At 45.0% G+C, this 144179-nt stretch overlaps 1 protein-coding gene across 4 annotated transcripts; it reads right to left on the bottom strand.

Moving 5' to 3' along the window:
- Nucleotides 1-64692: 64692 nt before the first annotated feature.
- Nucleotides 64693-136354, bottom strand: C8H10orf143 (chromosome 8 C10orf143 homolog). Of its 4 annotated transcripts, none has more exons than XM_036737223.1 (4): nt 136246-136354; nt 120500-120664; nt 120330-120392; nt 64693-64898 (listed from the first exon to the last, which is right to left on the bottom strand). In XM_036737223.1, exons 1-4 carry the CDS (start codon nt 136315-136317, stop codon nt 64875-64877), a joined length of 324 nt encoding a protein of 107 aa, XP_036593118.1. In that variant the 5' UTR covers nt 136318-136354; the 3' UTR covers nt 64693-64874. The 4 variants fall into 4 exon arrangements, with proteins under 4 accessions (XP_036593118.1, XP_036593119.1, XP_036593117.1 ...); XM_036737224.1 differs by lacking the exon at nt 64693-64898 and adding an exon at nt 103319-103371; XM_036737222.1 differs by lacking the exon at nt 64693-64898 and adding an exon at nt 111980-112560.
- Nucleotides 136355-144179: the final 7825 nt, after the last annotated feature.

The following is a 144179-nucleotide window of genomic DNA, read 5'->3' as shown; positions in this document are numbered from 1 at the left end:
TAATGCTTAAAAGTCCTCTAGTTCATTGACTATCCATTTCCCCTTGAAGGATTATATTCAGTTTTCAGGGTAGGTGATTCTTGGTTGTGATCCTAGCTCCACTGCCCTCCCAAAATATCATATTCCAAGCCTTTGATCCTTTAATGTAGAAGCTGCTAAATCTTGTGTTATTTTAACTATGGCTCCATGATATTTGAATTGTTTCTTTCTGACTGCTTGCAATATTTTCTCTTTGACCTGGGAGCTCTGGAATTTGGCTATAATATTCATGGGAGTTTTCATTTTGGGATCTTTCTGAAGGTGTTAGGTAGATTCTTTCAATTTCTATTTTACCTTCTGGTTTTAGAATATTAAGGAAATTTTTCATGATAAACTCCTGAATTATGATGTCGAAGTTCTCTCTCTCTCTCTTTTTTAGCATGGCTTTCTGGTAGTCCACTAATTCTTAAATTGTCTTTCCTTGATTTATTTTTTTCAGGTCTGTTGTTTTTCCAATGAGATATTTTACATTTACTTCTATTTTTCATTCTTTTGATTTTGTTTGATTGTTTCCTGATGTCTCATGAGTTATTAGCTTCCACTGGCCCAATTTTAATTATCAAGGAATTATTTTCTTTTTAAAATTTATTTTTTATTTTTAGTTTATGACACTCAGTTCCACAAGTTTTTGAGTTCCAAATTTTCTCCTCCTCCCCCTTTCCCCCCAAGATGGCATGTAATCTGATATAGGTTCTACATATACTATCGCATTAAACTTGTTTACACAATAGTCAAGTTGTAAAGAATTACAGCCAATAGAATGAATCACGAGAAAGAAAAAACAAAACCAAAAAAGAAGGTAAAAAAGAAGATAGCAAATACTTTGCCTGAATCTACATTCAGACTCCACAGTTCTTTCTCTGGGTATGCATAGCTTTTTACATCATGAGACATTTGGAGCTGTCTTTGAACCCTGTATTGCTGAGAAGAGCCAAGTCTATCAGGTAGCCATCACAGATACCACGTGTCTGTGATCATGTATAATGTTCTCCTGGTTCTGCTGCCCTCAGCATCAGATCATGTAAGTCTTTCTAGGTTATTATGAAGCTCATCTGCTCCTTATTTCTTATAGCACAATAATATTCCATTATATTCATATACTACAACTTGTTTAGCCATTACCCAGTTGATGGGCATCCTCTTGATTTTCAATTCTTTTCCACCACAAAAAGAACTCCTATAAATATTTTTGTACATACAAGCCCCATTCCCACTTGTGTGGTCTCTTTGGGATACAGCCTTAGAGGTGGTATTAAAGGGTATGCACTTTTTTTAAAAAAAAAAATCATTATTTATTTAATATTTTTAGTTTTCAGCATTAATTTTCACAAGAGTTTGAATTACAAATTTTCTCCCCATTTCTACCCTCCCCCACTCCAAGATGACAAATATTCAGATTGCCCCATTCCCCAATCAACCCTCCCTTCTGTCACCCCACTCACCCCATGCCCTTTTCCCTTACTTTCTTGTAGGGCAAGATAGATTTTTATGCCCCATTGCTTGTATATCTTACTTCTTAGTTGCATGCAAAAACTTCTTTTTGAACATCTGCTTTGAAAACTTTGAGTTCCAAATTCTCTCCCCTCTTCCCTCCCTACCCACCCTCCCTAAGAAGGCAAACAATTCAACATAGGCCACACATGTATCATTATGCAAAACCCTTCCACAATACTCATGTTGTGGAAGACTAACTATATTTTGCTCCTTCCTATCCTATCCCCCTTTATCCAATTTTCTCCCTTGACCCTGTCCCTTTTCAAAAGTGTTTGCATTTGATTACCTCCTCCCCCTATCTGCCTTCCCTTCTATCTTCCCCCTTTTTTATCTCCTTCCTCTTTCTTTCCTGTGGGGTAAGATACCCAATTGAGTGTGTATGTTATTCCCTCCTCAGTTCAAATCTGATGAGAGCAAGATTCACTCATTCCCCCTCACCTGCCCCCTCTTCCCTCCCAACAGAACTGCTTTTTCTTGCCACTTTTATGTGAGATAATTTTCCCCATTCTATCTCTCCCTTTCTCCCTCTCTCAATATATTCCTATCTCATCCCTTAATTTGAATTTTTTAGATATCATCCCTTCATATTCAACTCACCCTGAGCCCTTTGTCTATACATATATGTGTGTGTGTGTGTGTGTGTGTGTGTATGCATGTATGTATATATTCCCTTCAGCTACCCTAATACTGAGGTCTCATGAATCATACACATCATCTTTCCATGTAGGAATGTAAATAAAACAGTTCAACTTTAGTAAGTCCCTTGTGATTTCTCCTTCTTGTTTACCTCTTCATGCTTCTCTTGATTCTTGTGTTTGAAAGTCAAAATTTTCTATTCAGCTCTGGTGTTTTCACTAAGAAGGCTTGTAAGTCCTCTATTTTATTGAAAATCCATATTTTCCCTTGGAGCATGATACTCAGTTTTGCTGGGTAGGTGATTCTTGGTTTTAATCCTAGCTCAATTGACCTCCAGAATACTGTATTCCAAGCCCTTTGATCCCTTAATATAGAAGCTGCTAGATCTTGTGTTATCCTGATCGTGTTTCCACAATATTCAAATTGTTTCTTTCTGGCCGGTTACAGTATTTTCTCCTTGATCTGGGAGCTCTGGAATTTGGCAACAATATTCCTAGGAGTTTTCTGTTTGGGATCTTTTTCAGGAGGTGATCGTTGGATTTTTTCAATTTCTATTTTACCTTCTGGCTCTAGTGCATCAGGGCAGTTCTCCTTGATAATTTCTTGAAAGATGATATCTAGGCTCTTTTTTTGATCATGACTTTCAGGTAGTCCAATAATTTTTAAATTATTTCTCCTGGATCTATTTTCCAGGTCAGTGGGTTTTCCAATGAGATATTTCACATTGTCTTCCACTTTTTCATTCCTTTGGTTCTGTTTTATAATATCTTGATTTCGGAAGGACAGGGGGCCGAGCCAAGATGGCGGCTGGTAATCAGGGACTAGCATGAGCTCTGTACCGAGTCCCTCCAAAAACCTATAAAAAATGGCTCTGAACCAATTCTAGAATTGCAGAACCCACAAAACATCAGAGGGAAGCAGGGCTCCAGCTCAGGACAGCCTGGATGGGCTCTGGGTGAGGTCTATCCCACACGGAGCTGGGAGCTGGGAGCTGGGAGCTGGGAACAGAGTGGAGCAGAGCCCAGCCTGAGCGGCGGACCAACAAGACCAGCAACTGGGCAGAGCATGCCCTAGCGCCCTGAATCAGTGAGCTGCAGCAGTTACCAGACTTCTCAACCCACAAACACCAAAGATTGCTGAGAAGGTTAGTGGGAAAAGCTGCGGGAGGGGAAGGAGTTCGCGGTTCGGCTTCCAGCCCCGGGGGCAGCGGAGGTGGGGCAGCTATGGCTGTTGTTGCTTCTGGCTCCAGGCCCACCTGGTGGGAGGAATTAAGTGGCGGATCAGAGCAGGAGTGCACAGCCTGCTGAAGATCTAGTCTGAGTTGGGGGTTCTTGGGGAAGGAGCAGTGCTGGTGTGGCAGAGCTGGCACCTCCCCCCCAAACGTGGAACATAGAACTCCTTAGTCTACAAGCAGTCATACCCCACTGAAAAACTCAAAGGTCAAGTCAGTTGGCTGGGAATATGGCCAGGCAGCGAAAACGCACCGAGATTCAGTCTCAGACTTTGCATTCTTTCTTTGCCAACAAAGAAGACCAAAACATACAGCCTAAAGAAGTCAATAAAGTGCAAGAGCCTACACCAAAAGACTCCAAGAAAAACATGAACTGGTCCCAGGCCATGGAAGAACTCAAAAAGGATTTGGAAAAGCAAGTTAGAGAAGTAGAGGAAAAATTGGGAAGAGAAATGAGAAGGATAAGAGAAAACCATGAAAAACAAGTCAATGACTTGCTAAAGGAGACCCAAAAAATACTGAAAAATACACTGAAGAAAACAACACCTTAAAAAATAGACTAACGCAAATGGCAAAAGAGCTCCAAAAAGCCAACGAAGAGAAGAATGCCTTGAAAGGCAGAATTAGCCAAATGGAAAAGGAGGTCCAAAAGACCACTGAAGAAAATACTATGTTAAAAATTAGATTGGAGCAAGTGGAAGTAGTGACTTTATGAGAAATCAAGATATTATAAAACAGAACCAAAGGAATGAAAAAATGGAAGACAATGTGAAATATCTCATTGGAAAAACCACTGAGCTGGAAAATAGATCCAGGAGAGATAATTTTAAAATTATTGGACTACCTGAAAGCCATGATCAAAAAAAGAGCCTAGATATCATCTTTCAAGAAATTATCAAGGAGAACTGCCCTGATATTCTAGAGCCACAGGGCAAAATAGAAATTGAAAGAATCCATCGATCGCCTCTTCAAATAGATGCCAAAAAGAAATCTCCCAGGAATATTGTCGCCAAATTCCAGAGCTCCCAGATCAAGGAGAAAATACTGCAAGCAGCCAGACAGAAACAATTTGAGTACTGTGGAAACCCAATCAGAATAACCTAAGATCTGGCAGCCTCTACATTAAGAGATCGAAGGGCTTGGAATACGATATTCCAGAGGTCAATGGAACTAGGATTAAAACCTAGAATCACCTACCCAGCAAAACTGAGTATCATGCTCCAAGGCAAAATATGGATTTTCAATAAAATAGAGGACTTCCAAGCTTTCTCAGTGAAAAGACCAGAACTGAATAGAAAATTTGACTTTCAAACACAAGAATCAAGAGAAGCATGAAAAGGTAATCAAGAAAAAGAACAAGAAAAAGAAATTGCAAGGGACTTACTAAAGGTGAACTGTTTTGTTGACATTCCTACATGGAAAGATGACAAGTATGATTCATGAGACCTTAGTATGATGGTAGCTGAAGGGAATATGCATACATATATGTTTATGTATATATATGGGTGAATGTGTATGTATATATCTATGTGTGTGTGTGTGTCTCTGTATATATATACAGAGAGAGAGAGAGAAAGAGAGAGCGGACACAGGGTCAGTTGAAGATGAAGGGAAGATATCTTAAAAAAAATAAAATCAAATTAAGGGATGAGAGAGAAATATATTGAGTGAGGGAGATAAGGAGAGATAGAATGGAGTGGATTATCTCGCATAAAGGTGGCAAGAGGAAGCAGTTCTGTGGGAGGAGGGGAGAGGGCGGATGAGGGGGGAATGAGTGAACATGGCTCTCATCAGATTTGGCCTAAGGAGGGAATACCATACATACCCAATTGGGAATCTTACCCCACAGGAAAGAAGAGGGAAGAAGATAAAAAAAAATGGGGGGGATGATGGAGGGGAGGGCTGATGGAGGTGGAAGTAGTCAAAAACAAACACTTTCGAAAGGGGACAGGGTCAAGGGAGAAAATTCAATCATGGGGGATGGGATGGGAAGAAGCAAAATATAGTTAGTCTTTCACAACATGAGTATTGTGGAAGGGTTATACATAATGATACACATGTGGCCTATGTTGAATTGCTTGACTTCTTAGGGAGGGTGGGTGGGAAGGGAAGAGGGGAGAGAATTTGGAACTCAAAGTTTTAAAAACAGATATTCAAAAACAAACAAAAATGTTTTTGCATGCAACTAGAAAATACGATACACAGACAATGGGGAGTAGAAATTTATCTTGCCCTACAAGAAAGGAAGGGAAAAGGGGATGGGAGGGGAGTGGGGTGACAGAGGGGAGCCCTGACTGGGGAACAGGGCAACCAGAATATACACCATCTTGGAGTGGGGGGGAGGATAGAAATGGGAAGAAAATTTGTAATTCAAACTCTTGTGAAAATCAATGCTGAAAACTAAATATGTTAAATAAATAAATAAATTTAAAAAATAATATCTTGATTTCTCATAAAGTCAGTAGCTTCCACTTGCTCCAATCCAATTTTTAAGGTAGTATTTTCTTCAGTGGTCTTTTGGAACTCCTTTTCTATTTGGTTAATTCTGCTTTTCAAAGCATTCTTCTCCTCATTGGCTTTTTGGAGCTCTTTTGACATTTGAGTTAGTCTATTTTTAAGGTGTCATTTTCTTCAGTATTTTTTCAGTCTCCTTTAGCAAATCATTGACTTGTTTTTCATGGTCTTCTCACATCATTCTCATTTCTCTTCCCAATTTTTCCTCTACTTCTCTAACTTGTTTTTCCAAATCCTTTTTGAGCTCTTCCATGGCCTGAGACCAGCTCATGTTTTTCTTGGAGACTTTTGATGTAGGCTCTTTGACTTTGTTGACTTCTTCTTGCTGTATGTTTTGGTCTTCTTTGTCACCAAAGAAAGATTCCAAAGTCTGAGTCTGAATCTGAGTCCATTTTCGCTGCCTGGCCATATTCCCAACCAACTGCTTGACCCTTGAGTTTTTTGTGGGGGTATGACTGCTTGTAGAGTAGAGAGTACTTTGTCCCAAGTTTGAGGGGCTGCGCTGTTGTTTTCATAGCTATTTCTACACAGCAAGCTCTGCCACACCAGTGCTCCTCCTCCCCCAAGAACCACCAATCTGGACTGCAGCTCAGATCTGAGCAGGCTCTGCACTCCCGCTGGGATCTGCCACTTAATTCCTCCCACCAGGTGGGCCTGGGGCCTGAAGCAACTGCAGTTGTAGTTCTGTAGCTGCACCTCCCCAGCTGCCCCCCAGGGAGGTGGCCAAACCACACACTCCTTTCACTCTGTCCCTGCAGCTTTTCCCACTAACCTTCTCTATTGTCTTTGGTGTTTGTGGTTTGAGAAGTCTGGTAACTGCCACAGCTCACTGATTCAGGGCACTATGGCCTTTTCTGCCCAGCTCCTGGTCTGGTTGGTCCAGGCGCAGCCCATGCTGGGCTCTGCTCTACTCCACTCCCAGCTCCGTGGGATAGACCTTACCCAGAGACCATCCAGGCTGTCCCGGGCTGAAGCCCTGCTTCCCTCTGCTATTCCGTGGGTTCTGCAGCTCTAGAATTTGTTCTGAGCCATTTCATAGGTTTTTGGAGGGACTGGGGGAAGGAGCTCAAGCAAGTCCCTGCTTTCCAGCCGCCATCTTGGCTCTGACCCCCGGTATGCACTTTTTAAATAGCCCTTTAGGCATATTTCCAAATTGCTCTACATTATGGCTGGATCAGTTCACAACTCCACCAACAATGTAACAGTGTTCCAATTTTCCCACATCTTCTCCAACATTTATTATTTTCCTGCTTTGTCATGTTGGCCAATCTGACAGGAGAGATGTGGTACCTAAGAGTTATTTTGATTTGCATTTCTCTAAGCAACAGTGATTTAGAGCATCTTTTCATATGACTATAGATATCTTTAATTTATTCTTCTGAGAACTGCCTGTTCGTATCCTTTGACCATTTATCAATTGGGGAATGACCTGTATTCCTATAAATTTTATTCAGTTCCCTGTATATCTTAGAGATGAGGCCTTTATCAGAGACACTGGTTGTAAAAATTCTTTCCCAATTTTCTTTTTCCCTCCTAATGTTTGTTGCATTGGCTTTACACAAAAACTTTTCAATTTAACATAATCAAAATTATCTATTCTGCATTTTGTAACACTACTTCTTGTTTAGTAATAAATTCTTCCCTTCTACATAAATCTGACAGGTAACCTATTCCTTGCTCTCCCAAATTGCTTATGGTATCAACCTTTATATCTAAATTGGGAACCCATTTTGACTTTATTTTGGTATACAGTGTAAGATATTGGTCTATGCCAAGTTTCTGCTGTATTATTTTCCAGTTTTCCCAGGAGTTTTTGTGAAATACTAAATTCTTAACCCAGAATCTGGATTCTTTAGGTTTATCAAAGGGTACATTTCTATAGTCATTGACTACTGCGTCTTGTGTACCTAACCTATTCCACTGATCCACCACTTTATTTCTTAGCCAGTTTTGGTGACTGTTGCTTTATAATATCATTTAATATATGGGTATGACTAAAGGAATTATTTTCTTCAGTGAGCTTTTGTACCTCCTTTTCCATTTGGCCAATTCTACTTTTTAAAGTTTTCTTCTCTTCATTGGATTTTTGTTCCTCTTTTACCATTTGGCCTATTCTGTTTTTAAGGTGTTATTTACTTCTGTAATTTTTGTGCCTCCATTACCAAATTTTTAACTGTTTTTCCATGATGTTATTGAATCACTCTTATTTCTTTTCCCAATTTTTCCTCTACCTCTCTTATTTGATTTTTAAAATCCTTTTTAAGTTCTTGCATGGCCTGGGACAAATGCACATTTTTCTTTGAACTTTGAATGTAGCAGTTTTTTTAATTTTTCTCATCTTCTTCTGAGTTTGCATTATATGAGCTCTCCTGTCACCATAGTAACTTTCTATAATCAAGATCTTTTTTTGTTATTGTTGTTTGTGTATTTTCCCAGCTTATTTTTTTAACGTCTTGCTTTATGTTAAAGTTAGGCTCTGCACATGGTGTGGAGAGGACACAGGTTTTTTTGTGTGGCTGTTGTCAGAGCTAGTTCTGTGGGTTGTAAGTTTTTATTCTTCTAAGGTGTTATGATCTAAGGAGGGGTGTGTTTACTACTCTCCTGGCTTGTGCTCTGGTCTGAGAATGACCACAAGCATTCTTTCTTGCCCTGGAACTGTAACAAAAGTCTCTGCTCCCCTGTGGCTGCAAACTCTGATGTGCTAGTGCTCTTTATTGCCCTGGGACTGCAGCCTGGGACTGGGAACTGAATCTGCATATGGTAATGCATCAGAGTCCTGCCCCTGGCAAAAGAACCCCTGTAATCTTCCAACCAGTTGTCTCACCCCCTTACTTTCTGTGGGCTGAAAGCTCCAGAGCCCCTGCTTCCACCTTTGATTCAGTCACCCCCAAGGCCTGCGGTTAGTTTTCTGGGGTGCAGCCTGAGCTGGTGTAGCCTTCGCTGGACTGCACTCTACTCTCACTGTGGTGCGACAGACTTTTCCTGCTGATCTAAGTCATCTTGGACTGGAAAATCATTTCACCCCATCTTTTTGTGTGTTCTGCCACTCCAGAATTTGTTTTGAGGCATTATTTAAAGTTGTTGGAAGGGAATTTGGGAGAGCTCAGGCAAGTTTCTGCATTTTCCCCGCCATCTTGGCTCTGCCGTCCCTTAGTGATCTCTTCAGTTACATTGTTGCAATCACTGTGAATGTTGTTCTCTCAGTTCACTATTTCATTTTGCATAATTTAATAGAAACCTCTTGTTTCTCTGAATCCTTCACATTTGCTATTTCTTTCCCTCCTCTCCTCCTGTAATCATGTTCATTGGCCCTTCTCCTCTGATCTTAAAGTTTGACATGCCTTTTGTGCTTTGGTACAAATGCAGAGATTTACTTCAAAGCCAGCCTGGTCCTTGGGAGCTGCAGAGATACAGTGAGAAGAGAAGTTGCTGTCCAATATTTAGGAATCAGAGAATTGCTTCTGAGCCAAGCTGCCTTCAAGCTCTGCTCCTCTTCCACTTCTCCCCATGCAGTCTGAGAAGGCAGTGAGCAAAAAGGCTGTGTCAGCCTTCTCAGCTGCTGAAGGTTCAATATTTTAGTGTGAAGTGCCAGGGACGTGAGAGACCATTGACTGGAGCATGGGCTTTGTGTGGGCAACTCAAATGCCCCAGATTCAAGACCTTTTGGGAATGAGGTTCCTGGGTGAGAGAGCATGCAGAGGTGACTGGGGGTCCAAGCGGAAATGTGGCAGCAGCCCTCACCAGGGATTCAGCCAAGCCCTTCCTAGCAGGTGCACAGCCCCACCAGGTGGGCAGAAGTGCAGTGAGCAGCCTTTGTGGGTCTGAGATGAAAACCAGGGCAGAAACAGCCTGGATCTAGCACTGGACCCAAAGCTGGTTAGCTGTGGGTGAAGTCTTTTCCCCTCTGAAGAAAACTGCACACCCATGAGATGTGAGGGGAGAGTGAAATTCACATGTCGCTGTTTCAGAGCAGTAGCAAAGAGGATGTGTGGGGATCCTGGGGGCTTCTTTGAGAAAATTGTACACCAAAAGGCCCATTATGGTGCCCTATGCCTACATCAGGGCACATGGTCAAGAGTGGGAAGGGACAGAGGGGAGCTGCATATTGTGCAAGACCAAGGATTTGAACCTTGGTCCTGATCCCTGCAAAGGAGGCCTATTTATGACTCCAACAAAGGATTCTCCTTTATTTGAAAATATCTCATCTATGATATGCATTATATAAGAAATTCTAAGGAGAAAAACCCTTGCAGCACTCTAAATGATTTAGTGTTTATGGGATTGTATTGTGGCATTTGTCATGAGTAGAGCCTGGATTGGAATCCAGGATTCCATTTACTTCATGGAGTGTCTCTTAATCACTTACTGTGGGCCAGGTACCAGGGACCCCTATTCCCAAAGACTTTATAGGCTATTGGGGGAAACAATACACATTCCACTATCTGGAGAGAATGAGAGTTACAACAGGAGGATAGAGTAGTGGGAGAATCAGGACAGGCTTCCTCTAGGAGGCAACACTGGGGTGAGTGGGGAAGGGAATGGTGGCTTCCTAAGAGGGGGAGGTGAAAGCTGTGGGTGCTACTCTGAGAACTACTGCAGAGGACCTTCAAGACCCCACCCCAGACCCAGCTCTGCATTTCTGACTCATGCCCTGGGCTACTGATGGGATCTCCAAATTGGATGTACTATGTCACCTGCCAGATGAAGCTCCTGGGTGACCTGCCCAAGGTCCTATGTGACCCAGGCAGGGTCCTGACTCTTTTATCTCTGATTCTACTGCTCTATGACTGTGGTCTTCAAATTTTTCTCAAATTTTCTCAAATTTACTCTTAAAAATCATTGAGAATTCTCCCCCAAAGAGCTTTGATTTTTTAGGGGGGCAGGCAGGGCAACTGGGGTTAAGTGACTTGCCCAAGGTCACACAGCTAATAAGTGTGTCAAGGTCTGAGGCCAGATTTGAATTCAAGTCCTTCTGACTCCAGGGCCAGTGCTCTACTCACTGCGCCACCTAGCTGCCCCAAGAGCTTTGATTTCTAAGGGTTGCATCTATCTATAGTTACCATATTAGAAATTAAACCATTTTAGTGTCATTACAAAAAGTCATTTTGATCTCATGAGCTCCCTGCAGAGTTCTCAGGGAGCCTCAGCAGCTCTGGAGCACACTTTGAAAATGGCTAGTCTAGGACATGATCCATGTAAAGGTCATTCTACTGGTCAGCCCTCATTAGGACACGAGTCTCGAGGTGGTGCTTTTTTTTTCCGAGAGTGGTGAACGACTCCCACTCTCTCATTTAGCATTCCAGGTATAGAGGCCAAACTAGGTGATGTCAGGAGGACAGAAGCTGGAATGTAATGCTCAGGGACCAGTGAGAGTCCCAGTTTGAGTGGACCATGAAACCCATGCAGCTGCCTGATAAGATAAGCTGGGGCTAGATCATGAATGGCTTTTAATGAGCAACCAAGAAGTCTGCATTTTTATTCTAGAGGTGACAGGGAGCCTCTGAAGAGTCTGGAGAGGAAGAGTGCCTTGGTTAAACCTGCAATGGAGGAATATCAGTTTAGCAGCTGTGACACCGCTGCATGACCCTGAGCAGGTTACCGTCCCTCTATGAGCTTTGATTTTCTTATCTGTAGAATAGGGTAATAGGACAAGTATTACTTAGCTGATGTTGTTGTGATGAAACTCCAAGGGATTATAGGAAGTGCTTCTCAGATGTTAAGGCACTTTAGGAATGGCAGTTATTGTTAATCTAATCCTTAGATGATCAGAAACAAAAAAGTATTTTCCAGCATGAGAACTGATGGGAAGATTTCAAAAGATAATGGATGGAATGCAGCCCCCTATTAAACCAGAAGCCAGGAATGAAAAGGAAGCTCTGTTCTGTTCAGGCTGGTGGCTATTGACAGGTCCTGGCACTTCTGGGTGCTCTGGAGATGCCATCAGGTTGGCACAGTGGTCAGGCTGCCCACCTAGAATGTTTCCCTTTCCTAACAGCAGAGGCTAGAGGATCCATGTTGATGTTTCAGCCTTGTTTGCTCATCTCCCCTCTGTTAAAAAGGCTGGTGCCCAGCCCACCAGACCACAGCAAGAATGGCAGTTCCCTGGGGCAAGAAGACCCTCAGACCTGTTTTGTGTGAGTGCAAGATTCCATCGCTTATCATTGTAGTAAGTGTATGCAACCCTTGGCCTGGGGAGGTGCCAGAAGGTGGGGATAGGGGTGGTTGGGCAAGGAGTCAGAAGCCAAGTCAATCTCAGGAATAGCTGAAGAGATTGGGGAAGGGGCAGACCTAGGTTCTGGCAATTCAGAAAGGAAAAACAGACAGAGGAAGTGATGGAAGAAGGCCATAGGTGGGAGGATTTTCATTCCTCTACCTGGCTTCCCTTGAGCCCAGAGGTCTTCCTAGAAGTAATGATTAAGCAACCAGCCTTAGTTGGGTCCCACACAGCCCAGTCTATGGGAAAGCAGCCCTGTAAAGCAAATGGAGGAAGGAGGGAGGGAATAAGCAGTATCAACACTTCTTGTGTGCCAGGCTCCATGCTAAGTACTTTACAAATATTATGTCATTTGGTCCTCACAACAACCCAGGGAAGCAGTTGCTGTTATTATCCCTGTTTTACATATGAGGAAATATAGGCTGATAGAAGTTAAGTGACTTACCCAGGGTCAGACAGCCAGTAAGTGTCTGAGTACAGATTGAACTCAGGTCATCCTGACTCCAGGCCCAATATACTGTCCATTGTGTGACCATCTGCCCACTGAGGATAGGATCAGAGGTCCCTGGAGGCAATAGAGAAGGAGGAAAAGGATTAGGAATATGCCCCTGGTCCTGATTCCTTCAACAGATTGGACATTGACCCTCTGAGAGGTTTGGCTGTGAGAGGAGCAGTCTGGAGATGCCTATTCAGCCCTTTCAGCACACTTGAGGGGATGTCTGAATCTAAGCACAAGAACTGCATTCCTAGATCTCTTTGGTTTGGGGCGTTGTGTGGATTGGTTGGCATATCCATCCCATGCAGTGGTTGTTATAATATATTGGATTAGTCCTTAAGCTTTTGGGGTTAGGAGGAAAGCAATGCATAGCAGCAAAGAAGGAAGAATCTCCCTGTGGGTTGGGTACTCAAACCACAGGAGTCTGATTGAATAAATGCATGTACACCAGGCTTCTCAACCAAGACATAGTGTTGTCATCAAAGAGAGCTTGCCCTTTGACAGAGAGAGTCAGCTTCCTGAGAGACAGTGAAAGCTTAGAAAGAGCATCCTCTGAGTCAGGGAAACTGTATAGACACTGCAGTGAACGTGAGACCCTCAGTCTTTGGTTCTCCTCATGAAACTGGGTCAGAATTCAGCCAGCAGCACCCCTTATCACTAAGTGTTGGGAGGGCAGGGTTCTTCCAATATAATTAAGTGTGAGTTTTAAGGTTTGCTTGAGAAGCATAAAGAGCTTCCGGAAATTTTATGAATTTCCCTAGAATTTTGATTTCTGAAAACATTTTTGCAAATTTTTGAGAAAAAAACTGGGAAGTTCCTTCTAAACAGAACTTTTGCCTTTCATTGTATACTTAATTTATTCAAATGATCTAACTTTATATTAAAGCTGAAGAGTTTGCTTATTAATTTCAATGCCTTGGGTTTAGCACTGAGACTTTTTGCATTTCTCTGTATGCCATGAGTCTGCATTCGGGTGTATGTTAAATTTTTACTTTAGGTGAGAACCACTTGAGTAGAATCCTCACAAAGCATGTTTGCAGTAGAAGTGCCCAATAACTCTGGGGAGGGATTTCTTGAGGATGACTCATTGGAGCTGTGAATGGTGAGGGGGTCCCAGGGGGAGTGACTTTTTAGACATTTCAGAGAGGGTAACAGAGCTTAGACGGTTCCAATATCAGCGACAAATTTCTGTATCCTTAGAGACATGAGTGAGAGAAAACACTTGGATACTCATCATCCACAGTGCTCCCCCCAGTGGCTAAAGAGCCATAAATCCCAATGTATAAATGGGAGTTAGGATTCTTGTTGTTGGAAATCTGTATGTATCAATATGGTGTAGTCACTGAACTGTCATGTGGGTGGAGAATGGCCAGCCCTGGCCAGTGCAGCTCATCTTCTCCACCCCTCCCTCCACCCTCCCTTTTACTTCCCTTTTAGTGACCCAGTGGTGTCCTCCCAGAGAATGGCACTGACCTGTGGGAGCAGAAACACCCAGCAGAGCACAAAGGGGCCACTCCCTCACATCGTCTTCTTGAGAGGGTCCAAAGGAAAGTCCCTCCACATCAGTGCTGACAGCAGGGGCATGCTGGAACTCCTGCCTCTGTCTCTAACCCAGAGCTGGTTGGGACATTCGCCAGCTCCCCAGAGTGTGGTCATTCACACTACAGCCCTGCTAATAATAAACATGCAGAAATCCTCCTTACTCCAGTGTGGGTGCTCATGGGAGCCCCCTCCCAGTTCATGGGATCACAGAATATTAGGCCAAGAGAAGGGAAAGGATGTGTAGTCACAGAATGACAGGATCAGAAGAGTCACTTAGTGGAACCTCTTTATTGGCCCAGGGAGGCCAGGTGACCCATTGGCCCTATAATGCTCTGCCTCCCACACTTGAAACCTCTCAGAGATGCCCTCTCATTTAAAGAGTGTTTGTGCTGCCTTTGCTTGGGAGCTGCCTCCTTGTCCTGTCCTCCTCCTCATTAGCCCTTCCAACATCAGAGCCCAGAGAGGCTGTGGTGAGACCTTCGGTTGGCTTGTTCACTCTTGCTGGCAGTAAGTAGCAGTGAGAGGGAAGATTCCACTGAGTCCAGCTGAGTGGGCTCTGGCTAGAGCAGGTGACCATTTCTTGTATTGCCTGGGCAGACCCAGTGGGACAGGCTGGACAGTCCTACAGAAGAGCAGTGGTGCAGGGGCAGGAGAAGCACTTCCTCACAATCCAATCCCATTTAATCCAGCTGATATCTCTTAAGAACCCACTTTGGGTAAGGCTTGGGCCAGACACTGAGGCTACCTTACAGGGTTTCCTAGCCAAAGGCACAGGATATGAGGGAAGGACTTTCTAAATCTTTGAGGGGAAAAGGAAGGTCATTGGAAAGGCAAGGGGAGGGGGACCTAATCTTTGGGGGCTCTGTTGTGAGTCTTGTGCATCTTTTTTATTGGTTACACTCATATGCGTCTTTGCAGTACTTTTTCGACCATGCCAAGACTTTTCACCCTGAAAGTTCACTCTACACCTGACCTCACCTTGAAAGTACCCTTCACCCCTGCAGCTTCTCTCTCAGATTGGTCAGTCCTTCCCAGAACCTGCATTTAAGGAGCAGGTCTGGCCAGTCATGTCTTCATTGCTCTTCAAGATGTACTCCTGACTCATTCCCACAGACTTCCTCTCTCCTGCTGGGCACATTCATGCTCTGCCCTGATCACCCCCAGCCTTTCCCCTCCTTTGTATGTGTTACCTTTCCCATTAGAGAATAAGATTCTTGGGGCCAAGGACTGGTTTTGTTCTGCTTGTATTTCTATTCCTGGTGTTAACACAGTGCATGTCACATAGTAAATGCTTCATAAATGCTTGTGGTCTGACTAAATGATGAACCGTCATCCTACGTGCTTGCTGGGAAATTGAAGGCTCTTTCCCTTTTGGTTGTAGAGTCTTAAACATGAGTCAAATTCTGATATTCCCTGAGAACTCTTTGGGTGGGGCATAAACCCAACAGTGAAACTCCTAAGAGGCCCGAGGTTGAATTTTGCCTCTGGGCTATTCCTTGCATAGCGAGTCTACTGAGGACCAACCTTATCTCCACAGTCATTCACAATCTTCGTGAGTGACGTTAAATAAACAATGAAGAGAAACCTTGGAAGAGGCCCTGAAAAAGAAAGGACAGAAAGCTCAGCCTTCAAGAAGTAAGATTTCTCTTTTTTCTTCTTTGTTGGTTTTGTTTCTTTTTTCTCATGATTCATTCCATGGGTTATAATTCTTCTTTACAACTTGAACATTGTATAAATAAGTTTAATGCCAAGGCATATGTAGAACCTATATCAGATTACACACCATCTTGGGGGGAGGGGGAGGAGAGGGAGAAGGAGAAAATTTGGAACTCAAAAACTTGCGGAACTGAGTGTTGTAAACTAAAAATAAAAAATAAATTTTAGAAAAAGAAAAAAAGATTTCACTTGGGAATCACCATGAACATATCAATAAAACTTAGAGGACCAAGCATCCCCTCTGGTACATTCTCCAGTTCCAGCCCCAAGGTGGGGAGAGTCCAAAGACCATGGGGATGGCAGTGCCCTTGAACTCACTGGGTCCCATCCCACCATCTGATCCCCAAGGGGGAACAGGAAGGGCTCTTGTTGATTTGTAGCATTTAGCCAATTCAACAAGTATTTATTAATCACCTACTGTGTGCCAACCCCTGTACTGAGTGCTGGTGCTAAGCAAAGGACTTTAGTATTACAAGGTCATGCTCTAACCTAGCCCTTCTACAGGGTCATGGCCCTGTAGGGGTGGAGGACGGAGGAAACCTCTCTAGCCCTGGATAAAAGTGATGGCAAATTCAGCCCAAGGGAGCACAAGGCACGAAAGGGATATTCCAAACAACTTTGTCATGACAAGAAATAATCCAACCGGAGTCATTTGAAGGGGAGGGAGAAGTATGTAACAAAGAGACATTAGGAGTCATGAGGGGCCATAGGGGTCATAAAGCCCAAGCAATGGTATTTCTGCTCCACAAGACAGGCTTTGGTGGAGCCGCTCCCGCACTAGGAATGGAGGAAAGCTGACATCAGAATTACTAGTGCTTGCTGAGGGGAGGGCAGGAAATGGGCCCTGGGCCGCTACCCCTCCAGCCAATCAGAACTCAAATATCCTCTTCCTTACTCCACGGCCAGTAGAAATCTTGAGCCCCTGCCCCTTTCACCACCTTCTGCTCTGCTAAGAATGCAAGTATTAACTGTCCCGCCTCTAAATTCACTGTCCCTGCCCTCTAAATTCCTCCTACTTGGCCTGGACTCCACTCCCCTCACTCAATTATGGCTTGGTTTGGAAGTGTTTTGCAGGCTTTTTCTACCCGGTGACATGAAAACTGTTGGTTTATTTGACTCAGTCAATCAATTAAATGGAAAAAAACACATCAAGTTGGTCATCTGTTTGCTTCAAGGGCTTTGGTGACAATTTCAGGATAATCTTATGTCTTTTAAAACTCAGATTTCTCTAAGCCTTGAAGATGTAGAAGCTGTCTTCTTTATTGGATGTCACTTGGCAGGGAAGTTGTTCGAGGTCATTCCTTATCACATAGAGGAGACTCAACCAGAAGTGACTATCCTACACCCACATGAATGGAACGTTCTGGCCCAGACTCACACTGGGGTCTAGGCTTATTTTTGCAGATCTACAATCGTAGCACTTAAAGACAGAGGAGACGACTGACACCCAGAAAGATGATGGACCTTGGCCAAGTAAAGTGAGTAGTGGAGCTAGGATTCAAACACAGACCTGCTCATTGTTCTTCCTTGATCACTGATGACACAAATAATTTTCCATGAAAATTTTAAGTATATTTTATTTCTTTTGTTTTTGCATCACTATAATTTCTGGACAATTTTCCCTCTGCCTGGAATTGAACCCTCTTTTATAACAAAGAAAAATTGTTAAGCAAAAACACCCAGTATAGTTACTGCCTCTTATCATTGTGCTATGGTGCCCCCCACCACCACCACACACACACCCTGTGGAGTGGAGGTAGATGGCTTCACAATTTGTGCTTTATGACTGTGACTGGGCTGGTTTTCCCTTGCTTGGAGCTGGGTCTCCCATAAGTGGCCTTCACTCACCATTGCGGTCACTGGGTGAATTGTCCTTCTGGTGGTTCTCGGTTCACTTTCCATCAGTTCATGGACATCTTTCCATGTTGCTCTGAGGTCCTCGTCATCCCAAGGAATCACTTTCTACAAGGTGATGATGGTGTCCTAGAATAAGAATCTTGCCGGTGGGACTCTATATTCACTGAGAGAGAGTTATCCTGTTGGGTGGCTGGAAGCATTGAACACCTTATACCTGAGAACAACTTCACTGGCCCAAGTCCATCTAGAGCAAGCTATGTGAGTTGGAAATGTTGGAGGTGGTAGAAGAATCAGGGTTCCCAGTAGACCCTCTCCCCTGGAGGAGGAAGATCTGAGATTGATCAGAAGAGAGAGCAGTTCAGACCAGTCTGGGGACCTGGGGAGGAGGGTGGCCAGGCAGAAGCCTCCCGTGGCTCCCCACTGCCAGGGTCGGGCCCTTGTGGCTTCTCTCCTCTTGGTGCTCCATTCCCATTGATGGGCACTCAATCTGTACAGGTAGTGGTGCCTCATCAGCCTTCCCCACCACCCCACTTTGAATCAGGGTGAATGGCCTTCTTTCTTTTTTAATCGGGTTCACATCTTCTTCCTGAGGAGTGATTGGGAAGTGCTGACATTATCCCGTTTATGGACGATCTTCTCCTTAGCACAATGCCCTATGGTACAATTTGTTTCTAGCTCTAAACTCAGAAAAAGAGGAAATTGATGAGCAGCTGTTTTCCTCAGCCATTCGAATATAAACATAAACCTGCCAGGATTACAACTCTCAGTCATCAGCTGTAATTAAAAATATCCTTGAGGGATGAGGCCCAGGCCCTCCTTTTCCTGGCTTCTTCCCAGCCTGCGGCCCCTTCCTCTCCTGGTGCGGCTCACTCAAATTCCTTTCACTGGACCACCAATGGCCCCATGCTCACTTCTTGGGCCCCTTCCACCTCTGTTCCATTCTGTATTCTACACTGCCACTAATGTTATCCAAACAGTTTTGCCCTGGCAGGATCCAGGGGATGGAAAGTCTCCTTGCCGTTCTGAGACGCCCTCAGCCCCATGCAGTAGAAGAGGAGAGTTGTTACCCGTTTCCCTAGCGATCTTCTAACTGACTTTTATTGGCATCCACTTTCCTATAATTAAATCACAGCAGGCAAACAGGGAACCGATGGGTGCAGGTTGGAAGATGCTTGATGCAGGAGCTCCTCTGGAGGGTTGGCACCACCTTCCTCTGTACCACAAAGAAAGAGGGTTGACAAGAGAGACATTACAATTTATTATGATGGAAAATATACCTCTCCAAGGAATGATTAGTGGACTTTCAAGAACGATACCAGTACACATACGCTTTACAAAAGGAGACCTGTGCTGTTTGCGCGTGTGTATGTGTGTGCGTGTGTGTGTGCGTGTGTGTGTGTGTGTGTGTGTGTGTGTGTGTGTGTGTGTGTGTGTGTGTGTGTGTTGGCCAGTTTAATTCTGATTGAGTCAATTAGAGAACCAAAGAGATTAGGGAGAGTCAGTGCCATCTGTGGTCCACCCTCTGCTTCCGAGGGACCAAGGCCTCAGGATGCTGTGGCTGAAGATAAAGCTTGTCAGTAATAAGGGTTTGCTGATTCAATGGCTGGCAAGACGGGCCTTTGGGAAGCCTCCACCCATACGTTCTTGCTCTTTGTGAGGGCGCTGGACTAGGGAACAGGGCACCAGGGTTCAAATGCTTGTTCTGACACTTACTGTCTATGTCACCTTTGATGAATTGATTGACCTCCGGGGTCCTTAGAGGCTTCCTCAGCAAAATGAAGGGACTGGGCTAGGATCATAGGGTTTAGAGCTAGCAGGATACTAAGAGGTTATCGACTCTGACCTCTGCGTTTGGAGGAAATGGAAGTAGTAAGTCCATGATTGACCCAAGGGCCCCTGGCACCAGAGTCAGCTCTTTTCCTAGAGTGCTACAGAACCTCTTTCTGGCTCTAAATCTCATAGGATTTACAATCTGTGACAGTCTGTGTCCAGAGACTTGGTCAGCCATGCCATTTTCCTGCTCGAGAAGTTTCAAAGGCTCTCCCTTCTGTCTCAAAGATAAAATATGAATTCCTCCCTTTGTCAATGAAACACCATCTGGCCAGACGTTTCCCAGTCCTGCCCAGCAGCCAAACTGTCCATCTTGCCTTTCCCTATGCATGACCCTCCATCTTTGCCTCCATGCCTTCCCCCATTCCAGGAATGTCCTCTCCCTTCATTTCTGCCTCATCAAGCTCGTTCCAGGCTCAGCTCAAGAACCGCTTTCCCCAGGAAGCCTTTCACCATCCCTCCCATTGCTAGTGTTTCCCCCACCTTTATCTTGGTTTGATGTCTTTTCTGTATTTACCGCACAAGCTCCTAAGGTAGTGAGAACAGGTGAACCCAGTGGTACATAAAGAATGCTGCGTACAAGACTCAATGTTGTTGTTTGGGTGTGTCATGGAACTTGCAATGCCCATATGTGAAATAGAAAGATCCAAGGAAACCCTGAGTATACTTTTTGTTGGGTGAACACACTCTCAGTCGGCTTCCTATTCATCTCTCGGTCCTTGTCACACTTCTGAACTTTGGAGATATAAATTTTTATTTTGGTAAAGTAAGTTAATGTGAGAAATACAATTTGAGTTACTTTCAACATTTTAGTAACTTTGAAATTTTTGATTTTGATTAACTTTGATTCATTATGGAGTCAACAATGTTGTGTATTATGCAGTTAGCAAGTAGTTTATTTTTGAGTTAGTATGTTATTTCCCATCACCTCCCTCACCCACCATAGAAGGTAAACCCTTTGAGGGAAGGACTCGAACCCTAACCTCAGTGACTAGCACAGAGATGGTACATGGGAGGAACTTTCCCAATGCTGGTTGAACTGCATTAAATTGGATGGACCTGAATTGCACATGGGTGGAATCTACGCCCTGGGTTTCATTATTCCTGTGCTGAGAAGCTGCATCCTTCCCCCTTGTACTCACTGCTCCTGGGACATGCTCATGTGAGCCAGACAAAGCTCCCCACCATCTTCCTGTGGAGATTATTCTTGAATGGAAAAGATTATTCAGCAGGAATCCCTGTCTTATCCTGCTCCTGACTAATGAACATCTCTAGCTTCCCCCTTCAGTTTCGCCATCAGTGACAGAAGATGCAGGTCTCCTTGACCTTCCCAACCCCCACCCCTATTTCAGAGGCTGGAAGGAAGAAAGGATCCTCCAGTCTGGGGCCAATTGCCAGACACCCCCTGCTACCTCCACCTCTGCCACTATTTCAATTGTGCAAAAAGTATATGCTTAAGCCAGAGGCTGGTAAGGCTACCATGTTGGGAAGAAAGGCTTGAACATTTGACCAAGTGTCAGTGTAAATATAATTTCATCAGTCTTGCTGACATCTTTCCTTCATGCATTTAAAATCATTTTCTTGCCTTGAGTAATCTCCTGTGCACCTGGACAAGGAGACAAAATAAAGGTTGATCCCACAGCCTAAATAAGGACTGTGTGTAGAGATGGATTGGTTTTGTCCAAAGTGTGAAAGAATTCCTATTGGCCGTCTGGTTGTGCCAATTACAAGGAAATACTGATGGAGCCCTTACCATGCCCAGCCTGAGACCTTCTGTGCCCTGGCATCCAAAAGAGTCTGGGATCTAATTTTAGCTCTTGTTGAGATGCTCATAGGATTTCAAGTTGGGAAGACAGACTTGCGGACACCCATGGAGCAAAGGAGAGAGCAGTGGAATCACAGACTCCAGTATTGTGGGCTTCAGCCTCTGTGCAGAGAAGGGGGGCTCTCCAGGACCCTGGTTCATCCACCAGTCACCATAAGGGCATCTAAGCTTGTTTCTCTGCATGGATTGTTCCCCAAAGAAGAAAAACAGTCCAGAAGAGTCACCCCAAAAAGGATTTCAGGATCCCAAGAGTCAGAGCTTGAGGGAACCTCTGAGATCAGAGGGGAAGGGACCGGCTCAAGGTCATACCACCAGTCTGTTTGGGTGACAAGGCTGGACCAGCATCAGGCACAGTGCCTGGCATATAGTAAGTATGAAATAAATGCATGTCGCCTACTTGATTGGTCTGTAAAGGAGCAAGAATAGAATTACACTCTGCCTGCCTAATCCATTTACACTGACTTGTTCACATTTGCTCAACAAATTTTAACTGATCATTTAGAATATGCTAGATATCACGGGCAGACACCAAGAAAGATGAGGTTCCTGCCTAGCAGGAAGGTTATAGTTGAAGAATTAAAATATGGAAGCACAGAGCAAAGGGAGGGAGAAAGAGAGGCTGAGAGAAAGAGAATTCAAAGTTTGAGAGCCTCGGTCCCAAACAACTCACTGAAATGAGCCAGGGTTAGGATGCAGGCTTACAGAGAGAAAGCCCTACCAGGCCAACATCCTGATTCATGATATAAATGACTGAAGCTATAACGGTGTCCAGTGTGGAAGGTGCTTTAAAATGATACGGGCCTTCATCTGCAACATTCTCACCCAGAGACAAAGGATGATCCCGTTTAGGGAACAAGAAAGGACAGAAATCCAAATGACACCCCAACCCTCAAAAAAAATTCTTTTTTCCCCTAATTACATATAAAAACAATTTTTAACATTCATCTGTTCTAAAGTTGTGAGTTCCAAATTCTCTCCCTCCTTCCCTCCCTCCCTTGTCTCCTCCCTGAGACAGTAAGCAGTCTGGTATAGGTTATACATGCAAACTCATGTAAAACATAATGGCCTTCGTTTAGAAAGGCCAAGGTCATCCGCTGCATCCGGGGCCATCACCAGTCATCTTGACTTTTGTCCTGTTACTGGACTTTGATGACTCTGGAGAAGAGAGTGCGGCTGACAACTCTGTGTAACTCTGCCTCATTTAAATCCCATTCATGACCAGTCAAGATATCACCTTTGTGATGCCATTGGTCCTCTTCGAAAATGAAGGTGAACAACAAAATATCAGTCATTTTGTGGAAGAAAACTCAAATCAAAACAAGACAAAATAAAAAAAGAAAGAAAACAAAAGATAATCTGCTCCAGTCTGCATTCAGACTCCATCAGTCCTACCTCTGGAGGCAGATAGTACTATTGGTCATGAGCTCTTCAGCGTTGTCTTGGATCATTGTATTGCTGAGAATGGCTAAGGCATTCACAATTGTTCATTGTACAATATTGCTGTTACTGCGTACAACGTTCTCCTGGTTCTGCTCGCTTCACTCTGCATCAGTATGTGAAAGTCTTTCTAGGTTTTTCTGAGAGCATCCTGCTTATCATTCTTTATGGCACAATCATATACCACAACTTGTGCAGCCATTCCCCAGTTGATGGACATCCCCTCTATTTCCAATTTTTTGCTACCACAAAAAGAGCTGCTATAAATATTTTTTTTTACAAATACCTCCTCTTCCTTTGTATTTGATCTCTTTGGGATACAGGGTGCCTTCTCCCATCATCCTGACCTATATCTTGCCACTGGACCCAGACGGCTGTGGAGCAGAAAGCCCTCCCTCACTTAAATTCAATTCATGTACAAGTCATGGCATCACCTTCCTGATGTCATGGTCCTCTTTGAGAACAAAGGACAAACAACTTCTGGATACAGACCCAGCAGTGGTATTACTGGGTCCAAAGGTATACATAGTTTTATAGCCCTTTGGGCAGAGTTCTCAATTGCTTTCTAGAATCTGGATTTTATCTTAAAGGATGACTTCATTTAAAATGAACAGAACTGATGTGAGTGAGTGACGGTGTCTCCAGTGAAAGCCACAGCCTCCGGTGCCTGGAATAAGCCTTGTCCCTTACTGCCTGTTAGCCTCTTCCTCAGGATAGGCCTGCCCAGGATCGACATTATCTGCATGGACAGAAGGGGCATTATCTGAGTAGCACTGACGTTACCCAGAAAACACTGACGTTGCTCAGAAATTAGTGATGTTTTTGGAAGTCACATATGGAGGGGGAACAGAAGGAACCTCCCAACCAGCTGGGGAAAGAATTGTAAAAGTAATTTTTTTGGTCAAAAATTGCACAAGCTATTTAAACAAAAGTGAAGAGGCAATCCAGCAAGTAATAGAGTGAAGAAAACCACAAACTCCAGAAAAGCTGAAATACGTCCAGCATCATCATGACAAGTCGTTTGTTCTCTGCATACCTGAGCTCCTTCCTCTCCCTCTAGGAATGACCCCTGCCCTTTTGTCCCAATCCAGCGTGGATCCCCTAGTGCCAGACCCCAGACTACAGGGGTAAAGCAAGGCCTTCATAGAGTCACTTTTCCCAGACCTGGATTTAGGCCTGGAAGAGACTTTGGAGGTGCTCTTGTCCACTTGCCTCATCCACCCGCCTCATTTTACTCATATGAACCAGACTTGCCCAAGGTCACAGGCATAGTAAGGGGCAGAGCCAGGATTCAAACCCAGGTCTCCAGACTCCAACTGCTGCCCTCTGTCCCTCACAGGGCGACTATCATCCAATAAGCCACTGGCAGCCTTTCAGTGATCTTGTCTGTAATTTAAGAGGCGATGCGGGAGAGTGGGCTGAGCCTCGGCTTTATTAGGAGGACCTGGCTTCTGGTCACACCGTTGACCTTCCCTGGCCATGTAAGTCTTTGAGTCTATCTGAGCTCTGGTTCCTCATCTGTGAACTGCGAGTTAGAAGAACGCTCCTCAAACACTCGTTATTCAGTCACCATCAGTTGTGCCTGACTCTTCGTGATGCCATGTGGGGTTTTCTTAGCAGAGATACTGGCGCAGCTTGCCATTTCCTTCTCCAGCTCATTTTGCAGATGAGGAAACTGAGGCAAACAGGTGAAGTGACTTGTCCAGGGTCACATGGCCCTTACGTGTCCGAGGCTGGACTTGAACTCAGGAAGATGAGTCTTCCTGTCTCCAGGCTCAGCACTCTGGCTACTCTATTTCCCTAAGGAAATAACTACATGGTGGTTAGTGTTGTTATGTTTACCTTGTTCTCTTGTTTGATAGGAGTCAGATGGGAACCATCTGTGGCTGGGTAACCGCTCCTACTCTTGTGTGTGCGATGCTTTGGGGCTTATAATACGGAGGATATGTATAATTTAATATCATATTGCTTGCCTTCTCAAGGGGTGGGGGAGGGGTGGGAAGGAAAGAGAATTCAGAGCTCAAATTTCTTTTAAAAATGAATGCTTAAAATTTTAAAGAAGTAATTGGGAAACATTTAACAAAATAAACAAAAATACATTTAAAAAATTCTTTGCTGCCCGTTGGGCAGATGGAAAACACGGCTTCTTGTCATTGAATCAAAGCATCGGGACATTCAGGTCCTCTTTTGCAGGCTTCCTGGGAGCATCTCTGGGATGGCTCCAGGAGCGACCAGGATAGCAGGGATGATGGGAAGCATATCCTGTTTCCATGTGGTTTTAATTTCTTCTCCTAAGTCTCTCTATTTTGAAATCTTACCATCTTCATCATCATCACCTTCCTTCTCCTCATTGCCATCCCCACCGTGACATAAAGCTTTCACAAATGCCCAAGAGGATGGTGCTCCCACACCAATCCAGTCCACACTTATTAACCCCCCAGAACTCGTGAGGCATTGTAACTGAGCCCCGTTTCTTTGTTCAGGTGGCTGTCTCAGGCAGACCCTGTGCCGCAGATCAGAGCTTTGCTTGACTTGGCCACTCTTTTCACAAAATAAAAAGAGCCCTGGCTGCTCTAAGCCTGGCATTTTCAGCCAAGTATTAGGACTTGGGGGGAATAGTTTGATTAGAGATGGAGGGATAGATTGATAGATGGCTAAAGTGAGATGGGACCTAAGAAGTCATTGAGTCCAATTTCCTCATGAGGAAACTGAGGCCCCGATTGGCATGTGCTTGTGGGCCTATACATTTTTCAGGTATTGTCTCTGAGGACCCTTCCAGCTCAGATTCCATGGCCAACTCCACGGCATGGGGAGGCATCACAGCAGGACAGACATGGCATCCTCAGTACATGCATAGGATGGGGAAGAGAAAGGAACCTGATGGAAAGAAGCAGATATTCAGGGTGGAGGTAGAAATGAAAGGACAGGAGGCAGGGACAGTTGAGCAGCCTAACCCTAGGCCCCATGGAGAGGGAAAGGGGGAGGCATGACCTCTGGGAGAGAGGCACAGCCACCACAGGTCCCAGTGGAAGATGGGAAATACCATGATAATGGTCCTTCCTAGGGAAGAAGGCTTGTCTCCGCCTTGTCAGTACCTTGGGCCAAAACGCCTCAAGCCCAGGCTAATTATATTCTGGGGAGAAGCCAATGAGTAAAAGCATCTTTAGACCAAAATGTATATATTTTCTAAATTAAATGAAATTGGAGTGGCACTGGCCAGTGAGGATTCAGTTCTTAGAGCAGGCCCAATAGGCCTTACCTGATGCCAGCCCATGTGGAAGTTTCCAGAAATGTGTGGCAGAGACTTTTCACTCTCGATTCCTGAGCAGCTTCAAGTATCCTCTGACTGTTTCCTGTTGGTGGACTCTGTGATGACTCCCCCCCCGAAAAAAAAAGCCATTCAATTGGGTGCTGAGCTGGAAATAGCTCCAACACAAGGTTTGGGTTCGAGCAAACAATCTCTTGCTTTCTTCCCTGGGGGCAAGCAAGGCAGGATCCACTATGGGCATAAGCATTGGGGAAGACCTCGGGCCACCCAACTGCTGGTGGCCTTGGACATCTACTGCCCTCTTAGTTTTGCTCTTTCCGGATGGTGAGTAACCCAGTATTTGGAATTGGAATTGAGCAAATGAGCTCCTAAAGGTTGGAAGGGCCACCAGAGGTCGGGTAAGTAGAGGTGGTGACGATCTCTGGTGGCCCCAGAAGCTGAGGCTGGTGAGGAGACTGCAAGGCAGCCGGCGAGGAGTCAGCCCAACTGAACAAGGTAGACCTCATCCCCCGAGGATGCCACACCCTAAAGCAAGCTTAAAGTGGACTCCTCAAATAGAGAGGTCACGAAGCAATCCCCGGGTCAGGGTTGGTGAGGAAGGGTAAGGTTCTGTGCCAGCTGCTTTACGCTGGAGCCCACTCTCCCCAGGGAGAAACAGAGAGGGGAGAGTGAGGCACCTAGCTCAGGGCTTTAGCCCTCAGGCCATCTCAGGAAGAACCCCTTTGTAAAAAGAAATTGATGTTAACTTATATTTGAGGGAACCAGCTGGCTGAGGGCTCATGAGGGATAGCATCGGAACTCCCAATACCTCAGGATTACAGGAGGCCCCGATTAAGAATTAGTAGCCATGCCCTTGAGGCCCGGCCCAAGCCCCACAGCCTGGACTAGATGACTCAAACCAATCCATGCTAAAATGGAATCCAGGTGTCTCCTTTATTAGCGGTGAATGATGAAAAATACTCGTTCGAGTCTGTACCAAACTGCAGAGAGTGAGGGCTCCTCCTTGCCCTGCTGCTTGTCACCCATGAGCCTCAAATGGTCCCTAAGGTCTTGTCCAGCTCCAAGCCTATGAGCCAGTGGTCCCCGAGCTCATCAGCCTGCAGCCAGGACTCCCCATGGGGTGGGATTCTCGACCAGGACCTTCCATAACCCCAATAGAGCGTAAGCACCTTGAGGACAGGGCATGCTTTGGTTTTTGCCTTTTGATCTCCAGCGTCCTGCACACTACCTGACATTCAGTGAAATGCTGGTCGGTTGTATGGAGGATCTGCCTGATAGCAAATAGCAGCTTCCACTTGTGTTTGCCAAGCTATATACATATACATGTCACCCAACACTCGGTGAAATGACTGTCGGTAGTATGCCCTGGCAGGTGGGCACCACCATTATCCTCATTTTCTAGATGAAGGAACTGAGGGTCTAACCATACCCACCTCGCAGAGGTTAAGTGACTCATGCAGGATGACACACCTAGTAAAAGTCTGAAGCTGAATTTGAACTCAGATCTTTCAGACTCCAAACCCAGTGTACCATCAAGCCACAAGGCATTACCTCCCTAGATTTGTGGGAATTCTTTGTACCCTCCATGCCCCTTTCAGCCACTCCTCACACACTCCCCTGAGAAGCAGGAGACTGCACAGGACCAAGGGCCATTTCATCATGAATTGTAAGAGTCTAGATTCACCGAGTCCATCCCACCCATTTTCAAATGTGGAAATTGAGGCTTTGATTGAAGTGGCCTGCCCAAGGCCATCCAGATCATGAATGGCTGAGTTGGGTCCTCTCAGGCCAAATCCAACAAACCCAGTGGTTTCTCCCACGGCACTTTGAAAGAAGTCACACCTGGGAGCTGGTCCACCAGTAATGAGCCTCTTTCTTTAGCAAATCTCACCCTTGCACTGTGGATCCAGGCTGTTACTTGGAACCTTTTTAGTCTGGCCCAAGCTGCCAGGGCTTTTGATCCCCCAGCAGAGCCCTTGGGGTCCCAGGATCACTGCCAAGACTCAGGGAGGCCTCCAAAGGCAGTCCTGTGAGGGGCAACCAAACTAAGCTACACTGTCAGATCTGGGCAATTTCCTAAATGACCTACCGAAGACTCCAGGCCCTATGAAGGCTGATCTGAGGAGAAATTAGAAAGAAGAGTCTGTAGAAGAGGAGCCAGAACTCACAGCCATTTGGGCCCCTGGAGCCAATCACTCTTTAGCAATAATAATGACTTATGTGTCTTGGCTAATGTCTCAGGCAAGATGGATCTTGTCGGAGCGGAAATTAACAGCCCTTTCCCATCTATCTTGCTTTGGTCACTTTGGGCCAATGGATGCTGATGACTCGAAAGGCAGTTAGTGGTCTGAACCCAGAGTCTGGGGCTGGCTATTGGGAAAGAGAACAGCACTTTGGTGGGCAGTGCGGAGGGCATGGAGAGTCACTAAGTGAGAGGTTAAAATACATTTTAAATGACTCTTAGGCTCCTCCACCAAGACAGGCTTTGGAATGGAGCATCATCCTCTGTTTTCATTTCTCTAATTAGACCAGACCATCCTCGGCTATTCTCCGACTTCACAGGCCTGCCACCTACTGGCTACATGTCCTCAGTCTTGCAGAGGAAGGCTCCATACCACATCCAGAACATTTCTGCATTATCGTTTTAACCATCATTTAAAGCACACGCAGAACTAAAGAGCCCTGCAAAGACAGAGATGACTAGAACCAATCTTGAGTGGTCTCAAGAGATTGGTGACGAACCGGGGCCATTTTTTGTTCTAACATTTGGTCCTGTATGGGAACCCAGCTGTCCTGGGAAGACTTGTCGAGGACATCTCTGAATGAGATACATGCATGGCAAGCATTCTGGGAATGGTGTGGTGCAGGGGAAGGAGCCCAGGTCTTGGAGCCAGAAGAGATCAGGGTTCAAATCGTCCTTCCTATTGCACTACCTTGGGACCATGGACAAATCACCTGGCCACTCCCAGACTCATTTTGGAGGAGAGAGGCTGCTGGGCTTCAGAGTTGAGCTTGAGTCCTGGCTCTACCACTCACTATCTATGTTGCTTTAGATAAGCCCCTCTGCCCCCCAATTTCTGCCTCAGTTTCCTCATCTGTAAGATGAGGGGATTGTACTCAATGATCCATAAAGCTCTGAATCTAGGATTCATCCCCCTCATTTGGACCATAAGGATACGAATGCTTGTCCTCACAGGAGTTGCTGTGAGGATCTGAAGGAATCATGGTTAAAAAGCAGTTTGTGATGCCGTGGAGAGGGCAGTGGGCTTTAGTATAAACCTTGTGGATGGCTCCAGACCAGGAGACAATACAGAGACTGATCACTGAGCTGCAAGTGGGCGTGAGGGAAGGGTCCTTCTCTTCCTGGGATAAAGTATGTCGCCATCATCATCGTCATTTTACCATATTGTGAATTTACCCTCTCTCTTAAAACATTATTATTTGGCAATAGTCTAACACTGAGGAGCTGTTTCTGGGCCCACAGAGGCTGGGATACTGTGTCCACTCCCTTCTCCACTAAGAGGGACCCTCTGCTCTGCGCCCGGGCGCCGGATCTGCACAGGCCTCAGTCTGGGAGGGGCCTAGCCTCTAAGAAACAAAGTCTAGGATCCCTTTTCTAAAACTCTTTGGCTCCTTAAACTCCTACTCCAGTGAGAAGCTTAGGCTCATGTCTAGGGTTTCCGGAGAAGGGGGACTAGAGAGCAGATTTTATGTACAATGTAAATCAGGCGTGGGACGGGTATTTATTTCCTTCACAGAAAAGAAATGCTGAAAAACTAAAGACTCAGCAGACAGCATTTACAGAATGACTTACAAAAGGATTCAGTCGTTGAACTCATAATTAATGTTGCAATCTTCCAGGAGGTCGGTTCGTAAGCCTCATTAGAACATAAAGCTGTTTATAGGATTGCTGATAGGACGTTGTGTATCTGGCCTCAGCTCTGCACTCTCTAAACAACTTCCGCTGCATATCTGTAAATAGAACCAGGCTCAGGCCCATCTTCTAGTTGCCTTCTCTCAGAGTGCTAGAGCAGTTGCTGGGGCCTTCTTTGGGGTCACCAGTCAGCTCCTATAAAGAGGATCCAGGACTCTTACAACTCACAAGGTCATCTCCAAGCCTGTAGACATCCCTCTTGGGATACTCATTCACCTCAGATTAAGAAAGGAAGAAGGAAAGCAGAAGGGGGAGTGAGGAACAAGGCTGTGCCATAGGTACAAATTCATCTTGATACACGTGTACATTATTCTTATAAATCCTTTAGTATTTTATATTTATTTTTATTTTCATTTTTATTGATATTTTCCGTTTTTATAAAATTTTCATTTTGGAATATATCTTTCCGCTCTCCTCAGTTGAGACATCTCTTGTAACAAAGATTAAAAAGAAAATACCAAGAAAAAGACATCTCATATTTAAAAAAAAAAATTAAAAGAATGAAAATGAAAACAGTTTTTCAGAGCCAACTAACACATCAACGGTGTCTGATAGGATATGCAGTGTTTTATACCCTTAGTCCCCTACCACTAGAAGTACTTTCCTCCCCTTTCTTTGGGTCAGGCTAGGTCATTGCTGTTACAAAGTGTTCACTTGTCTTTTTTGATGCTTTCTCTTCCCGTTGCTGTGGCCATTGTACACATTGTATTCTTGCTTCTACTTTACTTTGCATCAGTTTTCATGACTTCTTATGCTTCTCTGAATTCTTCAGATTCATGATTTCTTGCAGTATAGTAAAATTCCTTTCCATTCATGTAGAAGGATAAGGGTTGATTGAGTCATTCATACAAACCCCCTCTACCTAAAGGAACTGATAAATGCTATGCCCCACCACTTTGACCAGGTAAGATCGTATCTCAGTTGTTCGTTGGTGTGAACAACACCCAGACACTTCTATTCCACACATTTTTAGGCTTTTGTTGTCATTTGTAGGCTTTGGACTATGTACATAAAGTCTTTGATCAATCTAGAGGTCTTTGATGGATGGAGTGATGTTACACAATTGAATTGGTTGAGGATCTTGATCATGCCATATAGGTCTGACGTAAAATCAGGGAACTAATGGGAATCATGCATTCAGGTGCCTGGCAATAGAGAGGACAAAATATTCCAACTAAAACCCTGAGAAGGAATTAATTTGGGGGTTAGGAGACGGGAGGAGCAGAGCCCAGTCTTGACCTAAATCATTGTCTCCTCCCCCTCTTCTTACCTGGAAGAGAAATGTCAGATGATGGGGACTTTTTCTCTTTGTCCCAGGAATGTCCCACAGACAGCAGCAGCAGCAGCTTGGATCTGTGTCTACGTCAGGAGATGAGGGCCAATGAGAACGGAGGAGGAAAGGCAAATCCAAGGCTCTACAAAGGACCCAGCAGAAAAACTAGGCTATCACAGCTGTTAGTTAATCCTTTTCTTCATGTGCTTTCTAAGCTTCAGACCATTTTCCCCCAGACTCTGGATGTACTGTTGGTAGAGTGTATCTCAGACTTTGGTGGGGGATGTATTATGCCAACAAGGGGCAATCAGGTGGCGCAGTGGGTGGAGTGCTGGGACTGGAGTCAGGAAGACTCATCTTTCCCAATTCACATGTGACCTCAGACATTTACTAACTGTGTGACCCTGGACAAGTCACTTAACTTTATTTCCCTCAGTTTCCTCATCGATAAAATGAGCTGAAGAGGGAAATGACAAACCAACCCAGCATCTTTGCCAAGAAAACCCCAGATGGACTCACAAAGAGTCAGATCAGATGGCAAATATAACTGAACAAATCATACCATCTATGCCACTACAATAAACACCCCTTTGAAGCGAATGACTAATTGATGTAAACTGACAATCATGGCAGAAAGCACACCAGTGTGGCCTTGTGGAGGATTGTGAGGAGACGAGGAGCAGCTGAGCTCTGAGGAGCCAGCCTGCCGCCATGAGTGCGAGCTGGGAGACTGGATCCAGAGCCTTTGTTATATATGCACCACAGTTTGTTTGAGCATTCCTCAGTTGGTGGGTATCTATTTTGTCTTCAGGTCTTTGCTACTAAAGCAAAAAAAAGGTGCTACTATGAATATTTTGCTGCATCTGATTCCTGTATTTATGGCAAGTCATTTTTGGTTTCAGCCTATATCTTTCACCATCTAGAATATCATATTCCAGGCTGTCCAATTCTTTATAGTAGTGGTGGCTGAGTCACATGTGATCCTAACTGTGACTCCTTGGTACATGAACTCTTTCTTTCTCACTGTTTGGGGTACTTTTTGACTCAGATGCTCTGGATTTTGGCTATAATGTTCTTGGGAGTTTTTATTTGGGAATTTCAGGAGGTGACTGATGGATTCTTCCCATTTTCACTTTGTCCTCTGGTATTAGGAGATCCGGGAAGTTTTTTCTCATGATTTTTTGAAATATGATATCTAGATTCTTTTTTTGGTCATGGTTTTTAAGTAGTCCAGTGATTCTTAAATTATTTCTCCCCAATCAGTCTTTCAGGTTGGTTGTTTTTGTTATAAAACACCTTATATGTTCTTTTATTTTTTTCAGTCTTTTAACTTTGTTTTAATATTTCTTGTTGTCTCATAGAGTTATTTTCTATTTGGTCCATTCTAATTTTTAGGAAATTTGTTGGTTAGGTAATATTTTGTACCTTTTGTACCAAGCTATTTAATTCTGTTTCCAATTCTTTCTTTAATAGCTCTCATTCATTTTTTTCTTTCTTCCTCTAGTTGCTTCATTTAATTTATAAAAATATTTTTCATATCTTCTGGGATTTCTAATTGAACTTGTTCCCAAGCTGTATTTTTCTTGGAGGCTTTCCTTGTAGATATTTGGAGCCACTTTCTTCTGGCTTTATGTCTTAAGGAATCCTGTCATTATAATTGCTTTTTATGGTGGGATTCTTGTTGGTTTGCTTATTCTCCCAGCCTACTTCCTGATTCCTGACTTGATGTTAAGATAGGTTTTGTGTACTTCTGGAGGGAATGTCTATGAAGACCTTGTGTCCCCTAGGGTCTTGTTCTTGCTTTCTTGGGTTACTGAGTGTTGTGTTATTCTAGGGTCACAGGGACAGCTCAGGGCAGGGACCTGTAAGCTTTCAAGGTTCCCAAAGTCATCTGATTGAAGAAAAAGTTTGATTACCGTCCTTCTTATCTGGGCCCTGTAAGTTCCTGACCTGGCTTTGGGTCCGAGCAGCACATCTCTGGATTTGTCCTATTTGTAGTTCCAGGAGACTACCACTAGACTTAGATGCTATCAACTAGCTGGGAGGCTCTGCTGGTGCCACAGTGTAAAACCTCAGGCTTCCCTTTGGTCTGAGATTCCTATCCTGGTTATTCCCCTGCAGGCTTCTGGCTGGACTGGAGACTGGAGCTGAGACCCTGCTCCACCTCTGGGGCCCAAGCCGCACAGCTGCTGCTCACTTCTCAACTTGTGCCTTGCTCAGTGTGCTGCTTAAGATCATTCCTTACTCTGGAATGCCACTCCGAGGTGCAGGTCTTCTCCTTAGTACACTCTGGATTTGTGACCCAGAGCTGGGCAATGAGTGAGTAATGGAGATACCAGTTGGTACCTACTCCTGAACACTGCACCAGGTGAGTTCTTCTTGCACCCCCCAAAGCTGGATCTGGACTCTCTTCTTACTCTGGGGCACTTCATTCCCCTCCATACAGGGAATGCTCCATAAAGCATTGCTGGAGAGCCCCTCCTCGCAGCGTTTACAGACCCCCTGTGCTGACCTGGGCTGGAAAAATGACTTAGTGAGTTTTTTTTGGATTTCCTGTTAACAAATGGTGCATTTTCTAGATCCTTGTGAAGGAGTTTTGTGTCTGGAGGGGTCAGAGAAGCAAGAAAGGGGAGCTCAGCTATTTCTCTTCTTACTAATCTACTGTCTCAGCTACACCTCCAAAACCTCACGCTTCTTACTTTTTTGATGACACTACTCATAATTTTTCTACCACCTTCCTCCTTAATATTTTGTAAATGGTCTTATATTTTAAACCCGTGGTGCTGAGAAGGGCAGGTATTTGCTGGATAAGTCAGTTTCAGGCCTCTTTATTGTGGTAATTGCTTTGTCTCCATTAAACTATGGCAGGAAATGATAAAAGTCTAAGTGGGCATTTTTCATGTAAATGTTTCCCATTTGCAACGACAATTGTGCCAACGGGTCATGTTGAGGGGGTTACAATCACCCAGATCTTTGTCTTTTCTTCTCCTTTGGTATCAGTTATTGGACAAGTGAGCTGCAGTGGACAGAGGTCCAGTCTTGAAGTCAGGAAGAGCTGAATTCAAGTTCTACTTCTGACACATACACATACTGGCTGTTTGCCTCTGGGAGGGTAACTTAACACCTCAGGGCACCCAGGTAACTTCTACAGGACCTCAAACAGGAACTTCAGCAGCCATCAGCTGAGTGGTGACATGGGCCTAGAAGAAAGTAAATGCCCTGAGGTTCTACAATTGGGTTAAAGAGCATCATTATCACATTCTGTGTCTGAGGAGGCAGGGGTGGGGCAAAGCAGGGCAGCGCCACCTCTGGCCCAGGCCTTGGGCCTCCACAGAGAATTCTACCTCTCCCTGGAGCCCACCTTTCACCAGCAAGATCCATCCATCTTCCACTCATGTCTTCACCCCTCCCAGGTCCTTCATCTCCAGCCTCCCTGTTCCCACTGCCTCCTCCAAGGCAGATTTCCTTGACTGAGGCAAACTTTGCCTCCTGAGGATTGCCCACTGAGACTCCACGACCAGAAAGGACTTTCTTCTGCCTCCTTCCTTCCCTCTTCACTCCCCACATTTGCCTCAAGCATCAGGAATCTTTGTTAGAGCTTTGTATGGAGGCTGGGAAAGACAAACCAACCAACCAACCCAAACTGCTACTGCTACTGGCAATGTCGGGCTGCACTGAATCAGGGTTCAGGACTAATGAGATGATTGTGCCCCGTTCCCTGGCCTCCTCAGACCACAACATGTTCAGCCCTAGGTACATGTTGTAGGAATGGACTTGGGTAGGGGATTCAGAGGAAGCAATAGGGGACATGACAGGCCTCAAACTCAGTCCACACAAGCCATGGCATCACTGAATTTGAGAGTTGGAAGGGCTTTGGGTGGCCCATCCTATTCAGATAATACATAGGAGGAATCCCTGCTCAAAGAGAACCCACAGGTCACCTCTAGAGAGGGAGAAGCCACCATGTGGGAGGCAGCCTCTTCTCCTGTCACGTAGATGACATCAAGCCTAGACTGGCCTTTTGGCAACTCCCACCCACTGCTTCTGGTGTGGCTCACTCAAGCAACACTCATTCTGCCTTCTGATTGGCTGATTCTGATTCCCAGGCTATTGAAGCCTCTCCTGGACAATAAGGGAGCTCAAGCAAATCAAGGTGATTAGTGAACTCATCATTCATTCCATTTCTACAGTACCCGCACATAAAACTTTACATTGATCCCTAGCGAATCTCATCTTATAAGATTCAGCTTAATCCTCTGAGAGCCCATCAAGAGCCTTTTGGATCCTATCTCTGTCAATGTGTTAGCTTCCTCTCTCAGCTTGGTGTCATCTGCAAATCTAATGAGCAGATCATTGATGCTGTTACCCAAGTCAGCAATAAAAATGTTAAACACCTGAGACCAATCTGAGATCCCTGGTGTCCTCCACTGGAGACCTCAAGCCAGGTTAACAATGAACCATTAACTGCTGAGTTCATGAGTCTGGCCATTCACCCATTTTGGAATGTGTCCCATCATTTCATCTTCTAATCTATATCTCTTCATCTTCTCCACCAGAACAGTCTGAGAAACTGGACCAAAAAGCCTGCTAAAAGCTGAGTAAGCTGTATCTATCTCCTAGCTTAGTTATCCTCTCAAAAAATGGAAATCAGGTCAGTCTGACATGAACTATTCTTTATGAAACCACAATGATTCTTCACAATCACTGCATCCTTCACTACTTATCTTCCAGCCATCTCCTTAATGATAGGCTGTAGGATTTCTGAAGCCTCCACGTCAAGCTCAGTGGCTTAGAAGGTGCAGATCTCTTCCTCCCCCATCCCCAGATGGTGCCTTTGCCCTTCTCCAATCTTGGACTCCTCCTCCTTTCTTCTATGAGTTTTCAAATATTACTGCCAGTGGCTCAGCAATAACATCTGCCAGCTCTTTAAGGAAGAGAGGACATAGCTCAACCAACCCAGAGGAATGGAATTCATCAAGGGCCCTTAGGTGCTCCTACCACCTTCTCATCCTGGGTATCAGCTCCCTGTTAGACATTTTCATTCCCACTATCTCAAGTGGAAATATCATTCTCCATCTTTCCTCTGAATCCTTTGAAATATGATTCCTTCACATCTGGGGTGCATCTCAAATGATGCCCAGACTTCTTATTCTCCATCACAAATTACAGGATAGAGTGGTCACTTCTCCCATTGTGTTCCCATCATTTCCACCCCAGCAAACATTTCCTCTCTGTTAGTGAAAATCAGATCCAGAATAAAATTTCCCTTGTTGGTTGCTCCATCTTTTGAAGGACAATGTTATTACCATTATGGAAAGTTAAGAAGTAACTCATTCTAGTAGCTATCTGGCCAACTAAAGTGGCCATCACTACAGTATCAACCCTCTGTTCCGGGTTTGCAATCTGTTCCCAAATTCTCCATTTAATTCCTTTTCTGTCCACATGGTTTCTAGCAGAACATCAATACCAAAATCACAATCACTTCTCTTTCTCTTTTCTTGGACTTTCATCCCAATACATCATGCTTCCCCCTCTGGTTCCTGGGTTTCTTTGCATGTGCATGCATTCTAAATATGCAGTGTTACCCCAGCCCTTTCTGCCCACTCCATTTCTTTTGACTAGAGTATACTTTCCAGGCCTCTGGTCCAGTCATGGTTGTATCCCATCAGGATTCAAGGAAACCAGTGCTGGCCAATTTGTTGCCTTGTGTTAGGATCCCCAGTTCCTCATGTTTGTTGTCTACACTTGGACATCTGTGTCTAGACTCTTGAGGTCATGGTTTTACTAGTGTCTCCTTTCTTGGATTTTGTCTCCAATGAATCTCTGGATGTCTTGAATATTATGCTTTTTGTGGCTACTCTTTCTAGTAGCTATATAGGAGGTTATATTTAAAAGACATATTCAGTCTTCTAAAGCCTTTTTGTAAGATGCAGAAGACACTCGGCATTCTTACAAATCCTTCTGAGTTGTACTCCATCTCTGGTCGGGATTCTGTCAATCTCATATTGTAAACAATGATCTGATGATACAAACCTCATTCCCAGGGATCACCTTCCTATTTAATTGTTACCTTCTGCATTCCTTGCCTTCAGTGAGTAAAAGTGAGAAAATTGTGACCTATGTCCCTATGGTTTTCAGTCTTTTACCCACCCCTTCATAATTATTGGTAATATTTTGGTTATAAAGTCAGGATTGGTTAAAGAAACTGAAGATGTTTAGTCTGGAAAAAAGATGTTTTCTTTGGGGCTTGGGGCAAGGGACAGAGCAAAGAAGGTGGCTGGAAAGCAGGGACTCCCCTAAAGCTCTCCCTCAGGACCCTCCAAACACCTATAAAATGGCTCTGAACAAATTCTAGAACTTCAGAACCCACGAAATGGCAGAGGGAAGCAGGGCTCCAGCCCAGGACAGCCTGGGTGGTCACTAGGTAAGGTCTATCCCACGCAGCTGGGAGCAGAGTGCAGAAGAGCCCAGCATGGGCTGCACCTGGACCAACCAGACTGGGAGCCAGGCAGAACAGCCCATAGCACCCTGAATCAGTGAGCTGTGGCAGTTACCAGACTTCTCAAACCACAAGCACCAAAGACAACAGAGAAGGTTAGTGGGAAAAGCTGCAGGGACAGAGTGAAAGGAGTTTCTGGTTTGGCCACCACTCCAGGGGCAGCGGAGGTGGTGCACCTCTGAGGACAGAACTACAGCTGCATTTGCTTCCGGCCCCAGGCCCACCTGGTGGGAGGAATTAAGTGGCAGATCCCAGAGGGAATGCAGAGCCTGCTTACATCTGAGTTGCAGTCCAGGTTGGTGGTTCTTGGGGGAGGAGGAGCACTGGTGTGGCAGAGCTTGCTGTGTAGAAATAGCTATGAAAACAACAGCACAGCCCCTCAAGCTTGGGACAAAGTACTCTATACTCTACAAGCAGTCAAACCCCCACGAAAAACTCAAGGGTCAAGTAGTTGGCTGGGAACATGGCCAGGCAGCAAAAATGGACTCAGATACAGACTCAGACTTTGAAATCTTTCTTTGGTGACAAAGAAGACCAAAACATACAGCAAGAAGAAGTCAACAAAGTCAAAGAGCCTACATCAAAAGTCTCCAAGAAAAACATGAACTGGTCTCAGGCAATGGAAGAGCTCAAAAAGGATTTGGAAAAGCAAGTTAGAGAAGTAGAGGAAAACCTGGGAAGAGAAATGAGAGTGATGTGAGAAAACCATGAAAAACAAGTCAAGGACTGGCTAAAGTAGACCCAAAAAATACTGAAGAAAATAACACCTTAAAAATAGACTAACTCAAATGTCAAAAGAGCTCCAAAAAGCCAATGAGGAAAAGAATGCCTTGAAAGGCAGAATTAGCCAAATGGAAAAGGAGGTCCAAAAGACCACTGAAGAAAATATTGCCTTAAAAATTAGATTGCAGCAAGTGGAAGCTAGTGACTTTATGAGAAATCAAATATTATAAAACAGAACCAAAGGAATGAAAAAATGGAAGACAATGTGAAATATCTCATTGGAAAAACCACTGACCTGGAAAATAGATCCAGGAGAGATGATTTAAAAATTATTGGAATACCTGAAAATCATGATCAAAAAAGAGCCTAGAAATCATCTTTCAAGTAATTATCAAGGAGAACTGCTGTGATATTCTAGAGCCAGAGGGTAAAATAGAAATTGAAAGTATCCACTGATCAACTCCTGAAAAAGATCCTCTAAAGAAAACTAGGAATATTGTTGCCAAATTCTAGAGCTCCCAGATCAAGGAGAAAATACTGCAAGTAGCCAGAAAGAAACAATTTGAGTATTGTGGAAACACAATCAGGATAATACAAGATCTAGCAGCTTCTACATTAATGGATTGAAGGGCTTGGAATACAATATTCCAGAGGTCAATGGAGCTAGGATTAAAACCCAAAATCACCTACCCAGTAAAACTGAGTATCATGTTCCAAGGCAAAATATGGATTTTCAATAAAATAGAGGACTTTCAAGCTTTCTCAGTGAAAAGACCAGAGCTGAATAGAAAATTTGACTTTCAAAGACAAGAATCAAGAGAAGCATGAAAACGTAATCAAGAAAGAGAAATCATAAGTGACTTACTAAAGTTGAACTGTTTTGTTTATATTCCTACATGGAAAGATGATGTGTTGTAAGCAGAATGGCCTTTGTTTTCTTTGAGTGGCTCGGTTTATCTCATTGAGCCTTGCTGGGTGCTTGGTGGGGTAGGGCTAACTCCAGGGAGGGCCTATGTTGGATTAAAGTAAGCTTGTCAACCCCTTCACCTTGCTTCCCTTGGTTAAGCAGATCGAAAGAACCTGTGCTTCCCCGGCATGCTGGCAGAAGCTGTGGGTGGGTCTTACACCCCCACAGAAGCTGCTAGCCAGACTGTTAAAAACAGCTTCCATTGGAGCCAAAGACAGCTACAGCCGAAGCTGAAGCAGGAGCTGCCAGTAGCAGAGCTGACCTACGTGTGGATTGAGGAGTGCTGAGCGAGGACTTGAGGCCAGTGGGTAATCTTTTTACCATAGAGGGGAAGCATGTATATGATTTTGCTTTATACCATCATGCTTCTCTGTGGCCTCCTGGTTACTCTTGTGAGGTGGACTTATTGGGCCTGGAGGCTTTTGATCCAAATATCAAAATGGGGATGCTGGTTTGTGGGTCTATTACTCTGGAGCTTAAATACATGCTTTAATTCTTCTGCATCCTACCTTGAGAATTCCTTATATCCTGCAGTTCCGAACCTTTCAGACATACATATGATTCTCTTTGAAATTATAAATTCTGCCTTCATAATACATGTATATAATTCATGAGACCTCAGTATTAGGGTAGCTGAAAGGAATATATATATATATATATATATATATATATATATATATATATATATATATATATATAGAGAGAGAGAGAGAGAGAGAGAGAGAGAGAGAGAGAGAGAAGGCACAGAGTGAGTTGTATATGAAGGGATGATATCTAAAAAAAAAAATTAAATTAAGGGATGAGAGAGGAATGTCTTGAGAGAGGGAGAAAGGGAGAGATAGAATGGGGTAAATTATCTCCCATAAAAGTGGCAAGAAAAAGTAGTTCTGTAGGAAGGGAAGAAGGGAAAGGTGAGGGGGAATGAGTGAATCTTGCTCTCATCAGATTTGACATGAGGAGGGAATAACATACACACTCAATTGGGTATCTTTTCATGCAACTAGGAAATAAGATATACAGGCAATGGTACATAGAAATCTATCTTGCCTTATAAGAAAGTAAGGGAAAAGGGGATGGGGGGGAGTGGGGTGACAGAAGGGAGGACTGACTGCAGAACAGGGCAATCAGAATATGCCATCTTGGAGTGGCATATATAAATGGGGAGAAAATTTGTGATTTAAACTCTTGTGAAAATCAATGCTGAAAACTAAAAATATTAAATAAATAAACAACAGAAAAAAAGAAAAAAAAAGAAAGATTGTTATGTGAAAGACAAACTACCAGAACTCTCCTTGGCCTCAGAGGAAAGAATCAAGACTAATGGGTGAAAATCATGCAGAGGCAAGTGTAGGTTTGATGTGGAAAAAGCTCCCTAACTTTTAGAGCCAGGCTGTGGTGGCAGATGAGAGTAACTCACATTTACATAGAGTTTTAAGGTTAAGAATGCACTTAGTGGGAAGACAGGTAGGAGAAATGCTGTTATATCCATTTTACTGATGAAGAAACTGATTTTGAGAGCAGTTCCTTGGCTTTTTCAGTATCTCCTGCTAAGAATTATCAGAGTCAGGACGCAAACATGAAGCTTCTTACACCAGATCTTGAGTTCATGCAATCATACCACCAATAATGAATGCCACCAGTGATGGTGTGGTGGGCTCCCCCTTCTGGAGATCTTCAGGCCAGGGCTGGGGGACCACTTGCTGAGAATGCTGTCAAAAGTATTCTTGGTCAATAGCATGGTGGACTGCCACTGACGTACCTTCCAGCTCAAGCTGTCTCTTGTGTTTCAGGCTCAGCACATTCTTCCAACTTGACCCCATGCCTGAAAACAATGTCAGTGATCCCACACATTCCTGACTTGAATAAAGCTCCTCCAATTTAAAATCTCTTTCTGTAGAAGCCTTTCTGGATTGGGGACACGTGATGCAGAACAGACTTTGCTTCAGGGAAACTCAACAAGCCAGGCAGAAGTGGGTCAGGGCTGGATAGAATTCTGTGAGATTGACTTTTAGCCTGCAGATAGCAGGTGCGTGGGGAAGGGCAAGACGTCCTGAAAAGGGGGCCATGTATGCCACTGCCATTCACAGTTGCATGCTGCGTGACCACAGATGAATCACTTCCTCCCCTCTCTGAGCCTTACTTTTCTCATCTGTAAAATGGGGGTAATAACATAATATCCTGGTGTACATCAGCCCCCATGATATGCTCTATAAACCTTCCAGAACTATAAAAAATGTCATTGAAATGGCAGCATATTTGTGCCAGAAAGGCTCTCTGTGGGCTCTAGCACAACTGATAGGCCCCATCCACGCAGCTTCTAAATCAAGCCATATTTCAACCTAGTGCAGGAATCTAGTTGGTCCTACAGTCAGAAGGGAAGCTTGCTTTCCATGCTAGCTGGGTGATGTATTGGTTGTATGACTCTGGGTAAGTCATCGTACCCGAACGATGACCCTTATTGTGCCCATTTCACAGGGTTGTTGTGTGAATCCATTAAGGAACTATTCCAGATAGAATGCAACCTCCTTGAGGAAAAAAATGTTTTGGGGTTTGTTTGTTTTGGTATCCTTAGCAGCACAGTGCCTGGCTTAATGAATGCTTTCGATTGAGTGGAGCCTCAGCAATTATGCCTGTCTATAATGTGAATAATGCCCTTTGCTGGGTCTGCTTCAGCTCCACCCAACTTTATGCAAATCAAGCCCAGGTTCCAAACATAGAAAGTAAAGGGCTGAAAATGTGGCCACACACCATGGCAGTCCCTTTGTGAAACACAGACAAGATCCTTGGGTTAATTAGACAGGGAAGGTAACACTACAAGGGAAAAATTATTGGCCACAGCCCTGGACCGGTTCAAGAGGCCATTGGTTTGAGTGGACATAGGCTGGAGCCAGAAGAGGCACAGAGTTGGGAAGGCTGTAAGAGTCTGTGTGGAACTAGGAGGGTTAGAGCTAGGATGGAGGCGAATACCACAAGGAGCGGAGCACCAAGACACCAGGAGTACGACCTTGTGGAGTGTTGGGATACGTGCTGTATCACTGAAATTCCTGCCAAGTCTATGGACCCCAATGTGATAACTCTCTTTCTTTTCTCCCCTCGGACTCCTTCGTGGATGCCTGAAGACTCTTCTGTCTTAGCGTGGGGTGTGGAGAGGTTGGGGGGAGCACTTTTTTGTTTTAAAAGTTTACTGCTGACATTCTATCCCATGAATATATGAGGGAGCTTGTCCTATTACAGCCCCCCTCACCCTCCAACATTTGTCATTTTCCTTCCTCCTCCCATCTTTGCCAATCTGATGAGTATGAAGTGTAACCTCAAGTTGTTTTAATTTCATTTCTCTTTTTATTAGGGATTTAGAGGGGTTTCCATATTAACCCCTGCCTTTTACAGAGAAAGAGGAAGGAATTTACCTATGGTCCCAAAGCAAATAAGTAATAGAAATTGAATCCAGGCCCTCTGACTAAAAATCCAGGGATCATCCAGTGTGAATGCTTTGCTATTTTCATAATGAATTAGTCATTTAGGAGGTTAAACCTGCTTGTGATTTGTTAACAGAATTATCCAGATTTCTTTTCACAATTGACTAAAGGCAAGCGTCCATCTATTTCAGTAAGAGAAGTTTTCATGAAACCAGAAAATCAACCCCAACCAGTGTGCAGTTGATGGACCTCCCTGCCCGCCAAAAGGTATCATCTTAACCCTTTATGAAGACCATACTTGACGCTGGGAAATCTTCCAAAGGATATGCCAGTTTTAACTGATTTTCTTCCTTTTCAGTCTAAATCCTCCCTTTATATTGTACCATATGGCTGTCATGTGAGCTGATTAAATGAAAAATGGGGTTAGGAGGCCCATTTCCACATTCCAAGTGATGCTTTTAGCCACATCTGCACCTGGCGTCTCTTTGGGCACCTGGGTCTTCCAATGTAGTGAGGTGGGTGTGGCATGGTGGGCCTAAGAAAAGATATTTGTGGGAAGAGCAGTCCCTCATTTTAACATGTGCATCCAGCTGCTGCCTTCCACCTGGGGCCAGCTCGTGTCACTTTTCAATGGAATGGCTAAGAGTACCAGGTTGCCACTGCAGGCAATGAAACGTGTGAGTTGACAGATGTGTGGATTATCTAACTGTCCCTTGGACAATGGGCTCTTCCTGAAGGGCTTTGCAGACAAGATGCTAGAACCTTTGCTTCCCAGGCCCCCTTTGAAAAACACCTTCAATAAACAGAAGAAAACATGTATTATTTGTGGTAGTTTGGCTTTGCTGAATTCTATGTTTTTCCTTTCATGAGTATCCTCATAAATGTGTTATTAGCTTAACAGTAATGTCAACAAATAAAAAAGTAAGAAGTAAAATCTTCCATAGACCTTGAAAACTGCACTACTTACATTTTGTTAAAAGAAATGAAATCAGCTTTAACAAAATAATCAGAACTTAGCTCCGGCTTCTGTTTCTGTTCTTTTCCATTCGTGAATTTATAAAGCCTTGATTTGAGCTGGGTTTTTTGGGTTTTTTTGCTTTTTTAATCTAGATTAGGTAAATCATCCTTGGTTTTCCTGGTTTTGCTTTCTTCGCTTTGCACAACTTTTGGCTAAGATTCTTGCCTCATTTATAACCTTAATATTCGTTGTTTCCCTAATGTAATGATATCCATGACATCAATGCCTTTGGATTTCTTCAGTTACCGCAAAATGGTGGCACACAGAATTTCTAAGGTTCTGCTTTTACAAATAAACCACACGTAAGTGCTTCAATGGATGTATTCCTTGTACACACTGCACCTGAAACCTGTCTCAGTTCTATCTGTGAGAGAAAATGCCATTTGGCACAACAGAGAGCCGGGCTCCAAGTCAGCATGAGCCGAGCTCAAGTCTTGCCTTGGCTTAAATCCAGGCTGCACGACCCTGGACAAGTGGCTTGCCCTCTCCCTGCTCCCAGGCCACTCTCCAAAACTCAAGTTACAGAGGTGTTGATCTGCACTGGAAGACGTCATTTCCTCACCTGAGAGTTCCCTGTCCTAGCAAAATCGCAAGTCCACTTTCTGACCCTATCCCTATATTTACCAGAAATAGTTTTACCCACTCAGTTTATTTTGATTTTATTTTGAACACATTTTCTGTGGTGTAGTTTGTTTTTAAATTTTACTTCATCAAGGCCTTCAGTTCTGTAGCTGAAATTTTTTTCCACCCAATGCACTGATATCATTCCATTCTCATCTGGTTGTCCAATGCTTATGCTTCTTGTGCTGATCCATTGGAAACGGATGGTAGTGTGAGTGGTTGCCTTTTTATCTCCATGTTGCCATCCAATATTCCCAACGGTTTTTCTTGAATCAATGATCCCTTTCTCTCTCTAGTGTTGTGCAGTCTGTGCTTTATCACACACTTACCTTTTCTACACTTAGTTTCTATTTCTAGAGTCTCTGTTATTTTGTGCTATTGGTCTACCTGTCCATTTTGATCCCCTACCAGATGGTCTGTATGCCTTCAACTATGTGTCATAACTGGAGGACCCAGCCCTGGGAGAGGGGTGGTGTCATAGTTCCCTGATGTATCCATGTCCATTTGTTAATGTATAGACATTTTGTAACCATTTTACTTTAGTCCCTGAAATCTCCCCATGCTCTCTTCTCTACTGCTGCCTTAAGTGACACATTAACTTGGGAGGAAACAATATTTGTACTATATTAGCTCCACTTAACCATGTGCAAGCACCATTATTCCAGCTGTTCAAGGCTTTTGTTATTTCTTCCAAGATCATCTTAAAGTTGTCACAATAGCCATGTTGTGTGAGTCTGGAAGCCCAAAGAGTTAGTGCATTTGCTCATTATTTTAAATATTGTTTTTCTTTGCATCAGTCAATAGTCACTAAGTGTCTAAACGTTCCAGGTACTTTGTCAGGGAATACAAAAGCAAAAAGCAAAGACTTCAATGAGATTAAATTCTATCTATGGACACAACCTACATGGCAGGCAGAATAGTCCATACTAAATCTGCTCAAAATGTGTACAAGGTAATTTGGGGGGAGGGATAAGGAAAGACTTCCTATAGAAGATGTCACTTGAGCTGACATTTAAAGGAAGCTAAGGAGTCTATAGGGCAGAGATAAGGAGGGAGAACATTCCAGGAAGGCTCCAAGGAGACAGCTAGTCAGTGCAGAGGTCTTTGGTAGAGCTATGGAAAATGTAGGTGATTTGATGCTCTTGCTAAAGGCAGGTCATCACATTCCTAGTGTTTTGTCAGTTCTCTTTGAATTTTTAGACATAAGGTTGTAATAACTGGCTAAAAGCATTAGAGCCCATGGACTTTGAGGGAGGTGTTGCCCATGTTCCCCTTCCCCCAACATCTGTTAACAGCTCTGCAAAAAGAGAGGACATTTAGAGGCTTTAATGTCTATATCCTTCCACCATATTGTTGACAGGACAATCCAGTTATCTCCACCAATTATCTTCACTCAAATCTTTCTACCAAAAACTGTTAAGGGGAAGTAACACTTCAAGTCTGTTAAGGGACAGTATTCTTTTTTCTGTAAGGATTTTCATCAGCAGTAGTAGCCTGGAGCACTTGGTAGGCTAGAATCCACTCCATAAACATACATACCCCCCCAACCCCCTATCCCTCAAAAGAAAGATATTTAATAAGGATCATCAAGCGCCTGGATAATCACTGACTATCTGGGAAAATGCCCTCCCTTCCAAAACACAACTGCATAAAAGATTACCCACACTCAGTGAAACTAAAACTTTAAAGATGATGATATAAAGATGTTTCTGAAAGATGGATGACAATGGATACCTTTCTTGGACCAAATGAGCCTACCTTTAGCTGAAGCCATGCAGACAGCCCAGCTCTTAGCCCAGAGAAAAAATAAAAGAAGGGGATTATGGGTCAGTTTTCTGCCAACCAGAAGAATGTCCTATGCATGCCAGCCCCCAAAGCAATGCTCTCCTCCAAATAGCATGAACAAGAAATTAAAGGAATTCGTGTTGGCAATGAAGAGCCTCAGATACTTCTTGTAGGTTGTTAGGAGCCTGATTGCTTAGGTGGCCATGACATCATTGTCATTAATGGGTGACATTCAGTTATCTTCTAGCTGCTTGAAATGGTGTATTTGTGGGGAGGGGGCCATGCATTTCTTCCCCTTGTCCCCTTGAGTTCCCACCAAATGAATAGCATTAATGAGTCATGTTGATGGGGTTGAGGAGGAGGCAGCTTTCTGTCATCAGTAAGATAGGTCTCCCTGAATTCAGAATGGATTCTCTTCTTCAAAAAGGGGGAACATACTTCCTTTGCTCTTCAGGCAAGGCTGGAGGAGGCCTGCACCCAAGCACGTTATTGAACCTGGCCTGAAGTAGTAGGAAACTGACTCTTGAGGATATACATCCTCAGAAACTGTGTTCACTCCCTGACAAATGGAAGTAGAGGCTTCCAGGGGAACAATTCTGGAAATGTTTACTACGGAGAAGCAAGACAATGAAAGCCAAAAGGTTCTATTCTCCTGTCCACCAAGTAGAAAAGAGAGTGAGTCAAGGAGACTCTTCTAGCCTCATCAAACCAGGTCACCAGGTAGGACCTAGGCCTGTGTCAGATAGAAATGGTAATAGGAGACAGACAGACTGACTCCAGATCCGTTTTTTTTGGGAATGCAGCTGATGTTTCTTCATTGCATATAACAGTTCTTGATTTCAAATGCTTTTTAAAAAAGTATTTACAGACAAATCATCCAACATATGATAAAATGTTTGTTAACATGTAGCAAGAGATCATCCCTTGTCCCTTTAGATTACAGGCACGTGTCCAGCAGAAGTCACCAGTTCCACCCTTTCCCTGACCCCTTTTAGAGAACTTTGAGAAGCAGGGTAATTTGCTAACCCAACTCAGCTGCCCCAAAAGAAAATTGGAGATAGACAGAGAAATGGAAAGAGGGAAGGAGAGTCGCTCTGAGTTCCAAAAGATTCAGTGGGAAATGCTGAGGTGAACAGAAGGCACATTGCCCTGATAGTCAAGGTGGGAGGTAGCTAACAGCTATAGATTCACCATGAGTCAATCCTGAATGAACAACAGATTCATTTAAGTGATCCAACAAAGAGGCATTCCTCAGCCTCCTGGAAATGCACTTCATTGGAAGAATGAGACTCTGAGACAAAGGTAGGAAACAACACATTTTCAAAAGACCGAGGATGCTGGCCTGCGTGTATGTACGTGTCAATGTATGTATGTATGTATATATGTACATATATATACACATACATATTCATATAGATAGGTAAATAATAGATACAAATTATATATGTATATGCACATAGATACTGTACTACGTATGTGTGTGAACCTCTGTCAGCTGGGGTTTAAGAGTAATCTTTCCACAGGCCACTCACTGATCCCAGGAGAGTAAGAAATAGTATCTTCTGCTGGAGGAAGATGAACAGGTCGGAGAAGTGATGCAGAGCTTAACAACAGCAGAGGCAAGAGGCCTGGAAACACCTTCCAGGGGTAGAAACAGCAACAGCCAAAAGGGAAAGGCCTACAGATGGAGCTGCCATCAGAGAAAGAATGTCTGGCAGCTGAATAATGAGACGTGACAGAAGATGCAAAACCAGTGGCCAACCAGAGAAAGGAGGCCCTTGATTCTCTGTGGGTTTAGATCTGATTCTTTCAGTGTTCGTTATTATATGGGCCAGGTTGTTCTATGCTATGAAGCCTTGTGAACCTGCATGCTTGTAGAGCAACCTGGTGGCCACCCTTGAGGGAGTATTAGATATCAAAGTTCTCAGACCCCATCTGAATGAGGGTATGAGTTGTAGAAGTAAGAAGTCACCAGGATGTGCCCGGGCCTTTCAGGTAAAGAGGGGTTCTCTGACATATGGGTTACAAACATAACATAAAGATGCTATATTTCAGCAAAGGCCTTTGCTGGATCAATTGATGTAATTTTATTTTTTGTTATTTTTCTTGTTAACATGATTTATTATATTGATTCTTTCCTAAAATTAAACTATCATGATATTCCTAGTATTCCTACTTGGTTATAATGAATAAAATGTTTTAATATATTGCTGCATCCTATTTGCCAATATTTTAATTTTTGTGTATCTGTTGTAGACACAGACTACATCTACAGCCACAGCTAACAGAGACATATGGCCAACAGAAAATTCTACTCTATTGTCTATTGATTTTTTAAAAGCATTCTCTGCTCCTTTCCTTGTTCATCGGGAAGAAGCTGTCCTCTCTCTTTTCTAGGAAATTTAACCTCTTATTTGGCATCTTCCACCTCCCCGTTTCTGCGTTCTCCAGGACTGTTCTCCCAGAGACACCTCCTTGCTCTACCACTTCTTCACTCTCTCCCTCACCACTGGCTCCTTTCCATTGACTTAAACACATTCTCAGGTCTCCTCCACCCTAAAAAGGGGCCTTTCCCTTCCAAACAGCCCAGTCCCTTCCCACCTATCTCCTCCCCTTCCTTCATCAGGAAAGTCCTTGAAATGGTTTTGTGCATCCACTATGTTTACTTCCTCACACCCTCATACTGTCAACCTGGTTTGTGTGCCAGCAGGCCCTGAAACTGTTTTCTCAAAGGTCATCAATAGCATTGCATTGCTGACTTTAAGGCCTTTTTCTAAGTTATCCCTCCCCTTTCCTTGGACCATCTTCTCTCCCCCTATTCTTCCCCGACCCTTCACAACGCTTGACCCCATGACTTTGCCTGTCCTGCTAGATGCTTCTTTCTCCGTTGGCCTTGGAGGTGCCATGATTTCCAGACTCTTCTGACTCTCTTGTCTCATCCACCGGCTCCTCATCCTTGATGTGGCTCATAGAATTACAATTGAGCTTTCAAAGGGACCTCAGCAAGCATTCAGTCCAATCCTCATGACAATGTGCCCCAATGCAGCCACCCAGCCTTTGCTTAGAGTCCCTTTCAAGGCAGCTCAGGCCACATCTGGACAGCGCTGATCATCAGGACAGTTCTCCTCAGAAGCCTCAGTTTGTCTCTTACCCTTTGTACCCATTGCTCCTGGCTGAGAGTTGGGATTGTTTCATTCTTCCTGTTGGCATTTCTAGTGCCTAGCACAGTGCATGGCACATAGTAGGCACTTAAATGCTTGTTGGTGGATTGGTTGGTTGGATCTGTCCTTCGGAGCCAAGAACAATGAGTCTCATCTCTCTTCCGCTTGACTTTTCAAGTACTTGAAGAAAGCCATCATGTGCCTTCGAGTCTTTCTCTCCAGGCTAAAGATTCCTAGTTCCCTTGAATGATAGTCCTGGGACACAAACTGAGCCCTGTACCATTCTGGTTGCCATCCTCTGGGTGCACTTTAGCTTATTGGTGTTCTTTCTAAACTAGGGTAAGCCCAGAACTGAACCTAGCACCCCAGAAATCAGCTGACCAGGGAAGAGGGTGGTGGGATTATCCCCAACTTGTTCCTGGGGGCTCCGCCTTTCTTAACAGAGCCCAAAGGCGTGCTAGCTTTTGTGACCACCATGTCATACTGTTGGCCCACGTTGGGCTCCTAGACTATCTTATACATCCTTCTCTTGCTGCCAGAAAAAAACCCAACTTTCTTATGTGCAGGCATTATGATTCTTTTGCCCTCCAATCTTGAATGACTGCCAAGTAAAATTCTGACTTCATTTCCCAGCATTCAAGGCCCTCCACAATCTGGTGCCTCTCCACCATTATAGCCTTGCCCCATATTATAGCTCACCACATATTTTATGTACTTTTCCCTCCTAGCTCCATCCCACCCTCATCCCTGGGGAGAAGCCCACCTCAAACACTTAGCTCCCTTTTTCCCTTTATTCATCTTGACCCCTGGAGTGTCTTCCCTCCATCCCCTCCCATGACCGCTTAGCCTTTAGAGTCACTAGCTGTCCTTTAGACCCCAGTGGAAAGGATGCCTCTTCCATGAAGCCTTTCCTGATCTTGCTGGTAACAATCCCTTTCCCCCTTGGATAACACACATTGCCTTGTTTGTACTTCTGTAATGCATTTATTATGATATATCATGTAATAAAATTGTCTGGGTTTGTGCTTTATCCTCCTATTAGACTGTGAGCTCCACAAGGAGATTATATCAAGTTTGTCTGTGTGTCTTCTATAAAGTTTGTATCTCCTCTGTGAAGAGTAGGCACTAAGGTATTTCTTGATTGAAAGAATGATTGAATAATTGAATGAATGAGTGAGTGAGAGAGAGAATTTGACTCAGGAGATCAATCTGCAGCTTTGCAGACTCTTCTCACACAAAGCATCTTCCGCACATACATTAAAATTACACAAGACTCTAGGGAAGAATCAACTACAGAGATAACTTGGCTCAACAATCTACAGAGTGCAGTCATCAGCAGTAGCCAACAGGGACCACAACGCACACCTAAGTTGTTCGCCAGTGGCATGGAAAGTATTCAGTGAGGAGCCCCAAGAAAAGAAGGCTTCCTTGTCACCTTGGAGGTTCTCTGAAAGCCGTTATCCTCTGACTAGTGCCATGGCACTAGGTATATCAGACTGCGGAACACTACAAAGGCTCTCGGAGAACCAGATAGAGGCAGGTCTAGCCACGCATACAAGAGGGGAAATGGATAAAAATCCCCATTGCCAGTTGGTCCATTGGTACATCTATATTTGGACAGGCACTGCCAATGGACAGCGAATGTAAGTGATCAGGGTTGATAGCACTTGGAAACTGCAGCCTGTCCATCATCCCAGACTGCTCAGTTGGTCAAGAAGCCGATTCCTTTAATTCAGTGGTATCCTTAGAGTGCAATCAAGTTGTGAGTCATTGAATGTCCCGGTTTGAGAAGGATAAGAAGTTAAAAGACAATAGGAAGAAATATGGCAGATAAAAGTGGGCTGTGACAAAATGACAAAGATTCCCATCTGAGGACTGGCCTCAGAGACATCCTCAAGTACTCCTCTAGCCAAAAGATGATGGCCAATCCTCTAGCGAGAATGAGTGATAATGCTACATTCTCGTCCTCAAGATAGGACAAAAGCTGGAAGAAGATCGGCATATTGGGTGGATGCTCTATTGGAGCATTGATGGAAAGACATATGGAAGGAAGGACCCAACTGTACCTTAGGGGTATGTCTCAGTTTTCTTGGTTCATGTATCTTGACCCTGAAAGCCTATGGGAATCCTGCTACTCCAGGACCCCAAGGTGGGCTCTCTCCTGGCAAGCACACAGTTTGTAGGAAATTTTACTCAGAGGAGGAAAATGAAAGAGAACCGCCCCTAACAAGCAGCCTGCCCCTAAAGCTCTGAATACATCTTGATCTCCTCCGGCCCCCACACAGTGTGCATGGCAGCTAGGCTCTCCCACTGATCTCAGCCACTCTCTGTGGCTTCCTAACCACTCATAACCTTGTGGTGGGGGAGAGATGTCCCACAGGAGCTCTGGGCAGCTTTCTGCTGTGATCCCCAAGTCACTCTGGGGACTCCATTTGTGGGGCTTCCCATTGTTCTCCTGGCACTGCTCTCTGTCACCCACCCTTCTTCAGCCTCCCACTGGTTCCAGTGGGTGTCAGCCTGGAGCGCTCTCTACTAGAGTTTTGGAGACGGAGATGTCCAGGGACAGCTTCTAGAGGTGCCAGCCATGGATCTCCCTTCTTCAGTCATTTAAGTGTCTCTTAACCAGGCCTGATTTTAAAATGTGTGTGTGTATATGTGTGCACGTATATGTATATGTAATATATATGTATGTACATCATATGTATACATATGTATAAAATCTTCATCAAATTAAACTTTCTGTGTCATAGGACTTACCTTAGTCTAGTAGGAGACTCAGTTCTCTCTACTGTGTATCGCAGACCTGGTGCTTAAGTACCAGAACAGAGGTTTTCTCCTGCTGCAGCCATACCCTATCTCTCTACTCCCATAAGCCTCTGAGGAGGAAAAAAGGAAATGAGCATTTATTAAGTGTCTACTGTGTGCTAAGTGCTTTACAAATATCTCATTTGAGCTTCACAACAACCCTAGGTGGTCTTATTATTCCTGTTTTACAGTTGAGGAAACCGAGAGAGAGGCTGAATAACTTTCCTGGAGCCACAAAGCCAGTAAGTGTTTGAGGTTGGATTTGAAGTCAGGTCCTCCTGACTTCGGGTCTGGTGCTCAATCCATTATGCTACCAGCTGCCTTCTAAGTAAATAGCAGATAGTGGAGCCTGAGCAGGGACCTATTATGGTCTAATCTACGAGCTTCAGAGTGAACTGGGTTTAAGGTTTTGTGAAAAGAAAGAAAGAAAGTGTAATACAAGGAAAATTAGGAACCCCTGAGAAACCCCTAGCTACTGACAAGCACCCCCAGAAAGAATGGACTCAGATATCTTTGGCATTTAGCAAACCCCCTGGGACTCCATGACTCCACCAAGGAATGTCAGTAGATAGGACCATCCCACTGAAGGATAACCTGGCAGACCTTGTCTAGCAGATATCCCTGGGGCTCCGTGACTCCACCAAGGAATGTAAATGAGATTATCCCACTAGTACGATAACCTGACTGAATCTTTTGATTAGCTAGGACCTTTGTTCCTGTTTCTTCCCCCACTCTGTACCCCCATATCCTATATAAGCCAAGCCATCACCCCAACACATTTGCCATTGATTTGTGGTGCCGTACCCCGATGGCCACCGGCTAATAAATTCTCCACTTAAAACTTATACTCTGTGGTGTGTCTCGCTCACTTCTGGTACAACAAAAGAAAGAAAGAAAGAAATGAAGGAGGGAAGAAGGAAGGAAGGAAGGCAGGGAGGGAGGAAGGAAGGCAAAAAGAAAGAAAGGAAGGAAGGAAGGAAGGAAGGAAGGAAGGAAGGAAGGAAGGAAAGAAGAAAGGAAGGAAGGAAGGAAGGAAGGAAGGAAGAGAGAAAGAGAAAGAGAGAGAGAAAAGGAAAGAAAGAAAGAGAGAGAGAGAGAAAGAAAGAAAGAAAGAAAGAAAGAAAGAAAGAAAGGGAGAGAGAGAAAGAGAAAGGAAGGAAGGAAGGAAGAAAGAGAAAAAAAAAGAAAGAAAGAAAGACAGAAAAAAAGAAAGATGGAAGGAAGGAAGGAAAGAAGGAAGGAAAGAGGGAAAGAAAGAGAAAGAAAGAAATCTAGCCAGTAAACCCCAAGTTAATGGGGCAGCTTCCGGCCATCAAATTTACCTTCCTTTGGAGAGGAGAAGAAGGAGAAGGAGAGGGAGAGGGAGAAGATGAGCTGAGTTACCCAACTAGCTGGGTCCCCTTTCAGGCAGCTCATTCTACTCACAGGTTGTGTTTTTCCTTTGTTCTTGAAGAAGACCATGACATCAGGGAAGTGATGACATGACTTGCAGTTGACTTTGATTTGAATGAGCGAGGGCTGTGCAAGATCACCAACCTCATTTTCTCCTCCAGAGCCATCTGGATCCAGTGACCAGGTATTCAGATATGGCTGTATATTCAGATATTCAGATATGGCTGTATATTCAGATATACAGATATGGCTGTATTTTGGGCCCTCCTGGTTTAGAGTGAATGTCAATGGTAACTGTTTCGCTTTGTAACAGCAACCCTGAGGGTCTTCCCCTCCCAGCTTGATTTTTTTCGTTTTTTCTTTTTTCTTTCTTTTTCCCCCCTTTTTATAATTAAAGGGGGCATCCCTTGACTCACTTCTTAAATTTAGAGGCCTATTCACTGAATGGGTGTTACCTCACTCTAAGTGAGTACATGGAAAGGCCTTAGCCTTAAAGGGCCAGACCCATTGCATCCTGGGTCATCTCCAGTCATCCTGATGAATATCTGGTCCCTGGATCCAGAAGGCTCTGGAGGAGAAAGTGAGGCTGGTGACCTTGCGCAGCCCTCCTTCACTCAAATCAAAGTCAACCGCAAGTCGTGTCATCATCTCCCTGATGTCGTGGTCCTCTTTGAAAATGAAGGACAAACGCCAGTAAATAGCAGCCTGCCTAGGAGCAGAGTTCCTCTTCAAACTTGAGATTCAGACATGACGACTGCAAATCTTTACGCTTTCTACCCTTTTGACACACAGGATGGCGTCCATTGCCTAAGGGAACACGTGTTCAATGCCGACAAAGCCCCCCCCCACCGGCTCCCCAGTGGGCTGAACCCCACTCGAATGACACAAGGGACTGATCAGTGTTGTTTGGACTCTGCGTGCTTCTGGCCATTGTTTTTCTAATATAGGCTTGTCCTGCCATGATCAGGTGAGATGTGGGAAAGAATTATATACTTAATGCAGTGGAGGCTTTAATTGTGTTTCAGGAAGTCGTGGCTTATTTGGGGCATTCACATGTTAACTGATGGGGATAGCAGGTCAGATCCCTGAGGTACCACTTTTCCCCCCATATGTTTTAGCTTCCTCTGCTTTGGGCTCTTAAATAATCCATCTACAATGGTGGAGGTGGCAATCACAGAGCCCGGAACGCTTCGCTTTGTGATTGCCACTTTAATTATGATTGTCCTTTTGGAGGAGCTGATTGCATCCCGGACATCATCCTATTAAAGAATGCTAAAACTCATTCATGTTTAAAACTTATTCTCATTAATAAGACGACCAGAAGATACGGACATCAGGGGCTTTATTCTACCAAACACTTCATTAGCCTAACAGTACAGAAAATGCCGACTCCCTTAAAGCACCTGGTGAGATTATTCCATGCCGCCAAGGAGCTCCACGCTTCCCATCCAGCCCGTCAGCACTCCATACCTCAGGACAGCACCACCAAGCCCGCTAAATGGAGGAGGGAGAGGGGAAATGGTGCCCATTCATATAGAGTTGTAAGGTCTGCAAAGCCTTTATAAATGCAATCTTGTCTGATCTTTACAAAGACCCCGGGAGTTGGGGGCTATCATGATCCACATTTTACAGATGAAGAAGCTGAGGCACAGGTGGTTGACTTTTCCCAAGGTGACACAGCTAATAAGGCAGGATCTGAACTCATATCTTCCTGATTCTCAATCCAGCAGCCTGGTCACTCACTACACCTGAAAGCACACTACATAGGATTATACATCCTGGAACCAACTCCAATGAAACCAGTCATCAATCAGTGTGTCAAGCTAAATTGGCATCAATGTGCTATGAACCTACACTTTCCTTTTTTCTTGGCCGGGATTGAGGATAAAACTGCTCTCTTCATAAAAAGAGCAGGGTAAAATGACACATCTCCCCGTGCTTAGGAGCAGTGTGGGTGACACAGGAAATATTCGTTCTTTAAAACTATGAACAAATTCCCTGAATCTCTCTGGTTTGGTACCTCTTTATGGGGGCTGCTTGTTAACAGCAGGTCATAGAGCTGGCCAGGGAGGAGTGAGAGAGCTCATCGGTCACATTCTGCCTCTGGCACTGAGTTGTTCCAGTGAACTGATTCACTTCTCCGCCTTGCTTTCCATCTGTGAAATGGGATGCTCTGAGACTGAAAAGAGATGATGTGAACCACCTTGCCGATCCCAAAAGCTTCCTGTCAATGTCAATTATTATGCAATTTCTCCTTCCAAGATGAGGGCTCTAGTTCCTGTTTTATTACTTTAGACAGCTTACATATTAGTAGATATTAATCAATGTACTGAAAGGTCTGAAACTTAGTAGCAAAATACTGCCCAGTTCAAAAGAACCCTTTGATTTTTACCTCTCGTTAGCACAGAAAACTCCCAGTGTGTAAAGTTCTCTCCAAGTGCAGGTCAGCAGTCTGTCTGTAACTCTCAGTCTTAGAGAGCTGCCCAGGGCCATGGGCAGCTACCACACTCCCCACCCTTCCCCCTACCCCTTCACATTACTGAATCAGAAGCTGGTCTTCTATCTGCTACACCAGAAATCTGATTGTTTCTGCTCTTTAATTTTCCTCTTTTGAGACGGAATCCTACTCATTTCTAAGCCTGGTACTTTGAATTTTCTCTCTTTTTCATTAAATTCTTGGTTATTGATTTTATTGACCTTTTCAAACAACCCATAGAATGTAAATATCTTGAGGGCAGGGACTTTGATATTCAAACCCTTGTACCTTCCTACCTAGTGGAGTGCCTTGGACTCAGCAGGAATTGAGTCAGTCTTTATTCTGTGTTAATAATTCTACCGGACTCTTAATAACTCTCCTTTTCTGCCTCCCTTCAGTGAGCACTTTTCTCATTTATTTAACTTCATCATCAGCTCATCATTTCCCTTTTCCTCCCTGGTTAATACAGGCATCTGGGGCAGCAAGTTGGCCTGGGTCCTGCTTTGGCCAGATCCTGCAGATTTTAACTGTCACATCTTTGAAAGGAGGTTGCTATTTTTATGATTCCGTATTGCACCTAAGAAATATTTGGCAAATTACATTTAAAATTTTACTTGTACCTGTACTTTTCCTCACCTTATGATTGTTTACTTCTAGTTTTGAGTTGTAGTCCATAAACACCACGTGTAAGATTTCTACCTTCCTAAACTTGCCTACAACTTTGCTGTGACCAAAAGAAAGATGAACTTTTGTGAATGCATACTTTGGTTTTAAAAAAGTTTAAAAGGAGTTACTTATTTTTCCATTATTTTCTCTATACGCCTAAGAAATCTAGTTTGTTTAGTAATATATTCAAACCTACCACTTTTGTTTAGCTTATATTCTGATAATGGGATATTGAAATTTGCTACTAATCCTAGTCTTCACTTTCTTCTTGGAAGATTACAAATATTTACTTTACAAATTCAACTCCTGTATGACTTGATGCACAATTGCACTTCAGAACTCCGATGAATCTATGACTTCGAACATAAAGATGCCCCTTCAACACCGCAGACAGAGTTGAGTAGATAGAGTTATACCTGACCCAGGGCACAAGGGGCATGTTCCTAGGGTGCTGATATGTGGGGCTGGGGGGGCTTCTTCCCTGGCAGGTGCGCTTTGGGGGAGGTTGCGCTTCCTCACCACGGCAACCGTTATCCTTACGATTAGCCCTGTAGTCCTTCATGTAGGTAATCATCAACAGGGGAAAGGCCAAACCTATTGTGGTACATGAACGTAATGGGATTTTACTGCAGCATAAGAAACGATAAAGGTGATGAATATAGAAAAGCATGGGAAGACACGAACTGATGCAAAGAAAAATAAGAACCAGGAAAACGGTCACAATAAATGCAACAGCGTAAAAGGGAAGAACACCAAGACAGCCAAGATGGAACGCTGCGAAATCATAATGACCAAGCTCGGCCCGATGGAAAGACAGTGGGGGGAACCTCCCCCTCCCCTTCTCGGCAGAGATGGGGGGCGCCGCGGGTGCGGGAGACTGCGTATAACGTTTGGCTTTGTCGAGACGCTGGTTGGGTTTGCTGAACCCTCTGCGCCCCAAAGAGGTCAACGTCAGAAAGAAAAGCCCAGAATGTGACGAGACATTCCCAGCAGCGCTCTCGCGGTACCAAAAAGCTGGAAACAAAATATGTGTCCGCCGACGAAAGGGTGAAGGAACAGATTGTGGTGTGTGATTGTAATGCAATATTATCACCATAAAAATGCGGCTGTTACGAGGAATTCAGAGAAACCCGAGGAAACTTGTAGCGCTGATGCAGAGGACAGAGAGCTGAACAAAGAGAACAATACGCCCAGTGACTGCATTCCTATAAATGACCCAGTAGTGTGAATAATATAAACAGCTTACACTAACAAGCGAAGAACGCTTAGTGAATTGTGATTCTTCAGACGGAGCCATTTCCATCCCGGAGGTCGATAGGGGGACACACATCCCTGTTTCCGCAGAAGGGGGGGACCATGGGGGCAGAGTGAGGTATAGGCTTCAGACTTGTTGTCTAACTATTTTCCTTTTCTCAAGGAAGGGTCTGATAATGGAAGAAGGGTAGGGTTTGAAGGGAAAATACCGTAGGATAAGTGCAAAAAATGGCAAAATTTTAAAATAATAATAATCTGGCAAGAATACCAACACCCTCTCTAAGATTCTTTTCAATCTGATTCACTTAGGCTACATTTTAAAATTTGCTTCTGTTGCCTTCTTTCCCAGGGATTTAGAATCGTGATGTTTTCTTATCAAGGCGATGATGTCTCCCTTAAGGGGTATTAATATGTGACTAATTTGTTTATCAGGTACATCTACTTATGAAACAAACTGTAAGAACGTCCCCTGGGGTCTGATGGAGCAGAGCAGAGAAGGAACAGTCTAACTAATAAGCAGAACTTCGTTAGCATCCAAAATCCAACAGAGCACGACGTAGCATCTGAGGCCATGTGGCCCGGTGGTTAGCCTACTAGACTTGTGATCAGTTGTAAGGATTAAAGTAGGCCCTATTATGATGTGACAAAATACTGAAAACTAAAGCTCAACCAATTAGGCACTGGGTTTGGGCTGATGAGACAGAAGCTACTGATACAAATTAATTACCCCTGTGTCTGACTCTCGAAACGACAGTCCCTATTAAAATCAGCTCAAATTGAGGCTGTGATGGGCAATGCAGGAGGCACCCCTGGCTTTTTCTCCTTGGATTCATAATTACATCCAGGCCGCAAAGTGGAGCTTGAGTCTAGTCTGCTCCGAGGCTCCAAAGGGCTGTTTAATGGTGAAGAGCCCCGGGGCCGGTCAGCAGCAACACCCGGGAGCATCACTCTTCCTTTGACCAAAGACTGGACCTACAATACAGAAAATGCGGTGTGAGAGTGACAACCTGCCCGCCAAGTGCCCAACCATGGCTAAAGATTCTGTTCATAATGTATTAAACATCTGCTCTAAACAGAGCTGTCAAATGCGAACCCCAGTGTCTGAATTATCAATGAATAAAAGCGGCATTCAGAGCATCTTGCCCATTCTCCAACCTCATTATAAAGCTCTGGGCTCAATCTCAGTACTTCACGTGGGTGGTATATTTGGGCCAGAAATGCTGCCACCCTCTGTGCCTGTATAGGCTCAGAATTTTGATGTGTCAGGAGCAGAGATGACCCAGAGATGTGAGCCTCTGGAATCATCCCAAACTAAGAATATACCAATCACATTGGCCTGATCTATAAGCATCCCAAGAAAACCTCTAGCTGGACCTTGCAACTTCAGCATGAGCAGCAGTGTAAATCTGGACCATTGCTGAGAATGTCTGAGGACAGTGAAGGTGGCTGGGGGCACCAAACAGGTAGTCAGGCCTCTGCAGGGTCAGTGCTATGGCCCAGACACTGCAGAGAGAAACCAAGCCATCTCCATTGAGGCTAGGGAACAGAGGAGGCATGCCCTGCTTTCCCTGTTCAAGATAGGGACAGAACCTGTGATGGCCCAGAGGAGGACCCTCTCAGCCAATGCAGGTTGGCATTGATCTGCAACTTTTTGTCTTAGAGTTTCCAACAGCAGAGAGAGCCAGGATCAGGGTTCCACAGCTTCCTCTGGGTAGTGATTGAAATGTTAGGGCATGATACAACGAAGATGGTTGTCATCATCCGTGGGTTGGATGAGATGGCCACTCAAAATTCAGTAATTCTGTGGCTCGTGGAGGGTGAGCCTATCACTGTATGCTCATCTGCTGCAACACTATGTGCCAGGCATTGTGCTGAATAATGAGGACAAAAACAGTCCCTGCCCTCAGGTAGTGCACATTCTAATGGAAAACAGAGGGTGTGAATAACCAGCCCAAAGCTTCCTTTCCTTGTAGGTCCCATCCCCAAGCTTCCAGTAACTACAATCCAGCCACAAGCTGGCCGGTTCCTCCAATGTGCATTTGCGGGGGCTGCCCGCCATGCCTATAATGCTCCGCCCCCTCATCTCTGCCTCTCAGTATCCCTGACTTCCAGACATCTCAGAGCCTTCCTTCTGCAGATGGTCTGTCCTGGTTCTCCCCAATGGCCACTACTTCTAGAGCCTTCCCTTTTTGTATTATCTTTATCTACTCTCTACATATCTTCTATGTCTTTCCTTGCACGCTATCTCCCTCATTAGACTGTGAGCTCCCTGAGAGCAGGGGCAGGGTTTTTGGCTGTCTCCATATCTCCAACCCTTAGCACAGTGCCTGGCATATAGTAAGCATTTACTAATGCTTGTTGACTGACTGGCTGGCTGAGAAGATTGGGGCTTTTCCCCCAGTTTTTTTCAAAGAAGAAAAGTCTGGAAAATTCCAGATGAATTTTCACCCAATCAGGTGATCACAGACTTTCTGGGAATGACGGCAGCTAGATCAGCTGGCACAGTGCTGGGGACAGTGGACAGCTGATTGACCAAAGGGCTGGTCGGTCAGATGAGTGAGCATTGCTGGTGAGGCCCCATTCTCACCCTAATCTTTCACTGGAGCCTAGGAGAGCCCAAGAGCACGATGGGAAGGAGGGAGTATTCCTGGCAGTGCCAGCAAGGGCCAAGTGACCCTGGCATCAGTGAAGAATGAGGAATGGCATGCCCAAGACTTCTCCATGATCCCCAGTTGAATTATACGATAGAGTCTAGGGAATAGACCAACTCCAGAGATGCCATCTTGGCCTATTCACCCCTGAAATATATGTTCTCATTTTTCTAAGCCCTAAGAATAATAAGAGTGATAAGAACGAGCATTTACATAGTGCTTTAAAGGCTTTCAGAGCGCTCTACAAACATGATCTCCTTTGATCCTCACGACAGTCCTGGGAGGTGGGCACTATTATCATTATTCCCATTTTTGCACATGAGGCTGAGGGAGGTTAAGTCACAGGAATGTCTGAAGCTGGATTTGAAATCGGGTCTTCCGGACACCAGCTCTAGCACTCTATCTGTTGGACTACTGAGGTGCCCCTACCACATCTGGGTCGTCATTGATAGGCACTAAGTCTCTGTTTCAAGAGGGTAAGTGAAATAATGTTGCTTGACCAACCTGGCACCTCTTAGACGGTCACTTGCAAAATGCTGCTGCAGTTACTGATTATAGTGACAATGATGACGACAACAATGATGATGATGGTGGCGGTGGTGGTGGTGATGATGATGGTGGTGATGGTGATCATGGTGGTGATGATGGTGGTGGTGGTGGTGATGATGATGGTGGTGGTGGTGATCATGGTGATGATGATGGTAGTGGTGGTGGTGATGATGATGGTGGTGGTGGTGGTGGTGATGATGATGGTGGTGGTGGTGGTGATGATGATGGTGGTGGTGGTGATGGTGGTGATGATGGTGATGATGATGGTGGTGGTGATGGTGATCATGGTGGTGATGGTGGTGGTGGTGGTGGTGATGGTGGTGGTGGTGGTGGTGATGATGATGATGGTGGTGGTGGTGGTGATGATGGTGGTGGTGGTGGTGGTGATGGTGGTGGTGGTGATGATGATGGTGGTGGTGGTGATCATGGTGATGATGATGGTAGTGGTGGTGGTGGTGGTGATGATGGTGATGATGGTGATGATGATGATGGTGGTGGTGGTGGTGGTGATGATGATGGTGGTGGTGGTGGTGGTGGTGATGATGATGGTGGTGGTGGTGATCATGGTGATGATGATGGTAGTGGTGGTGGTGGTGGTGGTGATGATGGTGATGATGGTGGTGATGATGATGGTGGTGGTGATGGTGGTGGTGATGATGGTGATGATGATGATGGTAGTGGTGGTGGTGGTGGTGGTGGTGATGATGGTGATGATGGTGGTGGTGATGATGGTGATGATGATGATGGTGGTGGTGGTGGTGGTGGTGATGGTGGTGGTGGTGGTGGTGGTGGTGGTGGTGATGGTGGTGGTGGTGATGGTGGTGGTGGTGATGATGATGGTGATGACAATAGTGATGGTGGTGGTGGTGGTGGCGATGATGAAGATTGTGGTGGTGGTAGTGATGGAAATGATTTAGAACTGATATGAGTGAGATATGAGTGAGAATTCTTCTGAGACAAACCAGGAGACACTTCAGAGACCTGGAAAGCTGAGTTGTCACTGGCAGCCAGCATCTCCTTCTCCCCAGCTATCCAAGCTCAATAGAGAGAACACTTCCCATACCTCTCTGAGGGGGGATTTGGGTGTTTACTTGAGCTCTTGGCCACGTAAGGACCATGGAGTCCAATCGCATGAGCACTGGAGGACCATAGCTCAGTGGTACTGTAGAGGGCATGCTTTCTTACATGTGGGTTTGGTGAAGTAGCCACTGAGGCTCCTTCCAACTCAGAGGTTCTGGGATTCTGTTGCCCTCCAGGACAGTTTAAAACCATCTCAGGGACCCTGTAATCATCTCCAATGATGCTATATTTCACCTGGATTTTGATTACTTCATCTTAATTTCCCTCATTATAATATTGATTGCTTGGCTCACATAATGATATCTCAAAGATGGCACAAGGATATTTTCACTTTGGGAGATTTTCTCCTATGGAGGGGGAGAAGGATTGAGGAGAGTTTGGCCTTGAGAAAGATCCAGGATCCTCCCATGACTTATTCTTGGCTCATCCTATTCGAGGCTAAAAACTGGTTGGAGCCAATTCCATACCAATGTGTAGACATGAGCCAGCAACTTGAAAGCTGTCCCAAGTCCAGCAGCCAGGCTAGGTATGGAAGCCTCCAGTCAATGATGTTGGCTTTCCAGTATTTTTAAACTTGGCTCCAACTTCTCATTCTCTGCAATCTGAAATTCTCTCCTTCCCTTGAAGCCTGGGGGGAGCAAGAGGAGCTGACGTACTTACACCATTTCATAATTCCCAAAGCAATCTACATATGTTAATTAGTGTGAACTTCACCCCAACCTTGGAAGGTTAGTATGACAGGTATTGTTACCCAATTTTATGGATGATAGTGGCTCAGGGATCCTGAGTGACTTGTCCATGGCCACACAGCTAGAAAGTATCAGAGGTGGGATTTGACTCCAAGGCTAACCTTCCATGCAGACTACCAGACACTGTCAGTGATTGTTGAAAAATCATGGAGTATGGGAGAGATGCTGAAGGACTGGAGAAAGGCAAAGGTTATTCCAATTTCCAAAAAGAGAAGAGACTGAGGCCCTGATAATTATAAGCCAGTGAATATGACTTAAACTCCTGGCAAAATTCTAAAGGGAAGGTTAATGGTAACCCAGAAAAGGAGGCAGTAGTTATAAAGAGGCAGCATGGTTTTCCCTGTGCCCCCTCTTGTCCTCTATTGCACTCCCTATTGCACTCTCCAGAGAACATTTTCCCAAGTGCAAATGTTCTGGTATCTGCTTTAAAACACTATTATTGTAAGACCCAAGTAATCAATATTGTGATGATAGTGATTAAAATTAATTAGGTATCCAGGTGAAATTCTAGCCTGCCCCCAAGGAAAGGGTGACTACGGGGCATCCTTGGGGTGCTAATGAACAGTGATAACCTGGTCAAACAGCCCTGGGCTGGTTGAAGCCCAGGAGGGAAATGGCAGAATTGTAGCCTGGCACTGGGTGACTGTGGAGTTTGGGGACACTGTCTAAGCAATGCCTCATGAGCATGTCTGGGGAAGAAGGGCTTTTCTCCACCCAAGTGTTCTTGTCTGTTCTGCCTGGTTCATTCATTGCCTCTTTCATTGTTCTCCCAGTTCTGGATTCTGCACCATGCCTGGGCAGCCTCTCACCCTGGAACTTTCTTCAGCTCCTCCTCTCACTGGATGTTCAGCAACCCTTTCTTCATGTTATCTTCACCCATTGGAATACAAATTCCTTAAGGGAAAGAGTTTCTTTTTTATGCTCTTATCCATATCCCCAGTGCTTGACACTGTGCCTGGTACATGGTAAGCGCTTAATACATGAATATTGACTGACTGACTAGTTGGTTCCCTTCTTGGTCAGGTCACAGAGAGGGTGCCTGTTGGGTACAGAAGAAGATGCATGTGGAGACCAAAGCCTATAATTTAACTGGAAGTTTTAGGGTGTATGTGGTGCTCAGGGAGGATTAGAGCCCTTTTCAGGGCTGGTCATCCACCTTTGGTCTCCAGCTTTTATCCAGCTCTCTCCTGTGGCTCCAAGAAACTGTAGCAAGTGTAGCTAACATGCTCCAGTAAAATCATCTCAGCACATGGACTAAACTAAGTCAAGGGTAAACCAAGGGGTCTCAAACCTGTGGGTGAGTTAGGGGGATGTCCCAGGCATGGGAAGACTTCCCTGGCAGAATGGGCAGATGAGAACCATTTATTCCAATGGCCATCTGGAGCACAGAGAGCTTGGTCAGACATTGGAGATGCCAAGGTCGCCCAGTGCATCCTGGGCCATCACCAGTCATCTTGATTTTTGTCTTGCCTCAGACTTTAATGGCTCTGGAAGAGAGAGGGAGGCTGATGACTTTGTGCAGCTCTGCCTCACAAGTCCAATTCACACACAAGTCAAGACATCACCCTTATGATATCATTGGTCCTCTTCAAAAACGAAGGACCGACAACAACAACAGCTGTAAGTGTAATTAATGGTGCATGCTGCTTTCAAAAAATGAGCCTTGTGTGGACAGCTGAAACTTGGAAAACTCCCTCCCTCTTTGGGACAATCAGTTAGAATTCACTTTGAGTGGAGTTGAGAGATAGTGATCCCATCATTGTCGGGAGACAGACATCACCTGGAAAGAAGAAAAAAGCCTTTGACCAAAATAGAAAAGGGAACCCCTCCAGCCCTTGGCAGAATGGAGATGACAAGTGGGCCAAAAGAACAGATGACAATGGAAAAATGTTTGGGTCTTTGTTGGCAAAGCAGAGAGTGGAGGAGATTGTCCAGGCACCAGGATGAACACAAGACTCACCCGGGGACAGTGTCATCTGGAGAAATGGAGCTTGGGTCAGCGTGACCAAGCCAAGGCTACTCTGCAGAAAATTGTCTTCCCTGAGTATGGCCTTGGTCTGCTCTCCTGGGTGGACAAAGAGACCAAGGACACATGGCTGTCATGAGAGGGATGCTAGCCATGGGTTCTGGATCAATTTCCAGCTGCACATCACTGATTCTATTATTTAAAAAAAGTGTTGAATGGGATTTCTTTTGTGAAAATGCTTTCTTTGATGCCAATTCCAGGGTTTAATGGTAAGGAAAGCATTTATTCTTCACTTTCTTTAAAGCCAGACATGAGGATGGATGTCTAAGAAAACTACCTTGGAAGGCTAGAAGGGCTTCACTTTAATGTAAAGGAAATGAAGATCTACCATGAGAAGCTGGGTGTTTTTAGTTTTGAAATGGAGCTTGAAATAGCAGGTGAGTTCCCTAAGTTTGTGGGGTGCAGCTTATGTCTCTGGAGCAGAGTTAAACAAGGAGCAAAAGACCAGCCTCTTTCCCCTTTCTACGGCCTTGAAAGGATCATTGAAATTCATAACTCCAGAAACCATTGAGTCCAGCCCCCCACCTTACAGATGAGGGACCTGATGCTCTAGGAATTCAAATTACTGGCCAAGTCCACACCATCTTTTCAGTGCCTCATATAACCACACTGAACTAAATTTGCGCACCCTCTAAAATACGGGCTAATTATCTCGGATTAGATCTTATCCAAAAAAGTAAAAGAAAGGAACGCTATGTAACTTTCGATGTCTTAAGAACAAATTGTTGAACTGAAAGTGGTTAGAGGAGTAATTACGTCAGGAAATGATCATCTGGAAGCAGGAGTGTGCTGGAGGCCGCTTGGACCGGCTCCTGACGTCTAACAATTCACCTTTCAGCACGAGCATTCGCACAATGGAAATCTGCAAATGTACAAGTGTATCGTTTGGTTGACTGTTTAGATTTAAGAAAGTGATGACGAAAATGTGCCTAATACAGGTTAAAATTAAGATTGTGTCTGCATTTTCGGAGAGCCGGTTGTTAAAACACTTCCCAGCACACCTCTGAAAGCCACACAAAGTATGTTAATTACAGCCTGCCTTTACAGCTTTTGAAATGCCCATAGACCAGAAAAGGAGAAACAGCTCAGAATAATAGGATGGTTTTATTCTTTTCAGTTTGCCTCTGTGATTTCATTGGTTTGGGGAACAGTCCCAGGAGCTGCCTAAGACATTATGGAATTGGCCAAGGGTCACGCAGCCCTGATGTATGTGTTTGAGGCAGGTCTGGAGCTCTGAGCTCTCCATCCATGACACCAAGAGCTCATCGGGGTAAAATGAAGAAAGACCAAAGTGAATGTCAGGAGAATATCACTGATTAAGATACAATTGAAGGAATGGGAATCCTGGATGCCCAGGGCTGGAAGGGATTTTGGAGATCATCTGATCCACTCTCCAACTGCATCAGCTTCTGAAAGGAAGGAATGATACGCCGAGCATTGGGCAAAGTCAGAATTTCATTGTTAGTCTAGGAGGAAGCGCTGGAGAAGCTGCTGTTTCCATAGTTCATTAAACTTTAATCATAATAAAATAATAGTAGCAGAGGTCAACATTGCTACGGAGCTTTAGTTTGTTTAGTTTAAGGTTTCCAGTGAATTATACGATCTCTTCAAGCCCCTCAATGACCCTGTGCTAAGTACTCCAAGTATCATGTTTTTTATGGATTAAGACGTTCAGGATCAGAGAGGTCAGTCACAGCAAGTGGTAGAGGCGGGCTTTGAACTCGGATTTTCCCCTCCCCAAAAGCAGCATTCGTACAAGCTCGTGACCCAGTCAGGGCAAGTGTGTTCCTCTCCACCAGGTGGCAGGAAGAGCCACCACCACTGGAAGCTCCCCTTTGTCCCGGTTCCTCTGCTGACCCTGGTCCTGCTACAGCCCAGTAGGAGTGGCCAGGCATCCTTAATACAGCTTTACAAATATCTCAGTTTGCCTTCACAACAATTCCGGAAAGTAGGAGCTATCATTGTACCCATTACACAGATATGTAAACTAAGGCAGGCAGGTTAAGTGACTTGCCAGAGTCAAACAGCCAGCAAGTGTCTGAGGCTGAATTGGAATTCGGTTTTCTGGACGCCAGGTGTGCTGCGACATCCAGCTGCCACCAGTGAGGGGCGCTCTTGTACTTGCCCCCTTCTCTCCTCTGACACTGGTTGAAGCCTGCATCACTTCATGCCTGGACCATCACATAGCTTTCTCTGGTAGGTCTCCCTGCCTCAAATATCTCCCCACTCCAGTCCATCTTCCATTTACCTATCAAAGTGACCTTTCCAAAGCACAGGTCTGACATTGTCAACCTCTTCCTGCATTTAATAAAGTCTTGTGGCTCCAAGGGCAGCCGGGTGGCACAGTGGATAGAGCACCAGGCCTAGAGTCAAGAAGACCCGAGTTCAAATCTGGCCTCAGACACTTACTAGCTGTGTGACCCTGGGCAAGTGACTTAACCTTGCTTGCCTCAGTTTCCTCATCTGTAAAATGAGCTGGAGAAGAAAAAAGCAAAGTACTCTAATATCTCTGTCAAGAAAACCCCAAGTAGGGTCACAGAGAGTCAGACTTAACTGAAGACGACTGAACAGCAATGAATGGGATCCCTGTTAACTCCAGGACGTTTGGCTTTTAAAGCCCTTGACAAGCTGGTCTTTTCACACTTTTCCAGTCTTCTCACATCTTTTTTTCCCCTCCCTGTAGTCTATAAGCCAGTGTTTCTGGCCTCTTTGCTGTTCTTCACGTAAGACGGAGGCCCCGTCATCTGACTCTGCGTTTTCATTGTCAGAGCCCCTCCCCTCATCACCCCCTCCCAGCTTCCTTGGCTTCCTTCAAGTCCCAGCTAAAATCCCAGTTTCTTCAAGAAGCCTTTTTTAGACCCCCTTAATGTGACTGCGTCCCTGAGATTACCTCCAATTTACTACGTATATATAGTAAATTGGAGGTATGTATATATATGCTATATTACTGTATGTGCTATTACATGTATGCCATATTACTGTATATAAATACTATTTTACTATCTTCTATATAAAATATATAGTACATACACATACATATATACACACACACACACACACACACACACACACACATCTTGTTTGTATGTAGTGGTTTGCTTGTGGTCTCCTGCATTAGACTATGGTTACTAATTAAACTAACGAGTTCATTAAAAGCAAGGGCTCTTTTTGCCTTACTTTGTACCCTCAGCCTGAAACACAGTAAGAGCTTAATCAATGCTTGTTGACTGACTGGCTGACCCTAGCTCCTCACCTTCCCCCTTGCCTGGGCTGCTCACAGGGTTTGAATGAGGCGGAGGTCAGCAGCACCATTCTTCTGTTGAGCTGGAAGACCACCAGGCCTTAGCATCCTACCTGCCTTTAGGCCTTACTTTCCCTTCCCCCCACCTTCCTTACCTCCCCCTCCCCCACCACACTCATTGTCTTCTTAACTTTCTGGGTCTTTCCATCTGTGTTGACGCTGACTTTCCTTTTGGGTGCTGTCTCTCTCAATTGGAGTATGAGCCCCTTGAGCCCAGGGACTGCCTCCCTGTTCTATTTGCATACCTGGTACTTAGGACTGTGGTTAGTGCACAGTAAGTATTTAATCAAAACTTTTTCATTTATTCATGAAAAAACAGAGAGTCTGACATGTGAACTGCCCCAATCCAAGTCCAGCCTGCAGGTAAATCCCACTGTGGGAGCTCAGGGAAAGACCACCAAGCATCTGTTAGGCCCATTCTCCAACAGAAGGTGCCTTGTTAATAATCCAAGTAGAATGTCCAAGATGGATGTCCATCAAATATTGGAAAAAACGATTGTTGACGCTACCAGATCTTCAGTGGGAAGCCCATCTACTATCCCCTCGAATGGGGAAGATTAACACACTTATCATATTGGGGTGAGGTGTCTTTTATGTATCAGCCCTTGGGACCACAGCTTGACTGAATCTGCCTGGGGTGCAAGAACGAGGGAAGGAGGACTTTGAAAGAGGGCCACCATTGTAGTGAGACCCTGGATGGAGAGGGAAGTGACATAGGGCTGGATAATAGAGCATCGCATTACATAATGGAAATAGGAAAGAGACGTGTTCCCCTTGTTGGCACACTGATGCAGAGCCCCAGTCACCTCCACCCCAGGTAAAGCTTTACCTTCTATACAGGATTCTTCATTCAATGGAGATACAAATGTTATCTATGGAATTCCTCTGGGGCTTACCATAATTCTAAATCTGGTTCCCCTGTAATTCATAGGAAGTCTTTGGCTGGTAGATGTGCTGGGAAGCCTCTTGTGGGCTTGTGGTGACTTTTGGGGAGCTGCAAGCTGAATCTCCTTGGCAAGATCCCAACCACTGAAAAAACAAGCAATTGCTGGGCATTCTGGGAGCCTCTTCCTATGACAAGGCTGAGAACCGTCACCGGTGTCACCTGGGTACCACAGTTTAGAAAGAACATTGATGAGCTGGAGGGCAGCCACAAAGGTGGCGGGCCTTGGAGCCACATCAGGATCAATTAAGGAAATTGAAGGAAGGAGAAAAGACTTCAGAGGCTGGGGGACGCAACAGCTGTCTTCAAGTAATATTGGGACCATCACATGGAAGCACAGTTAGCTTTGTCCTGATGGGTCCCAATGGCAGTGAGTAGAACACATGGGGAAATAAATCTAGGATTGAAAGAAAAACTCCCTAGTGGGTTGAGTTACCCCAAAGTAAAATGGACTTTCATGGCCATGGGGGGCATAGTTGGGGACAGACAGTGGGTTCATTTTTAGTGGAGACTTTCAATCAAAGACTGGCTGACTGCCCAGTGAGTGGATCACAGGGTAGGGATCCTTGGAGATAATTGGGTGAGATGCCTGTTTGGCCCCCTTCGAGGCAGTTCCAGGAGGAGTTACGGAGCCCAGTCTTCTTCACCATTTCTATGACATCTCCCTCATAGAAACATTCCCCTGCAATGGGCAGGACAGTTCTCTTAAGAAACCTGTGGGCTGTGCTCTGCTCCTTACAATATGACGACAGGATCATACTCTCCTTCCTAATTCATGCCCCAGGAAACCACCCTGAAAAGGCCCACCTCAACCACATTGGCACTTGGCAGCTGAGGCTGTCTGTCATCAGGACAGTGGCACAAGGTGCCAGGGACTCATTTTTGCATATGTATGCACATTCATGGGATGAAGGTTCAAATGCATCGTTTACTTCTTTGTCTTGAGCAAAATCTGCCTAAAATTTGATGTGGAGTTCATGCAATTCAAAGAAAAGCTCCCAGGTAAGTTCATTAGGCAGCTCTTGGGGGAGGTGTCTTTTTCATTTCAGAGGATGGAAATAGCCACCTGGCCTGCTCTTGGTGGGGTAAAACACCACTACCTGAGAACTGACATTGAAACATTCCAACCAGGGAAGGGGAGGAGTGTGGATTTAAGACCATCTCATCAGCAATCAGGCTCATCTTCCTGGGTTCTAGATCATCCAAATTTCCTCACCTTTACCAGGGTCTGCAAAGTGCTTTGCATATATTATTGCAATTTATTTTCACAATGACCCTGGGAGCTAGGTGCTATATTCTCCCCATTTTACAGATATGAAAACTGAGGCAGAGACTAAGGGTCACACAGCTGGTAAGTGTCTAAGGCCAGAATTGGCCTTGGATCTTCCGGACTTTAAGCTCAGCGCTCAATCGGCTCAGCCACCCAGCTGCCTCTAATTACTGAATGGATCTAATTTTTAGTCCGGCAAAGAAACCTCCAAGTGAGTGTTTTCTCACAGTGACAAGGTCAAAGATGGAAATGTCCACATGAACTGAATGTCTTTTTCGTGTGTTGATGATATTCATTGACCTTTATATTGACTTTATCATTAATTGCTGGAGTATCAGTAAGTTATAAGTTACTGTGATTTTGTTATGCCTGGAATACATTCACAGTAGTGATAAAAACCTAAGAGCCATAACTTAGAAAGCACTTTAAATTTTCTAAAGAGTGAATTGCCTACCATAGAGGCGTTCAGAGGGGCCTTTGGAGCATGCCCAGACCACCTAACATGGAGGCACCCTGTATTCTCTACCACACGGCTGACAGCATCCTCCTTTGATTGCCTGTGTGAAAAGAATGGCTTTGTCTTTAAAACTAGCCAGACTGAGGCAGTCTCTCTTCTGTCTCTGTCTGTCGTCTGTCTCTGTCTCTGCCTTTCTCTCTGTCTCTCTGTCTCTCTCTGTCTCTCTTTCCTTTTCTGTCTCTCTTTCTTTCTCTCTCTCTTTCCTTCTCTCTCTCTCTCTCTCTCTCTCTCTCTCTCTCTCTCTCTCTCTATCTATCTCTCTTTCCCTCCCTACCTCATACTCTTTCCTACTTCAAGAGGGTGAAGATCCCAGGATACCCATAGCATGGATGCCATGAACTGAACCAGTGAGTGGGGAAGGATTCCTTTGCTTGCTCTGAGCAATGGGTGTATTTGTTTCTCTTCTGTATCATTTCTCCATTTCAGGTGATCCATGCAGGCCCTTGGAAATGCAGCCCTGGCACCCTGGGAGGCAGAACTGCAGGCCTGATGGTGCAGCCAGCCAGCCTACCAGGTAAGCTGGGAGAAGCCAGGATACCTGGAACTGGAACTTAAAGGGGGATTTTGGACTTAGGACTAGGACCATGCTCCATAGGAAGAGAGCAAGCAACCTCCCTAGGTTGAGGTGGTGCAAAGGGGAAAGATGATTAATCCCCCAAATTGGGGGAGTAAGTTTATATATTTGTGGTTCTGTCTTTTGAAGGGAATATTTCTGGGTAAAGGCTAATTCAGCTGCTAGAGGTTAAATGCAGCTGGTATGCAAGGGACCATCTCTGTACTTAGGCACAGCCCTCCAGAGAATCCTAGAGGGGGGGCCTTTGAGCAGCGAGGGCCAGGGTGGTGGGCGCTACACACCTGGGTCTCATTTGAGCCTCTCTTTGCACCGGACATTATAAATATCCCTGCCTGCATTTAACAAGTAAGAAGCTGCGGCTGAGGAATCCAGAGAGCTTGGCCACAATCCCAGAGTTAAAGTGGGATTTGAATATGAGTCAGCCTGACCAGCGCCTCTCAACGATGAGGCTGAAGCCTCCATCTCTGACTGGACACATCCAGTGCTACTCTCACTGTCTCCCCTAAAGCCCTCCTTTTGTCCCTCTGGCCTTTTAGGTGGTTGGTGAATGGATAACCCTCAACTGGCCGTCCTCCTTTGCCATCCACATTCAAGCAGCTGTGCAGGTTTGAGCCCTGGATGGAGTGAGGGAGACTTGCGTTTGAAGCTCACCTTAGACACTCACTCACCGGGCAAGACATTTCACCTCTTTCGGTCTCAGTTCCCCCATCTGTACCGTGGGGACAATAATAGCACCGACCTTACAGGGTTGCTGTGACGGTCAAATGAGCAAAGAGTACATGAAGGATGGTGGCGATGATGATGGGACCTTTCTGATTCCGTCCAGTTTTCGGTGCTCCCCTTCACAAAAGTGTACGTTGCATATTTAGTGTATTATTTATCTACTTACTCATCTGTCTATATGTTTGACTTATTCTTGTTTATGTTTCGTGTCTCCCGTAGACTAGAAGCTCCTTGTGGGCAAGGACTATTCCTTCTTTGTCTTCCCATTCCCAGCACCTGGCATGGTGTCTGGCACCTAACTGCTGCTTGATAAATACTAGAATTGCTTCACCTTGCCTGGCCTCCTACCCCAGGACTCTATGCACCTCCTATTGCTCATAACCTCCATGGAGCCTGACGTCCACCACTGAGGTTCTGCTTTCCTGCATGTTGTACGTTGTGTGTGCTGTAAAAACGGCTCTTCTCAGCCCTTGAATGCCTCTGAATCTCTCCCCACTAGAACTTCTAATGTGTTTGCTGCTACAACACGCTCTCTGTGCAGTAATTTCCAGTACAACAGTAAGATGCATACGCAGAGAACACTTACCCCGCTTTCTCTGAAATGCAATTAGAAATGATTATGTTTGTAAGGCTATTGGGATTCCAAGTTCTTCCAATTACCAAGGAGTTTTCCCTAATTTGAAATTTATCCCCCTTGTGGGCCCCAGAGAATCTTTACAAACTATCCCAGTGTTTAACTGAGAATTAGAACCCCGGAAATGTCTCAGAGCAGCGAGATGCCAAGCAGGGATTTGAGGTGTAATATTAAGGCAATAAAAACATTTCAGGCCATATCAAAATAAATAAAAGGCAGAAAAGAGCCAATATCAAACAGCTTGCTAAACAGGCTGCTATTGTAGCTACCCAGGGAGAAGAGAGTGTCTCTGATGACATCACGAAGGGATCGGGTGGAAGTGGATGAAAAGGCATGGAAGGCATGCAGTGCCCCAAGTCACGCTCCTAGGCTTCAGGCATTTCTCCTGCTTTATTTGTTATCACATTCAGAATGTTCCCACCAAATCTTCAATGGAAAGCCTTCCATTATTGTCCATATTCCATGGCTCACTGACCTTCCAGCAGTCAGACTGTTGAAGCAGACATCTATTTATCTGAAAAACTACCACGTGGTCAGAACTGGGGAGAGAGGCATTGGATGTGGGCCTGCTTTGTCAAGCTTCTGGCTGGGACTGGACTGGACCACACACAGCTCGTTGCCTTTGCTCATTCCTGGGATGAGCAGAGAGAGGAGAGTATACTTTAAAAAGTTTAACTGCTGCTTTTAGTTTGTCTACTATGGGCATTTACTGATGGCCACTTGCGTCTATTGCAGTAAAATAAAGACAACAAGCAAAATGCCTGCAAATGACAGCACAGGGAATGCGCCGCACCCTCCGGCCCCCAGCTCCTGCCAAGAGGAGAGAGGCTTGCTTCACTTAATCAGTCTGGCTCCCTTTTTTGTATTGTTTTCATTGATACTACTGAAGTCATTTTGTAAATTGTTTTCTTGGTTCTGCTTGCTTCATTCCTCATCTATTCATCCAAATCTTTCCATTTCCTCTGAAATTATCATAGTCAGCATTTCTTGGGCTGTAATCATTTCCCATTACATTTACATACATTAATGACCATTTTGGGCCCTTTGCTTAACAGCAAGTACTCTCTCTTTTTTGGGAGGTGGGCTTAGCTACCATAACAAACACTGTTCTGAATGGTATCTATGAAATTTTCCTGTCTGTCTTTGGCTTCTTTGGTGTACATGATTACTCATTTTTTCATGCCACTTACAAGCAGAAATACATTTTTAAAAGCACCAAACAATAAGAAAATGTTATAAAAGAAATCTCAAGTAGGTCAAAATATATTTGAAGAGAATATTAGTATCAAAGCAGGTACTTTGATTATCAAAAAATTCAACATGTAAAACAGAAACACAAACAGGTCCAACCGAATACATCCATACCAAAGGAGCCTAAAGTTTTGGCTGTCTCTTCAGCCTTCCCAGCAGCCTACACTGACTGCCAGTTTGGGACCCCAGGAATGTAGGGCTTATGAGCTTGGGAAAACCCTAAAAATCCCCTCCCTGGAGCCCTTCTGAGTCTCTCTTTCAAATATAGGGAGAGGCTTAGACTTATTCTGGAGTCATTTTGCTAGTTCTATTAGGAACCTGAGTGGTTTCCTGGATCCAAGGCATTACATTAAGAAGGAGTCCACTTTCAGGAGATTCTTACAGGGCATTTTGTTTTAGACACTTTAATACATGAAGAGAAAACATCATTTTAGCTAAAGGAAAACAGGGCCTTTTCAGCTCTACTCCCACCCCTCTGGTCTTGCTAAGTGACATTCCAAGGTAGTCAATGTGGATACATATAGCTGTCATAGGGCATGATGGGAATTAAAAGTATGTGTATGCTCAAACCCAAACAGTAGGTGGGCATAGGAAATTTGTTGCTAAGATGAAAGCAAAGCAATTTAAAAGACAGATTTGACTTAAGGGCTTCTTGCTAAGCTGGCTGGGTGCTACTATAAGTTTGACTCATAAAGAAGCTAAAATATCTTTCAGGCCATGGGCTGTCTCCCAAAAGAGTTGTGATGATTACCCAGCCAAGAATGATCTGTCCATCAAGTGTAAGTCAACAGAGCGTCATCAGGTGATAGTAACAGTTCTTTAGAGAACCAGTGAATAGCAATGCATTTGAAGAAAATAGGCCAGCGGATGACCTCAGCAGCTTGTAGCTCAACAGAGAAAGTAGCCCCATGGCTGGAGTTAGCAACACTGAGGGACAACAGGAAACAGCAGCTTCTGAAGCAGGGAAGTGTTCAAGCCGGGATGAAGCCTGAGGTGTGTGAAGGGTACAGGCTGTGTGTCTGCCCTATGCAAGTTTCCTCTCTCACTGGTGGCAAGAGAATCTGTAAGGAAATGTGTCCGTTATGTCTATGGTTTGAGGTGTGGTATGGATCTTCATCACTATTCACACTGATATTCCATTCAATTAAAATGCTTTGTTTTAAGTTTATGCATACACTGGTTTCTTCTCGTTAAAAAAAAAGATATACCAGTGGGGACTTGTGAACTGTGGTTTTAAAGAGATGTTAACCTGAGAGGTGTCAAACCAAGAGATTGCTGCTGCTGCTGCTGCTGCTACTGTTTGTCCTTCATTCTCATAGAGAGCCATGACATCAGGGAGGTGATGCCATGACATGCAAGTGAATTGGATTTAAGTGAGAGAGGGCTATGCAAAGCCTCCAGCCTCACTTTCTCCTCTGGAGCCATCATCCAAGAGATGCTGTTTTGTTCAGTGCTATTTCCATACCTTCTATAAAAAATAACTGGTAGTTGATGTTAGACTCCAAGTGTGGTGGCTCCATTGTGTTTGATTTGAAAAGAATTTATTCTTTTCTGTCTTTTCCAGATCTTTTCCATCTTTTGTTTTTGTATTATACTCATTCTAGTTTTATTTTTAAATGCCCTCGGGACAAATAATAAACATGTTATCCATACCCTGATAGAGAGATGATGGACTTACAGTGCAGAATGAAAACTGTATTTTCAGACACAATGTAAGAATTTATTTTGTTTGATTATGAGTATTTGCTACAAGAGTTTTGTCTTTTTTTTTCTTTTTAACTTGGAGGGAGAGATGGGCTAGCAATAAGGTTGTCCAAAAAAAAAAAGACTCATTGAAGCATTTTTAAGCGTACATAAAAAAAAGGAAGGCCAAAAGGAAACAGACAATCAAGACTGCTTTAAAGGTAACATGTTAAAATGATGATGTCCTTAAAAGGAAAAGCAAATGGTACATAATAGAGACTCATTTGTTACTTGTACAATTCTCTCTTTCTGTTTTACTTTGTTCATGGAAATTCTCATTGTTTTTGGTGTTTGTTAAGTTCAGAATAAAAAAAAGTTACATTTAAACCATAAAATGCCATTAGGATGTCTTTGTTTAATTAGGTCTCTTGCCAAACAGAATTTTTCCCTTCACTGCTTCTTATTCTTTTATGAGGCAATGTTATAATAATCTTCCCCCTCCTTCTCTGCTATGCATCATGAATGGGTTTATATTCTAAACTATCACTGCCCTTCACTGTATTTCTCTATTTGGATGGTCAAGTATTCGTTGATTAAGTGTGGGCTAGACACTTTTGATCTCCCCATCCTGGCGATTGATTTGTATTAATTCAACTTCTGCATGTGATTTCATTTTCAGTGTCAATGTTCATTGTTGCATTCATTTCAAATTTCTTAGCATTAATAACTTGCTTTAACAGGTTGAGTTAGAATGGTTTTAATGACCTGAATGCCTTTTTATTTTCTTTTTCTCTCTCTTTTTTTTCACTGTTTCTCCTAGATTTGTATTAATTTTGATTTTTGCTTTACAAGTTGCTGGTCTGACTGTGCACAAACAAGTGGTTCAGTGATGACTCCCATGTTGTTAATGAATTGTCTGCTAATATATTATCATTTATCAATTATCAATATATTATCACATGGTTCTCGCCATGTCTAGTGCACTCCATTTTTTACTACAAAAGTATCAATAAGGTGTAAGTGTGAGGCTTCTGTGCAGTCTACAAGTTTGAGTCATTAGATCCCTTACTCCTGAAGCACATTTTCCAATAGTCCTTTCTCCATTCTCATCTCTTTCCATCTTTTCATTGAAGTCCCCAAGTGTCAGACTGCACCTGTGACCTCACTGGGGCTGGAGTCCCCTCCAATGATGCAGACATCACATCCATCATAACTCACCCACCCATGCAGGCCTCAGTCATATCTTCCCAGAAGTTATCTACAGAAGCTCCAGTTAAAACACCATAGGCCTTCTTCACTCTCTCCTGACATTGTGAGGTTACCAAAGTACCTCAAAACACATCAAAGTCTGCACAGATTTATTGTATCTGACAAATGGATCCTAGAGGTGCACGATGTAATGTGAGGCCTGACATCCATCCTGCTCCAACACCTCATGGAGCCCTCTGCCTGCCTGGTCCTCTCCACTCCTAGAGCTTCTCCTTACTCCAGTTTAGAATCTCATCATCTTTCTTGTGGAGCATCACAATAGCCTCCAAATTGGCGCCCAACCTCCAGTCCCTGTTCCCCATAACTAACAAATTTACAACACAACTAACTCCCTCCACAGTCTGGCTCCAACTGCCTTTCCAGTCTTATTTCATATTATTTCTGTTCATTTCTTTGCTTGGTCAGAGTGGCTTGCTAAGTATTCCCTGTACTCAGCATCCCATCTCCCACCTCTGTGTATTTATACAAGTGGTCTCCCATTTCTGGAAGGTTCTTCTCTGTCTCCTCTGCCTGGAAGACTTTCAAATCAGAGCTTCTAGGCCTCCTCCTCCAGGAGGTCCTTTGGGGTTGCCCCAGCTATTAGCCCTCCTTGTCTCCTGAAAGTCCTTTTATTATTTTGTGTTTATTCTTATTTACTCTGTACTTACTCTGTACAATAGAATGTAGACTGCATGAGGGCAGGGTTTGATTGTTCTGTCTTGGTATTCCTAGTGCCTAGTACTGTGCCTTGGACCTTGTAGTTTCTTCATAAATCTATGTGGAAATCAATTGATTTGACAGGAACTGAAGTGAATTGAGGGGGAACTTGTTAATGACAGAGGAATTAAGGAAGGCTTCCTGGAGGTGGTGGCAATTCAGTTGAACTTTAAAGTAGAGGTACAGATTCAACAAATAAAAAGGATAGAGAATGCCTTGAGGCCGCCCGGCAGACACACTACAGAGACATCCAGAAGACCCTCGTTTCTTAATTGCTAAATGAAATGATTTCTTGGTCCTCGGTCTTCTTGACCTTGCCTCCCTAGCCTCAGCCTCTCTGCTCCACAAGGTCAGGGGCATTTCTCTCTCCTTGTTCTCCTATGTCTCTGGCCCACTCATTCTTAGCTTCCTTTATTCACTCAGCAGCAATATCCTGTCACCTAAACTTTGCTGTCATTCTGTCCTTGAGTCATGTCCAACTATTTGTAACCATACCATTCAGGGGGTTTTCTTGGCAAAGACACTGCAGTGGTTTGCCATTTCCTTCTCAAGTGGACTAAGGCAAAGAGGATTAAGTGACTTGCCCAGGGTCGCACAACTAGTAGGTGTCTGAGGCCAGATTTGAACGCAGGTCCTCCTGACTCCAGGCCCAGTCGTCTATCCCCTGAGCCATTTCACAGCCCCACCTAAACTTAGTGACCCTCAAATCTCTGACCTGGGCCCTGGCCATTTTTCCCCCTTAAGCTTCTCTCTTGGTGTTCTCTCTTCTCCCATTGGCTCATTTGTCATCTTTCTACAGATGGTTTCCACATCTATACATACAACCCTAATCCATCTTCTTTGTTCCAGTTCTGTGTCATCTGCTGGACATTTCCAATGGAATCTCAATCATGATGTCCAAAAGAACCAATTACCTTCTCCCCTAAACTAACCCCCTCCTCTGAACTTCTCCATTTAAAGCAATATACCTAGACTCCCAGGTTTTCGTGACATCAGCATAATTCTTGATTCTTTTCTGTTCCTCGCAAGACTGAAGCCACAATCAGTCATCAAATTGTGTGGATTATGTCTCCAAGACATCTCTCAACCCATCCTCTTGCCTCCACTCTCACAGTCAGCCCTCCAGCTCAGCTCCTCCCCACCATGGGGCAGAGTAAAGGCAGAGACTGCTTGAGCTCTCCTAAACACCCCCCATAAAAACTTAAAAATAATGCCTCAGAACAAAATCTGGAGTGTAGAACAAACAAAAGAGTGCAGTGAAATAATTTTATAGCCCAAGAAACTTAGAGGGTCAGCAGGAAGGCCTCCAGAGTGAGTGGAGTGCAGTCCAGTGCAGGTCATACCCTGGCAAGTCAGCAGCAGGCCTTGGGGTGACTGAGTCAGCAGGCTCTCAGCACACAGATGCTAAGAGGGTGGAAAACCTGATCAGAAAATTACAAGGGACCCTTGGGTGTCACTGGGAGCAGCACTCTGCTGCATAGCCCACATGTGGTTCCAGGTCACAGTCAGGTCAAGGAGGAGCACTAACAGAAGTGGTGACTCTGGTCACAGCTCCAGGAAAAAAAAAAAGAGTGCTTGTGGTCACTCACAGACCAGTGCACAGGCCAGGAGAATAGTAAGCCTACCTCTTCTTAGATCACGCCACCTTGGAAGAACTGAGATTAGTGTCAGGCCCAAAAGGAATTCCTAGAAGAGCTCAAAATGGATTTTAAAAATCAATTACAAAGGTAGAGGAAAAATTGGAAAAAGAAATTAGAGTGATACAAGAAAATCATGAAAAAAGGAGTCAATAGCTTAGTAAAAGAGGCACAAAAAAATACTGAAGAACATAACACCTTAAAAAACAGAATAGCCCAAATGGCAAAAGAGGCACAAAAAGCTACTGAAGAGACAAACTCCTTAAAAAGTAGAATTGCGTGATTACAGACACACGATATCTGTGATGACTTTGATAGACTCAGTTCTTCTCAGCAATGCAAGGTTCTAAGACAGCTCCAGAAGACTCATGATGGAAAGTGCCATCCACATCCAGAGAAAGAATTATGGAGTCTGAATACAGATCGAAGCAGACTATTTGCTCTCTCTTTTTTTTCCTTTTTTGGTTTTGTTTCTTCTTTTTCATGGTTCATTCCATTGATTATAATTCTTCTTTACAACTTGACTATTGTGAAAATAAGTTTAATGTGAAGATATATGTAAACCCTATATTAGATTACACGCCATCTTGTGTGGGGAGGAGGAAGGAGAAGCAGGGGGAAGAAATTTAGAGCTCAAAAACTTGTGGAACTGAGTTGTGGTAAGCTAAAATAAAAAATAAATTTGAAAAAAGAGCTACTCAGAAAAAATAAAAATAAAAAGCAGAATTGGCCAAATGGAAAAAGATGAAAAAAAATCACTGAAGAACTCTGTAAAAAGCAGAATTGGCCAAATGAATAAAGACATACAAAATTCACTGAAGAAAAGAATTCCTTAAGAAGGAGAATTGGCCAAATGGAAAAAGAGGTACAAAGGCTCACTGAAGAAAATGATTCCTTAAAAACTAGAATTGAGCAAGTTGAAGCTAATGACTCCATGAAACATTAAGAAACAATAAAGCAAAATCAAAAGAATGAAAAAATTAGGAGAAAATGTGAATATCTCATTACAAAAACAACTGACCTGGAAAATAGATCTAGGAGAGATAATTCAAGAATTATTGGACTACCTGAAAGCCATGATCAAAAAAAAGAGCCTAGACATCATCTTTCAAGAAATTATCAAGGAAAACTGCTCTGCTGGTCTAGAATCAGAGGGTAAAATAGTCACTGAAAGAATTCACTGATCACCTCCTGGAAGTGACTCCAAAATCAAAACTCCCAGGAATATTACAGTCAAATTCCAGAGCTCCCAGGTCAAGGAGAAAATATTACAAACAGCCAGAAAGAAACAATTCAAATATCATGGAGCTACATGGGGTCCTCAATAATTTTTAAGAGTGTAGAAGGGGCCCTGAGGCCAAGGAGTTTGGGAATGATTGTCAAATGATACAAGCAACTTGCAAAGAAAGGCATCAAGAGAACAGGTATAAAATCATAGAAAAGTAGTTTATTCCAGTTCTCATGGAGCACATGGAACCTACTACCTGGATGATGTCCAGATTACGGCTGCATCCTTTCCCCAGAGGATCTCAAGAGCCCCAATTTTGAGTTTTGAATAGAAGCTTGTTTTGCTTTTTTGAACTAGACCTGGGATCTGTCTGCTGGACAGATGTCTGAAAGGCAATGGAGATTCAAGATTAGAGGTCAAAAGAAAAAAGGGAGGCAGGATAGGTAGATCTAAGAATCAGCAGTATAGAGATGGTCATTAAATCCATGGAAGCTGATGAGATCCCCAAGTGAAATAGTCTGGAGGGAGAAGAGGGCCTAGGACAGAAGGAAACCCATGGTTAGTTCCTTCAGTTGCAAACAGAGGGGGTAGACCAGAGCAATGGTCCCCAAACTGGAGTGTGTGTACCCCAAGGAGTCCTCAAAATGGTCCTATGAGGTGTAGAAAGAAAATACAAGAATTTCTTTTTGTTTACCTTAATCTAAAAATAATAAAGAAATGAAACATTACATTTAATGTTCTGACTAACATTGTCCCCCTTACTGGTCCACATGCCAGATAATCACAGGTTATGTACAGAATGCCGTGTATCTTGAGACAAAACTGTGAGTACGCGGATGTTATGGTGTTGTCATTGGCTCCTCATATTCAGTGGTTCCCTTTCAGTGTACATATGCCCAGTGAAGTGGCTTTGTGGATTTTATTTAGCTTTAACTAAACTATGTCTAATAAAATGGACAAGTGAAACTGCTTTAGAGAAACAGCTGAAAGTCCTGGATATTTTTTCAGTTTTGCTGGGTAGGTGATTCTTGATTGCAATCCTACCTCCTTTGCCTTCCCAGAAAATCATATGAAGAACCTGCTAAATCTGCTTCTGCATTTATTCTGTTGTGATGTGTTGGTCAGGACTGCTCATGTCCAAGAAAGGGATAGAACCACTAATGAGGTTTCACGCCATCTGTAATAATTTCTTTCTAAAAAAGGCGTGAGTCAGTCAATTAGGAAGCACTTACTACATTCCAGGCACTGTGCTAAGTACTGGAAGTACAAATATAAGCAGAAAGAAAGACAGCCCCTGTCCTCGAGGGGCTTACAGTCCAACGGAAGACGCCATCTGCATCCAGAGGTAGCACTGAGAAGTGGAAGTATGTATAGAATAATTTTACATACATACATATACATACATACACATATATACCTATTTGTGTCTAATGGTGGCCATGGGAAAGGGGAGAAAAAAGGGGAAAAAATTTACATGAGAATTTTGTTGTATATCTGAAAGAAAGTACAAATTGTGCATACTGGATTTGCATTTTCATGTACAATCATCTTTTTATTGTACCATGTTATGGAAATGCTTGTTTTGTTCTATAAATGTGTATTAATGTAATAAAAAAAAAAGACAACCCATAAAAGGGAGCTGTGGGGGCACAAGTTCCTAGTTTGGATTCATGGTGGAGGAAGTCTTGTGGAGAGGAGTCAGCAGTGAGGGGTAAGGGCATGCCAATTATACACCAACTGAGGAACTCTTAATTCAGCCCAGTTCTGCCAAGAAGCTGTGTTGGTAAGCAAAATGGGCTCCTTAGCACTTAGTTCAACAAGTGCCGTTAAATAGTTTGGCTTTTGTTCCCTTTGAGTAATTCATTGAGCCTTACTAGGTGCTAAGCTCCAGGCCCAAACCCCTATTAGGTGTAAAACCTTAGTGGGTGTGGATTGGCAACTAAGGTGGGGCCCAAGGTGGGGCTAACTCCAGGGCGGGCCTAATTTACATGTCTGGGACAGCAGAGGTTTTTAGACCATGTGGGTTTAAGTCACCTCTTTGTGACATTCTAGGTCACGTGGGTGAGTCGCATGTGTGACTCACCCCTGATGCTGAAAAAGATATAGAAACCAGGGGTTGGCTGTCTGTACTTTGGAGCTCTCTGCCACAGCAGTGGTGGCGAGTGACTCTGGGCCAGCCCTTGTTCTGAGCTCCCGGGCTGAACCTAGATGTCGGTAACTATGAATCTGTATTGGGTCTGTCTGTTGATGTTTGTAATTTGTTTGTATTTTGTTCTGAAGTTCAGGGTGCTGGCTTTTTCCTCTGAACTAAGTGAATGATATTTGTGTGCTGAATTGAGCTAAGCTTGTCAACCCCTTCACCTTGCTTTCCTTAGTTAGGCAGATCAAAAGAACCTGTGCTGTTGGCAGCTTTCTGGGTGCTGGCTGTGGGTGGATCTTACACCCCCACAACAGCTGCTAGCCGGATTGTTGAAACAGAAGCCCATGTCAGATAGAACACACACACACACACACACACACACACACACACACACTTTTACGCTCACACAGAGTGACCACTCTCCTGGTTAAATGCCTGCATTTTGTGGAGGGCCTCACCATATCAGGTCTTCCCACCCCACAGCAATATGTAGGTACGAGAGATATTAGACACACACGAGGCCTTCTAACCTTGCTTCCCATGCCCTGCATTGTGTTGTTGTGTTTGTCCTTCATTTTCAAAGAGGACCATGACATCAGGGAAATGACAACATGACAACTTGCAGTTGACTTTGATTTGAATGAGGGAGGGCTGGGCAAGGTCACCAGCCTCACTTTCTCCTCCAGAGCCATCTGGGTCCAGATATTCACCAGGATGACTGGAGATGACCCAGGATGCAATGGGAGACCCTGGCCCTTTTAGGCTAAGGCCTTTTCATGTAATCGCTTAGAGTGAGGTAACGCCCATTCAGTGAATAGGCCTCTTTAAGAAGTGAGTCAAGGGATGGCCCTTTTAATTAGAAAAAAAAGATTAAAAAAATCAAGCTGGGAGGGGAAGGCCCTCAGGGTTGCTGTTCCAAAGAAAAACGGTTACCATTGACATTCACTCTAAGCCAGGAGGGCCCAAAATACAGCCAATGAGTGGAGCTTGGACTGTGATCTATTGTGGTTCAATCTATGAGCTTCAGAGTGAACGGGGCTTAAGGTTTTGTGAAAGAAAGAAAGAAAGAAAGAAAGAAAGAAAGAAAGAAAGAGAAGGGGGGAGGGAGGGAGGAAGGAAGGAAGGAAGGAAGGAAGGCAGGAAGGAAGGAAGGAAGGAAGGAAGGAAGGAAGGAAGGAAGGAAGAAATCTAGCCAGTAAACCCCAAGTTAAGAGGGCAGCTTCTGGGCATCAACATTTACCTTCCTTTAGAGCGGAGAAGGAGGGGGAGAGGAAGAGGAAGAGGAAGAGGGAGAGGGAGAGGGAGAGGGAGAGGGAGAGGGAGAGGGAGAAGATGAGCTGAGCTACCCAACTAGCTGAGTCTCCTTTCAGGCAGCTCATTCTACTCACAGGTTGTGTTTGTCCTTTGTTTTCAAACACGACATCAGGGAAGTGATGACATGAGCAGCAAAGGTAACCACAGGCCTGGCCGAGCTCTCCTTCATCTCTTCCACTACCAGTGAGCACCCAAGATCCTAAGGCACCCATGAAGGGGGGAGAGAGGAGAATGATGATCCTCAGAAGCCAGCCCCGCCTCGGGTCTCTGTGCTGCTCTGGGTGACACTCCCTGGGAGGTGTGACCCCTGGGAAAACTAGAAAAACACAAATCAGGAAGCTCAGTCTCACCCTGGATAGTGCAGGGTGGCTATTGGCATGTCACCAAAGTGAAACTGAGGATACAGATTTGGGGTGCGTGTGTCGTTCTTTTCCCTGCAGAGGGAGGACTGTGTTTTCTCTGCTACCTAGACTCCCAAGGTGGGAGGGGCTGATCAGCATGAATGAAAGTTGAAAAAGTTGGGGGCCTCTGCCCCCAAGATGGTGCAAGAGCCAATTTATCTCATCCAGAGCTACTCTTCTGAATGCTGCCCCGGCTAGGGCTCCTACTGGCCTTGGAGTGGGCTAAGACATGTCAAAGCAAAGCTCAGTAAGTCAACACACATTTGTTAAGCATCTACTGTGTGCCAGGCTCTGTACCAAGTGCTGGGGCTACAAAGAAAGGCAAAAGCAGGACTCTGCTCTAAAGGTTGCCACAGTCTAAGGGGGAGACAACATTAGGCTAACAACTATGTACAGGCAGCATATAGGATTGATTGGGGAGAATCTCCGAGGGAAGGCTCAAGCATTAAGGGGCTCTGGAAAGGTTTCTTTAAAAGGTGGAAAGTTAGCTGAGATTTGAAGGAAATCAGGGAAGTTGGGGACTGGACATGAGGAGGGGCAGCAATCTGGGCATGAGGGACAGTCAGGGAAAATGCACAGAGACTGGAGATAAGCTGTCGTGTTGGGGGGGGGTGGAACAGCCAGGAGGCCAGTGTGGAAGGGAGTAAGATGGGAGAAGACTGGAGAGGTAGGCAGGGCCTAGGTTATGAAGGGCTTTAAAAGCCAAACAGAGGATTTTGTCTGATCCTGGCAGTAATAGGGAGCCACTGGAGTTTATTGAATGGGGGCGGGGGTTGCCACCATGGTCTAGGAGTGAGCTGATGAAGGCCTGAGCCAGGATGTCAGCAGTGTCAGAGGAGAGAAGAGGGGAGCGCACCAGAGCTGTTACAAAGGGAGACTTGACAAGGCTACAGCAACAAAAATGGAAAAATACAATACAATAACACCCTGGGCTGTGTAATTATAATGACCAAGCTCGGCCCTGGGGGTACATGAGAACGTGCACCTCCCTCTCTATACAGGGGCAGGAGAGACAAGGGGCGGGATGCCGCGTTTATCATCAGGGATGACTGATGAGTTGGCTGGCTTTTCTGCTTTTTCTTCTTCCTTTTAAATCTTTGTTATAAGAAAGACTCACCGGGTTAGGAAGGGGCTATAATTGGGAATGAGTGTGATGTAAATACAAAAGCCATCAATTAACAAATTACTTTTTAAAGAAATAAAAAGCCCTCTTTAGGAGGAACAGAGATAGAGTCTGCTCTAGCGGCAGAAATGCAGGGCAGGGGCCACCATTTTCCCCTGACCCTTCCAATGTTTCTAAATTCCTCCTCGAGACTCATCAGAACTTCAAGGTAACCTGCAAGCCCCTGGCACCAGCTACCAGGTGCGTTGTGGATGTTAAAGGGAATTCACTTGACTTCACCCATCAGAGAAGCCTATAAGAGTTCCCAAAGAGGGGAGCAAGTAAAGTAAAAAACAAAACAAAACCAAAAAACAACAAAAAAGTTGTGGTCTTGACAACTAAATGCTTGTTGACTGACTCTTTGAGGCATCCTTTTGTGTGCTGGCTGTGTGTTGCCATGGACATAAGCAAAGAGCTGAAAAATACACTGACTAGCCCAGGTAGGGTCATGGTTGGTTATGGTCCTTCCTTCTTGAAGAGGACCAAAAGGACATAACTGTGTTAGAGTCAAGTTACAGTGTGTCTGACTTTGGCTGATCAGACAAATATGAACTCAGAATGTTCTGCCACAAGTTGGGCACTGATCGTCCATGTGAACATTTGGGGTGGATACTCTAAATCTGCTCATCTCGAGTTTCTTTTGAGCTACTTCAATTCTGCTTTGCTCATAGGGCACAGCACCTTCTCTGATGAGGGCACGCCATGCTGAGCAGGTCCTGTGCCAGTGTCTCCCATGTCACACAATCAACTCCAAAGTTCTTAAGAAACACCTTGAGAATGTCCTTGTATCGCTTCTTCTGACCACCATGTGAACACTTGCCCTGTGTGAGTTCTACATAAAACAGTCTTTTTGGCAAGTGTATGTTTGGCATTCAAACAACATGGCCAGCCCATTGGAGTTGTGCTCTCTACAGTAGAGTTTGAATGCTTGGCAGTTTAGTTCAAGAAAGGACTTCAATGTCTGATATCTCATACTGTCTGGTGATCTTCAGAATCTTCCTAAGATTCAGTCTGCTGGCATGGTGCTGGTAGACTGTCCAGGTTTAACAGGCATACAACAATGAGGCCAGCACTACAGCTCTGTAGGCCTTCAGTTTGGTAGTCAGTCTAGTACCTCTTCTCTCCCATACTTTCCTTCAGAGCCTCCCAAACACTGAGCTAGCTCTGGCAAAGTGTGAGTCAACCTCAGTATCAACGTGTACCTCCTTGGAAAGTATACTGTCAAGGCAAGTGAACTTCTCCACAGCATTCAGAACTTCCCCATTTGCTGTAACTGATGGTTCCACCTACGGATGGTGTGGTGGTGACTGATGGAGTACCTGTGTTTTCTTGGTGTTAATTGTTAGGCCAAAATTAGCACAAGCAGCAGAGAAATGATCTATGCATTGTTGAATCTCAGTTTCAGAGGCTACATTGAGTGCTGTCTTCTGCAAACAGAAAATCATGCACCAACACTCCCTCTACTTTAGTCTTGGCTTGTGGCTTTTTCAAGTTGAAGAATTTACCATCGGTGTGAGAGCTGACCTTGATGCCGCGTTCATCCTCATTGATGGCGTTTGACAACATGGCTGAAAACACCATGCTAAAAAGCATAGGAACAAGCACACAGCCTTGTTTTACTCCACTGGTGACTGGGAAGGCACGAGAGCATCGTCCAGGAAAGTGCTCTAATCTGTTGATATTAGTTCTTCTGGCAGCCATTTTGCCTTGGTGACACTGCTTTTGTTGAATGCACATATTTAGGTTGGAGAAGACGAGTCCGGCCGAGCACGGCCCCCAGTATTCTCCCTTACCCCGAGTGACCAAGCATGTGTCTACTTGTGCCATGGGTTTCTATAGGTCTTCTCTCACCACCCTGCTGTCCTCCCAGAGCTCCTGTCAAGCTCTAAACACCTTGGATTTAGAGTCAGAGGACTGGGTTCAAAGCTCAGCTCGGCAAATGAAGTTTTTTGATCTCGGCCAAGCTCTCTGAGCCCTGGTTTACTTCCCTGGAAACCTGAGCATTGGACTAGATCCCATCCAGTAAATATTATTTAGCACCTACTATATGCCAGGCACAATGCTGATTAATAAAAGACAGTTCCTGCCCTCAAGGAAGGAGCTTACAATCTAAAGGAGGAGACAACATGCAAATGGAGGCAGGAAGGGGGTGGGGGAACCCACGGGAACCCAGTGTGGAGGCATCTTGTTCCTTGGAGTTGAAATCAGGCAGGGCAGCAGATACAAAGTAGAGTGAGCTGAGAGTCTAGTTTCTGCCCTCTGTAAAGGAAGGCACTGAGAAGAGTTTGGTCCTCCACCCTCCAGCCTCCAATCGGGGTGGGGGGAGGAGGCCAAAGGAGGCAGTGTCAGCTAAGACTTGAGTTGGCAGCCTGGTGGAGAGAGGAGAAGAGATAAGAAGCAACGAGCTTCTCCTGGGAGGGGCATCTTGTTAAAACCAGGCAGATCAGCAGATGCAAAGTGGACTAGGTCACTCTTGGGATACTTTCCAGCTCTGAATCAGAGGTCAAGATCCATTGAGTGTTTTCCACTGGTTAAATATTTCAATAATTCTGTACTTAGAGGTCGTTTGGGAAAGACGTTTGGATGCATAATTAATTATTAGTAATAGAAGTGGCTACAATGCCAGGTCTAGAGTCAAGAAGTCTCCTTCCTGAGTTCAAGTCTGGCCTCAGACATTTACTATCTGTGTGACTCTGGGCAAGTCACTTAACCCTGTCTGCCTCAGTCTGCTCATCTCTGAACGAGCTGGAGAAGGAAATGGAAAACCACTCCAGCAGTCTTGCCAAAAAATCCCTAGATGGGATCAAGAAGAGCAGGATGTGACTGATAAATGACTGAGCAACAATAGAAGTTCACATCTATGTAATAGTTTGAAGTTTTACAAAGTGATTTAATGCACATTGTTTAATTGGAGTCTAATAATTCAGGGGAAAAACAGTGGAGTGTAGATACAGAACCACCCTCAGACTTAGGAACGTCTAGGCTCAAGTCCGCCTTCTGACACATCTTGACTTTGTGACCCAAGCCGAGTTACTTGAACTCCCAGGGGCCTGGGCAACTCTCTAAGACTATTAACAGCAGGGTCGTTTTTGATCTGCGTTGATGGAGGAGTTTTATCGCCATGAGCTCTCCCAATGAAATGACAGGTCCGGTCCAAAAAAACCACCAAAAAACAAATAAACGATTCTGAAGAATGGACACACACTATGATTAACCCCACTTTACAGATGAGGACACCGAGGCTCAGACACTTTAAGTGATTTGCTCAGGATCACACGTTGCCTCAGGCTGTGCAGTCTCTGTGTCTTCCTGGCTGGTTTTCTATCTACCACACCACAAATGTCACAGATCCATGCTGCAGGCCAACAATGCTTCTACATGCAGCCTGAACCAGATTCAAATGTAGTTCGTATCTGATCCTAATGTGTTGATGTATAAATTAAAAAAAAAAAGAAATCTATGAGCATATGTGGTTTTCTAAGTCACTGTGCAGCCCTCTAGGATCTTGATGTGTGGTTTTATGGCCCTCATTTGTATTGGAGTTGGACCCAACTGTTCAATACCAGCTGCCTCTTAAAAAGGAATTTAACGAGAAACAGGTCAAACCAGAAGCAGTTTGACATATGGACAGATTGACATCAGGCTGACCTGAGTTCAAGTCTCTGACACAAGCTGCCCTGTGACCCTGGGCAAGTCACTTAAAATCTCACTGCATAGATGCCTAAGATTATAATGTGTAGAACATCTGCCCATCTACACTGGCAAAAGCAAGTTCCTTGCACTGATGAAATCACAGGTTTGGACTAAACAAAAACGTCCAGCAGACTGCCATTTCCTCCCCACTTCCCTCAACCCTAGGCACAAATCTTGGAGAATCGTCTTCTTGTTCCCCAATCCATCCCCTTAGAAGAAAGTGCTCCCCTTCAATGAAAGTCTCTGAGACAGAGTCTCCCATTATGGGCACTTGCTGAAAGTTCTGCCCTGAAGATGGATGACAAGAAGATCTGGAGGAAGAGGAACCAGAATCTGTTTGAAAACTTGGTCTCAGATTTTTTTTCACGGAATTCCTAATTTTATAGTGATGTTGCCTGTGTGATAAAGAAAAAAAATTCCCCCTGTTATTTGAGAAGGTCTACACAGCTCTGGGAAATGCAGATGGTCTGGCACTCGCATGAAGGCTAACAAGAACAGCACATGGTAAAGATTTCAAGGATGTGATGCGGATGGCCATGATGGGGCTTCCACTTCTTAACAAAATTCTAGGTAACCAACTTCACTTGCTTTATACTGGCTTCATCCCCTGTAAGGATGTGGAAGTTACTTCCTGTCTAGAAGCTATTCATAGACTAATAAATAAGATGAGAAATTAGTCACAAGAATAAAAATAGAAGGACTGCTGGTAGATTGATGTGATTATGTTCTGTCCACTATGTAAAAGGGAAGAATGCTTGCCTGTAAATGAAAGCCCCTCTGGCTTTTCCCTTTGCCCCGAGATCACGTCCTCTCTGTTCTCCCATGACCCTTTGGTTCCCCAAGCCACAGAGGGAGGCAAAATTTGCAATGTGTGGATACCACTTAAAGACTCAATCGTATACATGCATTGTGTTATTGGAATAATATTAGATCAACACGCGGCCAAGTGCAGTGTCACAACAAGCAGACGTGCAATTATGAGGACAAAAATACCCCAAGGAAATCACCGCAAGTCTTATTAATATCCAGCCCTGCTGAAGACAACTGTCAGACAATTGGTCAACAAGCTACCTTGTATCAGCTCGATACGGACTAACCCATTATGATCTTTATGAAGTGTCCTTTTGGGGGGTCTAGATCCTCAAACACGAGTTGGAAGACCCTTTCCTTTTATTAGTTGCTAAGCTCTTTATACTTTTACCATATTGCGGCAGGTTAGAAGTCTAAGCTTTATTGTCTTATGTTATTGAAAATCCAGATTCCTGCAGCCTTCTCCCTCAGGTCAAGATTTGTCTGTGAATACATTCTCATTTTTCCTTGTACAAAGGCTGTCTGGAGAGAGGCAGAAAAAGATTATGACTGTAATATACTTAAATCCAATTTATTTGCCTGACCAGAAACTTCCACACTCCACAATTGCTTCCTACCAAAGATTTTGTATTTAATTCTTCTATAACAGTAAGAAGCAAGAGTCAGTCTAGTTAGCCAACAGGTGACATATATATATATATATATATATATATACACACATACATATATGCATACACACACATATATACATACTCATATATGTTTGTATCTATGTATAAAATTATCTGAAAGAAAAAGAGGCTTTGCCGGAAACATCCCATTTGGAGCTATTTCTCAAGATTGTACGTGTATAACCTACATCAGTTTGTTTGCTGTCTTGGAGAGGGGCAAGGGAAGGGATGGAGGGAGAAAAATTTGGAACTCAAAATTTTACGAAAACGAATGTTGAAAACTATCTTTACATGTGATTGGAAAAAATAAAATACTATTAAGGAGCTATTTTTTAACCATTAACTTTTTTCTCCCAATTCTAAATGACTAATTTGTTATTTAGAAATAAGTGTTCAAGTCCCAGGCTAAATGTGAGTACTTGTATATCACTGGAGAATATAAAATTGTTCAGCAGTCATTTTGAGCCAGCTCCCTTCATTTTGGTGTGATTCTGTCTGAGAGTGTCTTTGCCGTGGCCCCCATCAGCAATGAGGAGCTTTGGGGGCTGGCTCCCTCCTACGCTTCAGCTAAGGACTTTATTAGTCTGCATTAATATTTCCCTCCTGGCTTTAACCCAGTATAAAATATTTGAGCCTAGGAGAGAAATGATTCGGGAGGGGGAAGAATTATTTTCTTAATTAGTGTTTACTCTTTTTAAGTAAATCGAATGTAGATAGAAATCCAATAGTCCAGACTGGATTCTTCCCCTTTTGGAAGGCAATGCCCTTTACGACTAAAGTAGGTGATTTGTCAGACTGGCCAAAGCAGGGCCCGCATTGAGCGTCAGCCTCGTCCCTTTTGAAGGTGTCCCACAATGGTTTCAGTTAGATTCATGGATTGACCAATGTCTGTCACTAGGCCTGGGAGTAAATGACTGTCAAAGCTCTTTGCTCCCATTTTTCTTATCCCCAATGCAAATGTCCCCCTTTTAAAGCAAGATACTGATGCAGATTGTAATGAAGCATACGTGTCCAGCCTTGGTATTAGAGAACAGCTGTTGAAAGACTCTTCCCTCCTCTTGATAAAGAGGTGGGGGGCTGTAGGTAGAGAGTGGTACATGTGTCATGCTTCAGTCAGTCACTTCAATAATTTATTTTCTTTGTTATAAAACTGGATTCTTTGGAGTCAGGTGGGCTGGGAGCAATATCAGGAACAATCATGATGCCAAAAAAAAACCAAACAATATTTTTTTTAGGAAGCTAGGCTGTTTTTGGAAAACTGCTTCTTCATATCCTTTGACCACTTACTATAGAGAAATGGCTTGTGGTCTTATGGATTTGTGTCAATTCCTTATGTGTCCTTGATATCAAATTTTAATCCAAATGTTTGATGCAAAAAAATTCCCCACAAGAGTTTCTTTTCTTATTCTATCTGCTTTGACTTTGTTCATGCAAAAACTAAAAACCAATTAATATAACAAAAATTTCCTATTTTGTCTCACGATCAATTGTATCCCTTATTTGGTCAAGAATTCTACTAGAGCAATTTGGAACTCTGCCCCAAGGGCTATAAAAATGTGCACACTCTTGGACCCAGCAATACCACTACTAGGTCTGCATATCAAAGAGGTATAAAGGAAAAAAGAATAAAAAGACCCACACGTGCAAAAATATTTATAGCAGCTCTTTTTGTAGTGGTAAAAAATTGGAAATTGAGGGGATGCCCATCAATTGGGGAATGGTGAACAAGCTGTGGTATATGATTGTGATGGGATACTATTATGCTTTAAGAAATGACAAGCAGGATGATTTCAGAAAAACCTGGAAAAACTTACATGAACCGATGCAAAGTGAAGTGAGCAGAACCAGGAGAACACTGTACACAGTAGCAGCAACATTGTATGATGACCAACTGTGAATGACTTAGTTATTCTTAGCAATACAATAATCCAAGGCAATTCTGAGGGACTCATGATAAAAGTTGCTATCCCTCTCCAGAGAAAGAACTGATGGGGTCAGAATGTAGAGTGAAGCAGACTATTTTTCCACTTTATTTCTGTGGGGGATTTTGTCTGTGTTTTCTTTCACATTACTAATATGGAAATATGTTTTGCATGATTGTGACTTTTTATATTGAGATTTCGTATACATTTGGAACTATTGTGGTATGTGGCGTAAGATGCTAATCTCAACCTAACATACGCCAAACTGCTTTCCAGTTTTCCCACAATTCTCATAAAAAAAGGAAATTGAATTAATTCATGTTCATGTACTTATCAAACACTGGACTATAATTTCTGATTATTCCTGAATCTTGCTTGTCTCATCTGTTCTACTGACTTGCTTTCTATTTTCTAATGGATATTGAATAGTTCTGGTGATTGACAGTTTGAATTATTATGGTATGAAGCCTGATAATATGATGCCTCCTTCATTCCTACTTTTCCCCCACTATATCTCTTGAAATTCTATAACTTTTGTTCCTCCAAATGAGTTTTTAAAAATGATTCTGTCTATCCCTATCATGTAAATGCCTTTGCCAACTTATTGGTATAGGAACAAGTCTGCCTAACAATTTAGGTAGTTTCACCATTTTTATTATATTGGCTCAGCCCAACCAAGAGCACTCAATATCTTTCCAATTATTTGTCTTATTTCTGCAAAATGAATTTTTAGTTATATTTGCATAAGTCTTGGGTGTGTTCACTGTTAACATTCACCTGTTTCATCAATGTCATGGTAATTTTGAATGGAATTTATCTTATTATTATTCCTTTCTGGGTTGTGTATAGAAATACTGATTTTATCGTAGATTTGCTTTGTATTCAGCTACTTTACTGAAGCTACTAATTGTCTCAATTCCTTGAAAATTCTCCAAAGAGCTCATGAGAAGGAAGCCTAACTCTGAGTAAATGAAAAACCAATAACAAATATTCTTGGAAAAGAGAACGAAGCACACTTTCAGTGCTATGGTGTAATGTTGGACAGGGTTCTGGTCAGAGTCAGAGTTGGAGGTCAGAGTACAGTCAGAGAGTGTTGGCTGAATTGTTTTACTTTGTTATGAAGGAGGATTCACCTCTGGAGGGAGTGGAAGGGTAATTTTCAGAAATTTTTGTTTTTGTTCAGTCTTTTCCATCATGTCTGGCTCTTTGTGATCCCATTTCTCTGGACAAAGATACTAGAGTGGTTTGCTATTTCCTTCTCCAGCTAATTTTACAGATGAAGGAACTGAGGCAAATAGGGTTAAAAGCGACTTGCCCAGGGTCACACAGCTTTTATGTGTCTAAGGCCAGATTTGAATTCAGGTCTTCCTGACTCTGGGCCCAGCACTCTATCCATTGTCCTACCTCCCACCCCAATAGCTGCCCACTTTTAGAAATTACTTTACTGTAATAACGAAAGGTATGATAAAACTTGGATTTTTTTACTACCAAAAAAAAGTCATCATCAAGTAATCATTAAGGACCTACTGTGTGCCAAGCAGTGTGTTAAGTTCTGGGAATAAAAGGAAAGGCAGACCACAGTCCTCCTCTCAAAGAGCTCACAATCTAAAGGAGGAGACAACCTGCAAACGACCATAAACAAAAATGACCCCCACAAGATAAAGTGGAAATGGCCAGCCAAGGGAAGGCACCAGCATTAAGGGGGATCCAGAAAGGTTTCGTGGAGGAAGTAGGTTTTAGCTAGGACTACAAAGAAGCCCAAGAAGCCAGGAGCAGAGATTTCCTCTGGCTGCATTCCTTTGGACTGGATTCCATTAGGTGACCCTGGGCAAGCCACTTAACTCTGTTTGCCTCAGTTTCCTCATCTGTAAAATCAGCTGGAGAAGGAAACGGCAAACCACTCTGTCTTTGCCAAGAAAACCCCAAATGGGGTCATGAAGAGTCAGACATGACAGAAACAACTGAACAAAACCAAAATCCTACTTTCTACAGGAAGCTTCCCCAGCCCCTTTATTCTAGTGACTTCTTCCCGTTAATGATTCCCTATTTATCTTGCATATAGCTTGTTTTGCATATATTTGTTTGCATGTAGTCTCCCTCATTAGACTGCAATCTCCTTGAGGGCAGGGTCCGTCTTTTGCCTCTTTTTGTATCCCCAGCACTTAGCAGAGTATCTGGCCCATGGTAGGTGCTTAACAAATGTTTGTTGAATTGAAAAACTGAAGTCACTCCACTTGCCTGGGCCTCAGTTTCCTCATCTGCAAAATGAGGAGGCAGGAGGGGGAGGGACTAGATGGCCTTCAAGGACCCTCCTCGGTCTTGCGCCATATATGGTTCCATGACTTCTCCTCTCATTGAATGGCTAGATAACGCATGCACGTTTGCGAGGCACTTTACCTATGTGGTCTCATTGGATTCCTATAAGAACCCTGAGATGCAGGTGAGGAAAATGAGGCAGGCAGAGATTCAGTGACTTGCCCAGAGCCACACAGCTACAGAGTGTCTGAGATGAGATTTGAACTCAGGTCTTTTGGCCAACGAGTGCGGTACCTTCTCCATTGCACCACCTGGCTGCTCTTTATACAACTTGCCCAAGGTCAGACAGATAGAACAAGGCTGAGGATGTGAGAGATGGAAGGACTTCAGAGGCCAGCCCACATCTAAGTTTTACAGGTGAGGAGACTGAGGCCCAGAGAGGTGAGGTGGCCTGCCCAGAGTCACACAGATGGCAGAACTTCTCATTGCTTCCATTCCTGTCGCTGGAAGATGAGGCATCTTAACTCAGTATTTCATGGAGAGGTAAATCCTAGATGCTTGAACGAGTCCTCAGGAAACAGAAACATAGGCAAGAACTCCAGGTGTCTGGCCTTCCCCAAGGAAGGTGTTGTTGAGAGTGGACACGCTTATGACTGGGTGCCACTGACACGTGTGTGAGAGCATTGATGAAATGCTCAGACTACACAGATTGGACTACTCATGAAAATGGAAAGCTGAAGTTGGACTCATCCCATGGTCTTGTCTCAGTGCTGCCATGGAGGAGGCATCAGATCTGGGACCAGAGATTTCATCTCTCTGGGACTCAGTTTCCTCATTTGTAAAATGCAGTAGTTGAACTTAAGAGCATGAAGTATGATTCCAAAGGACTGAGCTGAATTGTGTTTGAGCAGGCTGCCTGCCTCTGGGTGGAGAGGACATGGGGTCAAGTGGCAGAATAAGACGTACATATATAGTCACAGAAAACATGGAAATTTGTTTTGCTAGACTCTGCACATTTGTCACAAGGGCTTAGCTTGTCTTTTTTTTCCAGTGAGGGGGAGAGTGGGAAGGTGACAGAGTAATAGGATTGGAGCAGAAGAAAGAAAAAGAAAGAAAGGAAGGAAGGAAGGAAGGGAGGGAGGGAGGGAGGGAGGGAGAAAAAGGGTCATTGAAGCACCTTTTGTAAAAATACGGAGACAAGAAGAGAAAGAAGGCCGGAAGGAAGCCTAGACAGGTAGAACAGCATAATTAGTTTTTAAGCAAGCTTTAAGCATTAAAAGACATGATTTGAAAGACAAGTGCCTGGAAGGGATGTGGCTCATTCATGTCATGAGAGAGGGCTACCCAGTGGACAGGACAGATGATCCATCATCATCCATGAGACATTGTGAGACCCAGCAGAAGTGCCCACATGTTGGGCAGATGCCCTGGGAGGGTTTCATAGAAGGAAGTCTTATAGAAGACTTTATGAGATGGATGGAGCATGGATGATGGGGGGCGACCTGTCCCATCGGAGGGAGTGCCCACATCAGTGAGATGGCAGACTCAAAGAGCTGTCAAAGAAAACAGCCCAAATCTCCACTCTGGCTTTTCCATTTGGGGGGCACTAATTTTTTTCTTTCAGTTGTGCTGCTTTCTTTGAGAACCTGTTGTCCTTAATTTCTTATCTGCTACATGCTGAAGAGCAGACCAATTTTCCTCTCAATCCACCCCAATCCTAGCCTGAGACCTTGAAATGGGGTATCACCCACAATGTAGAGAATTCAATGGTATGAGATGAGCCACAGGACTTGAGTCCATGTCTCAGCTATGTTACTTACTACCTGCATGACCCTGATAAGGCATCTGCCCTCTGCCACTCAGTTTCCTGCTCAGTAAAATGGGAGTAAAGAGATTCGATCAGATCATGTCTATGGTCCCTTCCAGCTCTCTGTCCTATGAGCCTATAATTTAGCAGGCCATACTTCCAGTCCTCACCCAGCTACAGCTATTCTTCATGGTCAAATAGTCAATACCACATTTGAAACCAAATTAGAGAAAGGAGCTAGGGAACCCAGAAGCAGAGCCCCCAGAATCTACAGCTAGCATATGCGTATAATTCAATCACAAAGATTTGTCACATGTATGTCTACAGTTAAAATACTCAAATGAGTCTGTGATCTCATCCGCTGGCACATTCCCTCCGGTGATGCAGACTGCAACCTGTCCTGGGCGACTTTCATCCACTTCCTCCATCATCTCATGACCTCCCCACCCCTAGCAAAGAAGGCCTTCCTGGCTTTCTTCTAACATCACTGAGATGCTAACGGAGCACATGGGCAGTCCTGTCCGTCAAGTATTCGTCGCTCTGACCCCATGAGGCTCCATCTTTTTTTCTCCCAGACCTTCCTTGGAAGATCTCATCTATGCTGTTCCTCCTTCATAACTCTGAGCTCAGGATGTATACTTGTGCCCATGTATAACTACATTGGATATCTTGCCCCACATCCACACATAAATCAAGGAAGGTAAAAAGAAACAGGAGAATTAAACCAGAATAAAATACATACCGACAGTGATCAGACTGAGCAAACTCATGAAAGGCCAAAGAGAGAGAAAGATGACTAATAATAACAGTAAATCTACAAACCTCTTCCTCATCCATCATTTCATTCAAACTCCAAGTCTTCCCCATGAGGAAAGCCACTCTGGTCTTATGTCCCCATTTTGCAGATTTGGAAATGAGAGATAGGTACCCCATGTCCCCCTCCCTTTTAAAAGAAATACCTTTGTGCCTCAAAGAAGATGTATTATAATTTACTTCCTCCTCTTCCCTGCCCCCAGTAATACCTGGCTATTGGTCCCCTACCTACCATATAACCTTGTTCTTTCCTTTACTCCTCCCTATCTCCCTGTGAGTGAATGCACCCCTCATTCCTCTACTGAGTCACTCCCTTGCCTCTACTGTCTTCTCAACCTGGAAGATCTCTCTGCCTCAGTGGCCCATTTCTCCCATTAGTACATCGCTTCCAGACTCTCCAGTTTGAGTCAGGGTCTAGGACAATCATCCTTCATCCTCTCCAGGCCATGCTTCTGACTCTCTGCTGCCTTGTCTCTCACCAATCCTCCCCACCCCCCACCAGCTGTCAGTTCCCTGACATGTATTGTCTTCCCTCAATAGAATGGAAGCTCTTTGAGGGCAAGGTCTGCTTTTCTTGTTGCTTGTATTTGTATCCCCAGTGCTTGGCACAGCGCCTGGCACATAGTAAGCACTTCTTATCTCCACTTAACTTATTGGTCATTCTAGGTATTTTCCAAAGTAGGATTTGCCTCCCTTGTCCACTGGGCCTAATCAGGACCAACATCTGATGGCGGCCAAATAGCTCCTCTTCTAATCAAAAGATAAAAGAGTTTAAGGGCAAGGCAACTTTTAAACACAAATGATGGAGATTTGAGATTCGCCTTCACCAGAGTCCAGCCATTTTAGAAAGGCCTGTACTTGTCACAGTCAATGGACCGAACACCATTTTGTGGGACTTTTAACTCTCTCTCCCTCAACTTCTATGTCCTAGCATTAACCCAGGCCCCAGAGCAAGGAGGTAAACTGGCTCCCGGATTTGCCAGAGCACAGATGCACCAGCCTCCCTGGCATGGTAGGGCTGGGTTTCAATGCCTGCCAGAAGTGCAGAAACATCATGGCTCTTTTTTTTCAAGACATCTAGCTTAGTAACACCAATTGTTCTGACGTGAGCAAAGTGACAGTGACCCATGATTTGTTTTACAATTCACAGACACCTGTACCATGAGGCTGACTGCATCTCTGGTTCTTCCTCTACGAAAGTGAGTGAGAATTCATCCAATTCAGCTTCTTTCAGAGTTGGAGGGAGGAAGCTTGGATGTTATCAACTTGAAGCCCACTTCTTTGAGAGAAACACACAGGACCCTAAATAGCAGCTTCCTGGTCACCACTGATGATGACCTGAATAGTCTTTGAGCAGTAAATGATTTGTCTGCAGATGTCTGACATGCCTTTGGGCTTCACAAAGTGCCCCAAGAGCTAGTGCTTAGCATGCAGAAGAGTCCAGCATCACACATCACCCTAATGGATGGTGATAATGTCAGTGAGGAGTTCCCATCCACACCCCAAAGCCATGCTGACAGCTTGTCCTTCAGATTTGGGAAAGTGAGAGTGCCAATTCTGCAGAATTCATCTCTGATCCCTATTCCCCACTAATCTGATCAAATACTCCTTCCCCCATTCTGAGGCAGGCTGATAAAGTAGTTTGATACAAATAAGTTGTATATTAGATTCTGGAAAGCACATTTCCCTAGTAAATCCAATTTCACCAAAGATTGTTTCTGCCACAATATTAGTCACTTGGTAATGTTACAGAAAATGTACTTAGCCTGTTTGGGCTGGAGGAGGTAGAGAGCTCCTTTATCACAAGATGTGGTATAATGAGGCTAGGTGGTCTGGATGATGGAGGGAAGGAGCCTACCACACACTCATCTTTCTGGTCCCTGGAATCTCTACCATGCCATCCTTGGAGGTCAAGGATGACAAGGAACCCCTCCCCGTGAGCAGCTGACCTGTCTGCAGGCAGCTTCCTGTCTCACTGTCAGCTTCCCAATCTGGGCCTGCATCTAAATGCGGACACCAGAAGGTTCATAAATCTGTATGCCCGAGTAGAGGCTCTCCAACAGCAATTCATTTTAATTATGTGGGACATAAAAAGACCACCTACAGATGAGACAATACAGCTGTAAGGCTCTCAAGGTTACTGTGGGGAATACTTCATAACTGAAGTATGTTTTCCCTAAGGATTTATACTACCATTTGATTTAATTTTTAATTTTTACATTTTAATCAAAAATAGATCAAATGGTATGGCTGTCTCCTGGGGAACATACTTCAGACACGAAGCAGTCTGTGTTCTTTTTAAATATGGAAAGCTGCCATTTCGGTATAACTCGCAAGTGACACCCTGTGTTGCCACAAATGCCACATGGGGTTTCTAGGACAGTATTGTTTTAATAGTCACACAATAATCACACCCAGAGAGCTCCCACACACACACACATCTGCACATATAGTCTTGTCAAGTCCTAGAAATGGAGTGTAGCCCAGAAAATGAGAAAGAGACAGACAGAGAAAGAGACAGACAGACAGACAGACAGACAGACAGAGAGACAGAGATTGAGGGACTGGGACAGAGAGAGGGAGTGAGGGAGGAGAGAAGGAGAGAGAGACACAGAGAGAGAGAGAGACAGAGACAGAGACAGACAGAGAGACAGAGAGAGAGACAGAGACAGAGAGAGACAGAGAGACAGAGACAGAGAGAGACACAGAGAGAGAGAGAAATAGCGTGAAGGAGGAGAGAGGGAGAGAGGGAGAAGAAAAAGGGAAGGAGGAGGGAGAAGGGAGGGAGAGAGAGAACATACCTATTGCCGGCCTTGGTGCTACAGATGTAACACATGTAGATGTATCTCACATACAGTGCCCAAGAGCTCCTGATCTTTTTCGAGCTAATTGACCACCAAAGATGGATTTTACTCTCTTTGTTCTATAGTCACACCCACAAGCTTATGGAGGAATTCAACACCTCCTTGCAAAAGGTGTCATTTCCATTGAAGGGTGATGGGACAATCAATTGGGAAACAACTTTCTCCCCTGTGCTGCCCCATCCTCCAACAATGAAGTATTGTTTTTAAGAGGCCTATTTTTAAAAACACAAATAACCATTTAAAAATTGTACCCAAATTAAAAAGAAAATAAAGACACCTCTTTGGTTCCAGCTACATACTGTAAAGCTCCAGTTGGACCAGCCCATCGTTCCGGACAGCTATCCAGCTATGAGACATGGTTCTGTGCCAACTCCTAACACCAGGACCATTGATCTGGATTTTACCGGTAGGTGTGTGTTGGGGGGGGGTGTTGTTGAGTAGTGATAATCTTGAGGTGTTAAATATCTATGAAATGCCACTACTCACAAGAACCTAGGGCAGGTGCTGGAAATACAAAGACAAAATGTAAACTAGTCTTTGTCCTTGAAGAGTTTACATTCTACAGGATAGACACAAGTGGCCAACCCTACCTCACCCTCAAGGTGCCACCATCATCCCATTCACCTGAAGCACAGGTTACATGGGCTCTCACAATGTTAGCTCCAAGAGACCTTGCACATCCTGTCAACAGCTACCTCCATCAAACCCCTCGCAGAGGCACAGAAGTAGGTCTTTCCTTTCCTCTTCTTCTCACCTCTGTTGGAGCTGTTCTCTCATCCTAGCAGCATGCCAGCCTTCTGGATAAAGTTTGTGAAATCCTTGGTAAAACAGGACAGAATTGGGGGGAGGTTGGTTCTCCATTTCTCTGCAGTGCTTCTTAAACTGTGGGTCAAGATGCCATTTGGGGTCACAAAAAAATTGGCAACAGTAAAAGGTTTCTGAGCTCACAACGACCGAAAATGAATTAAAAATCAAATGCAAAATGAATCGAAGGTGTTTCTGGCGGCGCTTGCCCACATCGAATCACCAACAGTCACTGCAGCCTTGGTTCTGAACACAAAGCATGCGCACTTTGCACTGTGCATGCCTTCAGGCGAGCAAAGACATTGATGCTGTGAAAAGAGGCGAGTGGGAAAAGCTGAAGAGCACCAGATCACTTTGGCTTTCTATGTGGGACAAGAAATAAAGGGGAGGGTGATGGCATGAGGCAATCCCATTGCCCAGGCTCTAGGGCAGAAAGAAAGCAACTGATTTCTTCAGTCTGAAGCCAAGTCCACCACAGCCAGCTTTGAGGCTGGGTGTCCACCACAGACACCAGCCAAGGAGAGAGATGGTCATGGAAGATAATCACGGCTCAGAAGTAGGCGTGTTTTTCCCATCAGCATCTCACTCTCCTGGGAGTTGAAGCTTTGGAACATTTCTGTAGCAACAAAGTAAGAAAACCCTGATGTCCTCAGAGCCAACACTTCTGATGCTTTAGAGTTCCCAAAGTGTTTCATACACATTACCTAATTTGGTCTTCATAACGACCTTCTAAGAGGGAGCCTAAAGGCATTATCATCCCATATTAAAGAGAACAAATCTGAGGTTCCACTCCAAGATGACTTGCCCAGACTCATACAGCCATTAAGCTTTTGGGGGGGGGGATTTGAACTCAGGTCTTCTTGGGACAGAGGATTTGAACAGCTCTTTCTGGGACAACTGAATGGTGGAGTGGATGGAATGCTAGACCTGGACCTCAGACACTTATTAGCTATGTGACCCTGTATGACTGGGCAAGTCACTTCACCCTGTTTGCCTCAGTTTCCTCATCTATGAAACGAGCTGGAGAAGGAAATGGCAGACCACTCCAGGATCTCTGTCCAGAACATTCTAACCTGGGTCCTGAGGAGTCAGGCCTGACCAAACAACAAAAGATCCTCAGATCTCTTTTTCAGACGACTGTCTAAATATGTCTTCACCAGCTTGTACTTGTGAAATTGATTTTTTGAACCCAAGGATCGGACTGCATCTTGATTCAGCCCAATGCTCTAGCCCAGTGACATCGAACTCAAATAGAAAACTTAACTGTACTGAAAACTCCCTGGAGACTGCACAATGACTTAGAAAACCATGTGTTAACATTATCTATACTCTATTGTTTTTTATTTATTTTGTTAAATATTCCCTACGTTGTTTAATCTGCTTCTGGTGGCAATTGGGCATTCAGTGCCAGGCAGCATGTCTAACACCCTGCTATGGCCTGTTAAGATCTTTGGCATCCTGATGCCATCACCTATGTTTGTATCATCCACACATTTAATGATGCAGCGTCTGTATTCAAGTTACCAAAAAGCACAGCTTCATATACCTGCCATGGGGGCCCTCCCCTGAAGACTTCCTCTTAAATTAACACTGAACCATCTACAGCTCTCTGAGTCTAGACATTCCATTAGTTCTGAATCCCACTGAACTATATTATCGTTTGTATCTCTGGCACTTACCATAGTGCCTGGCACATAAAGCTTAATAAATGTTTATTAATTAATTAATAGATTATCTAGTTCATATTTCTGTCATCTCCATAAGTATGAGATATGTTAGTTGCTTTGCTAAGATGCTGGTAAAGTATATCCACAGCATTCTCCTTATTTACCAGTTTAGTAACCCTGTGAAAAGAAGGAAAAAAGGTTAGTCTGGCACGACCTCTTCTTAAAGACTGCCTTGCTAGTCACTGCTTTCCTTTCAGGAGGTCCACTAACTCCATCTTTAATAATATGTTCTAGAATTTCCCCAAGAATTCGAGTCAACCTCACCGGCCTAAAGTTTCTGTCTGTTACTTTTTTTTTAATCATGACATTTGCCCTCTTCCAACCTTGGGTCCCTCTCCCAGGTTGGACAAACAGTCAGATACTCCTGATAGGGGCTCGGTAATTAATTCTGCTAGTACTTCCAGCGTCAAAGGATGTAAATGCATTTGAGTCAGCTGACTTGAATCCATTCATCAATCAATCAACAAGCATTTATTAAGTGCTTACTATGTACTAGGCACTAGTCCCTGCTCACAAGAAGCTTCTATGCTAATGGAAGGAAGGAAACAAGCATTTCTTAAGTGCCTGCTGTGTGCCAATATCATCTAGCACGGAGCTCACGACCACCCGGAGGAGGAGGCGACATGATCACTCCGTTCCTCTTTCCGCTGATCATTACACAGCTCCTTGCCACTATCATCCCCCACTTTATTTCCTCTCTCAATGGGCAAGCCTATCCCACAATCTCTTTACCGAGCTCCTTCTTTTGAATAAGGTAGATCCATCCAGGGCCATCGTCCAATCATAAAGTTTGTTTGCCTACCTACCTCAGGATCTCAAGTTCCTCTTATTTGTCGCCTAAACTTTGGGCGTTTGTGGACAAATGTTTCAGACCAGGTCCCTTTCCTTTACCATCGGCTCCTTTCCATGTTTGTCTTCTAGGGACTTCTGGGACATCTCCACTACTCATCTTCTTCCTTCGTTACAGCTGCCTCTGTGTATCTGGCCGTTTCCTCCCTCTCCTCCTCCCCACTTTTTCCTTTCAAAGAGATCTAACGCCGGCTCAGAGATCAGAAGATCTGGCCGTGAACCCTGGCTCGGCCCTCATTGGCTGCGTGCTTCCAACCGAGGAGCTTCATTTATTGTGCCTCAGTTCCCTCATTTGTAAAATGGGAATATGAATAATAACCATACTACCTCACAGAGCGATTGCGAGGACCAGGTGAGCAAAGGTCTGGATGGGAAGATTCTCAGTGAGTCAGAGAGCACTGCTGACGCACAAGCTCTCCAGGAATCCCTCATCTCTCCAATGTAGGAGCTGTCTCCGGTCTATCAACAAGCATTTATAGAACACCTACTATGTGCCAGGCATTGTGCTAAGCACCGGGGATACAAAGAAAAAAATAAACAGTTCCTGTCCTCAAGGAACTTATACTCTAATGGAGAAACCAACCTATATAAATGAGAAATATACAAAAGAATGATAAATACAAGAGAAGCAGAGTACATGGCAGATAATTCTAGAGGGGTAGACACTGCAAGTGGGGTGGTGGACCAGGAAAAGCCTCCTGCATGTGGTGACAGATGCCAGTCTACTCAAATGTTCTCATTCCGTTCAACTCCTGACCATGTCCTTCAAAAAGCTCTCTCTACCGAGCATGGGTCCAGGGGCCTTCAGCCCTTCCACTGGGTCTTTCTTACTTTTCCTGTGTCCCAGGTTGACACTTGGGCTATTCTTCTGTTATCCCTCATGAAGCCATCGTTGCTCCTTTCTTAATCATATGTAGAGGTCACATCCATTTTCCCACAATACTTGGGACCAAGAGAGCCTCATTTACTGGGGGAAATTCTCTGGACTACATGTCCTAAGAGATTCTAAATGAGCATGCAGCTTGGGGTGTCACCAACTAAAGCCTTTGGTTGAATGATGAGGCTTCCTACTAGGGAAGGTTTAGGAGAGTCACAAAAACAGAATGAGTGAGAGCAGCAAGAGGTGAGCTCACATCTGCAGACAGAAGCAAGTTGAAGATTAGAACTGATGAGAAAGCTTTCTAACCCATCCTAAAGGGGTCAAGCTCAAGAAGCAAACCATAGCCCATCCCACACCTCAGCTGGTGAGTACAAAAGGAACATGCCTTCCTATTATGCTACAGTTTGAAGGATTGAAGGGGAGTGAGCCTGTAACTTCCCTAGAGGAAGAGTAGACTTCTATTCATTTATGTATGGATGCCAAGTGATTCACTTTGTTGTTTATCTTCCTTCAAGTTAATTAAGTGCTTTCTTCAATAAGACTTTTATGTCTCTGGCATGCCTAGCAATAGTGGCACACTGGATGGGGCTCAAGCAAAGGGTCTGAATAACTGCTTTCACCCAAACAGCATGTTGAACGGAGGTGTGAATGAGGGGGTTGTTGCACACACATAGCTTTGATATCTTTTATACCATTTTGCCCACCATCCTCCCTCATAGGTGACATGCTTCAGATTGCTTACAGCCACCATGTGTCTTCCAACTGGTCTATGGGTCACCAGCAGTCTTTTGTGATTGTGCTATTCTATGATTCATATCAATGAGAGAATATTGGTGTTAAAATGATAAACTTTGACCTCAGAGAGTGGCTCAGAATCACTGAAAGGTCTGTGCAATTACCCAAATGCAGTTCAGCCTGCTAGCTGTCATTCCTCCTGACTCTGCAGCTTCTCATCAGTGTGACTTGGCCAAGGAAATCTCCTGTCTTGGACCTCTGGCTTTGATCTCAATGAAAGCAAGAGCTTCCTGAGGCCCTTCCCAGCTTTGTGTCCAGGATACCAACATCTCTTGTGCATCTTTTGTTTTTATACTTGTAAAGCACTTAGCATGGGGCTTGGGTACCAAATGCATGATTGTTCCCAACCCTCATCCCTCCACCTTTGAGAATCTCAGGGTGGATGCCTCCATTGGGCATGGACTATGTAAATCCATTGATTACGATTTAGAGCTGGCCAAGCAGAAGGGCCCACTTGGTCTATTTTATCACAGTATTTACTCCATAATAAGGAGTTAGAGTTAATCCATGAGTAAACATACTAATTTGGGGGATTAAAAGCTAAGATGGTCACTACAAATGGTCAAAGTCTAATATCCAAAAATGATAAAATCCACAGAAGGACACGAGCTTTCCATTTTTATAGCACTTCAAGGTTTAGAAAGTTCTTTGCTCATAGGTAGATAAAGTTATCATTCCAGTTTTACAGATGAGAAAACTGAGTCGAGGTTAAGTGACTTGCCCAAGGTCATACCACTGATAAGTATCTGAGGTTGGATTTGAATTCAGATCTTCCTGGCCCCAGGAACAGCCCTCAATCCACTGCAATACCACCTAGCTACTTCACCTAAAGGTGAAAAGACTTGTCCGAGGTCATACAGCTAGAAAGAATCAGAGTCAAGACTAGAACACAGGGCTTCTGACTCTGAATCCAGGACCCTCTCTAATATGTTAGGTTCAGCATTGCATCCTTGTATTTTCTCATGAAACTCTTGAAGAAGCAACCTGGATCTGGATTTTCACTGCTGGATGTGGAGTCATGAAGGCATGACAGGGCTTTTGACACCACCTCTGACACTAAAAAGCTGTGTAGCAGTGGACAAGGTGCTTCACCACTCGAGCCTCAGTTTCCTCATCTGCAAAACGGAGACGGTAAGACTTGTAGTCCATACTTCATGGGATTGTTATGAGCCTCAAATGAGAGCATGTATACAAAGCACTTTGCACTACTTAAAAGGCTGTCGTAAGTCTCTGCCCACTCTCAGTCATCCTCTATTCCACTGCCAAAATGATCTCCCTAAAGCCCAGATCGATCACATCACTCTTGTAGTAGGCAAACTCCATCGGCTCCCTATCACCTCTAGGATCAAATATGAAATCGACCCTGGCACTTAAAGCCCTTCCCCACCTGTCCCTCTTACCCTTCCAGGCTTCCTCTCCCCCACGTACACTTTGACCCAGTGACACAGGACTCCTTGCTCTTCCTTGTACAAGACCCTCCACGTGTCAGCTGAGGGCATCTTCCCTGGCTGTGCCTCATGCATGCTTCGAAAGGCTGAAGTGGCTGCTGCCTATGCAGCCTCAAGGTCTACAAAGTCCTTTACAAACACTGGCTTGCTGGATCCTCGTGACTACCCTGGTGGGCAGGCACTATTACAATCATCTCCACTTTACAGATAATATACATTAAGTGATATAAAGATAATAAACATCATAATAAGAGCTACTGTATATAGCACTTAGAGTGTGCCAGCCACTGGACTAAGTGCTTTACAATCATTATGACATTTGATGCTCACAAAAACCCTGAGGTAGGTGCTATTATCCCCATTTTACAAATGCAGAAACTGAGGCAAATAGAGGTTAAGTGACTTGCCCAGGGTCACACAACAGGTAACATCTCAGGTCACATTTGAACTCAAGTCTTCCTGACTTCAACTCTGGTGCTCTAGCCACTCTACCACCTAGGGTAGGGACTCAACACCTGTTTCAATTGGTATAAGGAAATCCCAAATGAGGAAACCACTTTCACCAATGCAAATCAGCACTCTCTGGAATTGCACTGTCCAGAGCATTGAAAGGTTAATTGACTTCTCGGTATGTGTCCAAGGCAAGACTTGCAGGTCTTTCTGGATCAGAGGCTGGGTCTCCAAACACAGTACCATCTTTCTCAAGGAAATCCACATGGAAATCCAGACTAAATGAGGGAGAGCCCAAGAGGAATCAGGACAACTTAGTTTCTTTCCCTTCCTACAATTTTTTCATTGTGAATGCTGACTATACACTTTTCTTGTGTAACATTGCGGCCCCCAAAGCTTCCATGGTTTCTTGTAACCTCTAGGATCAAGTCAAAATCATCTGTTTTACATTCAAAGCTCTTCACAGTCTGGTTCAAACCTTTCTTCCCGGATTGGTTTTCCATGAATCTCCTCCATGCTCCCTACAGCCTCGCCAATCACACTGCTTGCTGTACCCCTGAAGAATATTCTGGCTCCTGACAACTTCCCTGGAAGCTTATACTTTATTCAAAAGGATCAAGAGGGAAAAGTTTGCAGGGTTACCGCAAGGGAAACATTGAGGTAGGAGGCCCATAAAAGACATTCCATAATCAACTTGATGAGCATACAAGCTGGCCAGCCTTCATTTGGAACCTTGAAAGCACTGCCCTCTAGAAACTGGCCATGCCCACTGGCACCTTTTCTGAGGATAAAAGCATTTTCCTGATTAGGTCTCAGAAGGATCACGGAGAATGGGGGAAATACCACAAGAGGGCAGAAGGGCAAATGCTGGCCTGATCTTCACAAAAAGGGAGCAATGTCTGCAAACACAACTGGCTCAACAGAGCTGAAGAATGGAATGGAAGGAATGGTTAGTGAACATGGGAAAAGCAAATGCTGATTACAAAGAGCCCAGCAGAGCATCAGCAAGCACAGGTAGTGCCAGCCTCTTTAGCTCTCATTAAAATGGGCACATCAGACAGATACTGAAGACAGGGTTTACCCAGATTTTAACAGTACATTCTTAAAGTTTTTAGGAATTTTAACAACCCATTCTAAATTTTTGCATGTTGTTCTTGTGGAAAAGATGAGTAGGATGGCCCAAATCAGTAGTGTCACTTTCAAAAAGATCCAGTTTCTGCTTGCATACAGAAAACCACAAATCGACATCATTTATATTGTATTGTATTTTCATTTAAATTGCTAAACATTTCCCATTACATTTTCATCTGGTTTAGGCAGTACAGGGGGGTTTTAGGAGTTTTGTAGGCATGTGGCCTCAGGCAGTGAGTTTGACACTTCTGACCCACATGACAGTATAGTTAATAGGTTCAGAATCAAATGGCCAGACCCTAAGACTGGTCACTCATGATTGGTGCAGTGTAAAGAATATTGAATTTGGAGTCACAGGAGCTGGGTTCAAAACCAATTCTGCTGTTTACTCACTGTATAACCTTGAATAAATCACTTAATCTTTTGGGACTTCAGTTTCAAAATGGAAGCAGGGAACCTAGTTGGACAAAGTGAAACCTAATCCTTTCTTCTCTAAGTCTATGATCTGATAGTGCCAACTTGGAATCAGTTTTACATGTTGAGCCACTTGACAGGGCCAAGGTCTCTGATGGCAAGGACTTTCTTTTCTGGGTCTTCAGTAGCTGCAGCCGCCTCAAGAGCCACTGCCAGGCTACATCTCCAGAGGGAAGGATTGCTTCCAAATATTACGTCTGAAGGCCTATTCCTAAGACCTTCGATTACAACACCCTGGGGATCTCCATCAGAGTCTGAGGGGAGATGATGGTCAAAGTGGTGGTTGTTTGACCTGTCTGGTACATGCTGCCTTCTGCCATTTCTCCCTCAGGGTGCCCCACTGCCCTGGCCAGATGTACCTTCCTGCCCTGTGGGTGGCAACTGGTGGGGACGGCTGGGGATGATTAGCCTGGATAAGCCTTAGCAAGACTCTTTCAGCTTTTGAAGAGCTCTCAGGGGGAAGAAAAATTAGCTTTTTGTTTTTTTTTTTTCTGATGAGCCCCAAAGGCCAGAACAGAGACCATTTACGTAAGAATTTCAGAGAATTTCTTGGCTTGATGTAAGGAAGAATTTCCTAATAATTGAGTTATCCCAAATGGAAATGAGTTGCCTTGTGAAGTAGTAGCTTCCTTTTGACTGGAGGGAGGGCTTCAGGTAAAGACAAGATGACCACCTGTTGGGTACAGGTTGGGGAAGAAGGCTTCTGAGGACGCCATGAAATTTAGTGATTCTGATGAAATGACCCAGTTAATTCAGGACAATAGGTTTATTTTGTGTGTATGTATGTGCATACAAACTACAACATGTAAAGACCTAACTAGCTGCTTAGAAAAATGATGACACAGAACTCTATGAGTTTAGGGAATAACATCACTGGCTCCAAGACAAAATACTTCCCTTGGCCTGGGCTTTCTCTCACCCTGTGTGTGTTTGTGTATGTTGAATCCTTCTTGTGAACTAGGAGTTTCAAGGTCAAGACAGGATGTCTGAGCAGGTAAAGCTGTGGAAAGAGAATCAGGTTTGGTGGGCATTGGGTTTGGAGCTGGAAGATTTAGGGCTCATTTAGTCCAAGTCCATCTTTTGCAGATGAAGACACCAATACTCAGAGGGACTTTCCCAGGGTCATACTAATAAAAAGGGACAGAACCTTGAAGAGGTCTGAATTCCACTCTTGCCTGTGTTACTAGCTACATGACCAAGCACAAGTCTTGTATGGGCTTATTTCTTCATCTGTGAAGTCACAGGCTAGTGAATATCTGCAGTTTGTGTGACCTCTGGACTTGGCTTCCTGGTGCCTAAGGTTCCTTTTTAACTTTATGATCTTCCAACCCCAATTTTTAAAAAGATAATCTTTGAGTTGCCATTTACCTTTAAATCTTATGTCATCAGGTCATGCTGATTCATTCTAAATGTTTGTGAATTAGCTAGTGTGTGTCATCTGAGCATTTTGCAATTCCTCGCTTTTTTGGCACAGAAATGGAAATAAACACTTGAGTGTATCTGTAGTGCAAGTGTAGCCCACCTACCATCAATGAATGGTGCTATAAAAAGTGATTCCAGGTGAAATAAGCTTATGCCCCCCTCCCTCGGCAATGAGTGCCACAAAGCCAATGGACACATGGTTATACATGGATAATTAGCGGAATATTACACCAGTTTCTTGAGAAGGCAGGAGTTTGGTTATAGTGCATCACCAACACTATTATGAAACAATGTTGACTGAGGCAACATCACATGGGCTCTGTGGTATGAAATTGTCTGTGGTGGGTTCTTCTCCTCTGCCTGTCTCCCACCTGATGGTTGACAGTTTACAGTGAAATGACAACAGTTTTGTTTGGTTCTTTCATGGGTGGTAGGGACAGGGAGCATATCAGAATGGCCTTGAAAACCATGTTCCTCCACTCCCTGAGGAGGGCAAGGGATGGCCTCCTATTATGTGGACCTCAGCCCATCCACATCCACTCATCTTCTGTGCCTCTTCCAATGGCCTTCCCTAGACTTCCCACAGAGGATCTACTGAGGGCTTTCCTCATATCCCTTTGACATGGGAAGGATCGTACTGTAGCATGGGGGCTGTCCCAAAGTTAATCATCCCTTCCTCCCCACACAGGGTCTGCTCAGCTTTTTTGGTCCTACATGTATCATCAAAAGCACTAATAAAACATTTTTTTAAATCCCCCAAACCCAAATCCATCCAGCAACCTTAGGACTCTGGCAGCAGAAACGTAAGCCTTTTTCTTGATGACTGTAACACGCTTTGTAATGTTAGAGAATCCTGACCACAAACAGTGGCAGACTTGCTTCCAATTGGTTTGATTTCCCAATATGAAATGGTCACCAGTGATTACTCGGGGGTTGGGCTCACCAAGAGGGCACTGAAGAGACACAGAAAACATGGCCCTATGTGAATTCCATTCTGAGAGCATGGTGAGTACAAGTTATTCCATCCCAGTTTTGACTGAAACATTCAGGGACTTGGAGCTGGTTTAATCGCCTCACACTCAGGCAGCCTGAGCAGTCACCTGACTGAAGCAGCTCACAGAGCATTCTGAACTCAACAGAGTTCTCCCCCAACCAGTGCCTAAAGTGGGAGCATTTAAAATGGGAGAATTGAAACCCTGACACAAGGTGGTATTTCCTTTTGACTGTAAACATGGTCTTATGCCTTCAGCCAAATAAAGAATTACAAAGATGGAGTGATTCCTTCCATTTGGTAAAATTCAGTTTTATACCCAGAATAGAATTTCCATTTATAATATGAAAATAACATTGTCTATTATTAAAAATGGACACAAGTGGTCTTGAATATACACAAGTCAGTGCTCTTGACAAAATAATCTAACAGGAGCTAAGCAGGCTTACTCCAGGGTATGGACTATAAGCCATCATATTCCTAAGAAATTCCTCCTTGTGGAGGAGTTGTTGTCATCCTGACAATCTTTTCTTAAAAAAAAAAAAGAAATTGATCGTGATTTAGTGACTCCACATGTTCTACAAAAAGCCATACTTTAACAGTGAGGAATAACAATGTGGAGGTTATTTTGAAGTGGCGCTGATCTTCTGGGCCCCAGAACAGAGAACTGTGGGACCATCTGAATGAGAGAACAAACAGTTTCCCAGCAAATAACATCCAGGCTGTTCTTTGAACAGGTGGGCCCTTAAATCCATCTGTAAGATATTTACATTCATCATCATGTGGACGATTCAAGACCAAGAGTGGATGTGGCCTTCTTTGCCAGCTTGCATCTTCTAACAATTCATGGTATGGTTAAAATGCCCCTAAAATGATAAAATAAAATTTAAAAAAAGGAAAACAACCATGCGTCACGAAAAATGATTTCATATGGAAAATACTTCAATGACAGGCTAAAGCTAAGCTTACATGGAAAAATGAATGATTCTGCATTTTAAAGGATTTCTTCCTAAACCTCCATTTGTCATAATTTAATTTGAAAGGTTACATCATTACTCAGGAGAACAGAGAGTGGAATGTTGATTAGACAGACACACCCAGCCCCAAATACAGAGAAGCCACTGTTCTCCAAATAACAAATCAAGAATTTGTAAGGATATAGGTAGAAGCCAGCTAGAGAACAGAAATCCTAGCCCCTGTTCATTCCTGCACAGCTGGAGCCAATGGTGCCTCGTGGCTGCACAGATCCAGGGTTGCTAAGGGTTAGGAAGAGAGCCATGGCCCAAGACAACAACACGTTCCATCTCACTTTCTCACCACAACCCTCTACAGAAGGAAGTGTGAGGATTTTACAGATGAGGAAAGCGAGTTTCTGAGCAGTGACTCGGCCAGGGTCACATAGCTAATCCATGTCTGCAGCAAGAACCAAACCTGGTTCAGCGTCTTACTTGCCACACCCTCCTGCTTCCTCACAATGTGGAAGTCACCAATAAGAGTGAGACCAGAAGGGGTGAAAAGACCATAGGCACAAAGGGGTCCTCACTGCATGGAAAATGGACTAGTATTTAAAATCAAGTCTGAGGAAATGCAGAATTCCTTCTTCACCTGCCCAAGTCATGAGACAGTCACTGAGGCCAAACTTCCAAGCACTGTCATGTCCCACTGCTAGCTGAGTCTCAGTCTCCTCCTCTGTGAAATGGACATGACGACATCTGCTTTGCCAACCTCCCCCAAGGGCTGTGAGGAGCAAATGCCAGAACGGCCCTAAAAGCAAGGTGAACACCAACAAGCCCTTTGGAAGTGCGAGCAATAGGTATGATCTTCTTTCTGGAGGCTCAAGTCCTTGGCAGCTGCAGCTTGCCCTGTACAAAGCTTCTTCCTCTTCCTCTACCACAAGGACATTATTCATAGGGAGAAAAAGAACTGTTTGTTCAAAAAGGATTCACGGCAGCATTACATCAAGCAGCAAAACCCTGGGCACCGGTGTGGGCCTACTTGGCACACTGAGGCAGGAACAGCACAGAATGTTATTGTCGGCTAAGAGAAGCCAAGTATGAAGACTACAGACTACAAAGAAAAGAGGAGAAAATGAAGGGAAGCCCAGGAAGCAAACCCACCCCGACTACAACCTTTATAACTAACACTGGTCATACCAACAACATTCTTTTTCTTATTATTTTTAAAATTGTGAACTTAACAGTTACCCACAAACATGCCAATCTATAAGAAGAAAGGACTGGTTAAGGAACAAGCTCAGTTTTGTACGAAGCAGCCACATCATCTATTGCATGCCACACACATACACTCACACACAAGCTGGATTGGAGCCACCATCCTTCCAGACTTTGACTCTTCACTCTCTCTCAACTCCCACATCCAATTAGTTTTCAATCACTGCTGATTGCAGACCTCCATGGAATCTCTCTCGGTCCAAATGGGCTTCCTCCCCAACCCTGCCCCTTCCAGTAGATGGTGAGCTCCTCCACGGCAGTACCCTCCGATTTGCCTTTGTTGGTATGCCCAGAGTTTAGCTCAATGGCTAGCACATAGTAGGTTGCCTTGACTACTTGCATGACCTACATGAGAGCTCAGACGATGGCACGTGGGAGGAAACCTCTCGTTAGTGCCTTATTAATCAGTTTTAAACTGTAAATACTAGAAGATTAAGGTTTTTATTCTTGTTAGCATATCTGAATGTTTTTGTCATAACTACCAAGATGGAGACAACTGTTGCCCATCAGGCCTTTCCTGACCTCCTTCTCCAGTTACCAGGACCTCCATGCCCCCTAGATTAGCTTGTATTCATTAGGTGGGAGCTGGATTGACTTATATGCGCACACGTTGTCTCTCCCTATAGAAATGAAGCTCCTGGGCGAAGACACTATTTCTTTTTTCTTTCCCCAATACCTATCACAGTGTCTGACACAGAGGAAGCATTTAATAAAGGCTGGCTGATTGGTTTTTTTTTTTTGAGAGTGGAAATGGAATTCCTTGATCATGCTTCTTTTCAAGCTTAAAGGTGAGTCACTAGAAAAGGCCAGGCCACAGTGTTGTAAAAAAACACTCCTCCTTCAGGATTTCTGTATAGCAGTGAACTCACAGGTTCCCATTTCAATCACCACCTCAGATCTGGCACCTCAGCACCATCCTTGACTTCTTGTACTTTCTCAATCCCCACAGCCAATCAATCTTCAAGGATCACTCACATGTCTTCCATAAAATCTCACGTTGGTTCCCTACTGGCTACTTTGCTGTTCCCCATACGTTCCCTCTTTTATGTTCCATCTGAGCACAGTCTGTCCTCCATACCTGGAATCCACTCCCTCCTCCCCAAGCCCAACTCAGATCCCTTGTTGCCAGCACCTCGCTGGCTCTCCCCAACTCATCTGCATTTATTCAACAGTGTATGTTGTGTCTCCTGCAAGAATCCTTGAAGACAGAGCCTATTTTTTTCCTTTGTCTTGAGAAAAAATGGACTACAAAAGTGCCTTGAATATAGTAGCTCTTACGCTCATTCCAACTCTTGCTCCCTCAATGAGCCCAAGCTATCAGAAATTCCTGTTTCCAAAAATGGTGCATCTCTCTGCTCCCCGACGATTATGCCCAATCAATGCCCATCTCCTGGCATGACTATTTCCAGAGGGCATCCCCTCTGGGGTCATCTACAACAGAGCCAGCTCCAGCCTGGGGAGCGAGGTGTTTGCTGCAGGCTCACTTCCTTCATATTTGCTGAAAGGCTCCCACATTAACACACAGAGATGCTGCCGGGTTTGGTTTCGCTTTCCGTACTAGGTCTTTACCTTTCGTTGTACTGATTATACTTCATGCTAACGGACCTCGCTGATGCCATTCGGTATCTACTTCCCCCATCACAGCTGGGCCCACCTAATAACAGATCACCATGGTCATGAAGCAGAAGTGCCTCTCTCTGCAAAGACGCCCAGGAAAAGCTGACGTATCATAGGACCATCACGAGGATGCCACACTTTGTAGACATACAGATGAGAAGACATGGAGCTGGAGGAAACCTTGGGGCAAATTTATCCCAATCCTCATCTCACAGAGGGGGAAACTGAGGCGGGGGGGGGAAGAGGTGTGTCCACAGTCACACAGCAAATGGGGGCACAGCCATGGTTCCCTCATTCCAGTCTGAGCTCTGTCAATCATGCACTAGCTTTCGTGTCTCCTAAAATGCCCTAAGTTTTCCTCTGAAGTCCATTATTCCTTCTCCCCAGAACATATAATTTTTAGTCCCTTGTGATTTTTCTAGGAAGTAAAAGTTGGGCTTTCTGCTTTGAGTCTTCTGCAGGCCCCCAATCTCCCAGACTTTCACCCTCTGGCTGTGAATTAAGTGCTTTTAAACTTCAAAAGATTCATATCTCAAGTATAACCACTCTAGAGTTCAGTGCCATCCTCCCTATTCCCCCTCCCCCATTCCTCTTCACCTAGGCTTTAGAAAACGGCTTCATAAGTTGCTGTGGCCTGGCAAATAGTAGGCATTTAACAAATGCTTGTTGACTATGATCCTAAAATTCATCACCTGCTGGTCAAGTGCCTGGGTGCCCAGTCTCTCAGTCACTGAGCTAGATTGGCCCTATGAGGAGACCCCATCCAAGATAGCCAGGCAGTGGGAAGATTCATCACCACCAAGGGCCATTCTCTGTGCTCTGCCCCCGCCCCCCTCACCAGAGTAGCCATCAGGCCACTGTGTCACACTGCATGAGAAAGATGTGGTCAGCAATCCTATTTCTTTTGATGAGATGGAGGAGCAGCAGGCCTTATCCTCTGCCCTGCTAATGGGCCCTAAGGATCTCCAGGCCTGCATACCTATCCTGCCACCTGACCTCCTGATGAACCTAAGGACCCCTGGGCTTCTGCATAGACTCTGTAGCTGAGTCTTCTGAGCTTCCCAATCAGGGTGAGAGCCTGAGAGTAGGGCCTGGCGAGCTCCTTCTAGTTCCAGTTCTGTCCCCTCGGGGCCCCTAGAGGGCCTGACAGAGGGTGAGCCCTGGATAAATTCTCCATCCATTTTCTTCTTCTTTCCTTTTTTCCCTTTCTCTCTCAGCAGTGTAGTGGTACAGTAGATAGAGTCTGGAAAACCCCGGTTCAAATCCTGCCTCTGACACTCATTGGCCGGGTGATCCTGGGCAAGCTCAGTTTTACTACATGTAAACAACTACATGTAAAACAACCCAGGGTTGATGTGAGGATCAGATATGACAGCACATGGAAAGTGCGTCAGAAACCACAGGGGCCTACATAAAGGTTGCTGGTGTTACTCAACAGGAATGAAGATGGCCCAAGGTTTTCTGGCTTTTTGCTGCATTTTGACAAAGGCTACTCTTCATCTGTCCTTTATTCTAATGCCATAAAAAACACCAGTTACTATTAACTCCCTGGGGCATTCTTTGATTCCACCCCCCACCTCCACCCCAGAAACCCCCACAGGCTATACACACACACACACACACACACACACACACACGTATTCCTTTTAGAACACAAAGGGAGACAGTATAATGTGAGGCCATCACAGAGGCCACGTCCCCTGTAACATCATCATGCACGATAGAGACCTGATTTTGTTGGTGGTGTTATCATTCAGCCATTTCAATCCTGCCTGACTCTTCATGACCCCACTTGGGGTTTTCTTGGTTTTTCTTTACCCTTTCCTTCTTCAGCTCATTTTATAGATGAAGAACTGAGGCGAACAGGGTGAAATGATGTGCCCAGGGACACATGGCTAGTGCCCGAGGCTGGATTTGAACTCAAGCCTTCTGGACTCCAGTGTTCTGGCTACCATATGACTGAGCAGCCTTTTGCACATAAAATATACTTTTTTAGGATCACCCATTGAACAGAGGGTATACTTCTGGCTGGAACCCCATAGAGACCAGGCACTTCCCCTGGCTGACCCTCAGTCTCATCTGGAAGACAGAGATAACTGCTCGTGTGTTCCCATCACCCTGTGCAGCTGAGGGAAGTACATGTGTAACTTCTCTGGTAAATCTGACAGTATCATGGACACATCCATCACCTGCTCCCATAATATCCTCTGAGCTTTCTGGATAAACCTGAAGGCTGACCCTTCCTTTGGGAAGACTTTAGCAACACTTTTCTAACCTCCGATAATGGCCAACAGTGTGGCCCCTCCCCTTGCTCCCCACCAACACTACCTCCCCAAAGCAGTCCCGGCCAGAAATGGGCTGTCTTCTTGGCCTGGGGCTTTCTCCCTCCAAATCCTCTTCTCTTTTTAAAATCTTTGTTGATTTTGGAGACCTTTTGTCAGTCTCATTAAGCCTCACTAATTGGCATCAGCCAAAGCTCCCCCCAGATAAAGGAGAGGAGGGATCTCTTTGTTACCACTGGCTTCTCACTGACCCCAAGGCCAGGAGTCAAGTCTGCTTTGATACCAATTGCTCAGAAGCCTGAGGTTTTACTTGCTTTTGGCTATTTTGGTTTACTAGATCCACTGGGAAGCCTTCCCAAGGTTGATGTGGGATGTTTGTGGGAAGAAAGGCAAGTCTACTGGCTAAGGCAGTAACCCAGACGGGTCGACTTTGCCCATGGGCTACCCACAACTCATTTGGCCTCACCCAGGCCAGGATACCAGCTAGATGTATGTATGGAGGGGGTGAGAGTGCAGGGGGGTGGAGGATGTTTGCAAGAGTTTCTCTACAAAATTGTCTGCACAAGAGATAACGCACCCACTGAGAGACTCAAATCTCTGGCCATGCCCAGCACTGCCACTGGGAGCATGAAGTTCCGAATGGCCCTGAGGTTTGAGGGCAGGGGTGGGTGGGAGGGAAGGGAGGCAGATTTGTTTTCCATTTTCCCAACAAGAAATTCAATCCCTTTGAATTTTAAAAGAAAATAAGCCATACCGATTATCATTGTTCTTCATAATGGTTAACATGTTTGTAGTGTTTCCTCACCATAACCTTATGATTTAGGGGACATTACTATCTCCTTTGTATTAAAGAGGAGAGGAGGCTGACAGGTGAGATAATGTGTCCAAGATCCCCAAGGTAATCCTCAGCTAAGGAGGGCCTGATTCCAAGCCTGCCACTCCCTCCATGGGCCCCCAAGTTTAACTTTTCCAGAGCCTCAACAGAAACTGGCTATGGCCTTAGAAAAAGAAGATATAAAATAATCTCTCCTGTCCAAATGCCAAAAAGCATGGCTTTCCAGAGACACCTCTGCCTAGATAAATTGTGCTCAAAATAGCTACAAATATAAAAAAAATTCACACAATATCCTCCCCCTACCAACATGCATCAGTTTCTGAAATGGAAAAGCAAATGGGAAATTAACTACCAAAAAAAATGGCACCTTTACGTATTGAGGCAGGTTTCAAGCTCCTAAGGCCACTCCCTAGCTCTGAATAAGGAAGAAGATTGTAAAGTTGGTAAAGGGGGATGGGGGTGCGGGGGCACTGACCCCGTGTCAGCAATGGCCTTGGAGGAGCCCAGGGGACTCCCAAAGGCTCCCAGTTGTAGAGAAAAGTGGATATGCCTTCGTCGGGGAACTTCAAGATGCTTGTGGAAGTTCCCAATAATAATAAAATCACAAGCCTGGTCCCAAGTAGACATACTGTGTGTATATATACATGAATATTTAATATACAAAGACATGTATGTGTACATTTTACACACACATATGTACATGTATACACATATATATACACAGACACACACAGCCATTTTGACGTTGACAATAAAGGCATTGCACAAATGGGCCAAGGAGCCCCCTGCCTGATTCTGAGGCATGGAGGCAGGGCAGGAAGAGAGATGAGCTTGGAGTCAAGAGTCCCAGGGCTGTATTCCCTCTAAAACAGCAGCAACCACCTGAGTGTGCATCCACTACATAAGCTCCTTAAATGTTCAGGAAAATGACTCGAACCCCCTGCCCGACCAGGTCACTGCACAGAAGGGGTTTGGAAATCCTCAAAGCTCAGGAGAAGTGAACTCTTCAGATTAGTTCAGGCACTCCTGAATTTGAATTGCCTTGACCAAGCAGAAGCAATATGCTTCTTCCTGGCCAGACCTGGGGTTTAGCTGACCTCTTTGGGGAGGGGGAGAAGAGAAAGGAGAGAAGTTTGGAGAGACAGAAGCAAAGAATCATCATGGCTCCTCTGAACATACATGTCCCTCTATATATGCCTGTGCGTGGGTGTGTACCTACGTGTGTATGCATATACATAGATGCATCCATATTTATATACATGTCTATATTTTATAAGCAGTTATAGATTTATATGTTACATAACTATAATCTTATGGAAGAAGCTCAGGTCCTTTCCTCTGGGACACCGTCCCCCAAACCTCATGTTTTCAGCCAGTTCTCAGGGCAGCTGGGAAAGGGGTATTTTCTCTCCAAAAATGGCTGGCTACTTTCCCAACTGTGCTTTCCAGGAGACCTTCAAGATGTTTTTGTGACTTGTCTTTCTGAGCCGTAGCCAGACACCCTAGGTTGGCACCCGGCTCCAGAAAGGCTCAATCAATCTTCCTCCTTTTATTTACGTTCCTCATTCCTGGGAAACGTAATTGTGGTTTTTATTAACTTTGCTTTATGGATCTAATATTTAGGAATAAGCCTATCTCTGACGTCACAGCAAGGAAGTGAAGGCACTTACGGACTCGCCAGCGAGGCATCGTGAGCAAGGCTGGGTGGGACGCCTTCCATTGTGGGGAGAAATCTATTTAACAAATCACACAGGGGATGAATCAGAACCATAATTATTGATGCTTTTTATTAAAATATTTAAATGGATTTAACATTACCTTGGGGATAACAGGCACCTACCACTGAGCTCTGTCTGCCTTGGAGATTCCCAGGCAGGCTCTCTTGTGCAATGAATCCCTTGGACTCCAAGATGCAGTCTGTAATCCAGCATGCCTGGGTCAGTTCATCTGGCCTCCGGTCAGCATCTTCCCCAGGACCAGCTTCGATGCTCCTACATGTCCGTTTCTGAAACAGACGAGCAAACCAGCTCATAAACCGGGAGCCTTTCTAACTTAATTTGCTTCCTGAAAACTCCAACAACAACCCCAGACCCCTGTGGAGCCAGAAAACATGGCAATGCATGGGAGGAGCTTGATTTAAACTTTATCTTTTTCAGAAACATCAACTATCAATTATACTTAATGTCATTATTTCCAGCACTGCCGGGATATTTCGTTTTATAGGACCAAAGTCGGCGCTTCCAAGAACCTTCTCGGCAGCTCTGACACAAACCGCTGTCATTAGATTATTGATATTGAAAATGGGCCAAAGGCACTCGTTTTGTTCAAGATGTCCCATGAGCAGCTCCCAACATTTTACTTAAATGTCAGCCTGGAAAGGATTGGACAACGAGCAAACATGAAGAATCCCCCTCCTTTGCTTCATGCAAGTCAGAGAGCAAGTGAATTGTATTAGTCCACAAAATTACTCACATGGTATGCACTGTTAACCTTTGGGAAAGCCAGCATTCTGATTTTCTTTTCAGAAATCAATTAAAAAGATAAATGAGAAGAATTCTCTAACATTGCCGGGGGTGGGGGGGGCCGGTGCTAAGGTGGAAAGAACCATTAACCCATGAATATCCCGCTAGCATTGTCTGCAGTCCTCACAGGTAATTGTGATTATTGTTGTTAATAATCATAACAACAATAAAAGTTGACATATAGTGCTTTATGGAACGCAAAGTGCAGGCAGCATCCCATGGGGGAGGATCCTAGAATTCTGATTTGCAAAAGATCACGAAGACTAAGGGGTGGGGGACAACCCCCTGAACTGAAGACTCTCTGATGAAATGTTACCTGCCCCCCAGGGCAGAATCATGGATTTAAAGCTCCACCTGACTCTGCCCCTCAAGCTTTTGCAGAAGTGATGGAGGTGGGAGTCTAGGGGTATGGAATATTGCCTATGCTGTCAGAAAACAGCTAGTGTGCTACTTTCTCTGAGCTTTTTTTCCTCTCTTTAAATCTTTGTTACAAGAGAGGTCTTGCTGGGAAGGGGCGTAGGGGAGGAGGAATACAGATAGGAAGATAGATAGATAGACAGATAGATAGATAGATAGATAGATAGATAAGATAAAATGTGGAAATGAAGGTGATGCAAAAAATATATCAATAAAAATAAGATGCTGAAAAAGCTTTCACACTGGAAGGGACCTGTGCAACACTAACTGTGCCAATCACATCACCTCTTGATATGCCTCGGTTTCCATATATGTCCATTGAGGAGGCTGAGTAAATGATCTCTAAGGTCCCCTCCAGCTGGAAATCCCCATGAGCTTCTCTTCATCTTATTTTCTCCAGACTAAATATTATATTCCCACTCAAATGACATTTTTGAAACATGATTTCACTGTGTAGGTGCTACGCCAGGCAGTGAAGGTCAAAGGTGAAACAAGGGCGGGGGGACGAGGCCTGAACAGGCCCCCCAATAACTAGGCTACATGGTCACACAGACACATATCAACATGGGTATGAACGTAGGTGTAGGTATAGATTCTAGGCAGGAGAGGTCCAAAAGGGGGCTGAGAGACAGAGGAAGGGAGATCTCACCCATAGCTGAGGGTGGAAGAAGTAAAGAAAAGTGATTATGTAGGACCTGGCAGCTGAACTAGGTTTTAAAGATCTCATTGGAAGAGATGGGAGGAATTGGAGGGGGTAAAGGTCAGTTCCAGACACAAGAGACAACCAGGATTAAGGCTGAGAGGTGAGAAAGGCCAGGACGAGATCTCAAAAGGTTGAGCAGTCCAGCATAGGTTGATGGCTCCACAAATGTCAGTTAAACCACAGGATCCTAACTTTGGAGTGATAAGAGATCTTGGGGTCATCCAGTCCAGCCACTTATTTCTCTGATGAGAAAGCCAAGGCCCAAAGACATTAAGTAAGACTTCCTCCAAGTCAGACCCAAGCAGAAGCAGCAGAACTGGGGCCTGAGCCCGGGTTCCCAACTCCAGAGTCGGTGCTCACTCCAGTACGCGCTGCTTACATCTCTGGTTATGATGATAGTCTCAGACAATGCATACCTGTGTGCTCACAGCGAGAGGAGTCAGCCCCACTGCTTGGGAAACAAGTATAACTGCAATGGAATAGAAAGAAAACGGAAGCCAAATTGGAGGATGAGAGTTCCGATTGCTATCAAGGAGAATGAGCTTCAGGTAGGAAAGCGTCACTCCAATGAAGAAAGCCATGATGCCCTGTCTGAGATTAGGTGCCTGCTTCTAAGTCTCCTAGTCCAGAGCTCTGGTAAAGCTTGCAAATATACGTGTTGCACTGTTCTTGGTAATCTGTGAGGGAACCTGGAGAATGGAGTGAGTCAGAGCCTGAAGCCTGACTAGCTAATATGCCAGTTTCTGAAGGGAAGAAATTGTGGATCATGAAAACTAGAGGATGGAGGGCCTGATGTCAATCCTGAACAAACTGCACAAAGATGGAATGAAGAGGATGGTTCTTTATCACTCAGGTGAGTACAAGGAGCCAGCGTGGGATTATCATTATTAGTGCCGAGTTAACTTCATTTCCTTTCCTGATAGTCACATGGTGCCTTGACTTCAGCAATAAGTGAAAGAATCATGAGACAAGGAAACGTGGGCTAAATAATAGGAGTTATGTCTGTAATTGGCTCTGTGACTGTACTCAATATGTGCTAATTAATGAATCAACATCAATGTCCCAGGAGGGAGGTTTCTAGTGGCATACAAGAGGAATCTGTCCTTGGTCCTGAGGTACTCAACATTTTTATTAATAACTTAGATGAAGACATAAAAGGCAAGCTTATCAAATTTGTCAATGACACAAAGCTGAGAGAGGTAGCTAATGTGTTGCATAACAGAATCAGGAGCCAAAAAGACTCTGACAGACTGGAATGATGGGGCAAATTGAATGAGATGGGACTGAACAGGCTTAAACAAAGAATTCTATGCTTAGATTTCAAAAACAAACATTATTTCATGTGAAAAAGACTTGGGGGTTTCAGCCGACAGTAAGCTCACTATGAATCAGCAGTGTGAGTTAGCTACTAAAAATCTAAAGCAATCTAACTAAGCCTGTGCTAAAGGCATAGAGCATAGAAATAGGAGGATTCTACAGGCTCAGTCACTCCTGAGACCTTGCGGTGACTTGTCAGCACCATGTTTTCTGTGGATAGCTCCAAACTGGAATGTGCCCAAAGAAGGGATACCAAGATGGTCAGAGAACACAAAAAAGACATCAGAAGAAGAAGAGCTGAAGGACCTGGGAATTTTTTAACTTGGAGAAGAGACCTGCTTGGAGGGGAAGGTGAGGGGCATGACCTAAGTCTTTCAATTATCTGAAGAGCTGACAGCAGAAAGAGAGGTGAGGTGGGAACAAGAAGTGTGAGGTACATGGAGATGAGGGAGAACTTTCTAGCAACTAGGGTCCTCCAAATAGCAGAATAGATAGCCTAGTGAGATCCTTAAACTCTTCATGCTGGGAAGCAATCATTCCGGCAGAAGTTGGGTGATAACATAACATTTCAGGAAGTTTTAGAGGATTCCTGACCAGATTTCCACTGTTGCTAGACCAGGTTGCTTTGTAGGCTCCAGAACTCTGCAGGGGCAAGGGGGAGGATTTTGTCATAGCGTCTGAATTGGTCTTCAAACCTCTATCCTCTCCACCCTCCAAAAAGCTCTCCTAAAATAATTTTATAACAGCTCTCACCAATTCATACACCTTTACTCGACAGCCTTCAGTGATGTTTTATGGACAAAATCCTACTACCTCAGGGTTCCTTGGCCAAGCATCTGAAGCCTTTACAAGTCAGCTCAACCTCCTCTTCCAGCCCAGTCTGCCCTTGGTTCCCTTCATGCACTCAACATTCTAGCCCAAAGGTGTCAAACATCCACCACAAGACCCCCCAGAGTGGCCAGAATCAAACTAAAATGCTGAAGAAAAGAAACAAAAATACAATAAAGCATAATGTTCATGTGATATGGTTTAGTGGCCCATTTCTATTTGTGTTTGCCACCTCTGCTCTAGTCCAACAGCACATTTCCCCCACCCCACCCCATCTCCTGCTTCTGTGGGTCCATGCAGCCACTCAGTAACTCTCTGACTACAAGAATGCCAAGAATCCTACTCTATCTTTAGGGCTCAGCACTTCAGCCTCCTCTTCAAGCCCTGCCCACACCAGGCACCCATCCCCCTCACCTCCATCCCAAAGAAGCCCTCATTTCCTTCAGGAGTCAGTTCCAGCCCTGCCTTCCACAAACCTTCACTTGGGCGCTACTTTTGTAACTGTTACGTTGCATTTATTCTGTTTATATTTATAGATCTATAAACATATATACACACGCTTACACATATGTGCAGGTATATATACATATCCCCACCCCCGCTGCAGGGGTTTTCTTCTACCTCAAATCACCCTAGACAATTTTGTCCATTTTCCCTTTGGTCTCTATCACGCTCCAATTCGTATCACACTTGTCTACATAAATGTGACATTCCCCAAGAGAATGGAATCATCCCACAGCCAGGGATTATTTCAAGTTGTGTTTCTGTAGCTCTGGTACTTTGCACACAGTAGGTGTGTGTATTTGCTGAGTGAATTTAATAAGCACCTAGTGCTTACTAGGTGCCAGGCATGATGCTAATACCTTTACAATTATTTTCCCATTTGATCCTCACAACAACCTGTGAGATATTTTATGCCCATGTAACAGATGAGGAAACTGAGGCAATCAGCAGTAAAGTGACCTGCCCAGGGTCACACAGCAGGTAAGTGTCTGAGGTCACATTTGAGCTCAAGTCTTCTTGACTCCAAGCCCTGTGCCCCTTGATGCCCAGTGTGGCTGTGCAATAAGTGAATCTCTAATTCCATGCTTGCAGTGGCAGGAGCCATGACTTGGGCTGGCATAACATTAATGGATCCTGCATAAACATTTAACTCAGGGGCTGCCTGTGGTAAATAGATTATTGAGTCCCAATCACTTCTACCAGGGATCTGCCAGCCTTCATAATAGCAGACGAAGATTTACCACCAAACCGAGGAGACACTTGCAGTCTATAAACCAAATGAAAATCCTGTGTCTACACAAAGATCCCATTACTTAAAAATAATTGAAGAAGATCAATAAAACAGCGACCTCACTGAAGAACAGCTCAAATAGGGAGCAGAAATGAGGAACAGAAGATATTTGATAAGATAGAGACATTAAGACGTAAAATATGAATCACGGTGCCCAAATGATGGTAACCAAAAAGAAAAAAAAAGATGCCCAGAGAAGGTCCCGGTAAGGCGAGCCACCCTCCAGTGGGAAAACACGTCAGCCCTTTGTCAGGTGATATCTCTTCTTTATTGACAGCGATGCTACATGAATGAGCTTAATGAGTGAAATACAGCCAAGGGAGGGAGAATTTGAAAAATGGCTTAATACTTTATTGGAAATTCCATTCAAAGCACTGGTTTACATTCTAATGAGAGAATAAACACTAAAATTCCACCCGGGAGTCTTGTCACCAAGAGCAAATCCTAGTGAACTGATGTGAGAGCATGTACTCTGGCAGCAGGGTCAGAACACTAAGTCCTGATGAGGGCCCCACCGCCAATAGGAAAGGCCAGACGAGCCAAATACCTTCTCTGTGTCTCCTAAGTGGGTGGAGAGACTCCAAAATGAGAAGGGCTTCAGACTCACATGGAAGCCATGGTATAAAGACTCGCTATTTTCCACCAAAGTAAAGAAATGGAGCATTCTGATCAATTAAGCCTTCTAGAAAATGGGGAGTTAACGATTCTAAATTGGACCAGCAACTCTCTAAGATTTAAACACAAAATGTACTTCATTGCAAATACAGGGAAGTAGCTGGCTCTATCTGAATTTGCAGACACCTCTAGACTTTTCAGGGCCCTAGACGTAGTATAACAAACATAATTTTGTACTGTTATCCTATGAAATCCTCTTCCATTGCCTTCCTGAAGTCTGAAGAGGCCAGAGGTTCCTAAAGGTGATGTTAGCTGCGCATAAGCTCCAATGGGTCCTACAAAGCTGAGAAGGCTCCAAGTATGGCACAGAGATTCACTGCAAGCAGGAGCCTAGCTAAATTCAAACAGGCTCATCACCAGAAGGCTGGCCCCAGGAGAGCAACCCATGATAGAGGAAAATACAAAATGGTTCTCAGGTCCCTCTGACACGAGGATGAAGGGATGGAGGGAAATGGACCAGAGGGTGCTTTGAGTTATGGGGTTTGGGGGGTGTAATATCAATTAAGTTGGGACTTTTTTACTGTTTTAGAATGATAAATTAATTATCTTTGATTGAGACTTACTAGGTACAAAACCCCAGGCCCAAACCCCTATCTACTAGGTGCTAAGCCTACGTGGGCGTGAGCCCTCAGGGTCCTAAGGGGAGTTGCTAAGACCAGAGCCAATAGTAGGAGCCTAAGTTCTGGTTGCTCAGATGACGTGTGATGATGGCTAAAGAGGGCATAAAAAGAGGGAACAGAGCTATTTGTGGGGGCTCTCACTCTTGGAGGAGTGTTGATGTGGAGACTCTGGGCAGCTGCAGTTAAGAGCGCTCCAGCTTGTGAACCCAGATGTTGATGCCTTCTTGGTAACTGTGAATTGTATTTGGTCTGTTTATAATGTATGTTTGTAATTTGTGGTTGCTCTGAAGTTCAGGGTGCTGCTGGCTTTTCCCCCTGAACTGAGTGAATGATATTTGTATGTTGGATTGAAGTAAGATTGTCAATCCCTTAACGTTATTTTCCTTAGTAAAGCAGATCAAAAGAACCTGTGCTGGCAGCTCTTGTTGCTGGGCTTGTGTTGGTCTTTCACCCCCACAGCAGTTGCTAGCTGAATTGCTGAAATGGGTGGGTGGGGGGGCCCGCGGCGGTGCGTGTGGATGGCAGAGTGGACCCCTGAAACAAATTTAAAGGAGGGCATGGACAAGAACAGTAATCTTGTCCACAATGAAAAAGTTACAGCTGTTGTCAAATGCTTTGCTAAAAAGTTTTGTAAATTATATGTATAGCACTTTCCTGACCTACTTGCACAGTAATCCTGTCAAAAAAGGAAGTAAGATTAGTCTGCAATGACCTATACTTAATGAAGTCACACTGCCTCTTTACAATTACTGCTTCCCTTTCCAAATTCTCACAAACCAACCCTTTGAAAATGTATTTTAAAGAATGACCCCTTGGGAAGAGATGAGAAAAAAAACTGCACCCTCCCTTCTCCCCCCTTGGCAGAGGTAGAAAACTATGGGTACGGACCAATGGGCACACTGTTAGACTGAGTACACTGAATGATCTTACTGTGCCAAATGGACCCCTCTGTGGACCTCAAAAATGCAGCCAAAGTGACTCATTGATATAGGTGCTTTTGCAGACGAGGCTTTCTACTTCCTTCACAAGACAATTTTTCTACAAGGTAATTAAGTTTAAGCAACATTAGGTCTCACAGCTCAGCACATAACCCATCCTTTGCTTTCCTTCCCCACCTCCCCCTTTCCTTTCTCCCCATCCTTTCTTTTCTTCTTTTCCCACCTCTCTCCTCCTTTCCTCTCCCTCCCTCCCTCCCTTACCTCCTTTCTTCCCAGTACCTGGGCTACAAGTCCTGGTGAAAATGCAAGATTGAAGTTTACAACAAACTCCGATCACAGTTGAAGCAGTCTTCATCAATGTCATTCCAGATCGAATCTCAAAAACCCTGGCCCCTTGAAGGAGGGGAAAGTGCCTGCCTGCCACTTTCCTGGGTAGATGGACAGCTGTCAGCCTCTGCTAATGCCGTGACAGGAGGAAAGAAGCCAGAACAGTTCAAACAAGGTCAGAAGGGCTGACCAACATTCTCAAAGTTCTGTGGTTTCAGGCGGCAGCTAGCTGCGAAGAGCTGCTGAAACAGCAGGGACGCTATGGAGCAATGGTGCTTATTTTTAGACACAATTCTATAGCTAAAAAATTCCAACTCTATCTGAGCCAGAAAGGAGGAGTAATGAAAGCTGGAACACTTACTTCCCTCATGGTCAGGATTCAAGCTTTCGGCCTGAAAGACCTTGAGAGTCTGGCCTCAGACAGGGTGGAATGCAGGCCCAGTCACTGAACCTCCCAGAAACTCACTTTACACATCTATAAAGCGCAGATGTTAATCTTTGCACTACCTTCCAAAGGTTATTGGGGGGGGAGGGGCAAGGAGAAGTGCTTTGCAAACTTTAGGGAGTTAGAGAAAGGTGAGTTGCTCAAGAGTTGTTCTGAAACAGATATACGGTCAAAGGCAAAGGACATCAACAGGTAGTTTCCAAAGGAAGAATCCAAGCTATCAACGTGTAAAAGAAAGCTGAGTCACTAATGATTAGAGAAATGCATATTTAAAGCAGCTCTGATGTTCTTCCTCATACCCATGGGACTGACAAAGATGACCAAACTGGAACATCACAATTGTTGGAGAAAAGGCACAGACGGCTGCATACTTGGGGGGCACCCAAGTTCACACTGGCTCCAGATATTCTGGAAAGTAACTTGGAACTTTGCCCCCACATTTGCTAAACTGTGCATATCCTTCAACCCAGCTATACAACTCCTAGGCCTATACCCCAAAAAGGTCAGTGAAAGAGGAAAAGGACCCTTATGTACAGAAACTTTTAGGGCAGCCCTTTTTGTGGCAGCAAAGAATTCAAAACTAAGCAGAGAGGGTATCCCTCTATTGAAGAGGGGCTGGACAAATTATAATAAATGATGAGTCTCTGAGAAATCTGGGAAGGCTTATGTGAACTGATGAAAAGTACAATGAGTAGAATCACTTATACAAGAACAACACTATAAAGAAAAACAATGTTAAAAGGTTTGAGGACTCTGACCAAGACAGTTCCAGAGGACTGATGATGAAGGAGAAGACTGACTCAAGATACAGAAGAAAACATACATTTTCAGACACAACTCTGTGGGAAGGTGTTTTCTTGGCTATCTCTCTTTGGTTTAGAAGCTTTCTTTTTCTTTTTCTTTTTCTTTTCCAGTAGAAGGTGCATGGGTGGAAATGTGAAGGGGAATAGGGAAAGGAAAGCAAAACCAAAAAAAAGAAAGAAAGTTGGTTTATTGAGGCATCTTTTTGAGAAATTCAGGGAAGACAACAGAAGGAGGGCCCAAAAGAAGCCCAGCAGAAATGAGTGAATAAAGCAGTTTATCAAGTACTCACTAGGTACAAAGCATGTGCCAAGGGCTAGGAATACAATAAAAAAGTCAGACAGTGTTTGCCCTCCAAGAGCTCCCATTCTAATGGGAGGGGGGGAGCACACAGGGAAAGTTTCAGTTGCAAGCCCAATGGAAAGGTCCCCTAGACCTTAGGGGGAAGCAGCCAGGCAGATGATGATGTTTCTATTTTCATGTCATTGAACCATTGGACTTTGAACCCAACCATTTGGGTGGGGACCACTTTCTCTCCTGATCTTCAGGAGCTATGGCTGAAGGACCTACAGGAGCAGCCAGTCTCCGAGATAATGGGTGATGGTCCTGGGCTGGAAGCACATGGCTATTCCCAAGGCCCTTGGGTTCAGATACTAGGCTACCTCCACCAAAGAATCTTTGAAAGCTGGAGGTTTAACTTACTATAGACTTACAAGGAAACAAGCCATATAACGGAGACCCACAGCTTCACGGTACAATACTGGTTTTTTTCCTGTTCTAGTTGTTTTTTGTCCTTTGTTTTCAAAGAGGACCAATGACACCATGGGATGATGCCTTGACTTGAGTGTAAAATGTATTTAAGTCAGGCAGAGTTACATAAGATCATCAGCCTTTCTCTCTTCCAGTGTCATTGAAATCCAGTGGCAGGACAAAAGTCAAGATGACTGGTGATGGCCCAGGATGCAGTGGATGACCCTGGCATCTTCAATGTCCAACCAAGCTCTACGTGCTCCACAGCACCTGCTTCAGCCGCCTTTATGGTCATTGGAATGAATTGTTCTTATCTGCCCATTCCACTGAGGGAAGTCTTCACATGCTTGGGATCGACATCTCCTTAACTCACTGTATGTCCGAGGCTTGTTGGTTATCCTCAACCTGGTTTAACTCATCTGCCAAGATGGTTTACCTGGGGTGTGGCTGCTGTGCATGCCACAGCTTCTTGGAGCCACAGAAGAGAACTGAGTAAAAGGTGGAAGCCAAAGGTGGATGAGGCAAGCCCTCACAACAGAGGTGCTAGTTCAAAATGAAAAACAAAAAAAAAATGAGATCCCTTAAAAGAAATGCAAGTTTATTATAAGTCATCATAGGTCTATCTTGCCTGTATGAAATGGTCCCAAGAAAACAGAGCCTTAGGGAAGATGATGCTATAAGGATACAATGTTAGATAAATGGATGGTCAGTAGAATGTGGTCTTGGACTTTCCCAGCTGACCAAGGCCATTTGGTTACAATATATTAACAACTAGGCTATTAATGACCCCAAATTTCTCCCAGAACAGAGAACCATCTCTGAAACTAATGAAACTTAGAACCAATGTAGCCACCAATTTTACTCCATCACTCTCTGGTTAGAAATAGCAAGTGAGGCATAAAACTGGGGACCTACATTTGCTGAAGGTGATCCCCACTGTCCTGGAGGATGCCCCTTGTAGAGTCCAAATGAACAAGAGATTCCAAGAGGAGCTGAGATCTTCCAGCTACTCCTGTTGGCAGGGGACACTGTGCTGGAGACATCCATCTCAGAACCGAGTAGAGCCTCCCAATGAGCCCTATGGCCCCTCCAAAGAGACTGACACAACAATGCCCGTGGGCCTAGAGAAAAGACTTGGCATCAGGGGAAAAGTCCTGGGGAAGATGTGATACCAGTGCTGCCCAGGCTGAGAAGGAGTGCTGGATGGGGATATACTGCCAGAAGGAGATGCTGAAGTCCATGGAATCATAGACTAATTAAGGTGCTAAAAATATTCCCAGTGGATGCAGTTAGGATACCTTGTGTGCGGAGTTCCTGGGCACTGGTTCTGGGAGACAGAGAAGGAGAAGCAAGGAAAAGGAGCTCACTTGTGAGGCATCCAAGGTTGAGGAAAGAGGATCGATCATGCACCTGACTCGGGTTAGCAGCCGCCTCTGAGTCTCAGTTTCTTCATCTATAAAATGGTGACGATCCTCACACTAGGTATCTACGACCAGATCTCATCATCACCCTCCCCAGCTCAAAGCTCCCAGCCACCTTCCATACCTCTTCGCCTGGCGTCAGCAGCTCCCCAACATGTGGCACCTACCCCCCCACCCAGTGCAGACCCCATCCCTCACACCTGTGTCCTACAATTGCCTGGGGGCAGGTTTGCCAGCCTCAAGCCTCTTCAGGCACACAGTAGGTACTATATAAACGCTTATCCCGCCCCCCCACCCCAGACAAGACTCTCCAACTCTTCATGCATTTTTACTGGCTGTCCCTCATGCCTGGAATTCTTTTCCTCCTCATCTCTCTCTGGGGCTTCCCCGGATTCCTTCAGGTCTCCCAGTAGCATTTCCAGGTTCCCCCTCAGTGCCGGAGGCTGCCCTCTGGGACTATCTCATTTTATCCTTTTTGTGCCCGGTTTGTATGTGGTTGTTTGCAGGCTACAGGGAGCTCCTTGGAAGCAGGGGCTGCCTTTGGTGTTTCTGTAGGTGGTTAATAAATGCTTGTTACTCTGTTGACCTTAGTCTTACCTAAATGCTGTGCCCTCCTTCAGTACCATTCACCCATCTTTCCAGCCTGATTGTACACTCCTTGCCCTTTCCTCCCTCCATTTTGGATGGTCCTGCCACGCTGCACCAGCACATACCTAGACACGTCCCATGCTGTTCCACAAGTGCCTAGGCACCCATCAGTCCATGTCCCTGATCCTTCTATTTCTCTGGCCAAGTCATTGATAAAAATATGCAAAAGCAAAGGACCAAGTGCAGATATCTGGGACACACCAGCACTAGGGGCTTTCCACACTGACATCAAACCATTAAGGAGCCTTAATGGCCCAGCCATTCAACCAGCTGTGAAATTCTAAATGCCCCATAACATAACATAAACAGCTTTCAATCCTTTCCACGAGATTAGCAAGAAAAGCACTGTCGAATATTTTCCTCAAATCTAGGAAAACCCCATGGAGTCCAAGGGAAGAGGAACACTGGCCTGAGGTCTGATCCCAGCTCCAGCACTGAACATCCCCCTCTCCTGACGCTGAGCTCCTGACTTCGCTGTGGTCTTCTGCTGCGGATCCAGGGGGTCAGATCACATGACTTCTCCTGTCCCTTCCAGCTATAAATTTACTTGGAATGGTCATTTCTGTCGGATGGTTCCCTTCTCTCCACTCCATGGCCACCACCTGAGGGCAGGCCCTCAGCACCTCTCACCTGGACTATCTATTGTAACAGCTGCCTAATTAGGCTTCCTTCCTCTCCCCAATCTGATCCCTTCTCCAGATCGCAGCCAAAGGAATTTTCTTTTGGGGAGACTCTGACCATGTCTCTCTGTATCTCTCTCTATCTCTGTCTCTGTCTCTGTCTCTCTCTCACACACACACACACACACACACACACACACACACACACACTAAACTCCAGTGGCTCCTATGACTCCAAGACTAAATATAAACTCTTTTGTTTGGCATTTAAAGCCCCTCATGACCTGGCCCCTTCCTACCTTTCCAGTCTTCTTACATATTATTCCCCTCTATGAACTCAATGGTCCAGCCATACTGACCTACTTCCTGTTCTTCACACTTGACATTCCATCTCCCATCCCCACACTTTTACATTGGCAGTGCCCCATACTGGAATGTCCTCCCTCTTTGAATCCCGGTCATCCTCCTAGATTCCACTGACGTACCACCTTCTACAAGATGTCTTTCCCGGTCCTGCTAGGTGCAGTGCCTTTCCTTCTAAAGTGCTAGGTCGTGTTTAGTGCAAATGATCCAGCCCCTAAAATGGTATTCAAATTTGTGTTATTCCAAGTTATAGTTATGCAAAATATGATAATCATTCCAGCCCACCGGAACTATGCAGAGCAAAGTTAAATGAGACCACTTCAGAGATTTCATTATCTGTACTAATCAGGATTCAGTTATACCCTCCATCTCCTCTGTATGTGTCTTGTGTGTTGACTCTCAGAATGTGTAAAATAGTATAACATAATGGTCGAATATACCCTAGGATGTTTTTTAAAAAAAAAAGAATAATTAGAATAGTGCCTAGAGAACAGGTACTGGTTCTACTTCTTCTTCGTACCATCCCTCCCTCTACCCCCTCCCCCCAGTACTTAGTCCAGTGCCTGACACATACTACAAGTATGCCAAAGTAGAAATCCTGTCCAAAACTCTTCCTTCTCCTGTTAGATAACAAGGCAAGTGAGGACAGGCGTTGTCTGATTTAATGCCTAATGCTTTGTTGACTCAGAATACAATCGGAGATCTTTTAGAACAACACAACTCTGATACTTTCTTGCAGTATGACTCGATCTAGTTTAAGAAACTTGTAACAAGAAAACAATTTTTTTTTGCTATTTCATAGCAAAAATCTGGAAACCAACAGCAATCTCATCGAACACCACGTGGTCAGGGACACCGGTGAGGCTACCACAGCCCCTCTCTGTCTCGACAGACACAGCCTAGGTTGCGCAAGTCCAAGGGGATCCACAGCAAGTCAAGGCGACAAGTGGCCCGGCCTTTAGACAGTGCATCCTCTGAGCCCGGTGCTGGGCTAAGCGCTGTCCAGCCCTCCTGCTGCTGGAGCTCGCCTCCCTGAAGGCTGGCAGCATCAGCCAAATCCTATTTTTGCTTATTCCCCAACTGTGGGAGCTGTGAAGGAACGAAAATGCATTTAGGAAGCCTTTAGCTGTCCCGGGCACAGTGCAGAGGCAGATTCACAGAAAAGCAAGGAAGTCAGAGCCGGCCTCCGGACAGAAGAAGCTAAGGCCCAGAGAGAGGGAAGCCGCCTGGCTGCTGATTGAGGGCGGACTAGGAAGGCTTGCTGGCTTCCTTCCTCTTTCCCAAAGGCGATGCCCCCCAAACACACTCGAAGCCCTGGCATTGCCACCCCGAGCAGCGGAGCCCAGCCTCAGAAGGAGGCCCTCCATCTCTTCGAGGACCACCTTGGGTTCAGCTTTACTGGTACCGGCCGGATCTAGCCCCAAATTCTGAGATTCCCCGAGGGCAGGAGTTAGAAGGCACCCTCCACTGCCCGTGGAAGAGGACACACGAGCCAGGGGCCCGGGCTCTGACTCCCAAACCAGCAGGGGGGGCCAGGCTCTGACCCCCAACACCAGGGGGGGCTCTGACCCCAAAACCAACTGGGGGGGCCAGGCTCTGACCCCCGACACAAGGGGGGGTTCTGCTCCCAACACGAGAGGCCCAGGCTCTGACTCCCAAACCAACTGGGGTGCCAGGCTCTGACCCCCGACACAAGGGGGGGCTCTGACCCCAAAGCCAGCTGGGGGTGCCAGGCTCTGACCCCTGACACAAGGGGGGGCTCTGCCCCCCAACACGAGAGGCCCGGGCTCTGACTCCCAAACCAACTGGGGGCGCCAGGCTCTGACCCCCGACACAAGGGGGGGCTCTGACTCCCAAACCAGCAGGGGGGTGCCAGGCTCTGACCCCCGACACAAGGGGGGGGCTCTGACCCCAAAGCCAGCTGGGGGCGCCAGGCTCTGACCCCCGACACAAGGGGGGGCTCTGACTCCCAAACCAGCAGGGGGGTGCCAGGCTCTGACCCCCGACACAAGGTGGGGCTCTGACCCCAAAGCCAGCTGGGGGTGCCAGGCTCTGACCCCCGACACAAGGGGGGGCTCTGACCCCAAAGCCAGCTGGGGGTGCCAGGCTCTGACCCCTGACACAAGGGGGGGGTCCTGTCCCCCAACATGAGAGGCCCAGGCTCTGACCCCCGACACCAGCCGGGGGCACGGGCTCTGCCCCCCACCCTCGCTCGGTCTGAAGGAGGGGCGAGGGCTCTCGTTGCTGCAGCAGAAGGACCCCCGAGACCCTGTTCCAGGCAGGAGCTGCCTCTGGCCTCGAGTGGCAGGCAGGCGGAGGTTCCTCGGAGGCCAGCAGGGTCCCACCCCGCCCCAGCCCGGTCCTTCTTGCCGGACTCGGTCAGGAGCCGCCCGCCCCCCTCCCCTCCCCTCCCCTCCCCCCTCCCCCGGCTCCCTGCCAGGCTGTACTACGGCCAGCCGAGGGCGGCTTCCGGGGCCCGCCCGCTACTCCTTTCACCTTTGACCCCTCCTCAATGGCGGGCACTTCGCGTGCCTCACTGCTCCCGGGGTCTCAGAGGGGGCGGGGCACGAGCCCGGGGAAGGGACACCAATGACAGGAGACGCTAGACGCCGCTCCGGGCCTCGGCCCACGGCCAAAGGCTGTCCCATGTGCAGAAGGGCCGGCCAAGCCCCACTCGGCGCACGGAGAAAGGAGGCCAACGGGGAGCCCCGGCCCCGCCCCCGGCCCCGGCCCCGGCCCCGGCCTCGCCAGCTCCCGGCGATGGGAAGGGTCGGAGCTCTGACCATCCCCAGGGGCCCCAGGACCCTCGGGGGAGCTGGGGGGAGGGAGGAGGGGAGGGCGCCCCGGAGCCCCACGCCCCCGAGCCCGCCCCAGCCTCGGGCCCCGCAGCGCCTCACCGCGTCCCCGGGGCCGCTCCGCTCCTCCTCCGCAGGCCGCCGCCTCAGGCCGGCCGAAGCACCCCGCTCCATGAGCTCGGGCCCGGAGCCCACTGGGCCTGCGCCCCGCCCCCTCCCGTCCCTCCGGTCCCTTCCTCCTGGCCCCGCCCTTGCGCCCCGCCCCCTCCCAGCCATTCCTTCCCGCCCCGCCCCAAAGGCTCCTCCCGCCCAGCGGCGCGTGCCCCCTCCAGGGCCCACCCCCGAGTGCCGGAGGCGGGACCCAATGATGGAGGGCGAGGCTGGCCACGGGTCCCTGTCTGCCCTTCCCAGCGTGAGCATGCCTGGGGGCTGCTGGGAGCGGTGGGGACCGCAGGCCTGACCCTGCCCAGCCTGGCACGTGGCTGAGCTGGGTATGAGGCCTGGCATCCTGCCTGGGTCACCTGGGCAAGCCCCGCCCCTCGTGGGCAGTTCGGCGCCGATGCGCTTCCCTTAGAGACCAGGCATGTCCTCCTCTGAGCTGGGAAGCCACCTTCTAGTGGCCGGGTCATCTGGGGGAAGTCCCTTCCTCTTGCTGGGCCTCAGTTTCCTCCACCTGAAAAAGGGGGAGTTGGGACAGATGACGTTGAGGAGCCTTGGAGAGCTCTTCACACATCCCCCACTCACACTCCCCTCCGGTGAAGCTTTCCAGACCTCCCGACCCTTTCCTCGACCCAGAAAAGCCTCAGTTATGCACCTGACTGCCTGCTGGAGCTCCCAGTGCCTGGGAGGGTCCAAGAAGCCCCTGCCCCTTCCCTCATCCTCACTCACTTTCTGTCTGGGTCTTCATCCTCTTCCACTCCTCTCTTTCTCCCCATCTTCTTATTCTCCTCTCAAGTGTCTAACCACCCACTGCTTTTCAGGGCTACAGAGGTGGACGGGTCCACCCAGGTGCTGAAGAAACTGTCCCGGCCAGAGACGGAAGAAATGACTCAGCCAAAGTCACACAGCTAGTTTATGGCAGAGGAGAGACTAGAACCCAGGTCCCTGAACCTCCCCATCCAGTGCACTTTTCACCATACTGTGCTGCGGCTGCCCTTTTGCCCTTTTCCTAATCAGGTTTTCCCCACACTCCCTACCTCTCAACCGTAAGTGGGCATTTTAAATATGTAGTGATGCTGGATTGGACTGAGGGCATATGAAGTTATCCAAGCCTGATTCAGTCCCACTGACATGAATATATGGTCGCCTCTTCTTGTGTGTGCTTCTTTGCAGGAAATTGGCCAAAGCTGTGTCCTAAGAGTTTGGGGAAAGCATCCCCCCCATTCCCCTGGACTGTGCCCAGAGTAGCCTTGGAAGTCAAAGAAATGTAGCCTGCGGAATTGTGGAAGTATGGCGGGTGGGGGTAGTAGCCTTGGGTGCAATTGGGAGTTGTTGGATAAAAATAAGGGGGTGGTGAAGCATAAGGAAAGAAGAGAGGAAAATTTTGAAAAACCATTTGTATGTGTTTCATCTGTTGTGCAACAGAGTTAAAGTGGTAGTGATTACATTATTTTCCAAATAAACACACAAAATGCAAGTTATAACTGGTCAGTGGCCAAGTCCAAGGATAGGTCTTAACAAGCAAGTGTTGGCAGGGGAACGTGTCACATGTTGTCAGGCATCAGCAGGAATATGTGCTTGTGATGACTTGTTTACCATAGGCTACTATGGTTACATGAAGTAATATAACATCATCAAATTTTCAATGCAGGAAAAAGCCCCACCAATTTACAAAACTCATTAAATTTAAGATGCAGTATTTTTTAAAAAATTGTCTTTTTGGAATTGACCATTAAAGGGTTAAAAAAAAAGTAGATTGGGGGCTGTTGCAACAATTCAAGTAGCAGGTGCTATGGGGGTAAAAGACCAACACAAGCCCAACAACAAGAACGCTGCCCGCACAGATTCTTTCAATCTGCTTTACTAAGGAAAGCAAGGTCAAGAGGTTGACAATCTTATTTCAATCCAACATACAAATATCATTCACTTAGTTCAGGGGGAAAAGCCAGCACCCTGAGCTTCAGAGCAAATACAAAAAAATTACAAACATACATTATAAACAGACCAAATACAATTCATAGTTACCAAGAAACCATCAACATCTGGGTGAGCCGGGAGGCTCTTAGAGCGGCTCTCCAGAATCCCGAGCCTCTGGGAGTGAGAGCCACTCTCAAATAGCTCTGTTCTCTCTTTTTATACACTCTTTAGCTGTCATCAAATGTCATCTGAGTGACCAGAACTCAGGCTCCTACTATTGGCTCTGGTCTTAGCAACTCCCCTTAGGATCCTGAGGGTTTCACACAAACATAGGCTTAGCACCTAGTAGATAGGGGTTTGGGCCTGGGGTTTTGTACCTAGTAAGGCTCAATCAAAGATACTTAATTAACTTATCATTCTAAAACAGTGAGAAAGTCCCACCTTAGTTACCAAGGCAGGGGGGTGCTGAGTAATTTTTTTGAGGGGACTGTAGGCCAAATAAGTTTGGGAACCTCCGGACTAGACTATCCCTACTTCCATTCAGATTCTATCTCAGAGGGAAGCCTTCACCCTCTTAGGCCTCAGGTCCCACTTTGTCATTTGGACAAGATCATAGACCAAAGTGGAGGGAGGGTTGGTGCATGCTTTTTTGTTTGCAGGTAATTGTGCACTCAGTACAGCCTCTGAAACTGACTGAAACTGCCTACCAGACTGAAGGTCTACAGAGCCATGGTGCTGACCTCATCATTGTATGCCTGTGAAACCTGGACAGTCTACCAGTGCCACACCACGAAACTGAATCACTTCCATTTGAATTGTCTTAGGAAGATTCTGAAGATCACCGGACAGTATGAGATATCAGACACTGAAGTCCTTTCTTGAACTACACTGCCAAGCCTTCAAACTCTACTGTAGAGAGCCCAACTCCGATGGGCTGGCCATGCTGTTCGAATGCCAAACATACACTTGCCAAAAAGACTATTTTATGGAGAACTCACACAGGGCAAGCATTCCCATGGTGTTTAGAAGAAACCATACAAGGACACTCTCAAAGTCTCTCTTAAGAACTTTGGAATTGATTGTGTGACATGGGAGACACTGGCACAGGACTGCTCAGCATGGCATGCCCACATCACAGAAGGTGCCATGCTCTATGAGCAAAGCAGAATTGAGTTAGGTCAAAAGAAACATGTACAAATCTAGAGAATCCATCCCAAATGTTCACATAGACTATTTCTACCCAACCTGCACTCTGAGTTCATATTGGTCCAGTCAGCCACATTCAGACACGCTGTAACTTGACTCTAACATAGTGACATCATTTGGGTCCTCTTTGAGAAGGAAGGAGGACAACCAACCAAGAGACATCTGACCCCAGGTAGAGATTAACGACTGGCAACCACCCCAACCCAGAAGAAACACGACCTTGGCTAACACTGAGCTTATTCCAAAGTGAAGACATTTCCTCTCCCCACTCCCCAATCACCTGACATTCTGTCCCTATCACAGACAGTTCTCTCTATGCTAATTCCACTTTACAGAAAGAGTTCTGAAAAATCTGCATTCCAAAAAAAACCAAAACAAACCTTATGTTAACTTTACTGTACAGTATGTGTTCTCTTCCCCCCCCCTCCCCCCCCCCCCCCCGCCACCCCCCTCCCTCTCCCTCCCTCCTTCCCTCCCCCACCCCTGCCCTTGCTGTAGACTCAGCTCTTCCCCACAAAAAAAAACCCAAACCCAGCGAAACAAATCCTAAATAAAACATACTCCAAGTGCAAGAATGGCTGCCAGTTAAAAAGGGGTTAAAAGGGTTTAAAAAAAAAACCACCATCTTTATGCCCTCTCTCCCCTTCCAGCAGCCTGTCAGACCCTCATGTGGTATGTCTGTCCTCACCCTGAGTGTTGCCCATCTTCTCCTGTGTGTACAGTCCCCATGTGTCTGCACCCCACCCCAACCCTGTTCCTGTGTTTCCTCTGGGCTCCTGCCAGGTGTAGCAACAGTCTTGCTAGCAGCTACTGTGGCTGTGTAAAACCAACAACAACCAGCACCCAGAAGGCCGCTAACATAGGTTATTTTGATCTGCTTTACTAAGGAAAGCAACGTTAAGGGGTTAACAATCTTACTTTAATCCTAAATGCGGCTGCCCAGAGTCTCCACATCAACACCCCTTCAGGAGTGAGGGCCCCAAACAGAAGGCCAATCTTTGACCTTTAATACTCTGTTCTGGGCTCAAAGGATTCATACCTAATCAGCAAAAGGGTGTGGGCCTGGAGTTTAGTACATAGTTAGCAAAAGGGTGTGGGCCTGGAGCTTTGTACCTACTAAGACTCAATCAAAGACACTTAATTAATTTAGCATTCTAAAACAGTAAAAAAGTCCCACTTTAATTACCAATACACCAGGTCTCCAGGTGGGTGGCCATGGCCTCATGTTCTTCCAACTCTTGCTTCTCTCTCCCCATCCCTACAACCCCTACCTGTCCTAGGATGGAGTAAGGGCCTCCTCCCTCCACTGGGTGAGGCCCTCTTCCTGCCTCCATCCCTCCATCCCTCCTTCCCTATCTACTTTCATGTCCCTAGGATGAGTGAGGCTAGAATTGTTTGTACTTTAGTCCCAAATGAGGAAGGTGGCTCACCTTTGACACCCGTCCTAGGGCTTTGTAAAACCCAAAGTGAAGCCCCTTTGTTGGAGTTGCTGGCCTTTGGACCATAGCCCATCAGCTAATGCTAACTACATTGTTTATCTAGTCTTACCTCCAGATTTATTGACCTCCAGTCAATTGGGCCTCAGTGGGAAGAATTACCCTCCTGGAGGGTCTTGGGATCTCTGTACTAAGAAACTCCCCAGGATTTTATCCAGGAGTAAGATGATGATGCTGCAAGGGTAGCTGTGTCCAGGCAGGAACCAGGGAGTCCAATCTTCCACTGATTCCTGTGCCAATGGTCCAAATGGAAACATTCCCCAGATACTTCAGGCTCCCAGGATTACATGCAGGCTGGAAGACCTCTGATGTTTGTGTCTGCCTGTTATTCCCCTCCCCCTCCAAATGACCAAGCAGTCATTTACAAAATAAATCTTTACCTAGCTGCTGTTCTCCAGATTCTGTCTCATCATCAGTTCCTGGGCCTTTTTTCTTTAAAGGGAGAGCTATTACTTTCTGGAGGCTCTCAGGCAGCATGCCCAGAACTCATGATGACTTTTTCACCTCCTTTTTTTCACTTCTTCACCTTCACCTCCGGTCCACAACCACATCTCCCTGGCACACAAAAGCACCGAGGCAGAGGTGGGGAGCTTTGTTCTGCATTCCTCTCACTGGGTCTAGGTCCCTGTCACCTTTATGGGTCAGATCTGGGGCCACCTCCTCCAGAAAGCTCTCTTTGATCCTCCTCCTTGTCAGTGTTCTTCCCATCCTCAAAATACCTTGTCTTGGCTTGTCCCTGTAAATACTGAGTCCCCCTGTCTTTTGCCCGACATGCGATTGTGTTGCTGCTGAGTCATGCCCGACTCTTTCTGACCCCATTTGGGGTTTCCTTGGCAAAGATCCTGGAGTGGTTTGCCATTTCCTTCTCCAGCCCATTTTACAGATGAGGAAACAGGCAAACAGAGTCACACAGCTAGCATAGACACTTAATAAATACCGATTGATTGGCAGTAGAAGGGAAGCTTCTTGAGGGCAAGTTTTATTTCATTTTTGTTTCTTAGTGCCAAGCACAGGGCCTTGTATGTAGTCAGTGCCTGTTGAATTTGATTCAGTTGCCATTCCTATGCATCATTTTAGAGTGGGAAAAAGTTGGGGCAACGTGCCAAAGCAGAGGAGAAAGGGGAGGAGTGGGATGCCAAAAATGCCGAGGGTGACCTCAGAAGATCAAGGGGGGTGGCCAGTTCTCTTTCCTCTTAGCAGCTTGCCATAAATCGATCAGCATTTATTAAATGCCTACTGGATGCCAGGCACTGTGCTAAGCACGGATTCCCTCCTCACCCCCACCCACTCACCCACCCATCCTTCCCCCCTTTGAAGGAGGTGTCAACCCTGACCTCTAAGCTGATCTACTGTGGCGAGCCCAGCCTGAGGATTTCCTCAAAGCTTTGGCCTGGGGAGGATTTGCTTAGCTTCTCATCTGTTCCTGGGCTCTGGTCAAACAAGCCGGGTCATCTCTAATCCAACAGAGCTCAATCCATGGTCAGGCGCTGGAAAGGCCTTCTCTTCCTGAGGGTGCTTTGAGATGCTTTAAGATGGAGTCAATTTCTAGAGTCCTGGGTGGTTTCTTCCTCAACACTGCACTTTAAAAATGTTTTTGTCATGGGGCTACTTTGCTGTCACCAGTCTGAATATGGACTCAAGGTGGTCCAGTGGAAAGAGCCTGGGTTCAAATGCCCCCACTTACACTTCACAGCTATGTGACCTTTAGCAAATAACTTTAGCTCTGTGGGGACTCAGTTCCCTCATCTGTAAAATGAGATGGTTTCCAATGTTCTCTTCAGCTCCAGGGTCCTTGTACCTAAGGTTGCCAGATTTCAGACTTTATTAGACTTTATTCAATGTTGTTGCTATTATTTAACAAATAACTTAAAGCCTATAAACATTTATTAGCCTTCTACTTCATGCTAAGCCCTGTGCTAGGTACTGGAGGTACAATGGCAAAAATTAAATCTCCTGTCATGAAACATTCTGCCAGAGAAAACAGCATACATACAGTCAAGTAAGTGCAAAGCCTTTTAGAAGGAAGAGAGCATGGATTGTCGAATGGATGAATGAATGAATGAATGAATGAATGGATGAATGAATGAATGAATGAATGATCAGCCTTTATTAAGCCCTGTGTGCCAAGCACTGAGCATGCAAGTAGGACACTAAGCCAGCCTCTGCTCTCTAGGGGCTCAAGTTCTAATGCAACAAGGTGGGGGTGGGGCTAGGGCAGGGTTCCCACATTGGGGAAGTTTCAGCCACAGGGCAGATGGAAAGGTCCTGGGGTCTTGAGGCTGCAGCAGCCTAGTGTAGGGTCAGACCATTTCTTTAATGTTATTTCCGCTGATCAAGCCATATGTCCATTTCTGATGTGGAACCATTTGATGGTGCCAAGGCCCTAGGTGGTGAGCATTCCTTTCTGGGTCTTCAGTAGTTTGGGTAGATAAGGGGAGGGAAGCGGTAGGACCTACAGAGGCAGCTGCCAGGTCATATCCTGCCCCCCCCCAGGTGTTGCTGCACTGAACCCCAGCTTGGGGGGGCATGTCGAGAGAGAGTAACTTGCTATTCTCTGTCTCTTGGGATTATCTGTCCTGTAGCACCAGGTAGGGGAATGGTGGTCTAGGGCCCTGGGGCCTGACAGGAGGTTTGGGGGTATCAGGGAAAGCTTTCCAAGAAGTTGACATTCGGGTTGAAACCTGAAAGAAGATAAGGATTCTAAGAGGTGGAGAGGAGGGGGCAGTGCATTCGAGGCATGCGGCATAGCCTGTCTAAAGGAGGAGAAACCAGAGAAGATTGTCGTTTGGATCAATCCAACAGAACATTTGGGTTGAACACAGTGTGTGAAGGAGAGTGGCAAGCCAAGACAAAGCTGAAAAGGCAGCTGAGATGGCCATTGCCAGGACTAGAAGCCAGTGTGAGGAATCTGCATTTCATCCCGCAGACACTAGGAGCCAAGAGGAAGATGATTATTTTGCAGTTATGTTGAGGACTGATTGTAGAGAGGAAAGATAAGAACTGAGAAGACCAATTAGGAGATGAGTGATGACAGGTCCCAGAGGATGAGGGATGTCAATGGAGCCCAAGTCTGACGATGCTACTCCATGACTCAAGAAGCTTCAGGGGCTTCTCATTGCCCTTAAGAGAAAATCCAAACTCTGGTTTGGCATTTAGAGTGCCAGGCTCCCTGGCTCCAGACTATCTTTCCAAGCTCGCCCTCATTCACTCTGGTTCTAGACTGTCTTTCTAAGCTCTTCCTCATTCATTCTGGTTCCA

Source organism: Trichosurus vulpecula, chromosome 8, assembly GCF_011100635.1.
Source record: "Trichosurus vulpecula isolate mTriVul1 chromosome 8, mTriVul1.pri, whole genome shotgun sequence".
In the NCBI taxonomy this organism is placed as follows: domain Eukaryota; kingdom Metazoa; phylum Chordata; class Mammalia; order Diprotodontia; family Phalangeridae; genus Trichosurus; species Trichosurus vulpecula.
Note: the sequence above shows the minus strand (reverse complement) of the source record. Positions and strands in the feature narration are given on the sequence as shown.

What these genes read in the sequence shown, in the direction of transcription:
- C8H10orf143 (XM_036737221.1), bottom strand. Translation starts at nt 136,317, where the DNA reads ATGGAGCGGGGTGCTTCGGCCGGCCTGAGGCGGCGGCCTGCGGAGGAG. An exon ending in GGAGCGGCCCCGGGGACGCG is followed by an intron (nt 120,665 to 136,245) that starts GTGAGGCGCTGC and finishes CGTCTGTTTCAG; the next exon opens with AAACGGACATGTAGGAGCAT. An exon ending in GATGCCTCGCTGGCGAGTCC is followed by an intron (nt 115,580 to 120,329) that starts GTAAGTGCCTTC and finishes ATCTGTTATTAG; the next exon opens with GTGGGCCCAGCTGTGATGGG.